The sequence below is a fragment of the Chiroxiphia lanceolata genome, chromosome Z (genome assembly GCF_009829145.1).
Source record: "Chiroxiphia lanceolata isolate bChiLan1 chromosome Z, bChiLan1.pri, whole genome shotgun sequence".
NCBI classification, from domain to species: Eukaryota; Metazoa; Chordata; class Aves; order Passeriformes; family Pipridae; genus Chiroxiphia; species Chiroxiphia lanceolata.
Window position 1 is genome coordinate 62,336,053 of NC_045671.1, and position 144,179 is coordinate 62,480,231.

General features: G+C 40.7%; 1 protein-coding gene across 5 annotated transcripts; it reads right to left on the reverse strand.

The window, feature by feature from the left end:
• Nucleotides 1–251: 251 nt before the first annotated feature.
• On the reverse strand, nt 252–71,216 carry LPAR1 (lysophosphatidic acid receptor 1). 5 transcript variants are annotated; one of them, XM_032675426.1, is made up of 5 exons: nt 71,147–71,172; nt 70,542–70,609; nt 48,246–48,414; nt 36,723–37,470; nt 252–3,455 (listed from the first exon to the last, which is right to left on the reverse strand). In XM_032675426.1, exons 3-5 carry the CDS (start codon nt 48,303–48,305, stop codon nt 3,154–3,156), a joined length of 1,110 nt encoding a protein of 369 aa, XP_032531317.1. In that variant the 5' UTR covers nt 48,306–48,414; nt 70,542–70,609; nt 71,147–71,172; the 3' UTR covers nt 252–3,153. The 5 variants fall into 5 exon arrangements, with proteins under 5 accessions (XP_032531317.1, XP_032531315.1, XP_032531319.1 ...); XM_032675424.1 differs by lacking the exon at nt 70,542–70,609 and having other exon boundaries at nt 71,147–71,216; XM_032675428.1 differs by lacking the exon at nt 70,542–70,609 and having other exon boundaries at nt 48,246–48,360; nt 71,147–71,192.
• Nucleotides 71,217–144,179: the final 72,963 nt, after the last annotated feature.

The following is a 144,179-nucleotide window of genomic DNA, read 5'->3' on the forward strand; positions in this document are numbered from 1 at the left end:
ATTTTAATGACTGTGGGAGGATCGTTGGTATTTTAAGAAGTCTTCTAAAACCTTTTGAAGAATTTGAGATAAGTAAAAATATGAGTTTTCCTAAGTACTTTGTACCATGTTTTCACATAGCAGAAGTGAGTTCTATAACTGCACAATGAAGCTGCAAAGTCTGAACAGAGAAGTAAAACTTAGAAAAATTCTGGGACAAAAACAAATGGCATGGGAAACATTCTAAAGAAGACAGCAAATGAATCCTTCTATTGCAGCTCTGGTTTTTATTCTCTTTGCTCACTGCAGCTTTAAGTTCACTAGCTTGCAAAGAACCACTCAATTCATAGATCAGATTTCCCAAGGATATGTAGACAACATGTCAACAACACAAAGCACTAACCATATTTTTAAACAGCAGCCAAATGCTCAGTGAGTTCCTCTAGTGCAGTTGTACAATGTTTGCCTCCTGTAGCCTTTGATCTAAAGCATTGCACTTCACTGTTTAGAAGAAAACCACCTGCTGCCAGAAGTGCTCCTGGATTAATACACCTGACAACTGAAATTTAGCTGCTGCTAAGGGTTCAAAGGGTCCAGCTTCTTGAATTGTTCAGTGCCTCCTTGGAGAGGGGCTGATCAATGTACATGGACAGCAACTGCTGTTGCCATGACAATGACAACCGAAAAGCCTCCTTGGGCATTCATCCTCACAAGGGGCCTCTGCACCCACCCACACGTCTTGAACGATTGCACCCCTGGTTTGAAATTATTCACCCATGGCTTCTCAAAACTCACTACACTTTGAGCCGGTAAACTAGGGTGAATGATTTGCTGCTATTTTGTAACACCATTCTCCTCAGGACACTTGGAAAGAGCAACAACGCCCACCAAAAAAACCCCCACCCTAAAATAAAGTGTCTATGATCTATTTTTTTGTGGGGATGTTAGAGACAGGAAAAAGTGCTCTCACTGGATCCAGGGAAGCAAGGAAGTCCAAGCACTCTTGAGAAAAAGAAATTGTTTTTCAGTCAGATGTCCCCTGTCTTTGGAGGCAGTCTTACCCTCTTCTTTCTTCTGCTTACCTGCACTAGTTCAACCATCAAGCAGGCACTAAGAAAAAATGATGAATGGATTAGCAAGCAGATGCTTTTTAAAGAAGGAATTCATACGGACTGTTCTTCACTCTCTCAGTATGGTTATGTGAATAAAACCAAATCAACCTGTACATTCACTTGCTCTCAAATACAGTCAGAAAAATAAGAGCTGTTTTGCCAAAAGCAGGTGTTTATATTCAAAACCTTAGTCAACTGGCAGATAATGTTATGTTTATCCTCTCTGCCTACTCCACCTTGCACAGTGTCCACACAAAATTAGCTTGACAGTTCAGGTGAATTTCAGTTTTACTGAAAGGAGCGTCAAAACTCACACTTAATTCAGTGGAGGCAAGTTTTGCTCGCTTGTTTCTCTTCCCTCTCTCAGCAAGAAACTGCCTGTTCCAAGCAATTTTACTTGTCCTCAAAGCAAGAGATGCTAAAAAGACTGGATTTTGCTGGGCTGACCCTCTCCCCTTCATTTCTTCCCTGCCCAAATGGGAGAACATTGTTCCCTAAGTTACATTTCAATAGGGTACACTGAAGGATATACATTTCTGATTTTATGGTTTTTTTGGGAGTGTTTATTTTTTTGTTTGGGTTTTGGGTTTTTTTTGGTATAGAGGCAAACGATGATGAGAAAAATGGCCCCAGGAATTTACTCTTGATATATTTTACATTGTTAGAAGATCATACAGTTTCACAGAGAAAGGTCCCAAGTTTTTTATCAGCAAGATCCCATCTTTGCTTACACTTAGCCCTGTAAAGGAGTTTTTTTTAATGTCAGTGATTCTTGGCAACCGATATTCACATGAGTGGCATTTCTCTTCAAAACAGTCTGGTATAAAAAAGTCCACCTGTTAGCTTAGCTATTTATAACAATGTGCATGTGTGCCTATTATCTGTAGCATGGTCCAGTTATTTGCAATAGATGAATATGTTGTAAAGCCTTGACTTCACAAAATAAAATTGTACCTTGGTTCTTAGTAGCTCACTGCTTTTGAAGTGAAGGGTATAATAATTTAAAAGATACCCTACAAATATTTCTCAGTGCAAAAATGCAAAAGTTGTTTTGTTTTCAATTACAAGAAAAGTTCCATAAAAACTTACACTTTTTTTCATATTAAAAATGCTTAAGTTTTTTGCCATGAACAAGAAAAACATTCCAATGCCATAAATAAATTTTTTTTAATTTACCAACCTGATTGTAGCCCTTTAAGAGCCCTAGGGATGTGTTCTACCTTAAGAACTTGTCCATAAAAAACTTGGTACCCCTCACATGTTACACATTTCATACTGCACTTCAAAGAAGAACCTTATATACATTGTGACTAAAGTACTGTTTATTTCATAATCTAAACAAACATTGGAATACAGTCTATGCTTTTCTACTTTCCTGCAGACTTTACAAAGAGCTTTTTTTTTTTCATAATTAAAAAATCTGCATACACACAGAACATGCATTCTCTAACGTCAGTAATGAAGGAAGGTAAGAAGAGTCAGTTTCCATCATCTTCCTGTTGCCTGTGTTAGAAAAAAATACTTTTGTTTTTACTGTAGTTATGGCAGTGTGGCTAAGGATACAAAGACTAGAGCACAGTTTTACTCCCTGCACAGAAAACATTCATCACAAGCATGCTGATGGTGATACATATTACACGTCTATTAAATGATAGGCATACTTTTATCCCCTTTACTCCCTTTTTAAAAATACTAAGTGGCTACGTGTAAATGCAGTGAAGCAGTTATAAGCTTAATTAATCAGAGTTGACTCAGACTGGCACCAAGATGCAGCTAAGTCCAACAAAGTCTCAGCGAAGCTTTCCATGGGCTATCAATGACCTCCACCTCAAGGCATCTACCTTCTACTTTTTTAAAGTAGAAATCAAAGGCCTTGCATGCTGGCCAGTCCTGTGGACGGGGTGGTCTGCACTGGTGTGCCAGGCTCCCTGGAAAAGAGGCACTTGTAGTCCATTAGTGTTTAAGAAAACATTGTGAGTGAGTTACCTTCCCCGGGCCCATGCACCCACCCCGCTCTGTGGCGTAGCCTGCTGCTCAGTCGGTCATGTGGCTGGTTGTGGTTTTACACCACAGAGTGGTCATTGCTGTGGACACCAGCCAAGATAGTGTGGTTGAGCGAGGATGCCGACCGATCTGAGCCTTCGGTGGGGCCATTGGCGCTCTCACTGCGCTGGCAGCAGAGGATCTGCTTGAAGGTTGCGCTCATTTCCTTGTCCCGGTAGGAGTAGATGATGGGGTTCATGGCAGAGTTGAACTCCGCCAGGAGCAGGAAGAATTTTTCATAGGCCAGGACGTTGCACTGGGGACAGCAAACATCAAGGAGCAGCAAGACTAATCCTGGGGTCCAGCAGATTATGAAAGCACCTAGGAAGAGAAAGAGTGGACAAAACACAACAAACTCCACAAATATACTAATGCACCATTACTCATCAAAATACCACAAGAAGCACCCAGCTGGAAGTGGCAATGGTTAATTTTCTCTTTCAAGAGCATTGTTCCCACACTCTTTCTTCACTGACCTGATGAGCAGGATGCCTTTCAAAGATCTGTAAATGGTTATGGGAACACATCAAAAGAGCAAGGCAAACCCCCATGCCCCATCCCTGCCCTCCTCACCATCTGAAACTCTTCCTGGCAAATACATTTGCATTTAAATTTGATAACGAGGAACATTTCTTCCCTTCAGCTAGAGACCTCTGACTAATCAATCTCTTGATCAGCAGAAACAATGCTGCAATTTACTTCTCAAACTAATAACAACAAAGAAAACCTTTCTGTAAGTGCTGTGACTGAAGCATCATTAATAGAAAAAGAGTGCAGGCAGCAATTCTCAAGAAAAAGAAAGCCTGGGTCTTGTTAATCCATTTCAGCCTCATTATGTAATGGAAAGTCCTAAACACACACCCTTCTTGCACTGAAATGTAGTCCTTCAACAGATCTTTTCTTAGGGCTCTATTCAATCGAAATTCAGAGGCTCCTCAGGCTTCAATAGTGTCAAAGCCAAAGAGCCTTACCCCTCCTCCTTTCTCTGTTTTGCAAAGCTGAGGAGAACAAAGCCCAGAATAAAATTCAGAGTTCAATGCAGAAATGAAATCTAATGCCTGGTACTTTATTGGGAACACTGAATTAAAGGAAGGTGCTCACTCCTTCCAAGGTTAGAGGAGTTTTATGTATAAGCACTGCTGGGGAAGTCCTTACACACTAATCATGCCAGAACAAAGATGGGGCTCCTGAGATTTTCCTGGCTGAGATGGAAAATGGAAACCAGTCTTACCACCAGAGAGCAGGATCAGTGCAGGCAGCAGCAATAAGGGCTTCCCTGCACTACCCACTGGGCACTGTTTTCAAACTGGTTCTCCAGTCATTTTGGTATTTATTTGTTAACATACTGCTCCTGTTTTTAATTCAGTGATGTTCTCTGCAGGTCTAGCAGCTAACTCAAGTCAGTTCCCACAGCATACAGACTTTTTGCCATGCCTGTCAAGAAGGTGCCAGCTATTTCCAGTTAAGGCAGTGATGACTGTAAGCTACGCAGACACCTTTACGTTTGGATAACAAAGGTACATAGATCAAATAGAAGAATGTTTTCTGAAGGGCTTTGCAAACATGAAGGGTGTGCCAGGTGACAGACATTGGCTTTTCCATACCAAAAAGCATTCCTAAACTGAGCTTTCTTGCAGCTATTGGTGCCATAGTGCCACTCTATGCCTATCGCTTTGCTGACCAACAAAGCATGCCAAGGAAAAGAAGCTGGGAGGTGAACTACCAGCTTCCAGTGCAAAGCACTGAATCCTTTGATCAAGTGACTTTGTTAGGGTCTAGCAGCAATTTTACAGCATGGGGAGGATGAAACTCTCCCATGCCGAGGTGTCATTAAACACATGAATCCACTTCATAGCTTTTTTCAGCAGCTCTTTTAGATTCCAGCAGTCCTGGAAAAGAGTACCCAAAACCCATGCAAAGGACTACAGTCTTTTGTCCCTTCTTTGTACCTGTTCCCATAAGACTAGAAAACTGCATCTCCTTATTTGCAGGATTGTCCATGTTGATAATGAGCTCACTCTCTGCATGGAGAAGCTCTGCTGAGCTGGTTTCTGCAGAAACCAAGCCAATCATTCAAATTCAACTACTCACTGCTGAAACTGTACATGCTGTATTTGGCCTCCTAGCTAGTGAGGCAGTGGTGGACTTTGTTCTAGCTTGAGCATGTATTTTCTTCATTATAGGCTGCCTTGGGAAAACAACATCAGAGACGGGAACACTGCAAGTCATGCGATCTACATTCAAGAAAAAAAGACAATGACAGCATCCTCACCAGGCCTGCAGCAGAAAAGTCCAATGTGGGAACAATGGAGCTGACAGGAAAGCTCTCCTAGCGTTGTTCAAAGTTGCAATTGAAAGCTTCCAATTTTCCAACTTCTTTTTTTTTTTAAAATCTGTTGTTGAGAAACAACAGAACATTCTGTTGACATAATTTCTGATGTATTAAAAACAGCAACAAGAAGCTGTATGGTTGAGGCAGGTAGGAATTTGCTCCTGAGAAAGCACCAAAGTTATCGAGAAAAGTCCACATGCAACCCACTGCACTGAACACTGGTCTCAAGTGGAGTTTCTGAGCCTCTCTGGGGTCCTTGGTATCTCAGATAGGTCTGATAACCTATGTGCTGAGGCTTGATCGGCTGCACTCAAGAAAAAGCGGACTGTAGTTGAGCAAGCAACTAAATGTGCAGCTCATGCTACACTGAAAAATGATAAAAACAATGGGTTGCCTTCCCAGCCAGCTCTGGAAGGAAGTCACTGTTGTGCAAGTTGTCATCCTGCTGCTCATGCCTGGCCTGGAGCTGGGTCAAGAAGGTCATGCTGTCCAGCTCCAGACCTGCTTGGATAATGTGGGCTTTTCCACTGCCCTGGCCCCCAGCCTCAGACCAGGCTGACTTTCCAACTGCTTTCCTCCATGAGACAGCAGCAGATGGTAGGGGAGCACAGAATACCTAGGACCACAGCTTTGTGCAAGCAAGCCTTCCTTCAAGCTTCTGAACAGACTGCTCACTTGTTACTGGGAAGTAAAAGCCATTGAAGCCAGCCCTGTTCAGTCTAGTGAGTTTTTTATTACTTTAGCCCCTGGGATTTTCCTAGCAAAACTTCCCATCATGATAATGGCTCCAGTAGTTTATAAAGTGCTTGCAAATGGTGACACAAAAAATGCCTCAGGTTTGCTCACTTATTATTTAACTGTTAATACCCTAGAAAATACTGGAAGGTGTCAGTCATGATAAGGGCATGTTTGAGTCAGGTACAGTGCAAGGAACACAATAATGCTACAGTCCTATTACTTCAGATTTAGGAAAGTTCATCTGTTAACCATGGAAGGAAAACAAAGCTTGAAATTTTTTTTTGTTTTTACTTCTTACTTTAAATATTTGTCAAAGTAAGCTAAAACTGAGGTTAAATTCTTCTCCTCCCAAAAAATGTGTTGTGCATTGATTTCACCAAGAATGAAGATCTAAAAATACCACATCTAATAAAACAGTGATATCCAAAAGCTTCCTGCTACCATACTCTGGAAAGCCTTAAGCGTACACCAAAATCTTGATGTGTTTTTCTGCTCAGGAACAGAAGTGAGAGCAGCCCAAAGAACAGCGTTAGTAATTTTCATGCGCATCTTAACTTTTTACAAACTCGGTTGAACCCAAGTTACAATTACACACAAAGTAGATCTGTTGCAGTCAGTGAATTGAATCTTTGTGGATATGCCACTGTCGTACCATGGCACTAGGAGAGCTCAACATGCATGAATAAAAATGCAGATTGTATGTCCTTGGGTGGCTGAAAAACACTGTTGCCTGGAGATGGGATGCCATCTCCAACTCCAGCAGTCCTTAGGAGGCACTGGCACTGCATGAAGCTGAAGAAGCTGCTCACTTGCAGCTGCATCCTATGGTGCATGACCAAGGTCTGTCCTGAGGGTCTGGCCACAGAGGGCTGGGTGAGGAAGAAATGCCCATCAGTCTGAGAGTGAATGGCTAGCCATTAGGCAGGAAAGCTTGAGGGAACCAGAGAAATAGCACTTGAAAGATTTAAGGACACAAGATGAAAAGGGTCCCTTTAGGCTGAGAACCATGTTTTACAGCAGGAAATATGAGTTACAACAAAGCAGTTATCACACTAATATAATTTTCTGCTGCTGCATTATATTTCTCACTCAGGACTGAAACTCCAACTCCTTGTGCATTATCTGTCTAGCAGAGCTGTGGCAGAAGAACACTGGGGGCTTTTCAGTGACCATGATATGACTACAACACATCTGCCTTGAACCCACAACTGGTGCACCAGTGCAGATTGTCTTTCCATGGTAGCTGGATGCTTAGAAACCCCTGGGTAAGAGTGACATGGCCTGACAGCAAGATTTGATTGCAAGGGAGTAAAAACTGTTGTAGGCAGTAGGCATATGAAACCAACCATGATAAATCACACAAAAACGAGTAAGTAGAAGAACAAATGAGAAAACAACTCCAAAAAACAGCAGCAGAAAAGAAATAAGCTACACGAGAATAAACACTGATGAAACAGTCACTCATTACTAGGATACCAGACTGGATGGCTACTCACGAAACCTCTTGTGTTAGCAGGCGAAGTGTTTCCTAAGCAGAACATTTTTTCTTTCTTTTTGTTTTTTTTTTTGTCTTTTGCCTTGGACAACCAAAGTCTGTGTTTATTCCGCAAACATTTATTTTCCTCTAACTCAAAACAGCAAAATAAAAGAAGCACTTCTGCTTCTGCCAAGTCACACACTGCTGTCCCTTGGAGGATCTGGAAGGATGCAGCTCTTTGTCAATATACACCTATTCTGAACCACTCTTTTTCTCCTGCTTAACCATATTGTGTCCCTTTCATGAGCCCTGTTCTATCTATCTTGTGTGCTAACCCTGGCATGGGCTCACACTCCCCTTGCAAATTCCTCGGTCTGCATGGAGGTGAAAAATATTGAAAAGGCCTCTTTTACGGAGGGAGAGGAGAGAAGAGAAAAAAAAAAATCTCTCTTGTGTTTGCAGTTTTGTTAAGATTACAGAAACAGGATAAGGCACTATCATATCAAAGACAGGAAAGATCCATTCTGGTTGAAATGCAGGATCATTTATAATCTGCTTCTTTTGCCCACCTGCTCTTGTCCACCTGCTATCCTTTCCAAATCCCCTCCTGCCTTCAGAATGGCACTTGTGCAAGCAGCTGTACCACCACTTCCTCTGGTGCAATGGTGACTGAGAGAGGAAAGGACACTGAGCATCACTGTTATCACTGCTACCAACAGCGAGAAAGGTTTTTCTTTAGGCTGAAAGCAATGCTATGGGGGCATGATTTGTTTTATTTAACAAATCCATAGCCAAAAAGGGCTACAGAAATGCCTGGCATTTTCCACATCCTGGTGCAATCCTACTCTCATCAGGGAAAGCCATTTGCTATGCTAGCTGAGGAGCAAACTCATCAGCTGCAGCACAACTGCACTCCTTCATACCCTAGCCATCTGCAAGCTGTATCAATGACCCTCCTTATCACACTGAGCATTATCCTGTGCATAGTACGAATAGAGAGAAGTAGTGCAGGCAATAGACGCAGTAGTGCTTATTTACAACAATGTATTGTTTTCCCTTGACACAAATATTAGAGCATGAAATCTAAAATGAATGCTGAATTATTATATATGCAAACGATCATGAAGCTCATCTATCATGCTGTAAACATACAGACGTAGGAGTAGCTTTTTTTAATTCTGGTCTGACATAATTTTCCCCAACTTTGCCACAACATTAGTACAATATAGCTGATGGTTCTTGGTGGATGAAAACACAGATGTTGCTGGGTTTTACAGTTTCTGCTGGAAATAATTAACATTGGTGTAATGTTTTCTTCCACCCATGGAATTTTCATGTGAGTAAGTAAAATGTGACTACCACAATATGGACCAGATTAATAAATGTAAAATAATCATATGCTAAACTTGGCAAATTCTGCAGAATTTCATATATGAAAGGCTTATCTCTCCATCCACAGATGGTAAAACACTTGAGGAGGATGACAGTGACAGAAAGTCCTTGGAAAATACCCCAGGTGGGAGAGAGCAGCCTACAGGGTAGCAGTAAGAGTGGCCTAGTTGAAAATGGTCATATCAAAACAGCCTCATTTATTGAAGGTGTCTTTATTCAAGGAAACTGTATGAATTCCGAATGAGTGAGAGATTCATATCACACTCCTTCTGCAGTTTTTAACTGAGTGCAAAACACTACCTTCTCTGACATATGTCTGGGAGACTTTAACACTATGGGCATCTTTGGGTTTCAAACCAAAAATTTCTCTGGCGGGACTGTGTGTGAAAGAAAGAGGGGATATCTCAGCAGTGTAAAACAGGAAATAGGAAACAAAAAAAGGTAAATAAAATCTACATTCTTATTCATGAAACACCATCTCACATGTACTTCTCTAAGATGATTTGAAGCAGGAGGTCATGAGTACATAAGGGAAAATACACAACTAGGAGGCACACGGGAGGAGCTGGGTGATATGAGCCACCAGCTTGTCTTTAATAACACTGTATGTGCCCCATCTTTGGGGATCCCTGTTCTAGTCTCCCATGAGTTGAGCAGCTCTGAATGTGCAGCTTATGGATAAAATCGCAACCTCAGCTTTACCAAGTATCTGAACTCCACATGAAAAGGTTTGCCAGATTTTTGAGTCTCCTGCACCCAGGGTTTGTAAAGGGATTTTAAAAGAAACTGTTTCTGCTAGTATTGCATCCAATCCCTGATTTCCTACCTTCTGCACAGCTAAATGCACGTGTACCCTCCAACCTCTTCCTGAATCCTGTTCTGAAAATCTGAGCCGTCGTGTTTGGTCAGACTTTGCACAAAATAATGGCTGGATCATGTAGGAACAGAGAAATCATGTCTTGCTAAAAAACATATTTCCTCTTCACAGCAGGAACACAGAACGTGTCTGCTTCAAACATCTGTCTTCACCTGGCGGCACAGAATTTATTTGGTGTTTTAGGCATGGCTATCTTTGTCAACAAATCACCCCCTCTCTGAGGAACCTGTCTGGTTCCATCTTGAAGCATTTATCTGGTTTAAAACACGTAAATGACTGAACATGAAAGCAGCCTTGGGGGTCTGCCTGTGCTCTGGCTGGACTGGGAGGAGCAGCAAGCCTTGACCACAAAGAGTGATGCCCAGTGTATGCTAGCATCACCTCATTCTGGGCCTTAATATTTAGTATTTCACTTGTGTCTGTTCATCACTCCAATCCACACCACCTTTATTATCTTCAGAAAAAATAAAATAAAATAAAAAACTCTTCCTAAATGGACATACAGTCTCGACCACAATTGATACTTCTGCCAGCACATAGACCAAGCTATAGTTCTGACCTCTGCCCTACCTGTTCTTTTCCAATGCTCACATCACCACATTGCTCCTGACAGTTTATCATTTAAATACTCACAAATTCTTTGGTGAAATCTGTAGGTTTCTTTTAAACTAGACACACTTTGGCATCTACACCTGCTACACATACTACACATAGGGCCAATTGGAGAAACACCTGAGGCCATCGTGGTCTTTCACAGGGTGCTGACAACAACCATTAGCCAACAACTTGACTGGCACCACTTGTTGTATGACTACCATATCTGAGCATAGAGACTGTCAGACAGAAAACACTGTGGTCAGCGGGACTGCATCTGCAGCCATCATGCCTTCCCTAATCTCAGGGAGACCAATCTTTTGTCTTCTCTTTCTGCTTCAGTTTGTAAGTCCAGACCAGAGGTGATGAAGAGCAGGTTTTCCTCAGCAGGACTTGTAAATAGCCACTGGGGGTGTCTTTGGTGAGCTCACTTGCAGCAGCACTTTGTACTTGTTGCCCTGAGTGTTTGCTGTCATGTGCTGGAGGCAGGGTATGCTGACGCTTGGCCTCTGACTTTCCTTCTGGAGGTCCTATCTGCTGTGTGTCTTCCTAGCTGGATGCTAAGTGTCCTGTCTCTGGAGCTTGGCACCAGCTGTGGATGTTTCCAATAGCACATGGGTCTCCAAGGACTTGCATATCCCCGTAGTATTTGAGACTTCTGAAGTTTGAAGCAGCAAATAGACAGAAAAGCCTGGGCAGGACTGAAAACAAAACAAGACAAACTGGAGAGAAAATGAGACTGGATAGTAGCAAGCTGCCAGAACTGACTGCTTACTTCATGGGTGCTCATCAAACACTAGGTTAGGTTAACAATCTCTTATGTCATTCCTTGCCTGATGCTCACAGTCCTGCAAAATGAGTTTACTGGTCTCCGGCCAGCTGATCCAGCTGCCCCCATGTATTGCATGGCTGACATCTCTGAAGGAGAACTCAAGTGCTAATGCAAATGGAGGAGACCAGGACTGTTTTTCAACTGACACCTGCAAATCAAAGGAGTTTGAATAGTCCTTGGTTTCACAAATACACTTGTAATGGTTTTAAAGAACACCCTGCAAAGACAGCGTGTGCAAAACACTTTCCAAAAGTAAAAGCAAAAGCTTGAGCCCATGGCAATTTATCTGCATTCATCTGAATCCCTCAAATCAAGGAAAATGGAACTTGTCACTGACCTAGTGGACTGCAGCAGAGGGACGGTGCACCACCCCCCTGTAAAGAGAGGAACTAAGCCTTTTATCTATAAAAAGCACTTTAGACAAAACCAGGAAATCATTAAACGCCAATGGTCAGGATTCCAACTGATTCCTAAGTTCATAAAGATATGTGAAGCTAATTTCTGAATAAAGGCTTGGCTGTTGCCAGAGAAATCTGAGTATTTATCTCCATGTAAAGACAGTGACCCCTGTTGAGTTTCTCTGTTGCCGAAAAACCTGACACACAGAGGAAATTTTGGTGTCTTTTTCAACTTTTGAGTGTTCTAGACAGGCCCTTATGTTCTATTTTGAACACAAGTGCTTCTATAGTCCCAAATCAGTGCTGGAAGCTTGGCTGGAAAAAGAACACATCATAATAGTAATAGTAGGGTCTGGTGACACAGGACAAAGAAAAGCCGGCAAGAGACACCTGGGGAAGACTAGAAACAAGAATCATAGAATTACAGAAAGACTTGGATTGAAAGGGACTTTAAACATCATCTAGTCCTAAACCCTCTGCCATGGGCAGGGATGCCAGAGATCAGGTTGCTCAGGGTCCTGGCCTTGAACACTTTCAAGGATGAGGCAGCCACAAATTTTCTGAGCAACCTGTGCCAGTGCCTCGCCACTGTCACAGTAAAGATTTTCTTCCTAATATCTAATCTAAATCTACTCTGTTTCCATTTAAAGCCATTCCTATCACTCCATGCCCTTGTAAAAAGTCCTTCTCCAGCATTCTTGTAGGCCCCCCTCAGGTGCTATAAGTTCTGCCCAGAGCCTTCTCCAGGCTGAATAATCCCAATGCTCTCAGCCGCTGCTTCAGCCTTCTGATCATCTTTTTTCTCCGGATCTGCTCCAACAAGTCCAAAAAACTACCTTCAGTCCATACCTGGCAACCAGTCTTCATCCCCTAGTCCAAACTCAGCCAGGAGAGTCTTTAGGGGCACTCATTGCTCATGGTCATGACTTGGGACTTCAGGGGGGGGACAGACCCATCCCCGAACAGCCAGAGGACCCTCTCTTGAGGGATCTGGGCAAGGCTTTCAGGTCCTAGAGGTGAGGCAGCTGGAGGTGACCAAGTCTGGTGGCAATGTGAACATGCCTATGCAAAGGTGAAGGTTCACTGCAAGAGGTCATATGAGGCAGGAGCAGGACAGCTGGCACCCCACAAGCAAGGGGCACCAACTGGACTCTATTCTGCCTGCTTCTGCAAGGTATGTTTACTGTGCTTGGGACTTTGGTGTCTTGCTGCTTCTCTAGTAGCTGCAGTTTCCAATCACAGAAAAATTATTCACAGCCATGTTCTGCCCACTTTTCCAACAGAAATCCGTATACCTCCCGCGGCACTCTGGTACTTTCCCAGGCATGGTCACAATGCTATGTTCAAACAATACAGTTTGTTTAGCAGATTTCAAACAACTTTGGTACACAAGATTGTTTAATTGTGTTTTCTTTGTTGTTAAGGACATTAAGTGTTACTGGTATTATGTTTGGATAAGCTCCAGTTGCAACACAAGATTCCAAATGAAGCATGGGTGGATGCAACTTAATATGTAAAGGATTGCTTTGATTCTTACATAAATGGAAATTAATAATATTAGAAGAAAAATATTAGTCTCTATCTGTTTCCTTAATAGGAATAAAATTTGTTTCTCCCATGCTAATACCAGACTTCAAGTAGGAGAAAGTGTTACCAAAAGGTAGAGATACTGAAAATGACTGCATTATATACCAGCTGTCTCAACTGCAGGACAGTTGTGTGTGCTTTTATCTTTACATAGCCATACTGACATTTATCTGATTATAGCTACCTGGTGAAGCTGTAGTACACAACCCTTGATGGAACTACATCAAGACCAGTTACACAAAATGGTTTTAAGGAGCAGAATCCACCATGATAGCTGTGCCTTTCTGGGAAAAGGAAGAGCACAAGCTCTAGAGTGAAGCAGACAACGGGGGAAAAGCCCTCATGGATAAGATGTCACTATAGGATAAATCTTCTTGGAAAAATCTACCTGTCTTAGACATGTTAGGACAGCCTTTTCCCCTAAAAGACTTTCTACTCTCATCTGAATGTTAACCAATGAAACTGCTGTCTTAGGCCAAAAGCAGCCTTGGACAGACTGTACATGAACAACAGCACTGTACTAAGTTGCCTGTACACCTCACCACTCAAGCAGTGTCAAGGTCATATGGACATTACTCAGGCTACCAGACTACCAGTGAAGCATCTACAAACAGCAATGACAGAACCAAGGGATAGCAGAAAGACATTGCACTTTTCAGGAAAAGCACTGACTGAAGAACTACCCCTATTTTGATTGTGGTAAGTATATCCTTAAAGGTTATCAGAAAGGTAAAATCCAGGTTTTAGTACTTAATTCTATATGTGTTTGTTTAAAGCTATCTGGATGAGGCTGGAAGTGTATTTGGGCAGAAAATATAATTTTTGGTCTATATTTTCACATTCAAGATGAGACATGGTTTAAAGGGATGCAGCTACCTTTTGGCTCTCATAGGTGCCACTGGATTCCCCTGGAACATCTGATTTTCCCTGTCTGGACAAGATGCCCTCATTCTGGAACTTTGATCTTATATGTCAGGGAAAAGGATACTTCATTGTTTTATCAAATTCTATGACGCTAATCTCTGAGAGAGAAGCACTGCAAAAGTGTATAATAGGTACTTTTCTCCCCATCAGAAGAGTGTTTGCTGTCCTGCAGCATATAATTTTACTGTGGTAGCAACAGTATTTCCCATACTTCAAATGGGAAATTCAGTGAACAGGACTGGAACTGTTTCATTGCTGGTGGTAGATAGACAGATTCCAGTGACAGCTTCTCTGTGATTTCCTCTTTTTTTTTACCATTACAGAATCCATATTGGTTTAAAGTTTTCTGGCAAACACAGAAGGTAGCACTAAGAAAATTTAGCCTTTATTTCAACTCATACCGTTAAGAATCACGTTGTCAAATCATGCATTATACTGGGGAAAAAAAGGTGCATCTTCAGCTAGTTCTTTCTCTCACCAGTACACATCTGGGTGGGCCCTGGGAATGCAGTTACATTCTCATCACTACAAATGAGGGAATCCCAGTCTCACCCACTTAGAGGGTTAACCATTAAAACTGTTTCTGGGTTAGACAGTGATGTGTCCTCTCCCTGTGACTAAGCTTTCCCAAAATCACTGCATTTATTGGAGATGTGGGCTTGATTTGGCATACTGAACTGATCCTTGTGTTTCTATTGGCTTACAGGAACAGCCCTCTACCTTTGGCAGTCTCCTCTCCTGTTCTAAATTTAACCCTGCTAAGAAAAGTATGGCACCTAAAAGCATCCAAGTATAGTGCTTGTACTGTGTTAGCACCACTGGATTAAAGATTTCTACATAAATAGCCTCTGAAACCACAAAAAAGAGCACTATCATGCTATTTTGAAGCTTGCTCAGTCTGCGTGTTTCTGAGTATGTGATGCCTTTGACCTCTAGCAGACAGTTCGCTCCAGTGTCCCTATAAAAGACTGTAGATTTTGGCTATGATAACAAGGAACAACAATGATGAAGTAAAAAAAAAGGCACTAAGTCTTCTCTTTCACTTCCTACCGTCTACACATGAAGGAGCAACTGTATAGCAGCAGAATACTGAAATAACTGTCCATGCCAAAATTGGGCTGATTCCCAGACACCTTCATCTCTTTCAGGGGTGTTCATGAGAAGTGCCAGACAAAGGTTATTTAAATCCAGCCCCTATCTACCATGCAAAGAAGGTAGAGGTGTTAACACTGCTGCTTTCTCTGTAGCAGGTCTTGCCTGCAGCTCAGCTTTGTCCTGGGTCCTCTGCTGCTGGGCATGAGTGAGGTGTCTCTGTTCCCACTGAACTCTTGGCCTCCCTAATGAGACTGTCAAAGATGACAGTAACGATTTTCTTCTGTCACCTGTCTTCAGACTAAGGGCTTGTCTCTCACAGTGACACGGAGAAAGCAAGCTGCTGCCAGGGCAGAGCTTGTGGCTGTGCTCATGGAAGAGCTCCCCATGGACCTGCTAGTGAACATGCTGCTTCTGGAGGGCAAGAGCTTGAAAATTCTTCCCTTTTAGCACTCTCCGCTTGCCAGGGACTTCAGTCCTCAAGGGATGAGGGATTTAAGTGCCATCCAATGTAAAATCTTTGCCAGATGAAAATGAAACCATCTAGAAGTTTTCAAAATACACTAAGACACAGATTGAGATGATCTGGTAAAAACGCACATCACCATTATGTAAAGTGGGACAGAACTTTTAAAATAACCATTAATAACAGTTCCATCAGATGTGACAGATCAGCTACATACAGTGCCATCACACCAATGGTGCAATCACACCAATGATTGCCAGAGATACAAGGCACCTGTGAAAGCATTTACTTTACATTTGGAATGCCTGAGACTAAAAGCAGAAAATGACAAAGCGGTGGCATCCAAGAAGCAAGCCTAATTTGTGCTGTGTAGTCTGATGGTCCTTATAGTTACCCAGTCCTGTCTGACTGATCCCACATGCTACGCCCTCCCTCAGCCAAATCTGGGCACACCTGATTGCTTTGCGGGAAGAGGTTCTAGGTGCAGGGCTGGGATGGCTGCTCCAAGAGAGGTGACAGAATACAAGCAAGGAGACAGCCATCAAAGAAACTGTAACTCCACTGACTCTCACAAGCAGTTGTAAAAACAAACAGTTGCAAATGGTACAGCTGCACTGAAAGCCAGCCTCTACAAGGAAAACAAAAGGCTTTTCCATACTCTGCGGAAAACAAGGTCTGGCAATGTTATCAGTCCTCAAAAAAAGTCTTGGTATGTCTAGGTCATCTACTGTATTGCATCTTTTCACTTTAAACAATACAGGGTTGTGACCATGGATGCAGGGTTGTGAAACAGAAAACCAAACAACGTCAGTTGTCCCCCGACGGAAGAGAGTTGCCACCCAAAGGACCACGACTGATACCAAACCACAAAGGCAACTTCCAGTTGCATTACCTTCAGCAGCTGCACGTCTGCAGCTCAGCTATGGGGCTGAGGAGGCAGTAAATTGACCGACTAGCAGAAGGGGTGAAACAGGGCCAAGAGGATCAAAAAACCCAAGCTCCTCAAATTCCTGCTGCCAGCTTTTGTATTGCTCCATGTTAAAAAAGCACACAGAACTGAGCAGACAAGCAGACAGGCTGTGCTCACTAGCAGTGCTCAATAGTACCAGCACACGTCCAGGAGGTAGAACCTGGGGACACCGGAAATATGTTTTATTGCAATGCCAGCTAATCAAAGCACCTACACTGAGTACTCCTCCAACGCACACCCCAAATAGTACCTGTGGGATCATTCTGATTGATTTAATTCAGCATTGCTCAAATATTAAGTTAGATTATTTTGGAACACACAAGCTGATGCATGAATTTGGAAGACTTCTGCATGACTGTGTTTTTTTGGTTTTTTTTTAGCAGATACTTGAGGGCTTGCACCTAAAGCAAACACGAAGCTACATGAGATAATCTGAGACCTTCCAAGAAAAAAGTCTTTCCACTGAGGAATTTTTGGGTTTTAAAAAAAGAGATAAAAAAGCTATTAGTACATTGTAAGAAAATTGCTTGCAAGATCCTTCTACTCAGCAAATTAATTGCTTCTAAGTCCTTCTGATGTTCTAAATGAGATACACAGCTTTTTTTTCCTTCTTCAGAAAAGAATAAAATCTCCCTAATTATTCTGCAATGCACTGAAGGTGCCAATCAGAGGTGACTTTATTTTTTTTTTTTAATGTTTTAACAATGGAAAGAATATTAAGGCAACACTGAGGTAAACTTCAACACAGCACCAGTGCATAGGGGAGATGCACAAAGGAAAAGCCCTGATGCAAACTCATATCAGTCTTTGCTGGACTTCATTTGAAGCTCCTGATGATATTTGTTGGCTTCTCCTCATTTTTATACAGAGCTCAGAGCAGTGGCCATAACAAAGTCAAGCTAGCAAAATTAGGGATGAATGCAGCAAGGCAGAGGGGCCATTTCAGTGCTGTAGGAAAAGCCCATGCCTCCAGCTGCTTGTCTTTAACAGGCAGGCTTTGTAGCCTGGAGAATGATCACAGCTGTGCCTCAAATAATAAGGAGCCAAACCAACCAGCACCGCAAGCTTCAGTTCTGCTGCACTCTTACTAGCTGTTCTGCAAACTGTGAAGGGAGAAGAAGAGCACAGATTTTTCTGTTTCTGGCATCTTCTAGGAGAGGCAAGCATCAAGGGATGTGTCTGCTTACTTGCCCTTCAAAATTAATCAACATTCAGCTTCCTTAGCCATCCAGTGACACCACAAGAATCCTTACTGGCATCAGTGTTCTTGCTCTTGTCCTGCCATCCAAACCCCGATACTGTAACTGTATTCATTAATACTCTATCCACGTGCATGAGAATACAGGGCAGTGAACAGGGAACATCAAGCAGAACTTTCAGACTGTCATACTGTACATTTGGTCATTTCATGGTATTTTCAGCACATATTTTTCTGAAAACAAGCATTAGCAAAATAAGCACTTGTTTATTTTTATCATTGTCTACCCTCTTGTCTTAAACTGTGACTCTTGGGGATGGTCCTATGTAGGGTTAAGAGCTGGACTTGATGATCCTTGTGGGTCCCTTCCAACTCCACATTTCTGTGATTCTGTGATTTCCTCACCCATAGGGAAGCCTATTGGGTAAGACTTGAATACTCAGGTCTCAGCTAAACCAAGTGTTTCTTTGGGAAATTCAGAAAGCTGACTTGTGTCTGTCATCATACTTTTAGCATGGTATACTCATCGCGCAATTTAATGCATTTGTTGTCCTCTGTATTATTGATATTTTAAGTATACACGTGTGCTTCCACAGAGAGTGTATTTATCACAAGTAAGCCAACAAGAACCTGCATCTCTGTTGCTATTTTGCACCTGGCTGTGAGAGCTATTGAACGCCACCAGACTTCTAGCCTCGCCATGAGGACTCACTGGGAGTGACCAGGCTTATAGTGTGTCACATAGTATCGTACTCCTTGTGAGTCTATAATTGTGGTAGTTCTTATTGAAAATGACTGGACTTAAGAGTGCTGCATTGGCTCTGTATTTCTGTTGCTTAGTGTTGAATTGGCTAAGATCCAGAAACTAAGCCCAGCCACCCCCATTCCCTTTGATATCTGAGGACCAACTGGAACACAAGGGGGTTTATTTTCTGTTAAATTTCCTTAGTCTTGACGTGTCAGAAAAATTTGCCTTACTCTTAACATGACAGCATCACTTAGTTGTCATGAACTCTAAGCAAGTCTTGGAGACAGAAGACACTTCCAAAAAGAGGGCAGCTGTGCTCACAACAATGAGAGATCGCCTCGAAAAACCTCACTCCGAGGACAAAAACTGCAATATGCATACTCACCTTTTAATCAAAAAGGATGAAAATATTCTAATACAATTCCTCCACTTAAATGAAAGAACAATTCATAGATGAAGTGAGCTACCAAATCATTAAATATTTCCAGATAATTTTGTTCCTGATATCTCTCATGTTAGTTCATGAAGTGTCCAAACCTATCGCTAGCCTAGAAAATCTTTTCTCACAGCTCTTTAAAATGCTGGCAATGTGTTTGTTGTTTCCAAGCACTTTGTGTTTTATTTTCCTGGGGCATGAAAGATAGAGGTGTTTAAACAAAGAAAATATACTTCCAAGCACGTGGACTTTTCTGGTCTTTTTTTGAAAGTGGTCAGTTTGTGTCACAGAAGTGGAGGAGATGGTTTCAAGATGTGGCAACATCCGTCTCTTATTATCACAGATTTCAGCACACACAGAACTCCACTATGTCACACTACTGCAAAATGGTGCCTGCAAAATTGCATGCCTTTAGCTTTACAGGCAATTCTATCAGGATACTAGTGCCTTTTCTATGCACTGTACTAACACTACTCTTGATTAAAAAAAACCAATTTAACTCTTTATAACACTACCAGAAGCCTTCTGCTTGGGCTGACTTTTTTGTTTGTTGTCCTTTCTGCTTTCTAACATACATTTGAAGAGATGTTCAATGAAATGTCTAATGCTGCATCCATTAGACATTTCGCTCTTCTGCTTGAAAGCATTCACAGCAGAAAGAGGTAGTGAACTTAAACTTCAAATGGAAAGAAGGATATCAAACTTCTCTAGTAAAACCTCTGGCAAATATAATATTTTCTTTGGTAATTTTTGTTATTTTTGGGGAAATCTGCACTCAACAGTCCAATGTACCATGGAGACACCCCACAACTGACACTTTACAAGATTCCCTCTACTGTATGAGTTAAGGGTAACTCTTAATAGTCAGGCTGTGGATGCAGGAGACCACTCTGCAAACTTTGGGGGGAAAAACATATTGTTTCAAAGTGAAGTGCATAAAGTACAAAGCTTATGAATGGATAACAGTCAGAGTTTTATTACATTTTATCACTGTTTTTAAGGTCAAGGCCAGGTTTGAAAATCTGGTTCGTGTCCCTGCTAAGATTTCAACAATATTTGCAGTGAAATCCTTGTGTTTACACAGACAAATGCAGAACTTGTGCTCCTGCCAGCTCTCTCCACTCATTTTAAATGGAGGAGGTGTTAGAAATGTGAGACACTGTTGTATGCACTGTATCCTGGAAAGTTGCTATATCTGTGGCTGAGCATCCCTTCTGATGGTAAACACTCATACAGGAGCAATTTCTTTACAGATCAAGCCTTAACCGGACATTATTTCTGTGCAATCCACTTTTTCAATTACTGATGATCAATTGGGTCTTAAACTTAGGAACTGGAAGTATGAGACAACTACATTAAAATAAAATAATGTTTAAAATTTTGGTGTTGAGTTTCCCAGAACACTGAGGACAAGTTATAGTCTTCATAAAACAATGAAAATTTTGGGGAACTTTGAAAGACATGCAACATTAACCAGAGGATATGTCCGAGCCCTGGTTGATTTCTGTGGGCTCTGGTGGACCCAGAGGAAGCTACCCTAAGCAAGAAACCCAACCCTTAGCCCCCCGAAATCTCAGCAGTAACAGTAAATCAACCTATGCTGGGCAGTGGCCAAGGGCAGCAGGCTCTTTTGCATCTTGGCTCCCCTCTCTCTTGGATCATCACAGGCAGGGAAGCTGGGAAGCAAATGCCTGCCTACCCAGGAGGCAAGGTACCCACTGCTCCTCCTGTTCAGGCACCTCTCTCCTTCAGTCAGAGAGATACATCAATGAGAGGCATTAATGGTGAATAACTGTACTATTTTCTAAACTTTTCAAGGGAAAAAAATTAAAGTTCCATATCTAAAATTAATGGGTGACTCCTACTGATTTTTTTTCAATTCCTAGCATTTCAGTTTTTAAGGAATTCAGAATTTCTTCTAAATGTAATCAACTTGCAGAAGGGCTGCAGGGCATGAAACAGGCAATTTCAGCAAAACAAATGAAGAAAGAAAAGCCTAAAGCACTTCAAAAGCTAGAAAAAAACCCTAAACAATTCAGCAAAAGCAGAGTGAATTAAAAGCACCCTGTTAATTAAACCATGTTGGCTTTTAAAATCAACATCAGTCTCCATAAAAGAAATGTAAGAGGTCAAATCCTCAAAGCATATTTCCAGTAACAGTTTGATTAGATCTACTCTTATGGTTTAAATACATCTATTTTTAACGCACGCTGGAAAAACCCCATGGTATTTCTATGGGTAGGTAAAAATGGAACAGATACTTGTGTCATTTCACAACCTGGTTCCAAAAGCTCAGGAAAAAAAGATTTCTCTTCTTACAGGAGTAAATCTCAATAAACTGGGTACTTATGCCTATGACAATGATTTGCAGGAAGGTGTCTACACTTTATTTTCTGGAAACAGGCCTGGAACTGCTTTGCTCTGCCAGGAGAATCTGGCAGCCCGATCCAGCTCAGAGGCACGCGAGATGGGGCCCCCAGTGCTGCAGGACAGGGCGGTCTCGACTGGATGGCCCCACAATCCTCCCACAGCTCAGGCTCTCACGTCTTATCGTGGTGGTTGGGCTGGCTTTCAGAGGTGCTGATCTTGCCTGCCAGCTGTACCGGGGCAAGGCCATGGAGATAAAGTTATAAATAAAGAAAGAGAGTGGAGAGACAGGAACGGGGCGGGGGGAGAGGGAGGAGAGAGAAGAACCAAAAAGATTTAAATAAAAAGAAAATCTCACAGGAAACAGCATCAATCAGTACTGTGTTCTCTGGAATGTGTTTAAAAGCTCCTATTTCTGGAGTGTATACAGCTTCATCTGCACCTCTCACACTACTTGGTGGGGTAAGCAAGGCCAATGTTGAGTACCTGAAAGCCTTCAGCTCTTTAACACTACCACAGAGCACCACAAGGTGAATGCAGCAGTTAGGTATTTGATGGATGAATAGGCTGAAAGCTGAAATGTTCATCAAAAGAATGCTACATTACTTATTGCAAGTTAAGTACTTCGCTTTGCTTGTTTACTTAAATTGACCTTTCCTCCCTCTAGAGAGAACTAAGCCAATCTTTTCTGCTGGCAAGACAGAAACCCAAACAACTCATTTTGTGCAAAACACTGGCTAAATAGCCAAGGATCAAACGCAGATTACCCTCAGTGAAGGACCATTTTCAATCTCCATGTTCTGTAGAAGCCATATAGCCTACAACTACTATGCATTCCCTTTACTTTTGTGTGTATATGTGTGACGACAATAGGAAGGAAGTCAAGCTACCATGTACTCTGATATTACTCTCTCTCCTTGTTGAAGGAGAGTAAATCCAAAATGCAATTGGAAGGCCAAGTGTATCAAGGCTGAGCATCAGGCAGGAAGCAAGCAGCAAAGAATTATCCCTCGGTATCCTACAGCCATGTCACAACATTACTTCTATCCAGGGTAAGGGCTCTCTAGGAAAGAGGTTTCAAAATGCAAAAATGCATGAGGACATGTAGAACAATGTCAGGGGCCAAGAAGGAGAGGGATGTTATCCAGGTAGCCCTTTTCATCCTGTACCTCCTATCCCTGAGGCACAGAGCTGAGCACCCTCCCTGGTGATGAAATTGGTGCAGGCAGGAGGCCCTACAGAAGTCTATGAAGGAGGGAGCAGAGATAACTGTGGGATTGCCAGCTATCTTGGGGATTTCTACCTTCTCTCTTCACCGGGGGCAGACAGATTTTTCAACACAGATATCATTAATCCCTTAGTGTACCTGAGAAAGGAAAAGGAAGAAAGCCCTAGATCTTCATGACTTCGGAGCTAAATCCTGCAGACCACCCTATATTCTTCCACCAGAACAAATGCAGAGCAAGCAAAAAGCCTACTTGATTCTATTTCGCTACATAACAAGCATGTTTATTGAAATAGTAATAAAAATCCAACTGTGATCTCTTCGAGGAACAATGAATACATTCCAGTGCTATACACCACAAAAGATACTTCCAAAAGATGTGTTGTGGAAATAAATTTTTCTGTCTTCATGGAGCACTCACACAAATTCCAGAAACGAACAGAAATGTCCATTTCTTCCATTTTCACCACGTACACACACAGCTTCAGTGACCATGGATGGTACTGCATCTCTTCTACTCTCACCTCACACGCAGTTGTCTCTTTTTCTCAAATAGTAATTATTGAGTCATCAGCCTCAAAACAAGAACTTTAGTGAGCCCATTTTCTTGGTAAATGATTCTTTGGTTTCCTAAACGTCACTTCGAATGAACTGACACACGGGGGGGGGGTAGGGAGGGGAAATATAAGTTTTTTGTTCCTGTCACTGTCAACCTTAAAGACTTTTTTTTTTGCCTTTCAAGCTTGTGCACCACCCTACCGTCTCCATCCTGCACACTGAGATGGCAAATCCTTTCAGTAACTCAGTGGCATCTCTGTGGCTTCTGGCAGCACAACCCACCATTCAAGTGATTTCTGTCAAGTCAGGTTGAAGACCTTCTTCAAAAAGTATCTTCCTTGGCCCTGAAAGGTGAATCCATGTCAATGCAAACCTCTTTTGTTTTCAATGCTGACACCTGCAACTGAGGTAACTTTAAAGTCTCATTTGTAGCTAGTGCAATTACTAAATGGAGGTTGTGCCTTTAATATGGTATGTGCTTGAGAGGCTAAAACAGAAGAGCAGTTGACCAAGCAAGACTTTTGCTAAACTGAAATTATACAAATCCCCTCCAAAGCCAGCTGACAAACCATATGCTTGAAGTGAAGCAGCAGATAGAAAAATCGGAGGCTTAACTCTGAACTATCTAAATTGCAGATCATGACCTCTCCAACTCCTTCATGGACGGAAAACATAGAAATTTCTTAGTCTCACATGAAGGATGACACTGAAACACCTGAGGATGTCGCAGGATCACAAGACGTTGCATTCACTTCCTGCCTTTAGGTAGAAGAATAGTTTGGGTCTCCTCAGGTGCACTCTACCTCTCCTCCAGGGAGCAGGAAGGACAAACTACTAATAGATGTTTGGAGAGCTCGAAAGCTGGTTGAAATGAGAACTCCAAGAAATACATAGCAGTTGCTTCTGTACAGCAGAAGTAAATGAGGCATTGGGGAGGGAATGGATGACATCAGAAGGAAACCCAGACAAAGCAAAGGTTTTGGACTCAGAAATTAAAGAGCCAAGTACCTCTCTGCTTTCATGTTACTTTGGAAATCATCCATTGGAAATAAAATATGCTACTTTTTATAGGGTAGGGTTTTCATATTCTTTACTCTTTTTTTCTTTTTTTTTTCCATGGTAAAGACAAGGGATCTCCTGGAAGACAAAGTGGCCAGCATGGAACGCCATTTCTCCATTTTTCTATTTGCCTTCAGAGGCTGAACCAGAACTTGGTATGCCCTGCTGACATAACTTTGAACATCAAACACTAGGCAGACAAGCTTTGCATGTCTGCCAGCTCAAGAAAAACAAATTTGCTATCACAAAACTCTGTTTTGATCTGTACGGGCAGGAGTCAGAAATACCCACTCTGTTTCCTACAGCATGGTACAAGCAGATGGGAGTTGTTATGCTTTTCTATTTGCAGAGAAGATGTTTACTAAAAGTAAAGAGGACTTTACTCCTTTGGCTGGTGCCTTTCCCCATTGTCATGGTTTAGGAACAGTACTCCCCAATTCAGTGCTGACATGAGGTGGCACTAAATACCCTCTAGGTTGTAGCCATGCTCCCTCCTGGCTACTGCAAAAATTAACCCTGTCCTGGCTGGAACCAGGTTGCCCAACCATGAAGCTCTTTGCAACTTGGAGTTAAGTTACTCTTTGTAGCCCCTTTGCCAACTAACTGAGTGCAAGTGGCCATCTTACATATCACATAAAGTCGACAGTTTCTTATGAAAGACATTATTTCCCAATTAAATGGTTGTAACCTGAAAGTAAAAACCTCATAGCTTAAAGTTCATACCCAAGCTCATGTCCGTGCTAGTAAATGTTTAAATGTAACCTGCCCCTATCAAAAGTAGACCTTGTAGCACCAACAGATACTCGGTCTTTTTAATACTGTTATTCACTAAACTGGTCACTCGCTCTACCTGCCAGCTGAAGAGAATAAAAAAAAGCCAGCTCCTCATATGCTCAAGGTGTAACATTATAGATTGTTTTTTTTTGTTATGCAGAATTTTTTCCTCCCAGTTCATGGAAGCTAACAGCAATGCACATGCTATAGCACCAGCACCAAAGAAGGCAGAATGGGAGGAGCAGCATGTCTCATGGGAGAATGGCAGGCAACATCAGGTCCCTGGTGTGGTGGCCTGGTCTGTTTTGAGGTGTTAGCACAACTGTTCTAAGTTGAGAAAAGTGAGCACAGTTTCAGGTGCATCCTTTTCTCTTATATAAGCAGGACACAGTTATAATAGAAAAGATGTCATTAAATATGTTTATTTTGATACTCACTGAAGGTAACCAACTTTGTAAAAAATCCAGCACATCATCAAGGAAATCCTTGATTTAAAAACCATTTAATGTATTTTAAAAATTTTCCTTGAGCTTTACTTTTCTAAAGTACAGTTCTCAATTTTAGTCTGCTTAAAAGAAGAAACTGGCAGCCATTCTACAAATATGCAGTAGTTTTACAGGTTTTTTTAACTCTCTATACACTCAGATTTTGCTTAGAAAACTCTTCTCTAAGTTACTCCTTGTACTTCTCTAGAAAAGTAAAAAGTGGGCACCTTAAAACAACTTCAAACAAGGGAATATGAGAATTATCAATGCCATATGTCAGAACAAGTTCTTTCTGAGGTTACATCAATACCAGAAGATGGGAAATAGCTCCCTCAAAACTGCTTTTAGAAGAACAAGGAAGGTACTGAGTCCAGGGGAGCTTGGCAGCTTTTCCTCAGTGTAAGAGCTAAATTCTCCCGTCTTCTTTAGGAGACGATGACTTCTTTCATGAAGGAAGATATTTCAAAAATCTTAACTGTTCTTGCTTATCTATGGTTATATTAACAAACTTGCAATCAGATACCAAGTACTTTATTAAAACAGAATGACCCAAGCAGATAGCTCTTACTCCAACACAAAGATATGTAACAGACTTGCACTCTGTCTCTCCCCTAAAACTTGTCTGAACCTTTTTTTTTTTAAAGTAACCTCTAGGCTTTTAATGCTAACATCAAGGAATTACTGTTTCAGCCTCTGCAACACACAGAGGCTGCTCTTCTAACATCAGCCCACAGCAGCAGATGGCCACCCCCACGGCGGGTATGTCTGGGACGGTTTTATAGACCAAGTTCTCACTTTCCCAGCTGCAGAACTTAAGGTCACCCTATCCACAAACTTCAAAGCACTCATCCCTGGGTGTTCGAACACCTCCTGTTCACTAGTGGGTCTGGAAACCAAGCATTTTCACTTACAGTAGTCCTTCCTTCTCCAGTACATCATTAAACAGCACAAAGTGATGGATAACGCTAGAGCATGGAAATCAAATGCCTCTGATTTACAAGCTATGTCATAGCTTCTCAAGTGTCATGGTCTTTCATACAAGCTCTGAGCCCTTTAGCTGTTCTCTAGGTACTGATGGGAAAGGATACGTGTCCACCTATGGACCTGCCACATTACACTAGAAGCACACTTGGACATAATATCAGCATTTCTCCATATGGATACAGGAAAATCAACTTCAGAGACTTTTTTTTTTAGGTTGAGCAAAGTTGAAAGGTGACACAAAGTTTTCCCAAATGAGAACTACAGAAGGCATCGGGATTTTCTGCTGTTGTTGATGCTTCCAGCTTTAAAGAAGGGCATCAAAGTGTAAGCGCGTGAGAGAAACAAACTTGTGGAAGGACTGAAAAAAAAATTAAGAAAAAAAAAAAGAAAATATCTTTGTCTAACAGAAAAAAAAAAAGGGAAGAAAAAGCAGTCCACCTGTGAGCTCAGTGACAGCATCCCCACCAATATGAAACAGGAAAATAGGAAGCTGTTCTGCCAGCACTAGAAGAGCTCAGAATCATATTTCCCTTTTACATTCAGATTCAAAATACATTTATTAAAAAAATGCACAAATAGGCCTTTTCACTGAACATTCTTTTCATGCTGAGACTAGAAGGAGGGAGGCACAAAGGCTGTTATCTGAAAGCTATCATTCATTGCCAACCATTTCCCACCTCACTGACTGGCTGCTGCACCTCAGATGTCTCAGCAAGCTTTTCCATCTGTAGTAACTTTGTATTTTGATGTTAAAAGCCACAGTTTTATTGAAACTATAAAGGCAAAAATAATTTGATATTTAAAATTGTTATTCTTCTATTTTCATGGATTATCCTAGAAAAAAACAAACAACCCAGAATGCTTGTTCGCACTGCTCATGTGCAATGATGCAACGCAGAAGGAGCACCATTGCTCCTCTTCCACAAAACAGTCTCTTGTTGTCAGTGTTTTCCACTGGTGGAAACAAACAACAGTTCAGTGCCTCACTGAATGCAGTTTTACAATGCAACTAGCTAACAGCTGGCATTTTTGTTCACGTAATTTCTCAAGCTGAGGTCTAGCTATAAGTTTGGCTTCGCATTCGAACAGTTTTGGCTGAAACACAGGAAAAACAAATGATATCACAAAAGTGAAAACAGAAGTGGCTGGACATGGATCTTATACCCCATACCTTCCACACTGCAAATGCTTTGCTCTAGCAATTACCAAGGATGTCTCAGTTTTAGAAGGTGCAAGAAAAGTAACCATGAAAGTCAATGAAGAAAATAACCAAAACATTTAGAACCAACTCCCCGTGTAACTATGTGCTTTCTGGAGGGACAAAAATGTTATCTTGTGAGCAGCCACTTTGTAAACGCATCATTGTTGCCTCTTCTAAAGGTGGATACCCATCTTCTCTTGCAAAAAAATTCAGCTCAAAACCTCTGAGATCAGTAAGACTTGGTCATGTGCTGGCATTTTACATGTAAGTCTTCCTGTAAATGCTGATTTTCAAAATTGCTGTTTAATAACAATTTCTGCCCTGAGTCATCAGCTTTTCTCCAAGTTTACCAAGACCTCTGCTTCAGAGGAAATGTTCCATAACCATCCCTACCTCCACTGCTTAGGAGAAGCCCAGTTTGATGAGTACTCCCTCGTAGATGTAGCACTGCTAAGTGGAGTGTGATGGCAGAGCAAGATATGTTACTAATTAATTTGATTTGGTGTGTATTTTCAGTAGGTGAATATCATTCCTTCATCAGCAGTTTGTTATTCTACCTGGATTCAACACAAAATGTTGAATTCTATTGTTTAGGGTGAAGGTATGATTTCCAAATCCTATTATTATTAAAGGAAAAAAAAATCAACTCCCTAGGCCTGTTGAGAAAATACCTACTTTTACCATTGTAATTAATTTTTAGAAGCTTCTTGGAAACAAGACAAAACTTATGTGAGCAATTAGAATTTATTATTTGTTTATAATATTTTTTTTAATCAAAAGGTGAACACAAGTGCAAGAACTACTTAAGGTTTACCCTTTCTGACCATTCTCGGAAAAATGAAGAGAGCTTTCATTTGCCCTTTAAATTTATTTCTTCCCTGAAAAGGTAATAAATTACACTGAAGTCAGGGGAAAGACTTTTATTAAACAAGGCCTCATTTTCATCATACTTAAAGAAGTGTATTTACTAGAGGGATTTTCCCCCCCTCAAAAATAAAATAAAATGAAACCACATTCCTGCCTTGGGAAATGATGGAAGTTCCTCCGAGCACGGTTTCAAAGGATCCTAAATGAAAACAAATAATTCTTATTCCTAACCGAAGGGGGAAACTTCCACATGGTTTCCCCAGGGTGAAGCAATGAATTCCATTGGGATACCTGTAATACTTTAGAGAAAAGACAGTTAACCAGGGTTGTATCAGCTTTAGCTGCGGATGCAATAAATTTAATTGAGAGAGTCAGTGAAGAAATTAAACAAAACATTTAGAACGAGACTCTCTCCACACTCAACCATGCTCTGCATTCAGAGAAAGAGCTACCCCAATGCAAGGCATCAATAACTTCTGCTTTATCCAGTGGAGCTTGCACAGGCTTGTTTTGAAAAAAAAAGCTACTTATGAAACAAACTGACCACAGCGTCAGTGCTTCCTTATTCTTTTTCTTTTCAGTATCCTCAATAGCCAAGCAGTAATGAGAAGAGATTTTGTTTGGGGATACTAGACAAAATTCAAAATGACCCACCAGAATTCATTTGCAGGACTATAAATGAAAATCAGTGAGATTTAGAGAGACAGATTAAGTGTCAGAGAGCACACATAGTACCCCTTTTACTAGCAGCATGAAAAACATCAAGCAACCAAGAAACATCTGATGGAAGTCCAAGGGGTCCTAAATTTAAGACACATTACTATCACTGCATAATTATGTAGAGATTACCACTTAGATCCTTGGCAAGTTTTCATGCCTCCTTTATTTTAACTGAAAGCAGAAAACCTAATTGATATTTAACAGTTCTTTGTGGAAATTTGCCTTCCTTTTACCAAACAGCGCTAGACCCATCTAATATAGCAATCAAGCTGTATTTAGTAAGAAAAAAAGAATACAGACATCTACATTTATAAACATAAAAATGTTAGTCCACTTGTTATGAATCACTGACTAAAAAACCTATTTTTTGTTATTAAATCTGAATGATTTCACAATGTAACTTTCTAACAAATACATGCAATAATATAAAGACTTCCATTCTAGTTCATCTACTTGCAAGCTGAAAGTACACCGATTTTTTAAGTCAATACCAAAATGTCATTAGGATGCACAGGGGAAAAAAACCTCCAACAACAAAGCCAAAACCATAATACCTAATACATCAAAAGTAGAAACAGCAAACCCTGGAAACCAACCCCCCCCACAAAAAAAAAAAACTGTATGTGTTATTTTCCTCCAAGGAAGCTTCTGAGAAGCAACCAGAACTACTCCTAAGGTCTTCCACTGAAAGAAGAGAAAGAAATCCAAGCCATCAAAAATCCTGTAGAATAGATAATGTGTGCTATTAAAAAAATAATTTTAATTACGATTTCACTTTTTCATGAAAATGTTAGATGATACAGCTTGAAAGTATTGCTGTCACACTGCAGCTCTAAAAGCATTACGACAAACCTTCCCTCTCCATACAATAGTAATAAGAATTTATTTTGTAAACTCTATGAGCTCTCCATTTAGACTACAGTCATCAGCAACATTTCTCAGTTTACTCGACTGTGGGGTTAAATTTACAGTTTATGCACTTTTAAAATATACTTATCTAAAAACACTGGGACTGCACATAACTGCACCCTGTGTGCTAGAACAGAAAATCATTGATGCTCAGACTTGTATTGCCTGCACCAGTTCCAGAGTTTATTGCCTTGTTTTTCCATCAGGACTAAATCAATACACAAAGTGACGTTACTATGATGCAGGGGTCAGACAGGGTTGGTGACTCTGAATTGGCTCCCCCGTGCTGACCACAGGGTAACACAGTATTTATGGCTTCACACTGCCCCACTTCCAGAGAAGAAGCTGTGAAAAATGCTGCTCTCGTATGAACTCAAGCCTGATCTCACTTGCCCAGCAGGGCTTTCTAATGAAAAGGTAACAGAGTCAAGGAAAAAAAAACAAGTGGATGCTGCTCTTATCTCCCATGGGGCCACTGCAACCTGACATCTCCAAGCTAAGATGACATCCTTAGTTTCAAGTCATCTCAGGAAAAATGCTGCTGGAGAGCTCACCTCTTTCAACACAAGCACGACTCCTCAAGGAGGAGGTGAATAGCTGTTCTTCTTCCAGTCACTGGGCTCACAGTTAAACCTCGGCTTCTCCAAAAGATCCTCCCCTAAGATGCATTGTGCTACCAGGGCTGATGCTTGCTCTGGCCTACAAGAATAACTTTCCATGCGTAGGGAAGGTCTGTCAAATTTTGAGTGACACCATAACCAAACTCTGTCTAGACAAGATCATCTCCATTCCAGTCCAGGACCACATACCAGGTAACTGGTGAAATATATTTCATAAGGCTCAGGTAGGTCAAAGGCCTGTGATTCGGAGGACAACAAAGATAAACCATTCCAGTTAACCACTGGGCAGTGTATGAGGGGTATAGAAATAAAGACATCAGACATGCCTTTGTCAAGACATGATGTGCTGTTGATCAGGCTGTAGCACTATTTCACGGTCTTTTTATTTTCTACTGATAATCAAGTGTTTTTACTGCATGAGGGGGAAAGTAAGTAAAGATCCAGACTTTATGTCAAAAGAGACAGCGCAGACATTGAAAATGTCTTTTTAAAAATGTGATTTTACAGAACTTCAATTTTTTTTTGATCCTGAAATGAAATGCTGCATATCAGTCAATCATTCAGAAAGGTTAAAGTTATCAAAAATGCACTTTATTTGCTTTAACTGTCTAGCTACAGCATATGTGAACATTCACGTGCATTAATGTAGTTATTTGCTGCTTTCCAATCCCATTTTGTACCTAGATCTGAAAGAAAAGCTACAAAAATAAGTCTCATGCAATTCATAGCTGCAGCAGACAGGGCAAGAAAAAAGCTGTTGCAGAGCAGTTCTACCCATCCAGATGTTTATATTGAACTTCCAGATGTTTTTGTTGCATTTATTCCTTCGTTATAATAAGTAAGGAACTGCCTTCAAACACAGTAAGACTCCTTTAAATCAAAAGAGTTTATACAAAAATAACCTTCATTTTTTCATGTGTGCCCACATTAGTTTCCCAGTCTTACAGAGTAAACCTCATTCCTACAAACAAAGAGGATGATCTTACAGGCGGGAAGTCTTAAGTGTCTTTTTACTTCCCAGGAACATAAAGGGTGTTTTGTAAAGAAATCACGAATCTACTGTTTGCTCTCCCTACATCCTGGGGGTTAGCTGTGGTGCTTGGCTCAACAGGCATGCCTAATTTTGCCCAAACACCCTTGGGAACTCACATAACACAGAAGGCTAATAGTCAGGATTAGTAAAATACACACAAGAAGGGTTGTTGCTATTATCGTTATTTAAAATTCAGTTACAAAACCTCAGTATGGCAATCTTACAGCCTAAATTCTAAATAGAGAAGAATGCTCAAAGATGCATATGGAGGAACATGGCAGAGTTATCCACATTGTAACAACATGAGGTGACAAACTAAGGTTGGATGTTTCATCAGTATTTAGGCAGGAGAAATACAGGCTAGCTTTTCAGCAGTAACATTCTAAGCTGGTAATTCTCTACACATGCAGGTATATAGGAACACTTGAAAGACCCTAGCCTTTCCTGCCTTATTCCAGGCCAAGGAAATCCAGACCAGAGCTAGTTTTTCCAGGCCTGAGCTCTGAAATCCTTCATTTGCTGCTTTCACTGCTTCTTAAAAAAGCCAAACCTGCATCTGGCCCAGCCAAATGCATTCAGTGTCTAACTATGACCTTCACCAGAAAAACAGTTTAGCTTTGTCTTTAAATGTAACATGAGAAAATGTGGAGAACGGAAGAGAGAATGCCAAGTTTCAGCTGATGTATCTGCTCAGTTTCTGCCTGTTCCCTGATTGCTCATTTAAAGGGAACACTTGGTGGTGGTGAAAGGCGAAGTGTCATTAAGCTGCAAGCCAGACCAGACGGATTTTATGGCTATGTGGAGTACACAGATCAGTCCCTCTCCTTAGTCCCAATGCAAAGGAAAGACATGGTCTAGAGAAAGAGCTTTATGTTTTTTGTTACTTTTGAAAGATTTCAAAAGCAGCCTTGTTAGAAGAAAAAAGGGCTCAGCTATGAAATCACTTCCTTCTGTTTAAAATCTTTTACTCAAGGAAAAAAAACACAAAAGAGCATGAAAAAAAATCTGTTCTCTGCTTTTGACTTGTTCCTAGGATTCAGCATGCCACCCGCTCTGTGGGATGACACAGTGTGCCAGATCCCGACCGCTCCAGCCAGTGCGTCAAGCGGCCACAGCCCTCTCACACAATCACCCTCTTGTCAGAGACAGCTGGCATCCTCCCCGCACATGCTGACAGCATCACCGCCTGGAGGATTGCACCCCCTTTAGGGTAGCTCTTCCCCTTTCGGACAAGGCAGCAAGGCGTGAGGAGGGCAGGCCATGCTAGGCAGCTAATGAACAAGAAACTCTTGTGTTAATTCCCTCCTCCTCCTGTTCCCAAAACACAGTGAGGATGGGGACAGGGGAAAAGATGCTCTTCTGCGTGCAGGAGCAGCGTGGCTTGGGAGTACAGCCAGGAGGATAACTCCAGGACACCCGTTTATGGAAGTTTAAAAGTCAAATGAACAGTTCATTGCTGCCCAATTCACAAGGGGGTTAGTTATGGCTGAGCAGCATTTCAACGAAGATTCTAACATGAGAAATGGTTTGTCTCCGTCTGCCAATGCTCATACGTTTGCCCAGACTCCCAGTTCTGTTTTCTCTTGGATGCCTGGGCACCATCCCTCTCCTCCAAAATGAATTGTCTTCTCCTGTGTAAAGTAGGGTGACACACACCAGCTCCCTTCCCCACTCAGCTATGGGGCAGAAGAGAAAGGAGAAGGATCTTTAGAATAAACTGAAACACTTCCTTTCCCATCTTCACCTCCTGGAAAAAGTTGGTCTCTGCCCTAAACAGCAATGTATTATTACCCTAATCTGCACCATTAAGAAAGGCAGGGGTTCTTTTCCACTGTGTTATTGAAGTTCACTGATGCAGAAAAAGCCATATTACATGAGGTGAGTGTTCAGCAAGTTTCTCCATGCAGCCTAAGACACACGCTTTTTCTGCCCTTCCCAAGATAAACTTGCAGCACTACCTTTTGAAGAAAGTGTTTAGGAAGTATGACACCTGAAAAAAAAATCTTCTGCTTATGAAAACTTTAGGCCAGACTTATAGGGAGACTGCAAGTAGTGACAGAGCAGCACACCCACCTGATCAACAGGCTGATCACACCGCCTACTCCACACTGAGATATGTCACCTATGTAGCACTTTGAAGTGATGCTTAGCTTTTTTCTTTAGAACCAGAAAACAATCCTCCATTGGAAATGTAAATTCAGCAATATGGGATGGCACTCCTTAACTAATGGCAATTAATGAACATTTAACACCCTGATGCACAAACATTTAACTCCTCAAAAGTCTCTGTGGTTGCCCCCAAGCCTAATTCTTGGCTTCAGTCTATTATTTATTTATTAAATTAAAAAAACAAACACGACTCCACTAAAACCCCACGGTTATTTCTCAGTCATCTTTATATTGTAACAGTGTCTCACAGGTGGTTCGGATGTGGAAGCATTGCTGCTTCTTTACACTATAGCTCTGAGACTGACCTCCTCCAGCCAAAGAAACCATATTGCTGAAGAAAAAACCCTAAACCAAACCAAATTAAAACGCAATCCCTTTGTAATATAATACCAAGGTGGGAGCTGCAGGGTGAAGAGTGTCACAGCCTAGGAGTGCCTTGCTTCCATCAAACAGATTTAATAGAATAGTATGTTATCAGTCTTTGTAAACAGTGTTTTATGCAGATTAGAAGAGGTGCTAAAGTACAGTGTGTGCAAAGCACTGAATGAAGTGCAGCAGTAACAAGAAATAAGTTCCTGTTTGAATTTTGAAGAAAGCTTCAACACGTGCTACCTGCAGTCCTGAAAAATCTTGCCTCTTTGAGGAATCAGAGGTATTACTGAACTACATCTACAACTAAACTGGAGTGACATTCAGTTTAGTTAATGTCACTTAACCCCAGGAATTGTTCCACTGTTTCCAGAACAATACCTGAAAAATATATGGTACTCATTAAGGGAAAAAAAGGGTCACTTTATGTTCCCTGTGCACCTGTACTGTTGTAGTCACAGTGAGCAGCCTGTACATCTTCCCCCTGACCTCTGCTCATAAGGAGAACAAAAGACAGTGCAACAATGCACCCTTCCAGCTGCATACATACATCTAGTCCCATACATGCTTGGGATTAGCTGACATCTGATATTTATTCAGTGACTATTTACTCCTGCATTGCGTTGGTGTAAGTGCTCACTATTTTCCACACACCTTTTTTTTTATTTTATTTTTTTTTTTCCAAGTCTGAGCCAGTCTGTTACCTCACAGGAAATACTCCACCGCTGTATGAACAGTAATTCCTTCAGGAGGGAAAACAAGGATCTATTTCCCCAAAAGAAGACTGTAAAACCTGAATTTTCCTTATGTTCTTAACCTCATCTTGCCTTCTGCCAGGAGGATCATGGAGGTGGGGAGGGACAGACTTCCAAACCACCAGGAAGTCAAGAGAGATTTTACCCATCACTACAGTCTCCCTTGCAAAACTCATAGATATTCTTTCCCTGAAGAGAAAGACACATAGGAATACATCTTATCAATGGCTGAATAGGTTAGTTAGATGCACAATTCATATTCTGGTTACAAAGCTAATCACTAGATCAAAGTGCAACACGTAAATTCTTACACTAACATGTGCGTTAATACAGTGACTTACACCAAACCTCTGCAAGTATTCTGTCATGTTTGTGGTAGAAAGCACAAGTCATGGTGTAAAGCTATGGGAATCATGATGTCACAGTGAGAAACGGGGCTAAGTTTTGGGGCTTTCTGGACCGAATACTGTTGCATTTATGGACCACTAGGGCAACCTTTTGATGCAACCGGGTACTAGAATCTCAGGAGACCCATGTACTGTGCTGGAAGACCTAATAGGTGGGAACATATGCTGGAACAAGGAGACAACCTGCACCATCTCGGCCACCTTCAGCTCACTGTCATCTGCAGCAATAAAGAACAAACTGCAAAGAACATCACCAGGCAATGGTACTCAGTAGTCAGGCTGTGCTCCTGCATAAGCAAACAGAGCCCAAGACAAAACCCAAATAAAGTCATTCACAAAATGACAGGAACCTCCTGGGTCCAAAGCGTGTTACAGTATTTTCCTCACATTTCCCTGTTTTCCAAGCCCTAATGCTTAGGCACCTCCTCAGCAGTGTGCTGGAGAACATCAGTGCTCCATGTTACAGATACTGAGATGTGTCAAACATTATAGACCTAAGGGAACGGTATATGCAGTCCTGTTTAACACATAATCTTTTCATGAATAGCCTGTAGTCCCTCATTGTTCTCCAGATATCAGAGTTTTGCATGACTACACACACCACTTTTTGGGTAGCAAAAAAGAAGACAAGAGGTACTTCAGTGGAAGATTGAGACTTCTTGTACTATTTTAAGTGTTTGGCTATTTGGCATCTTCAAAGGCAAAAGGCCAAACTCTGCATATGATAGGCTGCTGCAATAGGTTTTAAACATGCATTGCTGCAAAACCCAACCACATTACATCTTGGGGTTCTGGATTTTCATCAGTTTCATACTACAGGGCTGAGTGACTAAGTTTCTTATATCAACTTCCACAAATATGCTTGCTAGTGCCAACACAGTAATGAACTCTGGGCGTTCTTATTGTCTGCGCCTCTTCTAGAGTCTTCTAAATGCTGCCGACCTCCCAGAAGCCAGACATGCATTACTGAAATTACCTGATAAGAAACAGAGCGGAGAGAACAGGGTGGGAAAGTAAGCACTTACCAAGCACAATGACCACAGTCTTCAGGAGGCTCATCATGGTGTCCCGATTTCTGCGGGGTCCAGAACTGTGTCTGGACATTCTCATAGTCCTTTGGCGAACATACCCAAAGATATGAGCATATAGGACCACCATGACCACAAAAGTGACCAGGTTGAAAATAGCCCAGAAGACCAGGTAGGAGTCACTATAGAGCGGTGCCATGTTGGAGCAGTGAGTGATATCACAAATACAGTTCCATCCAACACTGGGTATGGCACCCATGACGATGGCCATAGTCCAGATAACAACAATTACGACGACCACTCGCCGGTTGCTCATCCGAGTGTGCAGCTGCATTCGGAAAACTGTAATATGCCGCTCAATAGCAATGGCCAACAAATTGGCTACAGAGGCTGTCAGACTAGTATCAATGAGACCCTGACGGAGAAGCCAGGTGCTTACAGTCAATCTTCTAGTGTTGGGTCCTGTGTTGAACATTAAGTAAAAGTAGGCCAGCCCTGCAAAAAAGTCCGCAGCGGCTAGGTTTGCCATTAAGTAATAAATAGGGAAGTGGAATCGGCGGTTGACATAAATAGCCACCATTACCAAGAGGTTGGCCAGCATTATGAAGATGCAGACGGTAATCCCCAGTCCCATTACAAGCTTGCTGACAGTGTTCCATTCAGTGGCTAGATATTTTCCACTTCGGTTATAAAAGAAGGCAATGGTTTCATTGTAGTAGCACTGTGGTTCGCTCATGGCTGTGGACTAAAAGAAGAGGGGAAAAAAGAGAAAAAAAAACAAAAAGAGAATGACATCAGAACTGAAAACATATGACTGCCTCCATGGATGAGACATGCATGAAAAACAGGGAGGGGGACAGGAAGTGAACACGCTTCAGAACAAATTTATTTTTTCAGACCAAATGGCATTCCACAACTTGCAAACAATTGCTCTGAGGAGTCTCGTAACAGCAACCAGATTAGAAGCAACCAGAAATGCTTCCATCTGCTCTGGGAGCCAGCAGGACTTCTGATGTAGCCATAAATTGCATAGAAAATGAGCTTCTGGCCAAGCAGACCAGCTCAAATATTCACTTAAAGGGAAAAGCATGCAATTCGTAAGTAAGAAAAGTTAACTGAGCTACAGGACACCTTGTTTATGTTATCAGTGCATAAAACTGTTGTTTGAGAACAGTGATGTTAAAAGAAGAGCTTCTCAAAGAAGAGGAAAAGTGGATTACATTCATGAGTAGGTTTTAACTCTTTCAGTTTTCCATCAGGGCATTCCTTCTTGTCCTGTCTCAAGAAGTGGAAAGAACACCCTAAATATTAAGATTGCCAATATGCTCTGAGACTGTGAATTATCAGGGGCTGTGTTTGTCCATAGAGCATGAAAGGCTTGTATGAACAATAAAAAAAATTTTGTTACTGCATTTGTATGAGCATCAGCCCTGTTTCTAAGCAGGGTTTGAAATACAGAATGCTTTTAAATATAACACATCAGAACTGACTTATTCCAATTTAAAGTAGGAGTGAGCCAAGAAATAAGAAAAGCAATATTTGGCTTAACTAGTGTTAAAAGCATCTAACCTTATTTCCTGCATTAAATATTGTTATGGCTATGTCAGGGAACACAAGATTAATTTTTCTTGCAGAGTACTCTGCCAAGAACAGCTATGGGTGCAACAAACAAGCCCCATACCTCACCAGAATGTGGAAGTTTTGCATAAAACTGTTGGCTCACAAGAAAATGCTTAATGAATTTCCTTTCTCAGTTACACTCAATTACTTGAGGTGTGATTCCCAAAAGGCAAACCTTAGAAAAAGAAACTCCTCTGAATAACAACCTGGTTCCTTGTTTAGCACATGTATACAATGAGGATGTAAAAATAAGAATTTAAAAAAAAAAAAATCAAACCAAGAAACTCCTGTCAAAAACATGACTTTCTACACAAGACTCAGGAGACCTGCCTGTGCCGCTTTTATGGATCTGAAACTCAATTCACTAAACTTGAATTTTTACAAAAAAAGGATCAGTTTTAGTAAAAAAACTAGGTAATAAGCCCAATCAAAGAACAGATGAACAATACTAAAAGATGACAATTTCTTCCCACTAAAACATACAAACTAAATCATATGTTTTGGACCGTTCCAGTCATTCTGTAGGAAGTGCTAAAGCTAAACTAACTCTCATGTTGAAATCAAAAATGTACAGAACTGGGAAACAGAATTAGTAACTGGACTCATGTGAGTCCCAAATGCACTGCATGACATTTAAATTTATGATAAAGAAAAAGGTCTTTTTAGAAAGATTTTACTTCCAACCTCAACATAGATCAGAAACATTTGAAGGTCCAGGATAAAAAAAAAGCTAGAGTAAATACTATTTCTCAGCACAGTGAGTATAAAACTTTTACTGTTCCTTTAGGATACATTATATCTTAGGTTTGAAGCCTTTCGGCCTTAATTATTTAAGAATTTTTAAAAGTTCTCATGTAGGATCTCTCTGTTGCATAGAAAAAAAATGATTTACAAGGGATATTTAACAAAAGGAGACCTAGCTACAAGACATCTGGCTTTAATTCTTTGGTTAAAGACCTTGTAGTAATAACAGGTCAAATATAAGAACCCTTGAGGGAGAGAGGAAGTCATATGAATGAATTAGTGGCCCTTATAAAAGCTTGCCAACATCTGCAATAATTATGTGAATACATGGGGTTTTTGCTTTCTGTAGGAATATCTGGATGCAGGATCTAGTGGATTTTTGCAGTCCTGAATAAATTCTCTTTCCCTATATATTTGTTGATCTAATTTTTTCTTTCAGATGCCTGCTGCCCATATATAATGATTCCTGCTCCACTGTTGCTCCTTTGGAAAGAGGCCTGCTACACCTGGAAGAACACATATTTTTAGTTCAGAAATTTAAAATGTGGTAGGTATCATGTTTTTACTTTTTTTTTTTTCTTCTTTTTTCTTTGTGTCTTTATTTTGCACACAGGCTTAGAGTGTGAATTACTCCTTGAATTTGTAATATGCCCCCTAACATTTGCATATGAAATCTGAAACAAGATAAAAAAAATTTGACTTACTCACAAAATGCCAAGCCAGGGCTGCATGTATGCAACACTCATAAGAGCATGTAAAATGCTACAGAGTCAGACTTGTTAAATTTAAAGACATGACAGCACTTGAGCAATCTCAGAGAAGTTAGCACGAGGCTTACTTGCTGCTTCTCTCATTTTGAAGACAGAAAAACAAAACACCGTTCACATAAGGCATTTTGGAGAAGCTTTGTTTTTAGGGCATTCTAATCCAAAAACCTGAGATCTCCTTTAAAAGTAATCTTTTCATTCCCAAGGGGAAGAAGAGCACAAGAAGAGGCAGTTTTCTGGCAAAAGTTCAAAAAGGGGACTTCCAGATGATCAGCTTTCTTGGATGGCAGCATATATCATAATGGAAGGTTTTGACCTCCCAGGTCACAAACATAAAAATCCCAAGGCATCACATTTAGCCATGATGCTGACTGGAAAGGTTCCAACAGGAGGCAAATGCAATGTATCTCTCAGTACTGAAAGTGTTAACATACCAAAAAGACATATGCAAGCAGGCAGCTCCATCCCCTCTCCTGCCCCTGCAGGAAAAGGGGCAGGAAAGTTTATATTTTAATTTCCTGAAGTTTCACTCAGTGTGTTTCATTGCCTGTGTAAGCCAGATGTGTGGTGCCCTGAGATTTACCTCATCCATTCGGTGTATCTCAATAGAAGTTTAAAACAAACTAAGCTGCAAACTGCCCATGTTAACTAAAGCCTCTAGAACACAACTGTGTAGAAAAAGAAAACGTCTGTTATAAACCATCAAGACATATAAAATAAGATGGAGTAAAAGCAGGTTAAAATCAAAATCCCCTCTCACCATATGCAGCTGACTCAAGACCCAGTTGTCCCAAAACACAGAACAAGAAAATTCCAAGAGTACATGGAGTTAAATCTCTCAGTATCATTAGAGGTAGTTATAACCTCAACACAATACATACAGACCAGGAAAATTGACACCAGGACTAAATAAGCAAAACTCACTCTTGTTCTACAGTCAGTAAGTAGCCATCCAATGGCTAGAACCTCACCTTTGCCTTTCCAGCCATTATTTGCTATACTTGTCTGGTTTTCTCCTTACCTCCGGTTGTATGGGATAACACCACTGGGGTATCAGTGGGGAGACTGGGAAGAACAGCCATTGTAAGCAACTTTCCCATGTTTTGTGTTTGATTCATCTTACTGCTGCCCCACCTCTCCATCACAGCCTAAAGGACAGAGTGAGGATTTGAATCCACAGCATGGGGTAGCTTGACAGTGGGATGCCCTTGGGTGACTAGCCCGTTACTCCCTGTCCCTCCTGGGGAAGAGACCAGACCGGAGAAGGCACTGGCTGCCTGGAGCAGGAAGGTGAGAGGAGATCTCTGGATCCTGCCAGCTCAGTTGTGAGTGACAGCCCATTGGGTGAGGGCTGTGTATGGAGAGATACTTAGGGTGGAAAACAACTGCCAAAAAGTTTACAACCACTAGTGATTGACACTGCCTAAATGAAGCATTAGTTAGCACAGGGTGCCTAAGGGGCAAACGATCAGTTTAAAACCTCTCTGCAATCTGAGAGTTTGGAGAGTTCCTCAGTCCCAACAGGGAAGGGAAAAAAAAAAAAAAAAAAAAAAAAGAAGGGCCCCTATCTCCCCACCCTCTGTATGGCTGGGTGCAGTTATTTCTTGCAGAGAGAAACAGACCTGAACGTTCTTTGAATACTAAGGTCTGACTTTTACAGAGGTTTTCAAACTTGTAAGCCACAAAAATGAATCCATATTCAGGAAAACTCTTAAAAATATCTTAACCCTAAGTTCTCCAAACACAGCCTGCTCCTCTCTTTTTTTTTTCCTTTACTGAATTAACCTTGACATGCTGCTATTTTCTTACCCAGAACACAGAGGAGATGAAAAACAATTTATTTGGCTAATATGGCACTGGCAAACTAAGACTAGAGATAAATGTCTTACATCTTTACATTTAGTGCAGCAGCAAATGGAAAATCAGTAGCACTGCTTTCAGCTTAGGTAAATACGCTTAAGCTTACCAACATACCAGAAGGGCTAGAGCTGAAAGACTTCAGGAAACTGCCAACTTCAAAATCCCCAAAGAAGGGTATAAATTAATATCTTTAAAATAAGGATAAGCAAGTAAGTATAGGAATAATTGAACCAATATGTAAATACTTTCTCAACCCACAACTGCTAAACATGGCCTTTATGAAAGTAAAGTTGTAACAGATGAGGAAAAAAATCCAATTTGCAAAAAAATTTCTCTACTTCCTAATGAAAAGCATAAACTATTTTTCAAACTGCAGAACACAAAAGAAACAAAAGCTTTAAAATAAAGAGAAAAGCAGTGTTTCCTTTAAAGATAAAAGTAGAAGTTAAAAAACCTTATGTACAGACACATTTTGATCTGCACAATGAAAGCATAGAACTCTACCACCAACATCCAAGAGCTCCTCCTCTTCAAAATTGCATCTTCCAAAGTAATTTACTCAACGGACTTTAAGAAAAATCTGTATGATAAGATATGGTGGTTTGGTCCCAGCAGGCTACTTCATTTCACTAGGCTCATTTTGTCCTTCACATAGCTGAAAACACAGGAGGAAATTAATCTCTCTGTAAGGGGGTCTCTTTAACTCTGTTACAACATGATAAAGCATGAAGTTACTTAAGGATCGTGTGGCAACAGTTAGCATCTCCAGTAATTTTTAGGATGCTTTTATAGCAGGCTTTATTACTTCAGAGTCTTAGAGCTGACAAAGATACCAACTATTAGAAAATGAACTGAGAATTTCTCTGTATCCTACAATTTATACGTGGAAAGGGCAGCTCAGCATATCTAGGCACTCAGTATAGCAAAGAGACCCAGGCAGCAGCAACGCTGGGAAAAGAGGCAATTTTATTGTTTAATTCACAAGTGACACAGATCCTGTTAGAAACTACAACCTCCACAGACTGGCTATAAAACCAGGGAAGTTGTTGACCTTCCACAGAGCTTATTCACTGCTGACTACTACAAAAGCAAGTTCAAAAAAGCTTCCGTGAGTTAAAAAAGGAATGTGTGAGTTCAGGAAGTCCAGCTAACTCTGAAAACACCTTCCTTTTGGAAGATGACAGGGTCTCTAACTATCAGGTCTGAAATCAGCCCTACATCTTTTGAGGACAGAAGCCATGAAACTCCCTATTCAAACACAAGAGCATTAATGAAGAGCAGTAACTGTCAGGAGCACACTGAGCTGGCCCAAGAAGGCCCCAGATTGCGAGCTCCGTGGTTTCAACTTCTCTATTTTCTACTGCTGCAGAAAGGAAGCGTGCATGCACCTGCAAGTGTGCGTGCACTTGCACACACACCTGCACATGAAGTTTCTTTCACTGCAGAATTCTACAAGCAAAAGGAAATTTATGATATTGAAAGCTAGAAGAACTGAAAAAAAAAAAAAATAACAAAAAGACAGTAAACTCACCTGTTCGCAACTTACCCAGTACTTCAGACACTATTTTGTTGTTGCTCCTTTTACAAAGATTTCAGATGAGCTCTGTCCCTCTCAAGTACTACCTATATCTTATGAATATTTTCTAGTTGAGGTGGAAATGAAGACTGTTTGAATTAGGGCACAGTTCTACATCATCACATCCTCCCCCTATATTGCTATGATACTTCAGTTAATAAGGATTTTTTTTCTCTGCCCTTCATCTCTGTGTTCCAAGCTTCTCTCAAGGGAGATCACCACTGTAATGTGGAGGTATTGCAAAAATAAGCTAATTGGCTTTGCCACACAGAGAGCATATTGACCCCAGATTGGCTACTTGTCCCCAAGTGTCCCTACAGAATACAGAAAGGGTTTCTTGCAAAGCTCTTCAAGGTTCGTTTACTTCTAGAGGAGCTTACATGACAAGCTGAGCTTCACAAACACTAGCCAAACATGGGTACAAGCTCAACCACCTGTGGCTTTGTGGGAGACAAGGAAGACAACTATATTCCCTCATCTCATTTAGTGACTTAAATATTCCACCTCTTATGTCTTCAAAAAAAGCCTTTGTCATGATGCTGACAGGGCTTCTCCACTATCTTGCCCAGTTCACTCCCCAGTAGCCTATCTGTCTTACCCTCAACCTGAACATCATAAACAGACATCCAACCAGCTGTGAGTCCCTGAAAGCTGCTGTGAGGATGAGTGCAGTGCAGGACAGACCTTTGTCAAAGACCCCAACCCTGGTAAGATTTTTCTGCACCAGAGAGGTGCAAAACACAGTCTCCTATCTGTGCACTTCAGAAACCAGAGTGGAAGTAATGAGAGGGGGGAAAAAAAAAAATACACCTAAGACATCCCAAGTGAGCTTCCATGCATAATGCTTTACAATATGCATCCTTCAGGCCAAGTTAGGTGCTCAGTAAGCCAAGCTGGAAATTAATTATTGATTACAGCAGTTGAAAGACTGCCATTTTATGCTGAAAAAAATGCTGTAGGCTACTGGGGCTGCTTCCATCTCCAGGGCACACCTTCCATCACTCCTCACCAAGCAAACCAGCAAAGTGAGCACTTGGGAGAGTTTAGCCTTGAAGCAAAATGCTTATGTTAATCAACACAGCAAATTTCATTTTGGGGCTGGAAATTGAGATATAAAAATGAAAACAAGAAGACTATCCTGTGTTTACCATAGCAAAAAAAATTTTTTTATGAAACACACATTAGACAATGTGGGTTTCTTTGCTTTGTTGTACTGAAATATTTGTGAAATACATGAACAGAATGTAGAAAAATCTTTCTCTCTCTGAGCTTTAGCAACAATGGTGTTTCTGTAAGTAACTCGTTCATACAGTACTGAGCAGCTGCCTATAAGGCAGTATTGGTCAGCTTAAACAAAACTGAGATGTGTTTTGAACCCCCAGTAATCTCACCTAGTATAAGAATCAAAAAAACCACAAAACATACTAGTATTTTAGTTTCCCCTATGATGTCTGTAACTAGGTAGATATACTTCTATTCCGATATATACTTTTAATCTAATTCTAAACTGTTTCTACCAGCCTCACCATTTCTTTTTGCTCTCCCATTTCCTTTATTCATCACCACCATAGATCTGTTTTGGTAAAGAGGCTTATTTGTTTACTCAGCTCAAAGAGGAGAAAGAAATCTACACATTTGTTGACTGCAGGAATTTGGGCATCAGATCCAAAACACAAATCTTACTGGAACTTTGTTGGAGAAAATAACACAGCACAACAGCTGTGCCATCCCACAGCAGTCTATTCCCAAGCATATTATAAAAAGAATGACCGTTCCGTGGTAATGATAGTTTAAATCTCTTCCACTCCAATCCAAACAAAAAGAGGAGAAAATAGAAAGTATTCAATGGTACAGAGCGGGAGAAGTGTTTTCTGGCTCTGGCCATGAAAGGCCACTATAATGGAAAGTGCTCTGGATTTCTCTTTGGAACAGCTGCAAGTTATTTATTTAAATGTACTCATTTACTTCTAGTATTTGGCTGATAGGATCCACTGTTGGCAAAAGCAAAGAAAGAATGATGAATTTTTGTTATTTTCTTGTTTTAAGCATTTCTGAAGCACTGTTGGAAGTCCCTGATTCATTAAGCAACTGGAACTCAAATCATTTCTTCTTCAAAGCTTTTACCGCAGAATTCGTCTCATGCCATGCACAAAGAGAGAAGACGCTAATCACTTCACAGAGTACTTTCATCAGTTTAGATCACCACTTGCGATGTTTCTTTTTTGCAAACAGCAAAGCCCACTGGGATGCTAAATGCTTCTTAAAGAATGATTTAACTTTCTGATTACTGCATTACTGGACTAGTCAGGTTTCTATGAGATCATTTTGCTTATACATAGCTGAGGTATGAAGTCATAACATGTACCACAAAATATCTTCAACTTAAAAATCAAAAAGCTCTGTTAACGTTTTATTCCTCTCTCTTTAAGAACAAAATGGTTTATCTAATCAGAAATCTGTATAAATCACATATTGTGATTTATTGTGATTTATTTGAGATCATTTATTGCCCTGCAATAAAACCCTGTTGCCAAAAACTCAAAGCATATTTGAAAATTTTTTTGTTTCGTTGACTTCTTTGACATATGGGGAACGCTGTCCCATAGGTATTTTCTATTTCAGATCTCAGCTATGGACAGCTAAACTACCCTAGAACTTTACTTATCCTTCACCTTTACACATGACCAAGATGCCTGTGCTCTTAGTCACCACTTGTGTCTGGTAACAAGATGTTGGGGGGCGGGGAAAGAAGATGAGAGCTTTGGATTGGGAGGGGATGAGAGACATGACTGTGGCAAACGTATTGCTTCAATACAGGGTTGTGGAGACCACCAGAAGCAGTTCCTATATAAGAATATTTTAAGACAGTAATAACAATTTCACATCTGGTATTGAGAATGACTGATGATAGGCAGAGGAGTATTTATTAGTGCAATGTATACACACATGCACATGTACATATATGGGTATACAAAATAGATAATATTTACTTCTGAGTCTAAACTGACTAAATGTGAAGAAAGCCAACTATGCTGGTGAAACTAAAGGAAAGTTTAAAGACAAAAGATTAAAAAAAAAGATTAAAAATAAAGACAGTTTAAAGTAAAGTAGCAAAACACTTCTTTTTGTAACTAAGATGCCATCTAGCTCATGCAAAAAGCATGCAAGGTTACTTCCAAGTTTAAAAAGAAAAAAAGTCCTTCCTTAAAACGTTAGTCTCTAAATGTCTTCTGCAGCACACTGTGGCATCTGCTCAGTTTTAAAAGGCAAAATAATGTCCTCTGGGGAAAAAAAGAAGTATTTTAATCAATGTTGTTTTCTAAACTATATCCAAAAATTCATTTGTATGTCAACACAAATATGAAAGGCAAACCTGTAGTACTATTACGAAAAACACTTTACTTCAATACTTCCATCCAATGATTATCTCTTTATATATGTCTCACTACGTCCTTGTCTGTTAAAAAGGTCTTCCTTATCCTCAGAAATATACACATGGTTCCCAGCTGATTCTTTGGAGATTTGACCCTTTTATATACGGTTGAAGACTTATATCAACCATCAGATCCACAATGATTTACTGATATCTGTGGGAATTCATGCAAGTATGTAACTCTTCAATTACAGATATCAATTTTGAGCCTATTTTTACAACATAAGGTTGAGAGAATGATGTTTTTTTATACCATAATTTCCCTCACTGAGATACGAGTCTTTCCTTTGCTTCCTCTTATAATTCCTTTTTGGCTCCCAAGACAAATCTCATTGAAACACAGTCTCTAAAATTCAAGCATGGAGAGAGAGCTGTCTTGGTTACTAACTAATGATCAGAAACATCTATTTATTTCTAGTCTTTGGCCTAGTGACAAAAGTCCAGGCAGAATTTATTTGGCCAAAACTTCCCTGTAGACCCAGGACATGTGCATTTATTCAACACAACAGAAGGGTGACTGTGCTGATCATCATGTCCTTTACAAGTGATAGCTTTTCTTCCACTCATTCTCACACCATAGCTGATCTTATTTTTCCTTTGAGAAGGCATTTGTCCTGAAACACAATCCTTAGAGACACAAATTTCTCATACGTAAAGAAGGCTCTGAAGAGATGACCAATGGAGACAGGGGTGCAAGTGTCTTGCAGACCATGTGCAGAGATGGTCAGGGAGAGCCTTTCCCCAGAAATGGAGAAGAGTCTGGCAGCAGCTAGGCAGCCTGGAACAGAAGCATTCAGCATCCACCTCCTACCAGGTATTCTGTTAATCAGTTGTGGGGCCCTTTTCAGAAAAATACACATCCTTAAAAGTTTTAAACTGTAACAGGCACTTGGGTCTCTATGAAGTCAAGAGGACTTGGAAAATACTTTTCTGAGATAAAATATTCACTGTTATGAAAATCTCCTTTTCAGTTTGTAGTTTTTACTTCATCAGAATACACAAGTACTTGGTGTTCAGTACACAGAGCTAAAGAAATCTTTTGGGTATTCATAAATATGAAGTCTGAAAGACACACCTGGATTCGTGAAAGCAAGATTAGTGTGTTAGTACTTCTAAGTGTATTATCAATTTTATTGCTCCTTTTAGCTTAAAACCTTTCTGGTAAGAACACTAAACCTGACTTTTCCTTTGGTATTATTCCAATTTATCCGTACTACAGCCCTCTACTTTGGATTTATTAGGCACAGTAAAAAAAAAAAATCAAACTATAGCAGAGTGATCATCTCCATGGAGTCAACAAAGATCATATTTTGCCATATGTTTTCTTCTACAAATAGTAGTATAACACAGCAATGTCATGTGTCAAAGTATAACAACATTCTTAGTAAATGACCTGTGTCTTTAACACAATATGTTCAGGAAAAATTCCCGTGACACTCAGAAATGAGAGAGGAGAACAAGCTACGATTCAATGAGGTTCAGTCAGTTCACCTGCCAAAGTTCCATTGTGGCCTACTCACCTCAATCACCTCAGGCTGGGACATCATGGAGGACGGCACCAAATCGGTGGGGGTATCCATGGTAGCTTAAAATACCCCTACTGTGCTTGCACTGTTCCTCTGCACCCGCAAACTCCTGGTAGGAACAAAGAAGCCCTTCCTCAGACTCTAGTCATGCTGATATTTGCTCCTAATAGGAAGGAAAAAAAATTGTTGAGAGTAATGAGAGAACTAGGTGTGCAGTCAACAACCAAGCTTCTTGACTGCTGCAATACCAGTGTGGGAGTTTGTACAGCCCCACTTGCTTACACGACCATTCACAACAGACTTGCCCAAGTTTCAAAGAGCACATCAGAATTTGGTCCAGAACAACAACAACAAAAATCACTTGACCACACAAACTAGAATTCACACAAAGTGAGTTCAGCAGGAAGGCTAATGCATAGACCATGACCAGATTTGAAAGGAAACAGGGTCACCTACAGAGACATTGGAACTGTGTTAAATTTTTTCCACCAACAAAAGAAAAAAGAACAGCCCCCCCCCCCCAAAAAAGAATACTTATAGAAACACTTATTAGAATTTAGGATACATTTATTCCCTCAACAACTATTGTTCTACAGTTCAGTGATCACATGAACTTTTATTCTTTATTTAGAAAAATAACTTAAAACATTATGTTATCCTTTTTTCCAGGTAATCACAGATTTGCAGTACATGAATATATTGAATTGCCATGCAAAGTTTGATCAGCTGATCCAACAGAACGAAGGTATTTTCATAGGTATCATGCTTATAAAGGTCCATCTATTATTTTCCTTTTCTATTCTTTCGTGCAAAGAAAACCAACAAAAAACCCCAAACAAATAAGGTGTGGGGGTGGGCAGGAAACGCTGTAAATCCCATTTAAAAATTCTGGACTAAAAAACTGCAGTAGTTTTTCCTCCTCCTAATCAGGCTAGACATATACAACACAAGTTGCTAATTAGTCACCACAGAAAGGATTTAGGAGAGAGACCTATTGCTCTCCATATTTACCACTTCCTATTCTGTAAGTCATAGCAGAAATCTACTCATGCTAAGTGTAATCAGCACCCAACAAACATTCCAGAAATTACTCCAAACTTAACTGCTATTTTTCAAACTGAGGCCACGGTGTAATTATACAGACAATCCCAGTAACTTCCTGGCAATCAGTTCATTTTTTCAAAGGCAACACTTACCAAGCCAAGAAAGTACAGATAAGTGCTGTAGTAAAGTTACACTCTGCGTGCTTTTCTGATTCAGTTATGCCTTTTTTTTTTTGATCTCGTTCATTTAAACTCAGCCTTTGCATGCCACTGTGGAAATTATTCCTACTTCTTAAAAAGCATCATCTTGAAATGCCTGCTTCACATTTTAACACATCCCCACATGCTTTACGTCACATGTAGCTGTCTCATCTTCCAAGCTCTCGGATCACTTTTTCCATCTTTATATAGCTTTCCAGTGACCCCTGTTCTTTCCTACTTAGTTCTGGCTAGTAACTTTTCATTCTTTCCACTCCTTGCCCCAAATTCCTACTACTATACTAATGGAGAGGACAGAAAATAGAGACTTAGCCTCTCTCCAAGATAGCCTTCACAACGTCAAAGAAACAACAGAACCTCCAGGCTTCCTATTTCCTTATAAAAATGAGAGTTTTGCCAATTTTCTGGTTTTCCTCTGTACCTGACAAATGAAGGGTACAGGCAGCATCAACTCTAAATTCTGACTTAGGGAAGCTTTTGCTACTTGACAAAGAAAAGAGTGATTTTCAGTAAAACTCCATCAACAGCCTCAAAATCCTCAAGCAGCACATCTCATCAATGTCCTGTAAGCTGTTGCAATTGTAACTTAAATAAGATCTCAAAAGACCTCAGTTTCTTTTCTTCTCAAAACATGCATAAGAGCAGCAGTTTCACTGCACTGACTTTACAACAGGTCATTGTTAGTTTCTTTTAAAATATTTTCTCTCTTCTTAATCCTGAAATGCTGCCACTTTTCCATAGTGAAGGTAGAGAAGAATTTACAGTTGATGGAGCCTTTAAGGAATACTATCTAAACCAAAACCAGAGGTAGGTTTAGAATCCTGTTTGCCACACAAAAAGGAGAGAAAATGAACAATTTTACTATGAAGCATCATAAAGCAGAAGGAAAAAACTAAGAAACCCCCTCCCTGAAGTCTGTCCAGCCTTTAGCTAGCTCTGTGTACTCCAGGTAGAACACAAATGTCAGAAAAAGCTTAACCCACAAAATTCAATGAGCATTTAATACATAATGAGAGATGAGAGAAGAAATATGCCTGCAGTCATTTTTCACTAGTTCTCCAAGAAACAGAAAACACAACATTAGTAAAAAATTCCTAAACCCATGGCCATTTCATATGTCCCCTTCTATACCTATCTGTATTTTCATTACTTGTATTTCAGTGATCCCTCAATTTGGCTAGGAAAAGGACAGTTCTTAGGCAAACACCTTGCTTCTCTACCTCCCAAGCATGATGTTCACAATGATAAAGACTTTCTGCCAATGGTTAGGCACATAAAAGCTCATCCCAGCTGAAAACAGGTTGTACTGTACAAAAGGACTGTCCCTTCACTCCCAACCTGCCGCCTCTTCTTCAGCAATAATAAAGTACAGAGGGAACTATGCTTTCACAGCAGTGCTAAAACAAGCAGACTCCATTCAAGAAAACAAAAGTGGCTCCTAACTTAATACCCGTGTGAGTTCAGGGTGCAGGTCTGTGTTTTCAAGATCTGCAAATAAAGGGAACAGGATCCTCAAATGAACTTCGCTAAAAGACATTACGACACAAAATGAAATGTCTTTTTAAACAGGAAGTCTGAAACACAAAAGCTCAAGACTTGCTTCTTACTAATGAGATTTTGATTGCTTGCTGCACTACAAAGCGTTGAAAAAAAATACACAAATTCGGAAGCAGATTCACACACATCATTCCTAACCACCGGAGCTACAGGTGGTGTAGGCAAATACTCTATGTGGTACCTTGTCTTGACAGACACTGCTATCTTTACAGAATACATCCAGAGAACTGCAAACCAGGGAAACATGTTAGGTCAGTATCTAAAATTTGTAAAACGAAAATGATAAGTTTTCTTGTCCTCTGTGAAGCAACGTGTCCTGACTATAAAACATACTGTTCTCTGAAATTCCATGATTAAGCATCATGCCTTGTCGATCAGCTGTCTGATACCACAGAAAAGAGGAACCATGCAGTTTTGTCATTACTTGGAGTACTTAGGAGAAATTTTTGTGTATCACAGAAACATCATCTTGAAGGAACTGCTTTCGGAAAATCCATTACAAATCCAGTGACAAAAATTGCTACCCTTATTCCTCCCTGGTTTCTTGCACAGTACACTGTGATCTACAAGTTTGCACTGATACAGCAATGCCAACAACTTCTGTATCACTGAGTATCTCATCTGGGTCCACCAATATGCAGTGCCTCTGCTACATAAGGTTCTGGAAATGAAAGGCAAATTGAGTTTTCACAAGCTCTGGCTGTCTCCTGGGTCAGACAATACCAGGTGTCCTGCACTTTTGCCTTCTTCCAGCTTTGCTTTCCTGTACAGCTACCAGAGTACCTTTTGGTACCACTTTGGCTTGACTTCACAGACTTCAAGTTTCTGGATTACATGACTGGTGATGATACTGTATGACCTTAAGCTATTAAGTGTGTTTTAGCTGAGTAAAGCTTAAGAACTACAGAGCTATAGCTTCTCACCCACTTGGAAGCTCTTCATAAGAATGAATAAATTCACTGTGAAAATGGATTTGCGAGATTTTACTGAGGGGTTGTGGAAGTCTGGAAGGGGAGTGCCAAAAACAAGCGACAAGGTCAGTGTTTCCTGTGTTGGCTGTATCATCACCCCCCCCCTGAAAACAGCTACTGCCAGTAAAGCCAGACATTTCTTGAGTCTAAAACTTCACTGTCTAGAAAAGCAGAGTGGAATTTGCTAACATATGAAAAGGTTCAGACACAACAATAGGAAATCTCTACCTTACAAATAATGAAATAAAACCAAAACAAAACCAAAACTCAGAGTAAAACATACTTGAGGTCTCTGCCCTTTCACACTAGCAAGACTGACTATTGCAAAAGTTACAATCAGCCCTAAGAAAATGGCCAGATTTTTCTGTTCAAGAATGAAGATCAAGGACAGACTGAAGGTGCAATGAAACTGAGCTACTCATTCACATACGCAGAAGAAACTGAGATCCTCATAGGAAACAAGGTGAATTTTTCATGTCACTGTTAGGCTAGCACACTATACAGGGGTAAAGATTTTTTGTATGCACCAAGACAGGAAAGAACTACTCAGAGTAAAAAGTGCTTATATAAATAACATCTCATCCCCAAAACACAGTACACATATGTGCCCAAATCTCAACTGGAAATCAAACCTTATCCAGAAACATTTTTGCATCAAGTTCCTGTCCCTGGGGAGAAATTATCTAGTCATTTCTTTGCAGCAATGAATGGCTAGTTCACTTTGATGTAAAATGTCAATTCTTTGCAGATACCGTTTAAGAGATCAGGACTTTTCTTTCACAGACAGAGTAGGTTAATCCAATAGCATCAATTTCTATCCATGACATTTCTTCTCTCATAACTTCCACTTTTGGTGAAGTACTGCACTGTTTGAGCACAAACATTTCCAGAGCAATTATTAAAATAAAAAAGGATCATTTTCCAGCCTGACACAATAGATGAACAATAAAGAAACCAGCAAAACAAAATATCATTATGGCTTAGAAAGGAGGGAGGAGAAAGTGAGAGAGACTTGCAACAAGGATAACGCAGTTTTAAATGTTTCACTGTCACCAAAAAATGACTTAATAATAAATAAACTGGCAACTACAATGGACAGTTGAGTTGGTTGGCCCAAAACCCAGAATCAGTTGGTACTAAGCACTCTCTCCTGCCATCACTGTTTGGCTGTACGGTAGCACAATGAGATTTTGTAGTGGAGCTGCAGAAGCACTGGCAGAGCTGCATTTACAGGATGTCCTGTGCGATGGGGAAGGCTCACAAAAGGGTTATCAGGGAGACAAGCTGAGACAGCCTCCTGCGTAGGCACTGAGAGAGAGCAGGAGAACAGCCCCCAGTCAGACCACTGGACAGCAAGTGACATCATTACCTGCCATTTGATCTCCAGTGTGCTGCCTGACCCACCTCAAAATCTCTGGGGAGAGCAGGATGAAAGAACATGGATACCCCAGCAGACTAGACTACATGAATGGCATTCCCCTCTACAGGCTGTTAAAAAATATCCTCTTTTTATCCTGAATATATCATCTGTTTTCTGGCTTTTCTTTTTTTTTTTTTTTTTGTGTGTGTGTGTTTGTTTGTTTGAGGGTTTTGTGTGTTTCGTGGGCATTTTTTTTCTTTGTTTTGTTTGTTTGTAACAGTCTGAGCACTCATGACTTTGACAACCCAAAAAGCAGAAAGACAAAAAACTGTCCCAAGTTCAGATCAAACCAAGCCACTGAACATGTTGAAACAGGTACTGTCTACTACTGCTGACCCTTCAGAGCACCAGTGCCCTAAACAATTGTCTTGGAAATTATTCAGTGCCACAAAGATGTACAAGAGACTCAAAGATATTATTACTGCAATGATTCCACATAAGTAATAGATCTACTACATTTGTATGATGCCTGCTTTGATTGCAAGTTGTCAGCCAAAGCATACATTGGGTATAATATATAGTGTAACCAACTCTTTAGCCACTAACAGCATCAAAAGCAAGACACCAGCATGTTTAGCTGTGTATCAGCTTGCAAACTGTTTTACTGAAACAGCAACAGCTGGCTAGAGCACTCAGCTTTTATTTAAGCCAAATCAAAACAAAATAACAAACACCACCTTAGGAAATTTATCCTCAACTTGCCCAGGCTCCCAAAAAGCATGTTACAAAAATAATAAAAAATCTGGAATAAGGAAGGTCACTTAAAGATCAAATTAAAATGCAGAAGTCCCAAAGTATATTACTAATGAAAAAAAAACCAACAAAAAACCCCCAAAACCAACCAAACAAGAAAATCCAAACAAAAAACAAAGCCCACAAAGAAGAGGAAAGGAACTCATCTTTCGTACTTTCCCATCTGCCTTCCATCAACTCACATCTGTACACCTCAAAGAGTTTTTAAAAGCTGCTCCACAGAAGTCTGGAGCTTCCTGAAGCTAAAAGAGACTTATAGTTTCCACTTTCAGGAGCGTAATACAGCTGTTAGTCTACCTTATGTAAGGAAAAAAAGATGAAGCTTTCAGCAATGATCCGAGGCTAGAGAGAAATCTATTTCTATATATATTTAAAAACTGCCTTTCAATTCAGTAGGACTCTTCCATGATACAATGGTCAACAGAGGATCTCAAATCTATGTCGTTTGCATTCACAATGTGGCCTGTGCTTCAAAAAAAAAAAAAAAATTACATCAGTCAAACCTCTTTGAATAGGAGCTTTGTGGCTAATCTGGGAAAGATGATTGTTCCAGCCTCAATAATTAATACTGTGAGTAGTACAAGACTGCTGCTAAAGCTTTCCTTGACAGAATATAGCTTGCAAAATATTCAGCAAAGAAGTGTCAGGTGGAGCCTCTTTACCCAAGCTAAATAGTTTCATGAACTCTGCAGAGGCAGCGTTGTGTGAAACTGTCCCCCTTCCTCACTCTGGGATTAGGGAGACATTTTATCACCTTAATCATTTACCATGCACTGAACTAATGTAAAAAAATAAAATAGTATCGCTGTGCAGTTGCACTTCCTCAGAGAAATTATCTTCTGTCACAAAGAACACATGGGTCAGCAGTGATATCTTCCCAGTCATCCATCAGGGCAAGGTTAGAGCCCCTGCCCACACCCCCAGATAAAGCAGAAGATTAATCTGAATGTATAAAAGAAAAAAACCCCAACACCTCTCTTCAGAGATTTTCAAGGAAAGAAAAAAAAAAAATCAGTAGATAGTATAATATCCTGTAGCATTTATCTTGCAGGGAAGTCTTTTCCATATGCCTCTAATTTGCTTGTCACCATGTCTCATACCCCTTCTGAGGATGACAAAAGCAGACTAACCACAGGCATGCTCTGGGTTCCACCAAAAAGGGCAGACAGTTGAAGAGTCTGTAACTAACCTACGCACGTCTGCTGTTCTCCTTTACCTGCTCTGATGTTCAGCCCCAGAAGGGACCTTCAGATGTTCAACTGTGACCACCACTAATGATCTTTAGTGAGTAGATTATCCCAAAATTACAAGCTGTTCGTTCTTTCAGGAATTGTTTTTGTCTTGGAGTTGTGTATCTTGTTGTTTTGGTTTTTTTTAGGGGGAGAGGAAGATGTCATATTTTACTACTAGTAGACAGTAGACATTTTTTGAAAGGACAAACCCATAGTATTTAGTGTTGTAACATGTGAAATCATGAACACACTCAGTCTAAGTCATGTCAATTATGATATAAATTGGATTTACATCAGCAGCATCCCCCACAAGGGATGCAGCAACACAACGGGTTTCTTTGCATACTGATAAAATGAAATTTATCAAAACCAAGAAAAAAAAAGAGACACACACGTAATTTTCTATTCATATCTCAAGTTTTTTTGCCAGAAATGTCACCACTGTGCTCTCCACAACTGAATCATGCTCCTTTCTCCTGTTACACACAGCATACTTTTTCTCTGATCCACATTGAGGCGCTTGAAATCTTATTTTCCACCAGACAAAACTTCAATTTATTTTATGTAGTCATCCTTTTTAAGAATCCTTTTTGCACTTCCCTGACTTAGGTCAGTTTGCACCATCCAGTGCAATTCTCTCACTTGCTCAACCTCATTTCCTGATTATTTCCATATCGTGTCTATTCCACACCCATCTCTTGGGGAGCATTTTCTTGCTGTTTTTTAAATGCAGAATGATACCTCATCTTTCCTTGAAGCCTTCTACTTCTCCGAAAAGCTGCTTCCGAGCTTTGTTTGGAAAGTTAAAAAAATTCGGCACGGCTTCTTCAGTATCTTAATTTTCCTGCAGTTCACTCTTTAAAGCCAACACATCAGGTTGCCTTCCCGTTACTATTCAGTACCTCTAGACTTATTTCAGTTATTATCTACCATTACCTCCTAATGACTTCCATTAATGTTTGCCTATTAAGAATTGCTTAGAGATGATAATTTCTTTGCCACTCATTAAGGCTGAAGAACCTCTTCCCACTCAAACTGGGGGAAAGAGTGAGCATCTGCCTTAATGCAAGAGATGCTGGCTGGTAGACGCATGTCTCTTCAGATGTATTAGGAGCTTCTTCAATAGAAAGATCAGGTCAGTGGAAAATAACCAAACCATATAGACACAAAAAACTGCTTTAAAACACCTCTGCTAACCACAGCACCATCTTCAAAAAACAACTGTAGCAGCAGGTCCACTGTGATTTTTCTATTGGTGAGTACAGGAACAACAACATGTTCCTGAAAATGAATTTCTAATTTCCCCATTTCAAATAAAAGCAACATGAACCAGGAAGACTCCAGAGTAATAACTCATGCAATCATGTAATTTCAACATTATGTCACTGCTTTAAACTTTAAGAAAGAATGACCAGAAATTAAAGAGGAAAAATACAGCTAGACACCAAGTGCTGGAAAATAACGCCAATCTGCTAAAGCTTATGTAAACAAATTACTACAAAGTGGATGATCTCTCATACCATGACCACAATGAAGCTGCTGTCATATGGCTCTGTATTTAAAATACATACTTCTGTGGTACTGACTTCTATGGTACCAAATACTTCTAAAAGAAGTAATTTCAAAACAGTTTCTGAAACTCTTTTAAAATTGTTTGTTTCTACTGACAGACATGAAATTTGAAGAAGTTAAGTAAAAGGCAGAAAAGTCCAAAGTCACCACGGAGAGCTTGTAATTTAAAACGCATCATTAACTGTTGCCAGCATCGTGTATGCATATGTGCATAAAAGAAGCAGGTATGGTGCATGCTTTTGTCCTCTTCCATTATTTAAGAGAAAAAGTAAAAAAGAGAGAGAGCAAGAAGCTGCTCATTAAAATTATTCTGAACACTGGGATTGCAAGAAGCATTTTTCACAACAGTAAACCAAGACAGAGGCATTGTGTTGCAGTGCTAGTTAACAGAATTTAACTGCTAATACATTCTCATCACTATTTTGCTAACTAATCAATATCATTAAAGAAGACAACAGTGGGCAAAGCCTCTTGTCTCATTTTCATTAATGACATAGATGAAAGGATCAAGTGCACCCTCAGCAAATTTGCTGATGACACCAAGCTGTCATGCAGTTGACACACCTGAAGGATGGGATGCCATCCAGAGGGACGTGGACAAGCTCAAGGAGCGGGCCCATGGGAATCCCATAAGATTTAACAAGACCAAGTGCAAGGTGCTGCACCTAAGTCAGGGCAACCCCTGGTATCAATACAGGCTGGGGGACGAACAGATCAAGAGCAGCCCTGCCAAGAAGGACTTGGGGGTGTTGATGGATGAGAGGCTGGACATGAGCTGGCAATGTGCATTTGCAGTTCGGAAAGCCAATTCTATCCTAGGCTGCATCAAAAGCAGTGTGGTCAGCAGGTTGAGGTGATTCTGCCTCTCCAGTCTGGTGAGACCTCACTTGTAGCATTTTATCCAGCTCAGGAAGGACATTGACCTGTTGGAGCGAGTCCAGAGGAGGGCCACCAAAATGATTAGTGGGATGGAGCACCTCTCCTATGAGGAAAGGTTAAGAGAATTGTTCAGCCTGGAAAAGAGAAAGCTTTGGGGTGACTTAATTGAGGCCTTCCAGTACTTGAAGGGAACCAACAAGAAAGATGGAGAGGGACTTTTTACAAGAGCATGTAGTGACAGAAAGGGGAATGGCTTCAAACTGAAAGAGCACGGGTTTAGATTAGATGTTAGGAAGAAATTCTTTACTGTGAGGGTGGTTGCCCAGAGAAGCTGTGGGTGCCCCATCCCTGGAAGCGTTTAAGGCTAGTTTGGATGGAGCTCTGACCAACGTGGTCTAGGGAAAGGTGTCTCTGCCCATGGCAGGGGATTGGAACTAAATAAGCTTGAAGGTCTCTTCCAACCATTCCATGATTACGATTCTATCAAGGTATAAATCACCACATAGGGTATCAGGATGCTTTTCTCCAGCTATCACTCCTCAGCAGGAAAAGCAACAAGAACTTGTCTGTCAACAACTTACAAATAGACTTTTAATATTAGTTTCCAAGAAGAAATAACAGTGATAGAATATTTCCATAACTCAGCAACACAGACTCCATTTTTCAACCCTACCTTTTGTTTAGAACTCAGAAAAGTAGTAGTATGCTGGCATTCTTCTGCAACAACTTTGTATTTAAACATTCAGGCAATATCCTTTCACTAGATTTAAAGAAAAACATCTGGATAATAACAAAATGTCACAATTCTCTAAGCAGCATTGAGGGGGGCCAGCCCTAAAGCAAATACTTCCTTCTTCCTCCAGCATCCACAAAGCAGATGTTCATCTTCAGGCAGAATGAACCACCACAAAATACAATAATCTGGAAATGCTGAAGCCAAGGAAGTCCACAATTAAGCTTGCCAAACCCCAAATTACAAATGTACTACCCCAATATCTACATGCACCATGACCAATGGTGCACAAACAGGAGTTTAATTTAGTTTATCTGAAATAGAAATTTGCCAACCATTCCCCCCACTCCTGCCAAAAATACACTAAAGACTGCATGGTTCAGGCCAGCACCAGTGCAGACACAGTAATTGTTTATCAACCCCTCGAACCAGAAATAACAGTCATGCTTCTTCAGAAATATTTATGGAACATCTGCATTGTTTCAACTGACTGTTCTCTGGGCAATTTCTGCAGTGCTGTATTTTGCATAGTTAACCTGAATGAAGTTTGAAAGAACTTAGAACTGACAATAAGAAAGAATTATCTTAACAACAGGGTTTAAATTCCCTATTCCCACATCACTGCTTTTTCCCAAGGCCACAAACAAACTTATCTGATGGACAGCAGTGACCCAGAAATAAGTTCTTACCTTTGATCTTGTCATGATGGAGGGGGAGCAAACCCAGTAGCTCAAGATAACAAAAATCCTAATGCTGACAAATGAAAGGGAATTACTTCTTGCCCATCATGCAAGTCTCTGGTGTGCTCAGAACAATACAGACATAATTTGTGTGTGTGTGTGTGTGTCCATGCTGTAAAATCAGGGCTGGTTACTAGTTTCTTGGCAGAGGTTGATAGGGTTTCCTGCTCCTCACAGTCTGCATCATATTCCCCACTGCCTACACCATCTCAACTCAACCAGTTGGACATTTTGTGGAACAGCTAGTATGGATGATCAGGAAGTAGTACACTCCCTGAAATATTCTGGAAATAGCTGAAGCTATCAGGGATGCTTAGCAGAAAACTGCAGCAGTGTACTGGGTTTTGGCCTCAGGTAGCTCATGCTGATCATTCCATGAATTCAAGATTTATAAATGCAAAGCAGTACTGAAATATGCCCTGAAAGGAGACAGATGAAGAAAACATTAAGACTTCACCTTTCCCTTTGACCCTTCCCCTTTCAATTATCAAGTGAAGTTTAAAGCAACTTAGGCTGTTGCCTATCTCAATAAGCAGGTAAACACAGAGGATTAGCACATAGCTTGACTAATTCACTTTAAGAATTGACTTGGATTAACTCTGAGTTGTGTTTAGCAGACAAGCTTTTAGTGCGTACAAGAAGTCACATGAATTAAGTAGGCTGTTGTAAATTCACACCATACTTCAGTGATTTTTCAACTTCCCTGACTGAGTTCTCAACATATACAATGCTGAAATATTTCAATCAGAATATTTGGAAGATGCCACAAATTCACGGGGAAAACAAAAAGCCAGGAGGCAGAACACAGTTGATGTAAAAACAGAACAAAATCAAAAAAACTGTCTCCTAACACAAATGATGACAGAAAGTTTAGTGTCCAAGCACTATCTAGTCTGTCTCACCACTTTTCAAATACACGTTTCTTGCACCTCTTTTAAAAAGAGTTAAGAATGGAGAAAAAGCAGTCCTACCGGACAAAAGTGCAACTGGGATTATTCTTAAAGAAAAAAAGGAAAATCAAAACTAAATAGTAGTTTGCCTCAAGCTCTCCCCTTGGAACTTTGTGCACATTAGCATGGATACAAACATTAAACATACACACACTTCAAAGCCTCCTTAAGACAGTTTGTAACAAAAGCATAAGCCATAAAGCATTACTTGAGAACCACTAAGATCTTTCTTTGTGACCACACAAATAAACGAAAACCTTCAAGGGATCCAGGCCACAAAAAGAGAATGTACTGAAATCCACACACAAAACAGACTTTTTAGGCATCCCATAATTGCACACACCAGCTGTGTCCATGACACCAATGCTTGAGCTCCATGCACAGCTACTCTCATCCCTGACAAGGCCCACTTAGACATGCTGGGTCTGATTTTCACTCTCTCACCAGTGAGCAGCCTCTCTTAGGTCTGCCGACCTTATACTTCCCTTCTATTCTGCTCTCGGGAGATCCCAGCCAGAGTACTATGCCCAGCTCTGGAACCCCCAACATAAGAGATACAGACCGTTGGAGTAAGTCCAGAGGAGGGCTACAGAAATGAACAGAGGGCTGGAGCACCTCTCCTGTGAAGATGGGCAGAGAGAGCTCGGACTGTTCATCCTGAAGAAGAGAAGGCTCTGGGAAGACCTTATAGCACCTTCCAGTACCTAAAGAGGGTGTTTAAAAAAGATAGAAAAGGACTTTGTAGAAGGGTATGTAGAGGCAGGTCAAGGGGTAATTGACCCTGAAAAAGGGTGCATTTAGATTACGTATAGAATAAATTCTATATTGTGAGGGTAGTGAGGCACTGGAACAGGTTGCCCAGAGAAGCTGTAGATGCCCCATACCTGGAATTGTTTAAGGTTATGTGGCATGGTGCTTTGAGCAACCTGGTCTAGTGGAAGGTGTTCCTGTCTGTGGCAGGGGGCTGGGAACTAGATGATCCTTAAGGTCCCTTCCAACCCATACCATTCTGTGACTCTATACAAAAATGCATAATAGCAGACTAGCAGAACTGACTGTTTTGGAGAAACCCAATGCCTACTACTTGGTCAGCTGTTGCCTTCAGTCCTGCAGTAGCCTTCTTTCAAGGATATTCCACTTAAACCAACAGACAACAGTGACAGCCAGGAGGAAGAGTAAAGCATTAAAACTTATCAAATCCTCCAAGTTTCCAGTACAGCTTTACTGGCGTCCCCCTCTAGTGGAGATACAACTTACATCAGCAGGAGACCCCACTTGCAGTGTCTTGAGGGGAAAAAGGTAATCAAACCACAAGAGGAACAGTCAGAGGGACATACAGGGCACAGAATGACTTCTGCACAATTGTGGGAGGCAGATGCACAGCAGTTTCACATTTGAATTTGTAACCAACCAAGAAATGTCACCTTATCTTGATAGCTCTGAGGAAAGTCAACATTTTCTCTCCCTCCTTTTCCACATGCCTGGCAATGATGAAACACAAAGGAGCAGGGTGTAGCTTCATTGCCAAAGCCTTTCCTGCAGTTCTGTGCTACTCTTCTGAAGGAAAAAGTGACTGTTTTCCCACAAAAATTATACTAAGGGTCTCTTCACAAAATCTTCATAGCATATTAAGAACAATTTAGAGACAAGAACTGAAAAAGCTGTAAACAAGTCTCTCAAACAGAACTTTATCATTAAAATCTGGGCAAGCAGCTTCTGTTTGTAAGAAATTTTGTGGAGGAGATGCTGAGGACAGAAATATGCAGGATCACAGCAGAAGTGTTTGTTCAGGCATATTAGTTTTAAGGCATTTATGTGTTCTACAATCATGTAATTCCCACCTGTCATCAGGTTGTCATCAGCTTGGACATCTACCCTTGAATTTTTTCCTTTAGGTTGAACCTCTTGGTATGCTTTTGCATGCGAAACTTAAGCAACCCATGGCAGGGAACAGAAAACACACTGTACTTCTTGGAGAACCAGGTACTAAGCTATACTATTTCTATCAACTATTTGCAAAATTGCAATAATTTTAGAGACCTATTTTAAGTCTATTCACTAAATACCAGAATTGTTTTGATCACAGTAATACCCTGAAGATTCAGTCAACTTCCAGTCCCATTTGCACTGGGTATTTGAAATAGGGCACTGTAAATGCTGTAAACACGAAACTAAAAGACTAGGGGAGCAAATAGATTAATTCAGAAAAATCTTCTCTAGTTTACAAAAAGTTTCTATGCAGGGAAATACACTGCTTTGTGGTAAAGTTTCCAGTACTTTCATCCAAAGCTTTAGGAGGAGCAAAATAATCCTGATGCGTTGTTAGCCACACTGGGACAGCTCTCAGAGCCCCATGCAGAAACTATGCTCAGGACATGTCAAAGGCACCCTGGCTCATTTGCACAGAATTGCTCTCCATGTCTGTCACATTTTGAGGGGCACAGAAAGGAAAAGGAAAGACATTTATTATGGTATCTTTCAAGTACAAGTCACATTCAGGACAATACTCCTTGAATATTCATTGGGTACTTATCCAGACATCCATTTTCCAGAAGTTGTTTGTTTGCCCCACTGCAAGATCTCAGGAAAAAAATTGGTGAATCCCATTTCCTTGACAAGAGGAACAGGGAGAAGTGACCTGTTGAAGCATGGGACTTGTGTCTGCAAGAGTATATTGGACACGTGGATAGAAACCGCTGAACATCCCAATGAATCCTTAAACTGAAGGCCAAGGTTTTGCTCCTTGTCCGAATCTAATGATTATGTGGATGGCTAACATATGCTTAAATGTTACAATCCTAAACATTCACTGGTCAGATTACATGACTAATACATCTGTTCTAGAACAAGCAGCACTCACAAGTATTGAGGCCATGTTGATGACAACACAGCTGTGTTGGGCAGGGCACGTCTCCAGGATGAAGGACCAACCACCGCCTCCCTAAGATCTTGCTTTATGGTGAACTTGCCACCGGCTGTCGCAAGAGAGGAGCCCTGAAGAGAAGATACAAGGAGTCCCTGAAACAACATCTCAGCCTTGGCCATGTTGATCATCATAACTGGTCTACTCTGGCCTCCAATCGGGACGTCTGGAGACACACCATCTATAACGCTGCTGATGCTTTTGAGAGAGCACACAGGATCACCCTTGAGGAGAAAAGACAACGCAGAAAGAATTGTGCCTTGCAGAATATACCACCTAAGGAGTCTTTCTGCTGTGCCTTTTGCAACCAGACGTGTCTATCTCGTATTGGCCTTTTTAGCCACCAACACACCTGTAACAAACGTGGTTAGTGCCCTTCCCAAATCTTTGTTCATGAAGCCCAGCCATGATGAAATATGACTCCTAGTACATGTTGGGTGTTACTGTGGCATATAGGACAACATTGTCTTACTACCTTGGCTAGTTTGTCCTGACAAGACAGGAATGCCTGGGGACATTCTCAGCATGGACAAAGGGAACATTCAAGTTTTTCTCCTGTACCAAAAATTTGCCAATTAAACACTTCAGCAGAGCTGTGTACTCATTTGCAAAGACTTTGTCCAAGTGCAGTAGTCAATGACATGCAATACAGTATTAATACAAAATAAACCATACTTCACGCTCCTTTGGGATTGACAAGTTTATCATTATTAATCTGAATCTATTCTGGTCTATCTCACATTTCCCTACCATTTTCCCAAATGCTTTTGTACTTCAATAATTAGTTTGCTACGTTTAAAACTAGAAAGCAATTATAGAAATGTACTACAAAGTTTAATCCTGTAAGCACAACCTGAGGCAAAGTAGCCAAATTTCCCCTTTACATCACACATTACAGCTTCACTACTACATGAAAGCAACACCTATCTACTACAACTCATCTCACGACTATAAATATCTTGTAAAACTACTGATCCAGTCTCTACAGGGAATCACTGAAAACACACCTGTCACAATAGGCATGGAAATAGCAACTAAATTATGCACAAAAAGTTCACATTTTCTTCTACTAGCAGGAATGTCAATGAAAGAGCTCAGAAGTGTCCAGATAGAACAGGGAACACACATACACACCCACCAGCCTTTGCTGCTACTTCATGTTCAGTTACAAGTAACTGTGAATGTGGTTAATAACATAAAGACAAAACCTTGAAACCTCTAGGACCCAGGAAGTGAGGTCACTGCTGCAGTAAGAGATTGGAAAAAACACAGTAACCACAGGAAAACAGATCCCACCAAGAACGTCAGTGAGCACCTGATGTAGGCACGCGATCCAGAAAAATGCTGTGTCTTGACCACGACAGTGACTACTACCACGTTTCCTTCCAGTACAAAGCAATTTCTTTAAGGGGCAAGGTGACCTTCTACTGACAGAGCCCACTGGCTTGAGGTACTAATCTACATCCCTCCACTACGGTCTCCTGCCACCAGCTAGCCAGTCAAGGGCCAGCAGCTGCAGCTGCTGCCACTGCTTGACAATTTGCTTCTCCTTGCCCCAAAGCAGCTGGAGAGTGGAGGTGTTCACCACATGCTGGGCCTCTGCTCTGTGGTCTGAAGGGACAGGGACTCTTGCACAGGTGGCGTCCCCAAGGCCAGGATCAGCCCTTCCACCTCACTTGGTGCCAGCAAAGCTGATTTGGAAATGGGCAGCAAACAAACATGGGCTTTCTTCTGCACCAGCATCCTGGCTGTGGACACCCACAGCCTGGCTAGGGCAGGGAACGTGGAGGCACACTGCCCTTCACACCCTGCAGCTACATAATGCCATCCCAGTTCCCTCGCTCCGTCATCAGTGGCAGCTCAAGGCTTCAGGACACTGTCCTGCAGGTCCGACAACCACAACGGGTCAAAAGCAGACTGCACTATCAATGACTAAACATTTAGCAAAATCCAGTGGCTACAGACTCTTTATCAAAACCTCTTTGCACCAGACAAAACAACACTTGCCATACTTGCAAGCTATGTACCTATTTCCTCCTGAGAGTTTATCAGTCTTTCTCCTTTCCTGCAAACACAATCCGAAGTATAACCACCTAACAAATAGGTGCGACCTGTACAGCACCTCCCTTGACTGCTCAGATACCAGTATGTCTCTGTTGGAGTTTATGTTAAGCCCACTTCTCTTAAATAATCACTTTCCTATTCAAAGAAGATACAAATTTCTCTATGCAGTAAGCATTTAATACTCATCCAACTTTTTTGTTTTTAAATAATTCAAGTTGCAGCTAACTTCTTCACAATAAAGTGATACTGCTCTAGTTATAAATATATCTTTCCATCCAGGGTGAAAAAAATCATCAACAAGTGGTTAAAGACTGTCTAAGAAAAATTAATGCTCCCATAAGTAATGTACCAGCATCATTTCGTATTTGACATACACATCCCAAAAAGACAGGAGGAGGGAGGGAAAAGGGTCTTACAATGAAAAACAGCATGCATTTCCTTTGCCAGACTTTTACCACTCAAAAGCTTCAGGATTTTGTGCAGAAAGATCTTGCCTTTGAAGTCAATCCAACGTTTTTTTGCTTGCTCCTGCAAGCACTGCAGTATGCAATACATTTTCTAGCTGAAGACAAGAACCAATATATTGCATAGAGTGCCTCTGAAATTCACCCTACCCAGAAGGTCACTGTGGCATGCAAATTCCTACACAAAAGGCTAAATGGTCTGTAATACAACAGCATGAGGTTTACATAGAATTGAAATTCATCATATATGACTATCAAACTCACTGGCATTTTCTACAGTAGCTTCAACAATCCTCTTCAGGAGATGTTCATCTCTTAGTCACAGTCAGAAGCAAAACCAGAAAGATAATATTAGGTTTGCATACTTGGCACATCTGTATTTTGAAAGGGAAAGCACCTCTAAATTTTATCTAGAGTATGCCATATGGAAGCCAAAAAAATGCCCTCAAAAAAACAAAGCAGTCCCAATCTCTCAAGTTACAACAATCTAAAGTAAAGATAATGCAGCTGGTACAAAAGTGTATATACAGTCGTCACCAATACAGTACCTGTGCTCCCAAAATATGTTTCCTTCTAAAAAGAGATCCAGCCTTCCCACTTTTCAACTGAAGGCATTTCTCATGCCACTGATCCACGCTATTTACCACTATCTCAGCAGAGGCCACATTGCAATATGTGAGTGGGAAACAGCAAGGCACAACACACTTTCCTCCTGTTTCCCAAGCAGGAACGACAGCCAGGTCTTAATCCACTCCAAAGTGCACCAGCACCGATCTTCAAGGTGTTTGGAAAGCAGAACACTCTCCACACACCCCAGCCCAGGACCCTTATGGGCTATTCATCCTGGAAGTAGCTAGAGGAGGAGGGATGTGGTTCCCTCTCTCTGGTTGTGCCTCTGGCAAGGGTAGACATGCCTTACCCACACCCCTTCAACCGCAGCAGCCACACAAGTTTGTGGCTGGTTTTGTCTGCCAAAAGCAGAGGGGGAAGATTTGCTTTCTTTTTAAGAAGAAATGCTTCTTTGCCCTGGGATAAGAGCGCCAGTGCTCCCCTCCCTGTGTGCACAAACATAACTGCCTACAAGATCTGGGTCAAGAAGGAGACAGATCCACTAGTATGTAGATAAAGAACTGAGAAAACAAATTCCTGCAGGCTGTCCCTGTCAGGAAATTCTGGACACTTTGCTGGCTTTCCAAGCAAGGCTACTGCTCCTCTGTATAGAAATATAATGAATGCCTTTACCACCTCAAAAGGTCTCTGTCAAGAGCTTATTAGAGAAACACAATGATCATGGGGTTGCCATGTGGAATTGGGACACACATATACTATCCAAAACAGCAACAGCACATAGGCTCTTTTCCTTACTGGTGTTCAAAATTGCACAAATAGAAACTACGTTTTCAAGAACAAGAGATACTAGTCATTAAAAACGAAATTTGATCCTAAAGTGCAATCTTCAGCCAAACAATAACCAAGATTTTGCAAGCCAAGTGTACTGTTAATCTGTCTGGAAACATGGGAACAGTGTCAGGCAGTCAATGGATGAGAGAAGGAGAGGTTTGGATGCACAAACATAGGTACTTATCAGAAATCTCATTTACCTTCAATAAAAATCAAAACAAGGTACCAGATGTTCAGATGTTCACTGTCATTTGTTTCAGTATGTCAACGAAGGTGCAAGAACATACAGGCGATGCTTCTACTTGTTTTAAAGGAACTAAGCTTGAAATATAAATGAAGAAAACCAAAACTTAAATTCCCTGAAATGTAAGCAGAACAGTAGCTCTTATTCCTTTGATAGAGCTTTCCTCTGCCCTGGAAACAATTTTGTATTTCTGCAAAAGCAACACATCAGCCTTGCACCTGATCCAAAGTCATTCAATGCCAATACACAGTTTACCATTGACATCTATAGGCCATGGATGAAACCTTAAGCTTCTGTGTTAGCTATGAAGAAAAGCACCTGAGAGGAAAACACAAGATGTGTAAGATCAGCCCTAATGGTGCACTACTGAGGACTGATCCCTTTCTACAGTAACACCTTGCGACGCATGGGAAAGAAAAGTCAAAACCACACACAGGATGCCAGTTTAAGCCACTGCTGGCTCAAGTCCCTCATGATCATGTATTTCTCTTCCTTCAAATTATCAAAAATCCTAAAGCCACAAATGAGGACCTTTTGTAAAGGGGGACACAGGAAGATGGAAAAGAAAAAAAAAAAAGGAAAAAAGAGTGTTTTCATAATGCCTTCATTTTTGTTTATTTTTTTTTTACAACCACATTGTTTACTTTCTTCAAAGTTTGTTTCCCTTTTTTCCCCACTACTAAACTGATAAAAAAAATTAATAAAACCCATTGTGAAAGATGAAGCAGTGAAATACATAACATATAAGGAACTAATCCACAAACCAAAGATGTTGATACTGATTGCTCTATCCTCCTTTCAGTAAAACAATTGTATGCATCTTTCCCCTAGCATTACTTGTAGCAGCTGCTCTTCAAATACACTATTTAGATGGATTTAAACTGAATTTAGACTGAATTTAAGTGTCTCTTAAATTGCATGCACTTTTCTTTCTAAAAGGGAAGAAATCCAACTAATGTAGCAAATTTCAATTTTGGGAGGCAAATGATAGTGGAAACAGCAACTGCCTCACAGTACAACCTCCTACCACTCAAATTCTTCCACATGTCCTTGGACATCACCAAGACTACGAGCAACGGCTGTGAGAGAGTTCCCCATCCAGCCCTGTTGGCAAAAGAGCTGCACTCAGTTTTTTCTTGTGTCCATATGATAAAAAAGCCAGATACACAGCAATTGGCACAGCAACAGTGCTCAGCAAGTGCTGGCAGGTCACCACATAGAGGTGCTCAAAGTCAGCTCTTCTGACATCTGGAGGAGGCAGCTCACCTCCAAGAGTTAGTGCTCAAACTGCTGGGTACTCAAAGAGAATATAGTGGTAGTATCCCAAAGAAATAAGTTGCTCAGAAGAAATACTTGCCTTTTGATTTAAACGTCTGAACATCAGAAAAAGCAAGCTCAGTATGGAGAGGCTACTGAGAAAGCACAAACGATTCATTAAGGTGTTATTAAGGGCTCGTCACAGTGATGTAAAAGTGAATCCCATTTAAGTACTACCTAAGTTTCTGCTCCAGAGCAAAACACTTTCTTCAACCCTCAGCCCTCTCCTGGATTCCCCACATAGTTTCACTGTGTGACAGTACAAGACAGATATTTTTCTTTTCTCTCATTTTTAAGCAGAGAAGGAATTACATTTTAGTTACAATCTTACAGAATTACTGACAAAAACCATAAGTATTTTTGTACACAGTGATAAGACTAATACATGTGGAGTTCACGTATTAAAGCTGCGTACACAGTGTAGCCTTACTTTAATTTTGCATTTTCCATGTGTTTTGTCTCAAAAGCTTTTTAACCTTTCCACCCCCAATATTTGTTTTGAAGAGTGGAGGAATAGAAAGCAGACTCCAGCCAGTGTTTTCCTCTCTCCAACCAGCACTGTTCCTGCTAAGTTCTCAGAACAAGGCTTACAGCAGCCAACAGTCTAGCTAGTGCAATTTGTATTAAGGAGTGATAAGGACAACACCGTACTGATCATGAAACAGTGCTTCTCAATATCCCTAAATTATTCCCTGGTTATTTGCACACAAAAGGGAAAACAACCACAGTTCATGTACAACTGCACAGGATGAGACAGTGTCAATCTATTCTGGAGCAAGACAGCTCCAATCCAGCATTTGATTTTGTGTGGTTAATATTTAATAAAAAACAATGGTAAAACACAGGCCTATCAAGTTGTTTTGTAAGTCAGAGTACATATCAGTTAAGGAGAAACATGCAGCATGCCTATAGCCAGTAACAGTGAACTGCAGGGCAGAGCTTCACTTATGCCTGGGCTCACACAATATCGCTTCAGTCCACTGCTGAAATTACCAGAAGTATTATTTTAGCGCTACAGTACAGCCCATCCTTGCACGAGAGTAACAGGCTGCATGGCACACAGTCCTGGCTGCCAAACTGAAACATAACTCAGACCTGAGAGTGATTCCTTTTAGACCAAATGGCACACACACCAAATCTGACTTAGCATGAAAAAGACTTTCTTTGAAAAGATAAGAGTTACAGTAGTTTTTAGTGGTAAAAGGACTGCAGCTACCACAATTCCTCCACAGTTTGGGAACACAATTTGCCTACACAGGCTCCCTCAGGTTATCCTATCTTGAAACTTGAAAAAAAACAAAACCCCAAACCAACAAAAAAACCCCCACTCCAAAAAAACCTCCCAAACCCACAACCCTCCCAACTGCCAAAAAAAACAACTAAAAAACCAACCCAAACCTACAGCAAATAAGGATAGGGAGAAAACAAAAGAAGAAAGAGAAGATTTGAGCAGCTTTTAAATTATTCATAGACAACTGAAATCATAAAGGTGTGAGCTTGTTCCAGAGAGAAATCCACAAGAAAATAAAATTTAAACATTCCAACATTTTTCTGATAACAAAAACTTTTCATATATTTCTTCAGGAAGCAGCTTTTTGAGATGGTTCCCGCTGTCTAGTTATTTAAAAAGAACATAGGGAAAGAAGCTAGAGGAAGAAACTTGGTCCCTTTGGTTCCACCTCTGTCTTCTCACTTCAGTTCGCTAACGGCTTTTGTCCTCTAGCTTCCCTCCCGCTCCCCACCCTCTCCGTCTTTCTCTAATACTCCGTACCCTTATCCTTGTCATTCATCTTCTCCCTGTCCTTTACCTTTGTAAACACCATGGACACATCAACACTGCTCCCATCGGACTTCAGCAGGCTCTTCGTCCGAAGGACTGAGGAAGTCAGGAGAGAGAGGTGGCAACCATTTTTTAACAAGGACTTTTTCCACTGCCTTAATCGGTATAAATCAATCCAAAGAGACTTCACAGAGGAGAGGGGGGAATATATCAGGACAGACTCTAAGTAAGTACTGTTAGTGTCCCTTAATCAAACAAGCGCCCATCACTTAGTCCAGGCCAACCCCAGAGGCGTTAGTCCAGCAGGAATAGAAGCCTAACCCGACGCCAGCAGCTCTCTCGAGCCCATCCCGAAGGAGCCCTTCGCTGGAGGGGCCCCAGCCAAGGCGCGCCGTCCCGCGCACCGCTGCGCGCCGCAGGAGTCGGACTGAGCTCAGGAACACGAAAGAAAAAAAACCAAAGCGAGAGGAGGAGGAGGAGGAGGAGGAGGTGGAGGTGGAGGAAGAGAAGGAGGGGGAAGAGCTCCGTGGGCGCGGAGCCCTCGGGGAATGGGGGAGCAGGAACCTTTTCGCGGGCGGGGACGGCGAACCCCCCGCCCCGCCCCGCCCCCCGGTCCCGCCGCGCTGCGCTTACCTGCGGGGGCTGCGCGGTGTAGGGAGCGCGGCGCCGCCGCCGCCGGCGCGCACGGACGGGCGGACAGAGGGAGGGAAGAAGGGAGGGGTGAGGGGTGGGACGGGGAGGGACAGAGCGGGACGGGACGGGACGGGGAGGGACGGGCTCCCTCCGCCCCCGGTCCGCCCGCGCTCCCTCGCCGGGCGGGGGCCCAGGTGTGCCCGCTCCGCCCCGCCGAACTCCGCTCCTGCTCCGCAGCCGGCCCCCGGCGCCGCAGGCAGGGGAATCAGCGCCGGGAGGAGCGGAGGCGTCCCCACTCTCCACCCACTCTCCGCGGCAGACCCTGGGCGTCGCGGAGGCTGCCTTGGGAGGGGGCCGTGGGGCTCCGGGGAGAGGCTGCGTGGCGGTGGTAACCGCCAGGTGTTTCTGCAGGTGTTTCTAGAGCAGCCGCGTTTCTCGTCCTGTGAAAGTTTCGGATCCCTTGCTGATGTCAGCAAGAAACGTTTAGGAGCCCCAGTCATAGGAATAGTCAATGTGCAGGTTCACCAAACCCTTAACGTTGGAATTGGAGAGGGTTGTGCGACAGACAGTTTTCCAGATTTAGAAGAGGTTTTTTATATTTTTTTATGCATTTTTATATTTTATTATACAAAACCAGGTTCAAATTACTTCTTCCCCACCCTCCATCAGTTTTTACTGTGAAACAGTCTGATTTCTTTGGATTGCAGGAGCATCTAGAGGCCACTTTTGCATGTACTTGCATCAGGTGAAAAGACAGCATGCTGCATGGCACTTAACGCTCAGTGGCTTTAATGGCTAAGCTTTTCTAACCCCTGTAGAGAGATTTCTAGGGAGCTTTTCTAACCCCTGTAGAGAGATTTCTAGGGAGAGTACCTACGGCTGTACAAGCCATCAATGCCTCCAGTAGCACAAAAGCCTATAATGAAACACCAAGCCTTAAAGTACTCGTTGTGTTTCCCAGGAACCAGAAAGCGGCAGAGACAGTTCTCCTTAAGTCAGATCTTTGCCTGTGTACTGTCAACACAGTGATGACAGTGTTTTCTATAGCTACTGACAATATCTGCTGCATCACAGGTATTGTTACTAGAGAGGTTTTCGGCATCGGTATGAGCAAATCTTTAGCTGCCATGCTGGTGAGGAGCTCTTTCTCTTTAGGTAGCTTTTTTTTTGTTGACCCCACACCACATCAGACCTTGTTTTTGTGCTCAGCACTGTAATTTAGCACTGAGACTACACTTCAACATGCTGAAAAGACTTATAAGTATTCATCAGGCCATTAACTTTGGAAAATGCTTGATTTTATCTTCTGCTTGTTCAAAACAAGCTACCAAGTGTTTGTGAGAGGTGACCAAGAAGCCTGTTCTGTTAGAAGCTCTAACACCTGGTTTAGCATCCATACACTAAGTAAGGTGACAGGTCTTAACATTTTTTTGTCTATGCATAGGCTACATCCAGATTGGACAACTGCAGGCTTGAAACAGTGTGCTCAAACTGCATGTGTCCTCCCCTGGTGGTAGAAATGGGATGACTTACACGAACCACTGAAAAGAGAGCAGGTCTTCAGAATGCAAAAATGATTCCTCCAGTGCTGTGGAAACACTGCTTATGTAGCTTCATTATAAACCAGATTTCATTCATCTTTGTGGGACAGAAACTCAGCCAAGTTGCCCAGATACCACTGCAAGTATCAAGATTAACTTAACCATCAAAGCTTCAGACAAAGGGTGATCTGACAGGACTTACATCTTTGTGGTCAGACCTACAACCTCAAGCAAGTTCTTTAGGAGGAGAGTGCAAGTATGCAGATGCTTGATGGTAAGAGCTACTGCATCTGCAAATTGGAAATTGCCACTTTTTAGCATCCTTAAGGTTACTCAGAAATTGCTGCTTAGGACCTTAGTAATTCTAGCTACTGACCCGTGAAGGAAAACAGCAAGGAAACAGCAAGGAAAGGCTGATTTGTGTATGAGATGGAATTATATGAAGGTAAAATTATGACACATATTTTAAAGAAAATATTTCTGAGTCCACTTTCAGTGAACAGAAGAAGGTAAAGCAGCAATGCTTTTTTAGTTCTTTTGTTTTCTGTTAGTGACTTTAGGCATGCTTGCTCAGCCCTGAAACAGTGACTTATCATTTATTCAAGGGTACTGTGATTAATTCTCAGTGAACCACTCTTGCTCTAAATAAGAAAATATAGGGAATATGCAGTAAATCTTAGAAACAGGCAAATACCAAAGGTCTAGGGGAGATCACATGGTCTGACAAAGTTAAATGAATGTAACTGCTACAAGACCTGGCTGTGCTGCTCTGTGGTCTGAGACATGTTTATGTAATCACACACAGATGTACTGAATCGTATCAGATAGGGAAGTAGTCTTCACATCCTTCAGTGTGGAAAAAAGTCTGCTTACAGAACAAACCATGTAAGTTCCATGTGCTCAATTTAGTGAATTAATTCAAATCATAAGTGTGTTTAATGTGTGCAGTCATTAATATATTTATATTTAATTGTCAGCATTCATACAGTTTCAATTGACTGTCTGAAATATTAGTCATACAAACTCAGAAAAGTTTGACGTCTAATGCCTCTTCAGTCTGGGCCTGGAAAGTACCTCTGCTGCTTTTAATTAAAAAATAAAAATTCAGGGAATTTACACTTAAGGTATCTCTTCACTTTTGTCACTTCTCTGTGCAGAATACTGTGGTGTTTATTTAGCAATGGACAACTTCATTTTGACTGGAAATGTGCTGAAACTTTTGGTGCAATGGATGCGTTGAAGGAAACTTTAGATGAGATCACAACTAATAGTATCTTAGTGTGGAAAAAATTAGCATGCTTTGGCATTATCTGAGATAGGAATATTTAGAGACCTTGAGCAATATTTTCAGTGTACACTTTTTATTAATCAGCTATGAAGTATGGTTTTTTTTTCCCAGTGTCCTAAAACCCCACCATTCATAGTGAATACTAAATCATGTGTTACATTACAAAGATAGTTCCAGCAGTGCACACAAAATAAATACAAACTCTCCGGAGTTTGACTTCTTGCTCATTTGTTATATACGTACTATCCGAAGCTCAGTGCTCACAGGTAGGGGTTCTGTTTAGAACAGGATGCAGAGGGATCTGGGCAAACAGCAACATTATTCCTAGTCAGAAAATATGCTGTTTTCCAGAGCAACTTCAGACACATCAGAAATCTCACTGAAAGAAAGCAGCCTTATCCATAAAGCCACATCATCTTTGTTCCATTGCAGTGCTTCTGTCCTTGTTCAGTCTCCTCTGGCCTCCTGCTATGATGCAGCAGCAGCAGCACATGACATTCTATGAACCAAAACTCTTCTACAACCTGTAAAGTTCTCAAGGCAAAATAGCAGCTCTTTCTGTGGAGAGTCTCTCTCTCCCTGGCTGAGCTTCCTGTTGCCTGGACCTGAGCATGTCCTAATCCTTCTGCAGTGTACCTTATTGCTAAGCTAACATTGAAAAGCTAACATGACTGGAGTGCTCCTGGAAGTCACGCTTTACCTCTTCATGGCTTTCCGCCCATGACCAGACTCTAACAGAAGGACTGCAAGGCCATGATTGAGAAAAAATGGGTGCCCATGGGCACCAGAGCATTTAGGAATGTAGTCTCTGTGGCAAGATCTAGGTCAGATCAGGTTGTTTAGAAGAGCCCAATGACAGAAATGAGAGCAGTATCTGTCCAAGAGACCAGTGCATCAGCTCTTTGTGAAAGGTTTGGGTTTGTCCTTGCACTTGTACCGTCCATGTTGCCCTGAGATGGCTAGACCAGGGTTTGTAAGATGCTTCAGGCAGTTATTGTCAGAGGTGCAAGGGAGTTCAGTGCACTAGTGACCAATCCAGTAACGACTCATATAGAACCATAAACCTCTGAGTTACTGTCAGTAGTCTTACAAATCATGTAGTGTCAGATGCATCAACAAGAGCTGATGGCTGTGTGAAGCGTATGGTTCTTGTTGGGGGTAGGCATGGGGGCAGAAGGCTGCCAGGAGGCTCCCAGACAGGAGACCAGGAAGCTGACAGTTCTATCTTCACTGTGGTAAGGGGGGCGAGACAGTGAGGGGAGCTATGGTTTTGTGGAGAGGACAGGGACAAGGATGGCTGCAGGTTCCATGTAGGGAAGGCAGTGGGGGGAAGGCTGGGGACATGTATCTCCCGTGGGATGGCAGCGTTGAACACTCCCATCTGTCCTTCAGCTCCAAGGAGTTGGAGACTGTGTCTGGGTCACCACTTCTGTTTCAGGGAAGCTGTCCATTTATGAAAAATGCATAGAAGACCAAGTAGCTGCCTGGACACTGTTACTCATTCAGCATTTTGTTTTCCAGGTTGTCTAGAAACAACACTTGTTTGTAGGGTGTTAAGGAAAGACTGGATGGTGAATGTTGTTCTGAGTCTTCATCAAGCATAAGGTCCTGATCTGCCATGAAATGACTGAAATCCTCCTTCTCCTGAGGACACCAGGACAAAAAGGGAAAGCTTTACCTCAGCAAGTGCAGCAGATGCTGTTGGGTGCACTGCTTCAGCACCTGCCCTTGTGGTTCTAGTGGTGAGGTCCAGTGAATATAAAATCCTGCACCAGTGAATATAAAATCCTTAGTCAATAGACAGCATCTAAAATCCATGATTTATCCTCCCTTTCACCTGAAACTAAATGATATTTTCCCACCAATAAATTGAATGCCACACTGCTTCAAAAGATTATAAAAATAAAATTACTCGGAAACAGTCGGATGCCTTTGTACAGTACGTAACTTTGCACATCAGTTTGGTCTGTTTAAGTGCCAGATCTTACATGGAGCTCCTGGAGTGGATCCAGCGGAGGACAACACAGATGATTAAGGGACTGGAACACCTCTCTTATGAGGAAATGCTGAGGGAGCTGGGCCTATTTAGCATTGATGAATGAGAGGGAATCTTTTCAATGTGTATAAATATCTGAAGGGAAGGTACCAGGAGAATGAAGCCAGGCTCTTTTCAGTGGTTCCAAGCAATAGAACAAGAGGCAGTGGGCAGAAACTGATGCACAGGAAATTACACCTGAATATGAGGAAGAACTTTACTGTGACCAAGCACTGGAACAGGTTGCCCAGAGAGGTTGGGGAGTTTCCCTCACTGGAAATATTCAAGAACCCTCTGGACACAATTCTGTGCCATGTTCTGTAGGATGATCCTGCGTGAGCAGGGATTTTGGACCAGATGACTCACTGTGGTTCTTTCCAATCTTACCCATTCTGTTATTCCGTGGTCTTAGAAAAACTACCAGAGTTATCATTTGAAAAAATTAAATAATGGCAAATAAAAAACTCAGTTCTACATTAGAATTGTGTTTGCTTCGAGAGACAGTATTTATCAGTAGTGTCTAAGTGTTGTTATTTTTACTGAAATAATAATTAGCCCCTTCTCTCTCTTCTAGAGCTTCAACACTACAAGTAACTAAAACTTTTCCCAGAAGGTGCTGTGTTCACAGTGGGATGGGGAATACACATATCCCCAAAGAAGAAGTACTATGGGACTGAAGATTTAGCTACCCAAAACTGAAAAAAAGCCACTTACAAAACATGGGATAGGGCCTGTAATATTAGCTGAACAATAAAAAATTTGGATATATTTAGTTAATGAAAGCTCTTGCTGGAAGGTAAGATTGGGTCATTTGTATCTGAACAATAACAGCCCCAGTGCAGAACATATGAATACCAGATGGCTGGAACTGTTCCATTAATGAACTGATGCTTTCATTGTTCTGAATTTGATTTTGTAGCTTTTTGCTTATAATGATTTGATTGCACCATTAAAAACCTTCAATAACCTCAGAATTCCTCAGAATGCAAAAGAGGAGATGCCTCTGTCCCCACTTTCCACTGACCCTAAATAGGATCTGCAGCTGTGCAACACCTCTATAAGTCAGGCTAATGAATATATTTCATGGTGTTTTCTTAGTTTTCCATTTAAATAACGTATGCAGGATCCATGAACAATATATTCTTCTAAGGCATAGGAAAATTCATTCCAGGTGTTCAGGTGACACTCTTAGAGTCAATGGGGTTATCCAGTGATGAATATTTATAGCAAAAGAAAATCATAGCTGTGTGTACATAGAGAGAAATTCCTTCCAGATATGTGCAAATACAGGAACAATGTCAGGTACTAGGACATACACTACTCCTCCAGAGCAGATATCTCCTTCATTAAACATAATTCCTATTGTAATAATCTTCCTAGTCTCCAGGCTTCATTAATGAACAGTCTAGGAATCCACTTCTTGTGTATGCTACACAGCCAGATTCATTTTTCTGGCTTACACACCTCCTGCATAAACTTGACTCCAACATTGATGGTATCTTCACTGTGGCTCTACAGACATTTTTGTCACAATAGACCTAGTGCAGCTGGGTGACAAACAAATATCTCTGTCCTTTGTGGCTTATCTCTGATATTCACATCTGAACAGACCTTATGGACAGGGAAAAAGAAAAAAGAAAATAAAATCCTAAATATTGACTAGCAGTGAGCAAACCCTTTCTACCAGACCTGGGCTTCTGCTATATACCTATCTTTGAAGTGCCCTGAGATGCTTTGAGAGACTCCAATCTTTGATGTCAGAGGTAACACTAAGTCTCTTATTTCTTATTTTACCTCCATTTCTGTTCTTTTGAGGTTGCACTAGTTAGGAAAGCTAAAAATAAAGTAAAAACAAAACAAAACAAAAAACAGGAGGGAAGAAAAGGGAAGTAGATGAATGTGGATGCAGACAGCTCACAAGAGCCTTGGAGGCAAGGTCTACTTTCTTCTGTTCCAGGAGGCTCCTGTGCCTCCTTTTTCTCCTAGCTTCACTAAACCTCTGCTGGTGTTGGTAGAGATTGGCTGTCTCTGATACAGCTTTTTGGGGCAGGGTCACACTAAGAAAGAAGCAGAGGTCAGGCGGCAGGGGACGATTTTCATATCCACCCTTCCTAGCATGAAGGCAGGAGACATGGATACCAGGTAATAGAGTTGGCAGTCCATGTTTCTAGGAACTCTATTTCCCTAAGAAGAACACAGGTTTTTCCTGGGGTGCTCTGTGAGATTTATTCCGCCTGGACTTCAGCATCATATCTCAGACAGTGAGAGATCTGCAGTGAGGACAACCCATGATAGGATTCACACCACTATCTCATTATGATATATATTTGTTCCACAGACACTGTAGGGTATATAACACCCACCCCAGAGGTGTTGGGTACACAGGGAAGCTGCAGGAAGCCTGGAATAGTGGGAGAGGATACTCTGAGGCACCTCAGACAGAAAGAGATGTGTAAATTTGGATTCAGCTCCCCACTCAGAGAGAGCAAGCCAGGATGACAGAGACACCTCAAGGCTTTGCTCAGCTACACAAGAGCAAAGCCCATGTAATCCAGAAACACAGTTGCCACACCTTTAGGAGTGCTCTGTTGGCTGGCTGCCACAGCACTGCTTTTCCGATCAGGCTGATGCTGTGCACTCAGTGAAATCCCCCTGCTCTGTCTCAGATGCATGGAAGAAAAACCTTGGGGTCAGCCCAACCTTTTTAGTTAATAATTGAAGGCCTGATTGCCTGCTACTCCTTGCTGCCATTTAGGGTTGAATCACTGCTTGTGTTTATAAACCCACAAGCAGTTTACCGCATTTGTTTGCAAATGTTCTCTTAGTTCCTTTGTGCTGTGTTCACAGGGCAGGCACAGTAAGGGAAAACAAGTAGAAAGCTATTTGTTTAATGCCAGTGCAGTGGGGTGACAGACTCCTAGACTTCATCAACTAAAGCCTCTTTAAACCTGATAAAACTCTAACCCCATATTTTTAACAGATCAGCACACCTTCCCTGATGGCACATCTGATTTATTGAGCAGCTGCTAGAAGTTGGCTGGCTCTGACTGTAGTTTTCCAAGATTTCTAGATGGCCAGTTCTTCTTTCTTTAAGTAGGAATAAGGTGTCCAAAGTGCTGAGGGAGGTCTGGTAATTTCCATGGTAACCCTTTCAAGACACACTTGCCCTGATGGTGACCTCCTCAGCACCGAAAGAAACAAAAAATAGCTCCAGCTCTGGCTTTTGAGCCATGCCATAAAACAAACCTGGGGCCCCACCAGATTTTGGGTTTTAACTTTTGCTTTCAGGACCCTCTCAGGCAGCATAGAACAAAGAGTCACCCAGTGAGGGCAGGGAGGAGGCCTAGGAGGGCATACAGCTCTGAGGGGACACCAGCCTGTGGAGGACCTGGTGCTGAGACAGTGAAACATCAGAAATGAGAAAAGTAAAAGTAAAGGAACAACAATGCATCAACCAAATCCTCTGTGTCACCAGGCACATCTGTGAAGGCGCTGAGTGCAGTAAAGACAGCAAAAAGGGAGGAGGAGAGGTTTCAGGAGCAAAGCTGAGATGTTTATGTATTTGTTTACTTGTTTTATTTCTCAGTACAAAATCAGTAACTAGCCGCTTGTATATTGGCAATAGATTAAATTGGCTGAAATTTTCTGACACAAAACTAGGGCTTTCAGCTCATGACAGAAAGAAGTTGCCTGGTAGGCAAAAGAATATATGTTGCTGATTCCTATAGTTTTGTTGATGGAAGTAATGTATATCAGGTTGTTCAGGACTAGAAATACTTGAATTCAAGTCCTTTCTCTCTCATGGCTTAAGATCTTCAAGCCAAGGGTTTGTATAGGTTTCTAAGGAAAACATGCTTTATCAGTCATCAATTTTGCACATAAAGGATAAGTAGCCAAGGCAATGTCTGTGGCAGCTATTACACTCATGGTCAGGCTTAAATACTTTTCCCTGAGCCTTCAAATACATAAGTTGAATGAAAAGGGCCAACCTGATTCTGCATGAGTCTAAGCAAGAGACATCCTGCCTTCCAGAAAGTAATAACTGTGTTAAATGGAAGGGAAAAAAGTGTGCTGCATTACAGGAGCAAGGCATTGACCTTTTCAGAGGTTAACAGGCAATGCATGAAATAGAGATTTTTTTGTTCATTAAGAGGAAACATGAGAGTGTAATTAGAAACAGGCCATGCTGTATAGTTTTGTCCACTACTACTATTCAACACAGTAGAATAGAGGAAGGTACTCACTAGTTTGCAGGTTGAATTAATGATTGGAAATTTAACAGTGAATGTTTAAAATAGGCATTTTTTTTTCTTCATGGGCATTAGAGATTAACCTGTAATTGAGTGCTTGAGCTTAAAATCTGTAGAATAATTTTTTAAAGCATGATTTTAGAAATTATTTTATAGTATAGTTAATAAAGGGAAACACACATCATGTTTTATTAGATGGATGCAACAATAAGAGGCAATAAGAAAACAATAAGAAAACAAAACCTGAGACAAATCTCTTCAAATTGTTCTGGAACCTATTCACAGAAGATTCTGAGCCAAAATACAGTCTCTAGCTCATGAGGTATGCATGAAGTCTGAAAACAAAGACTTTTTCTTTCTTTGAGGTAAGTCCATATGCCCTGTGAAGGTTAATGGGAACTGCAGAAGTGTTTGTCCTACAGGAAGGTGGAGTTAAAAACTGATATTATTAAATTGCTTGACCAGAAATTTGATCTTTAGCACCTACACACATATATTGAGACTATTTGGTTTTTTCCCTTGTCAGCAAAAACTCCCATGAAGGTTGCAAAATGTTGAGGTTGAAGAGGAAGAAGTAGGTCAGGGTGCAAGGCTGTTCAACTTTATATGCTGGGAGCCTTACCACCAAATTGCACACATTTGTGGCCACATACTTAAAATACATAACATAAAGGCTTTACAATCTGCACTGTTTGGGCTGTTTTCTGTTGAAGGTTATGGATTTGTTCTAGCTGAGAACTTCTTAAGCCATGGATTTGACACAATCTCTTGGTCATAGAAAGGATTCCTGACTCAGGTGGAGCAATGTTTGAATCACTGGAAACAATATCACTGTGCTTCTGTCCATTTAGCTGACATCTGCAGAACAAGATTTGTAGCCTGAAAAAGACCAGAGATCCACTCCTTTTCAGACAAAATCCTCCAGATACATTTTGAGGCACTGGTTTCATGGTCACTGATCCATCATCCCAGCAGTATATCTTAATTTTAACGCACATGAAAAAATATGTGTTTGAAAATACCAGATTGCAAGGACAAGAAAGAAGGATTCCCTTTAAGTGAATACAAAGAATCTACCTTTCTTTTTCAAGGCATGTTTCAGGACTATGAGCAGCTGGATGAGTGAAGTGAAATCCACTCCTCAGTCTTGGTTCTTCCCAGACAAGGGTAAACACAGGTACATGGTACTGAATCTTCCTGCAACTCAGATGAGGTGAGTTTGTGTGACCCTGTAAGCACTTAATAAATGAAGTAACCTGTTGCGTGAGAAATCTGGAAAATCCTGATGCAAAATGATTTAAAATATATTTATAAGAGGACTGGCATTGTGTATAATCTCTACATTTTAAATTACAATCTGTATTATGTTCTGAATAAGCCTTTCAAATACCATGTTATATATTACACCTTTATAAACTTTGCTAGAATAGCTTTTAAATTTGTTTGATTAAAGGATGTATTCTCAGCCAAACTCTTCTGGACCCTGTTATTCTCTTTTGCCTTTTGAACTGTGACTCATTCTTTGTGCCTAGTGGGATTCAGCTAAGCTTTTACCTGCTGCAGTAAGTGAAAGACTACACTTTGAGGAGACGTAGTACCTAACAGGAAGAAGACCATGAAGTCATTCACACATCAACATGTGTAACTTGTGCAAACTCCAGAAATAAGTTACTGCCGCAAAATAATAGGTCGTATAATCAATGATGAGTCCATGGTTGAAGTTAAAATTAAGTTCTCAGTGTCAGTAGGGGGGTAATGTGACTTAAGTGGCTTTATATGTAGGGGTCCACACCACTGTCTGCGCACTTAAGTAGCTTGACCTGTGACTCCCATTAGTACTTGAAAGGAGTGCAAAAAACCAATATCCCTCATCTTCAAAATAGGAATACTACCTTGTATTTTAGCATATCCCTGGGAAGCCTGGAGCAATGCACTCCTTGTGACTCAGGATGACTGGTTTCCAGATGCTCTTTTGGTCAGCCAGTCAAGCAAGGACTGTACGCAGTGCTGCTCCTCAAATTACAAACCTCCTCACGCTGCTCATTCAGGAGAACAAATACCTGTTCTCCCTGCCATGAAGTCTAAGAATAAAAGGCAGCAGGACTTTCCTATTCTGCTTCCCACTGAGTCAGGAGCTTGGGCTTTGTTATGCTGAAGATTTGTTGGCTTTACATTGCTGGAAGTACAAAATACTTTGGGTGTAAGAAACAGTAGATATCTCTTGGAGTAAGTACACTGCCTGTGCAGAGCAGGAAGAGCTCCTTTCATTATCCTCAGCATGATGAGAATATGCCTCTCTGTGTACCATCCCATTCTAATTTCCACTCTACCTCCAAGGGTCTACCAGAAGCAATAAATCCACTTCTCTTCTACTCACACAAGGATTTTATCTGGAAGAGGATTATCTTCAAGCAGATAATGAATGGTCACCTATAGAAAAAGCAGCTGTCTTCTAGGAAGTCACTATCCTTTGAAACTCCCATCAACATGGAGTGGTGGAAATCAGGCTGGAGGGAGGAGAAGTGGGGGAGGAGCAAGACGTGCAGATCTGTGGTCCACCTCTGAGCTGGGCACCTGCTGCAATCCAGAACAGCTCCCAGGATTTCTGGAGCATGTCATGTTTGAAGAAGAGTGAAACTGAGAACAGAGTCCCTCAGGGTATGGGGTATAGTGAGGAGCCTTGAAATCTGCAATTAATAGCTGCAGTCAAAAAAAATATAATGCCTTTTATTCTCATTTCAAATGCTCCATTTAAATGCATTAATGCAAGACTTGGTCAAAGCAACAGCAGGGATTGTAAACTTTTGGGGGCAGAGTCTAGGTTTTGACAGTCTCCAGCAGAGTGAAACACTGAGTTTGAGTGGAACCCTCAAGTGCTATACTTTAAAAATAATACTTTAAAAATAATAACAAAAATGCAGTTGATACATGGCCACCTGATACATCTTTGGCTGTTGGAAACATGTGACTCCTGGCTTTCAGTTTCAAATGACATAAAAGGTACATTGGCATAGAATATCATTAATAGTAATCACATGCCTTGTTACCCACCCCTACTGATTCAGACACTGTCCTGGTTTCACCTTGTGCTTCACACTTTCAGCTTTGTGTAAACTAGAATTTCACTGTCATAATAACACAGACACGAACTAGAGGTCCTTGGTGACATCACAGACATGAGACTTGCCTCACTTTGCTAACTGGCAGTGGAAATGTCATACCTGACTCTCAGCAATGCAAGAGACAGTATGTGCAGTGCAGAGGCACAGAACATGGAGGTGAAATAGGGGCCTCTGTGACAAAAGGAGGCCAATCTCCAAAAGTAAAATGAAGCCTGTGCTGGGATTTTTAAATGATCACGTCACAGCTTGGAGCTGCTCTGTAAAAGTTCCATCCACCACTGTGTGATGGCAGACTTGATGGCTTATGGGTGGCAAAACTGTAAAAAGCCAGGAAACCATCAGATAAGCACAGTTCTGACACATAAAGCTGCTCTTCTACACTGCAGCAAATCTGAAAACCGGCTAAGTCTAAACATTCCTCCTTCTCTTGTCCACAAAGCACGTGAGATATGGATTGCTCGGTATCGGGGACAACACCAGTGATGCAAACCTGGCTATGAAAACCTCTTCTGTCTCCACACCATCAGTTTGACTGCTGCCATTCAGAAAAACTCTGCTAAGGAGACACATTTCATTGAATCACACAGAGTAAACAACTGGGCACAGAGCAGAAATCTTGGAAGGCTGTATAATGTTCTGAGGTTATAAAGCAGAGATTAATTAAAAAGACAGGAAGACTGGATTTGGCAAAACCAAATGTCTGGCATAATGACATAATAATAAAATGCCATTTGTCTTCAATATCACCCCATGGGTTTCATTGTTTCCTCTTGCAAAAAACATTATCTGGAGAACAGACAAAATTTACATTTAGTCCAAGGACTGTGGTTGTCTCCAGTCATCTATATGCTACAGCAGTAAGGCAGAAGCACAAATGAATTTTGCTTTTTTTTTAGAAAAAAAATTTGGCCGTACCTGAATCCACCACCAAAGATGAATGTTTTAAAAGCAAGTATATTTCTCTTTCAATTTTCTTAAGACTAGAGTCATCACTGATGTCATAAATTTGTAAAAGAACCTCCCATCTCTCCTGCCAGCAATAAAAGATATGTTTTGTCCTATAAGCATGATAGATTTTAAATTTAATTTTAAGATTTCATCAACACATTTTTAATGTATCTGAACATTTCAGGCAAAAAAGGCTGTCATTGAAAGACTGAGGCATCTACTTGAAGCAGAAATGTACATGTCAAAGAACACATACTCCTTCTCATTCATGTCTCTTCTTTTCAAAGTACATATAGTCACTGACCTCCTTTGTCTCTTCATCTGTGTCTACTTTAAAATGCCAGTCAGTTTACTCTGTGTAAAAGACTTCTAGGCTAAGTCTGATAAACGTCTCTGTCTTACTGAACATCTCCTGTAATAAGTTATTCAGGGCTGTTTTCAGACAAGACCACCTTCTTGTTTTTTTGCGAGCTGTGTTCTGACAGAAGCAACTACTACTGACCTTGGTAGAGGGATCATTATTAGCATGAGTGGGAAAGTCATCCTTCCTTTAAAACTAATAAATGTATAAATAAAACCAAGCCATACCAGTGTTAAAAGGCTTATGTCTACATTAGAAAAAAACCCCAAACAACCAAACCCAAGCCCACCAAGAAGTAATTACACATCTCTGCTCTTTTTTTTTAATCTAAAATGGTGTAGCACTTGCCTTGTGCTGAAGTAAGGGATAGATTGCATGAAAGCTCTTGTGACTCAGGGCTACTAAAGGGCTTGTTTCTTGCTCAACTTCTTGCTTATCCTTCACTGCATCTTAGTCCTTTGTTGGTGGATCTGGAAACTATTTCTACTGCAGTACCACCTCTCCTGACCCTGAGGCTCCACCCGTGGGGATCAGGACTGTACTGTGCCAGATATAAACAGCAATTCATACTTTCTATAGCTTTCATTCTAAATAAGCAAGATATGCAGACAGCATGAGACAAGGAAGAGTTATATTCTCTATTAAGAAATGAGGGATTTAGTGATTTGCTCAAAGCTCTGCATGTAATTGCTGTCAGAGCTAGCGATTGAAAACACGACTCTGGAGCTCCCAAGTGCTAGAATGAAGAACCTGGACTTGTGTAAAATTTGGTCAGCTCTGATTAAAAAAAGATATACCTTAAAAAAATAAACCCAAAGATTTTATGTTTGATACTTATCAAAACATGCACAAATAAAATCCCTTCTTTCTCAAACCCAGACTCTGTGTACAGAAACACATGATGATTAAGTCAGTTTAAGTGGGTGAAATTTGTTTTATTCCTCTGGAGCTGTGCCTGTTTACATATGGCTGAACTAGAGGTATTATGTTTTTGACAATGTATTCCATTAGTATTTTTTTACATAGGCATATGCACATGCACCACAATCTCCAACTGCTGCCTGTTACTCTGTTTTTCAATTGTTTAAACTTTTCACCTTCCTGCTGAGTTCCTAATGGAACAGATTCCTAATGCCCTGGTTTCTGGCGTAGTGCTTTTTTTTTGTTGTTGTTGTAGTTGTTGTTGTTGTTGGGTTTTTTTGTTTGTTTGGGTTTTTTTTAAAGGTTTGCAAACATTGTCCAGCACTTTGAGCAAAAGCTTTAGTAATAAATATATAACACTGGGACCAATCCTTTTGCCCTTCCTCATACTGAGGTTCCTCTTTTGGTTTGAAGAGCAGAATCTGCTGAGCAAGACACTACTCAGCACAAATAACATTGGCAGGAGGTCCCAGTAAGCAGAAACAGAACTTTGTCCTTCAGCCAGAAAGCATTATATGCTTGAAGAAGATCATGTTGTACTTTTGTTCCTACAGTCGTAAGAGGAACAGTCAGTTCTCAGAAATACATGCTTTTATTTTAAGCAGTTTTGCGTAGTAGAGGGAGCTGAGCTAACATTGCAGCTAAGAAAAATCAGAAAAAAATCCCTTGAGTGTCAGATCCTCTTACCCCTTTTGGTCTTTAAAAATACAGCTAGAAGGGTCTGGGAGTAGTACACCAGCCAGGTGTGTTTGCATGAGGGTTGCACATGCACAGAGTAGTCTGAAATTAACATCCAAAAATGTCTCCACAGGACACAGCCATGAAAAATTCTTGATCAGATGCTTCCAGTATCAGCATTCAGATTTATTCTTCCTATAACATAAAGGGCCCTAACTTAACCTGTTTGGTACAGTGACATAACAGGTACTCACAGATCTCTGCTGTGCTAACCACCTCCTTATGGCTGCAACTTTTTTCTCAGAAACAGGGTCTGTACTTTTAAAGGCCACAGGAAAAGACCATAGAAAATACAGAGTAGATGCAGTAACACAAAGCATGTACTGGAAAAGAAAGACAGTGTTGCAAGAAGCTCCTACTTTACAGAGGAATGGATTTGAGAGAAAGGAGAAAAGGCATACTGGAAGAATAAATTACATTATCCAGGGACAGCATAAATGAAGCTGCATGTGGAACAGCTGGGTATCATTCCAGTGAGCAAGAACTGGAGAAGCTGAGAGACGTGGACTACTTCTCAGGAAAGAAAAAAACGCACAATGAAAACTCTTGCAAAGCTCACTGAAAATCTGCAGGCTGGGGAGTAAAGTGCCCAAAGAAGCAGACAGAGCAAGGAAAAACAATGCAAAAAAAAGTAAGTGAAGACCTAATGGTTGAAGCAGAAACTACAGTGAAGCGGGGAAATGCAGGGCCTTGTCCCAGTGACAATCTACAAAAGAAAAAAGGGACCAGTTGAAAACAAACATGATAAACATCTTCAAATTTGGGTAAAGCAACAAAGAAAAGATAAAAAAAGTAATTAAGAGACACAGGACTTCCAGTGCTAGTTCCACCTTAATAAAACATCCAATGAAATATGGGAACTTAGCCAAGATATCATTAATATCACTCCAATAGAAATGTCAGCAATACAAGCTGCAGTTGAGAAGATGAAAAACAACAGAGCAGCAGTCAAAAAAGTCCTAGAAGTAATGCTAAGGATGTGTGACATCCGCAACTTAAAAGAAACCATGGCAGAGCTTGGCAGCAATGCCTGAGAAAGAAAAGAGATCCCTCCAGCACACTGAAAATACAAGATTACTGTTAAAATGCTCCAGAATGGGATCGAAAGAACCATGGTGTCTGGAAACGAGTTTTGAACTGGATCTAATCAGGAAAGTTTTCTGCAAGTACATGAGTTAAAAGGAGCAGTGAATGGAAAAATTTTGGAACAGTTAGGATATAGGCTCAGCCCTGTACAGACCAGATACATCCACTTAGCCCATTGTAGATATATGAAAAATGAATCACAGGTTTTCAAAGCTCCCAAAATAGCTTGAAGAAATCTTTGCTATTGAGTGTCTTTTGGTTCCAGTGAAGTTTGCCTTATTGTTATTCATAAATGGCTGAGTTTCCCTTTCACTGATATTAGGATCTGTAATGGATGGGCTGTGTCAGTGTGCACTGACAAATTCTGTGTAAGTTTGGACACTGCCTCTATAGTTTTGATAGCACAAATGTTCTAGGTACAACTCATTGCCACAATGCGTCACAGTGTCCAAGTTCTCAGGAGTGGTCAAAAAGAAAGAAAGGTTAGATTATGGAATTATAGAATCATAGGGCTAGAAGATCATCAAGTCCAGTTGTCAATGTAGCACTTACAGCATTTTCACCACTAAACCACGTCCTCAAGTGCCATAACCACACATTTTTTGAACATTTCTGGGGGGTGACTCCATCACTTTCCTGGGCAATGTTTTCCAATGCTTTAAAACCTTTCAAACCCTTCACTGAAAAGAAATGTCCACAGTATCTAATCTAAACCTGGTGCAACTTGAGATCATTTCCTCTCTCCCTGTCACTTGTTACCTGGGAGGTGAGACTGACCCTCCTCTCACTACAGCCTCCTTTCAGGTAGTTGTAGAGAGTGATAAAGTCACTCCCGAGCCTCCTGTTTTCCAGGCTAAGCAATCTCAGCTCCCGCAGCTGAGATTGAGATTGAGTATACTGAGTAAGTACGACTTATTCTCCAGACCGTTAACCAACTTTGTGGACCTTCTCTGGACACACTCCAGCACCTCAGGGTCCTTCTTGTAGTGAGGGGCCCAGAACTGGACCCGGGACTCAAGGTGCAGCCTCACCAGTGCCACAGGGGGACAGTCACTGTCCTGCTCCTGCTGGACACACTATTGCTGTCCTTTTTCCCCAGGCAGCTTCACAGCCACTCTTCCCCCAGCCTGTAGGGTTGCCTGGAGTTGTTGTGACACAAGTGGAGGACCTTGGCCTTGTCGAACCTCATACAATTGGTCTCAGCCCATACATACAGCCTGTGTTTGCATGGCTGCTTAAGAGTACATGCACTCCAAATAGATTGTTCTTCAGAATGATATACACAAAATAACCATCCTAAAATTTCCAACGTTTCTAGCCAAGTGATTGGAGGCAGTTATGCTATGGCTGTGACCTGTGATCACACGCATTTTATGTGCTCAACACATCTAGTCGTTCTTTGAAGGCTGTGAATCACTGTGCAGCCTCAAACTGTCTGTGCTGCACATTTGCAGAGGTAAGTTCCTGAATGCTTTCAAAGGCCTCTGGGAAAAGCTAAGGGGTGGACAATCAAAGAATAACACATGCAAGTTACTCCTTGTTGTCGTCTTCTTCTCTATGCACCTGATAGTTGGCAGGATGTATTTATCTTGCAGCAGCAGCACACTTTAAGTTGCTACCTCTGCAGAGAGTCCTGTAACTCCTCCTTATTGACATTACAGACTCATCTTCTGGTTATAAAATATTACCAGATCCAAATAAGACTTAAATTGCAGCTATTGTTAGTTGAGTGTGTTGTTTGCATTACTCTACCAGAAACAACAGGAGTCTGTTGATTCTCCTGGAACACCATCTCATAAATACACCTCCCAGTTTCTTTGCCTCAGGCCACTGGCAGCTGAGCTGCCATAGCTTCACAGTGGCTCTTCAGCCTCTCCTTCGCTGCCTTTTAGCCAGTTAGGCTACAGAGCACTGTTGTGCTGGGTGCGCTTCCTTTGCAACCTTGCCACTCCTTTTCCCATTCCTTTTGCAAGGTGCCATTTCTGAGTAATTGTTTGGTAAATTCACAGAACAGGTTTGGGATGTGACAGTAAGCTTCCTATATTTATTTTGCGATCACTTCAGTACACCAGGTTAGGTAACTCCTTAACACACTAGCATTTGTAACAAGCTCCCTAGTTTTAGGGAAAGGTTATCTCAGCCCTTCTGCTGGTGCTGCATACTACTGGAGGTCTAAGTCAGTAGCAGGTTGAGATTCTTGCAGAGTTTGCAGGGTTTGACTCAAGGATCTGAGAATTCACTGCCTCCTCCAATACGGACAGGAAACATTTACAGATGCTCCCAGTAGAGTCTTCAAAGGGTGAGGCAGGAAAACATGTGGTGAACATGTGGACTTCAGGGGGAGGTGGTTCTGCTTGATGGATACTTTTCCTCTGTCAACTTGTTTTGATACAGACAGCAGACCCTGAGGGAATAGTAGGGTCAAGCTTAGGACTCAAAGGTCTGCTTGTGCTGAAGCAACAGGCAGAGCTGCCATTGCAACCAGTCTTGTCACCAGCTATAAAGCACGATTGGGTTTAGTGAGACAAGCATGGTATTGCAAGGAAAGGTGAGCACATTTTGTGACAGATGTTTTCTTGACCTTGAGTTTTTTCACTTTGTGGAAACTTATGCAGTAGAAGGAGAAAGAAAGGAAACTCCTTCTGCTTTGCTTCATTGCTTTTTACTAAGGTTAGTTATCATTTATATGTTACAGTTGTATAACTGATTATCCGAAAGTTAATTAAATCCTTCCAATCCTTGAACCCTAAGCTGTTGGATTGCTGTATTTAGCCATTGTATTTATTCAGTCAGTAGTGGAAGAAAACTCTTGTTTAGAACAGAAAATTCTCTGAATTGTTCAGACTCTCCTTGTATCTTCCAAAACCCAGTTTCTTAAAGGAAAAATCTCAATTTGCAAGCTGAAGCATATAAAGACACCCTCTGCTTGTCCTTCATGCAAACAACACCACAAGAGTCCACACTATTCACCACTCATGACCCTGCACTGAACATAGTGTGTACACAGGATAATTCTATGTCTCGGGCTCTTCTCATGCTTGAAGTAGCAAGCCATTCTTTCTGGTTTTTCCTTAGACTTCAGCTCAAAGAGCAAAGCTTTGCCTGTTGCATGCATGCAGAACTATTTCTAATGTACTGGCATGACCTCAGTTGCTTCTGCACAACACAGTTTTGCAAGAAACTCTGTACCACCACTGAATTAAAACAGGATTCCAAGACACCAGGAAAAATATGAAAACTGCTCAAGTGCCTTAGCAGTATTTTCTATACTTCATCAAAAACTGAGAAGGTTAGGAAAAAGCTGTCACTTGTTAGCATGAAGAACTGTCACTTTTTAGCATGAAGAAGTGTTGTAACCAGTGGAGTGTTGTACGTCCTTCTTTATGACGTGTGTCATTTTCCTCCAGCAAAGAGGCCATCATTTTTTCTTCCTTTCATCAGCTAAAATGGGTAATATTTTAAAGAGCATGTGCATTAGCCAAAATTGTCTCAGTATTCTCAGAGGTGAGAAGAGGAAAACAAGCCCAATTGTTTTCACACACAAAGTTAGAAGTGTGTTTTACTGAATACTGTTTGTCTCAATGATGCAGCCACTTTGGTATGAATCTGACTGATTTAATGAACAAAGTAACAAAATATTGGCTAATGTACACTACTTCTATCCTGCAGCAAAATACATAAAATAGCTGAAGATGGCTCCTTCTCAGTTATCCTGGGTGTCTCTTGAGTACTGGCTAGAATGAAAGCCAATGAAAAATAATAATTTTATCACCAAACATGCCAACATGACCCTAAGTCCAAGCCAAGGACAGAAGAGGGAGGAATGGAGGTGACACATTTTTCATGTTCCACAGTAAAGTCTCACTTGAAAAAAAGAAAGGTTGGGATAATCTTCAAGCTCAGATTCCTCCATAAAGGAATGAGATGTCTTGTAGGAGCTGTGATGTTCCAATATTTTGCAACTGATCAACAATATTTTTGAAGTACTGGGAAATTCAGAGATGCATGTACGTAAAACAGGGCAGAGAAGACTCTTGCCACATGGAAGGGTCATGAGTAAGAGTGAGTTGTATGCCTTCAGCACCAAATTATGAGCAGAGATAACGAGTGTAACAGATCACAGTTCCATAAATGCTTTTCATGCTGTTTAACATCCTGCTGCTGCATAGTCCCATCAGGACATGGAAAAATTGCACAACAGGTGAATACAGCAGGTTTCCCTCTGACTTCAGCAACAATTTATATATGTCCTGATGTAATCTGCAGCCTAAATACATTTGAGTTTGAAAAAGCAGTAAAACATCCAGATGCCTAATGGAATCTCAGTCTGTGAAACTGGGATAAAGGTGATGCAAACAAATCCTTCCTTGTTGGGTTTTTCTCTAAGACTAATTTGTCTGGAATCACAAATTGCTTCTATCTAATGGAAACAATTCCTTTCTCCATTTTTATATCCCCATCTTGAAGTTACTCAAAAGATTAAGAAAACCTTGCAAGAATTCTAGAATGTCAGCATGGGAGGTTTCTGAATTTAGTTTCGTCTTCCTGTTAGAAGTCTAAATCCCTCTATTTCCTTGAGTCCTCTTCCTCCAAAATTAATTTAAAGTCTTTCAGAGCCTGAGGAATGGTAGGAGCATGCAATTGCAGCTTCTATCTAAGAAATGCTTCAGAGAAAGAGTGCTGAGAAAACTTTTAGTATGAAAATAACAATATCAGCAATCGTCACAATCCACAACTGAACAGCTTAATGACTAATACATTCTATACTCTCCTTTACTTCCCATTTAACCTTAAGAGTTCATAGCCAGAGCTCCAGTCACATGAGATGCTTTTGAAAAAACAATGGTGCCTTTTTTTCAGAAAATAAAAATCTATTCCATCCAAATTCTCTTGCCCTGTATGTATGGCATGAACCTTTTCAACAGAAGTAGTTTCTACAGCAGTAAACTCCCTTTGGACTTGTCTGGACTCAAGTGGATTCTACATGCAAGCTTTTAGGGGAACTGTATTAAATTGGAGACACGGCCCCTCCATCCTAATCTCTAGATGAAAATTTTCCCTCAATACCAAGAAAAAATTACTCTGCAGATCCAATTCACATTCCCCATGTCAAGAGGAGAATAAACAACAAGCAAAAACTCCATTGTGCTTAATAAGGGCATTAGTTAAATAGAAAGGGTCAGTTTCACAATGCTGATGTTGATAAGGTGTTAAATTTTTTGCTTTTGTTGGAGTGAAATCACAAGAGAAAGAAATGGACTTCAGGACTTAAAAAAAGTAGGCTTTTAAACTGCTGTGTCACATGGTAAAGACCAGGATTGTTTGCAGAGTTGTTGAGAGTGTGCAAATCCGAGTGCAATGGAGCTTCCACGTCTCAGCTAAATATAAAGATAAGGCAACATTTTGAAGTCACAGATTGGCAGAGAGGCAACTAAGAACAGTTTTCTCTGCAAATTGCATGCATACACATCATAACTATCTTAATCATGTTTGCTTTGGAATCGGAAGACGGTTTCAGGAAATACGAAGCAAATATTAGAGCCAGCTCTTTTGGGAATTTCAACATTTTTTTCTGTTAGGAAGCTGTGTAGCTTTTTCAGCTACTGAGGTTATACTTCACTAAGATCAAGTTTTGTCCTTGTTGAGACTGGCATTGCCATCCATCTGGCTGCACTCTAAAATTACTGCTTTAAATCCTAGAGAAGTAGTGTGGGAGTTCTTTATGGGGAGTACACAGTCTGTCCATGTGGTGCTCCAGAGTAATTCATGGGAATAATCCATGTGTCCCAGATGTGTTTTTAAAAGGAGAATTTTGCCACTTTGTGAGGTTTTACTTTCCTGGATGTCTCATGGCACATAGCTCATTCTCAGACATAAATGCTCTATCCTGGAAGATGCCACAGCTTAAGCTTTGTGGCCTTAGAATTTCTTATTTAATTTTTTATAACTCCAATGGAAATGCAGATTTAAACATATGATACCAAGAAACAACTTACTCTAAATGTAGTTTGAGGACTAGTCAACCAAATGAGTTTGACAGAGTCTTCTCTACAGATGACTTTTATCTCTCATCCCAAACCCTCAACCTAAGGTTCTGCCGTTCCACGACATCCTTACTGTTGTTATTCTTATTCGTCTTTAATGTACCTGGACTAACCCAAGAATTAGACTTGGCTCAGTGATACCTAATGGAATTTGTGTTTCTGTCTCTTGGAAGCTGAAATCTGCTGTCCTGAGTATACTGCTGCCATTCACTTACTGGCATTCATTCATGAATTCATTGCTGCCATTGTTCTTTAAATACCCACAGATCAAAGTGAGAGAACGGTACCTATGCCTTGTAGAGCCTGCTGACAGACCTTTCATTTGTGAATTTGCCCCAATCCCTTTTCAAAACTTTTCTGTCGTTAATATTTTAAATGCTATGTTTTCCTTTTCAAAACTCCTACAGACTGTGAACTATGAAGGGTTTGGTTTGCTTTGTTTTCTTTTTGAGCTGTGGTACACAATTTACTTTGGCTTCTAGCACAGTATTTTTTAAAGGCTCCCTGGCTGCTTGTAGATTTATTTCTTTTTTTTTTTTCTTTTCCTTATTTTTCTTTTTTTCCCCCTTTTTCTTTCTGCCTTAAATGTTTCCATTTGCTTTACAGTTTGATTCAATTTCTGCATTCATTTCTTAAAATTATGCAGCTTTGTACTACGTTTATTTGGCAGCTCTCTTCTTCTATAAACTTAATGTTGAACCTTTCAAATGGAGTTCCTACTCTAGTTCCTAATTTTATTACTGTAAAAACTAAGATCTCATTCTGTGAAGTCTACTGGCTGGCATACTGTTTGCTGCTTCCTGAACTCTGTTTCTAAATTTATGCTTGTTTTGTTGACAGAGACACAAAAGCTTTAATTTTTTCATTGCAAAATCTAGTGTTTTCTCTCATAAACCTAATGTAGATCTGCTTTGCAATGGCACAATTAATGTTGCTCTACAGCCATGGCTTTCATGAATTGCAAACTAGTCTTAATTCCAGCCATATCTTAAGCAGTGATACCCTCATTATTTCACTGATAAACCCAATTTTCCTTGTCCCAAAAATACTCTATCATCAATTTCTAAAGAATTGACTTTAAAAGATCTTTACTGAAAAATATAATTGGGTAACATAACAGAATGATTACAGTTATTGAATACTGGTATTTAATGAAAAAATAGCCAGGAAATATAATTTTATATACAAAAGGAAATGAATCTTAGTAATTAAACTCCTAGAAGCTTTTAAATATGAAGAAAGATGACTATTCTACTCACAGTTTCATCTTTCTCTTTTTCTGAAAGGAAACAGGGGTCTCAGTGTACCTGCTGGTGAGAAGCTCAGCATGCAGTCAGGGGAATATTTTTCCAGATGAGAGGAGGTTTTCCCCTGTCTAATCACTGTTACTGATTTGTGTCAGCATAAGTAGCAACAGTTAACAGTAGTAACAGTAGTAACAGTTTGTTACTCCTTTTTTTTCCCCTAGGAAGGATCTATGTGTGTTTACCCCCATTTTTGTGTTTTGTTGTAATCCTCATAAACATAATTTTGTTCTGTGGTCAGTTGTAGCTGGGCAACGCTTCCTCTGTCACCAAGCCTCAGCCTCCTGCGTGCTATCTGCATATCCAGTGGAGCAATAATTCTCATTTTCTCCCTAAGAAACCTCATGCATACATTTCTCAGTATGTCTGAGGTCCATTATCCAATTGCAGTCCAATTCTCACTGTATAGCTTTTACCTCACTAAGCTGTAAACATATTGTTTTATTCATGAACACTGCTCTTGTGGAGATAATACCTTAGGCAGATTTTATAAATGTTCTTGTTAACATCTTCAGGCATTACTATATCTAAAACTGCATTGGGATTTGCTGCTGCCCCCTTACTTTTACCCAGACCTGCCATACTTTGATGGCATTGTTCTCATGGGTGATGGTCATTCCTGTTGCTACTCCATTTCTACTGCTTGAGCACCTAAGTATCCGATGATTTTATTTTCCTACACTCTTATGAGATACTACACTGTTGTGTCGTGTCCTGAGTCAGTTTCACATGGCTACAAGAGAGATTTTTGCCGGTGCAAGTAATTATTTGTTCCCTGTCTTCTAGATCTAGATGCCCCCTGTCTCAGACAAATGAACTCCTTTGAGTGACTTCCAGGGACAGCCATCAGAAAGGACCATGGTTGTACTACGCCCTGCAGCTTTGTGACCAGGCACGGAGGAAGCAACTTCTTCGTATAATGTTGTTGCCCTTTATCCAGTGCTTTCCTCTGGTAATCCACCCATTAAATGCGAAATGACCCTGTTCTGCGCTCAACTCCTTGCACCCAGTGATCATGAACACTGCAAAAGGTATTCTCTGTATATCTTGATGGTTGTGCCTTCGTTTTATCGTCTCCTTTGTATGGAACTGCTATGGATAAAGCCAACACTTTTGAGTGGTGAAAGCTTGAAGTGAATTTGTCTTTGGGGTTTTTAGCAGTGGTTGGTGTTCAGGTAACAAAGTAATATAACTGTTGAGATACAACATTATCTTGACTGAAGCATTACCAATGTGGCAAATAGAAAACTGTATTCAGTCAACCTCAGTTACCTTTTCCTGTTCAATATTCAGTACTGTTTGGCTCAGAGAGGCAACTACCTGCTTGGTTCTATGCTTTGCCGAATAACTCTTTGGAAGAGCATAAGCTAACACAACTCCTAACATTCTGTTGACTTTTCCAGTAGGACTCTGTGAAGATAAATCTCACTAAATGTGAAGTAAAAGTAACTCAGTACTTCCAGGAAACAAATCCCCTGGTATCACTGCTATACTTACGTGTTGCCTGCTGAATGGGGTTACTGGAGGTAGGCTGGGACTCCCCAGATCTGCTGGACAATTCACAGCATTCCTGGGAATACAAGCATGTACATGTACAGACTCCACATTCAAACAAAACAAAAGCATAACCAAACCTCACACAGTGATCTCCCATGGAGTTACAACTCTGAGCTAAGAAGTGACATCACGCACTAAAGAGTATTTTGTTGTTCTGTTCCCTGCTTTGTAGGTAGAGATATGACACTAGGCACTGCTCATATCTAAGTAAATTGCAGCCACTGACGTATTTATCCCTATCAGTTTCTATAAGGCAAGATTTCCCCTAAGATTTTCAGCTTGGGTGACCTGTCTGAAGCACTATGACCTCTCACCACAGGGCCTGAGTGCTGTTATGCCTGTAATGTCACTCGACTCACAACCCCTCATGTACTGGAGCAGTACCACTGCCCCTCCTGCAGAGGTAAGAATGTGAGTGTTGGAGGGTGAGAGCCCTGCCTCACAAGTCCATAAAGGAAGGGAGGACCTTGCCCATGTACAGTCTTCATGTCATCTTCTCTAGGTACTGTATATGGAGACTCAGGACCTCCACAGCAGAACACAGTAACCAACAGCACCAGGTCAAGTTTTGCTGCAGGGGTCAAGCCTGGGATGGGATGGTACTTTGTTGAAAAAGTATCAAAGGGTTGACAGATATTTCTTTTACTCTTGCCAGGTATAGGCATGAGGAAAGAAAGAAAGAACTGTATGCTGGCAAGGCTGGTTTGGGGGATGTAAGAGGAGAATTTTGCAGTTCAAGATCAATAAAATCCCCTTATCCCTGTTTTCTTGTGGTTTTTTGGTTTGGTTTGGTGGTGTGTTTTTTTTTTTTTTGTTTGTTTTTTTTTTTGTTTTGTTTGTTTTGTTTTGTTTGTTTGTTTGTAGGTTTTTTGTTCTATTTTTTTCAAAATTCTAGACTACTTGGAGGATGTATGAAGCAAATTTTCTCCTGCAGTGTTCTTTTTCTCCCATCACAGTTTGAAGATAATCTTCACAATAAAATGCTTAAGGACAATTAAACCTCTTTCCAAAGAAGACAGCAGCCCGAGGCAAAATTTCATATTTTCCAGCTCCAGTGTGATCTTTCACACTGGAGAAGTCTTGTCTTCTCCCTGAAGCTTTGAGTTCCTCCAGTGTTGGATTTGGAACATCCAGAATTTATTTTTTTTTCCCATGGGAGTGTTTAGCCCCTAAAAAGCAAGCCATACCGTATTTAGACAGTGAGATGTAAGAGCCACGACTGGAAAACTGGAAACTCTTATAGTGAGGGACCTGACCAGTGCTTTCAACTCATTTATAAGTGGTCTTTGTTGGGTTTGTAGCTTTTGGCTGTGTAGACAAAACAGAGCCAGTTAAAAAAATAAAATTAAATAAAATCCTAAAAAAGTCTGGTATGGCTTAGGCATTTTCCCTTCCATATCTTATTTCTGGCTAACAGGACTAACTCACAAAGCATTCTCTGGACACCATGAGATATACCAGTGACAAACTACCCCTGGGGGTTTTCTAGAGCTCCAAACACATCACCACAGTTGTTCTGCAGTAAACCTAATTTGTTCCAAACTGCGATCCTACTCTTAATCCTATTGTTTTACTTTCTTTTACTTTCTGCTTCTCTTCTGTCATTACTGTACTCAGAAACCTTCAGGTTTATAATAGTAGGGCCACTTTCCTCAGCAGATCCTATAATTTCTCTGACCACATGAAATGTTAATGGCATTTCATCAGTCTCCTTCAGTATAACAAATGATGCTCAAATTCCATAGCAACCCTATGAGAACACCTGTTAAAACAGAAAAAGATAATTAAACCCACCAAGGGACCAACAAACAAATGAATGAAATAAAATATCTGTTATAGGATCCCACAAATAATTAGAGGAAAAGCAACTTCTGTGTTTTTTTTTTAAATAAAAACTTGATGGTGCACAGTCCAGCAGTTATCTTCCATTGGCTATTCAATGGAGAGGCACAAATGCATTCACACAGCCAGGAAAAAACCCCATGAAATCACATGTGTTATGCATGAAACTTTTCTGTTGTTGTTTTCGTATATTCCATCAGGTGTTACTTGGTAGGTTCTAAAATGTGGCATTTGGCATATTTTTATGCTCTAGGGTGCTTCAATGAGCTGTTCTGCAGAGCTGTTCTGTCAGTTTATACTCTTGTAAATATCTCTCTGAAATGGTGGAAAGCTAGCTAAAATGAAAATAATGTGTCTTTCCAGTTGTAGCCAGTAAATGAGGATAAAAGCATCACTGTATCCCATTAGAGGATCCCTGAGGTATTTCAGACATCTTGAGGTTGCTGTCATCAATCCTGTCCCTACTAAAGATCACTCCAGCCCTATAAGAAGCTCACCATTATGACTGTAGGAGGTGGGCAGTCACAATGAAAGCACTCTCTCTTCTTGCTCTTGTAACCATGGAACAAAGGCTGCTCTCCTGTAAATAACCTGTTCTGGAAGACTCCTAGAGGTGGCTAGGCAGTCCTGCTTGAGTGGAGGCTGTGATGGACTCAGGCCCATGTTCAGAAGAAATCTCCAAGGATGGGTAAAATACATCAGTGGAGACAGAGAAGCAAGAGGAGCAGGCATTTGGACAGACCAATTTACACATGGTGTGAACAAAGCAAGTAAGTATGCACAGGATATTAAGCATATATAACCTCGTATATTAACAGTCACCACAAGAGAGGTGGGAGGAAGGAAGGAAGGAAGGAAGGAAAGAAGGGAGGGAGGGAGGGGGGAAGGAAGAGAGGAAGGAAGGAAAAGGGGAAGGAAAGGAGGGAAGGAGGGAGGCTTTGAGTGCAGTAGATAAAGGTACATAGTGTCATGCAACTCTCTCCTTTAGCCCCATTCCGTAAAATTTGTAAATGTTCTCAGACTTTGTAAGCTATTTCAAGCTTTCGAATGTGCTAGCATCATCTGCTAAATCCCCTGCCATCTCATTTTCTTACTAACACCAGAGAACAAAAATGGTTTTCATTTGCAAAATGAGGTATGACCAAGCAATTGCTTAGGGTTATTACAAGACCACTCTGGACTTCCCACAAAGAGAACTATGTTGCAGCACCACAAAAGGTGGTTTAGTGTATCTGAGACCTCAACAGCTTGAGTCACGTTAGCTATCAGTTCCTCTACCAGTGTTGCTTCTGTGGTCCTCATTCTCAGGGCATGAATGCTTGCAGCTTCCTCTGTATTTTATCCGAGGAATCCAGTATATATTAAAAAAAAAAAATTTAATATACATTACAGTTTTTTGGTGGTGTGAATTTTTTTATTGTATGTTTGTTTGTTTTTCTTTGTTTTCTTCTGTTTTGTTTTGTTCTGTTTTTTTTTTTTTTTTTCCTGTCTGAAGGCATTTTCTTCCCTCAGCTGTTAAAATTATTCAGCTATTGATTTTTTTTTTCATTACCCACATTACTACAGATAAACAGATACCATTAGGACTTTCATGAAATTAATGTTGCAAAGTAAATGCATAGGTTCACCTGTCATCCCATATTTTGCCAAGCCTAAGCAAGAGAGTGCTCTTGTGAAAGGAAGCCTGAAAGCTGAGGTCACAGAAGAGGCAAAACCAAGGATCACAGGGACTCCAGGTTACTCACAATATTAAGGACAACAACTGAACTTTTAGGAAATTATGATAATCCTTAAGAATATAGTTTACTTACAGACTCATTCTTTTTGAGGTGATACAAGTTACTTGTTACCCTTTCTGCATATTTTTCAACTACATTATAGAAGAAATATTTTTCAGGGAAAAAGGTGAGAGAATTTGTAACCTTATGAGGATCTTGGCCCTCTCTGAGGTCATCACTAATTCTCAGAGGTAGAAATAACACCTTCTCCGGGGTTTTTTTGTCTTTTTGGTGCAAGGCTGACAGGGTCACCATCAGTAGGCAGGAGACAATAGCAAAGATACATGGGAAAAAGATCTCACGGGAAGAGAAGAGGAAAAAGAGGGGTTTCAAAATACAACTCATTCCCGAACTGGAGTTTCTCAAATATGTATTGGAACTTTGCTTTCTGGCTGATGTTTGCATGAAAAATGTTTGTGCCCCTCTGTCACTTGCTTTACACAGAGACTATTTCTCAAAATATAATTCCTCCTTTGTTTTCCAGCTCCTGCTATGATCTAGGTGCTACAAGTACCATAATCCTCAAGGGTGGCATTGGGCAGTATTCTGTGCAGACCATATAATGGCATTATGTCTAAGAACCTAAAAGTACATTAAATACAATGTGCTTTAAAAAATAATGGCTCGTCACATCTCCGAAAACAAGGAACTGTACAGCTGAGAGAGGCTTGGATGACAGGGATCAAGTTCAAACAGAGACTGCAATATCCCTGAAGGCTGGTGGTGTTTGGATAAAGAATTTTTCATTAGAACATTGCTAACGCAGTGAACATTGAATTTAGTTCCATATACAACACTGAACTTTCTCAAACCTCTTTTGTGTGCAAAATCTTGGTCTGGGGCCACCTCTATTGATCATCTCTGGCAAAACCTACGAATATGAAATTTGTGCTTGGTGAACCTCGTGTTTTCTGCCCTCTACTGGAAGTGAACCCAGAGGCACTCACACAGTGACAACAAACTGGAAATGTGGTTGCTGACAGAAAAATATTTCCTTGTATACACACATGGGTGATGCCACTTGTTTTCTGCTTTTCTGACAGCTGAGCAGTTTCCCCTGTTGAACTGCTATTTCGGATACTGATATCGGAACTGAAATACTTGTGAAATTGTGGGTCTCAAGCTCTCTTGCAGATACAGTGAGGATTTTAAGACTCTGGGTAAAGAATAAAGAGCAACCCATCACATTGGCTCATTTTTACATTCTGTAGTGCAGTGTAAATTTGTTCCTTCTGGCCCTAGGTAAGTGGTGTGGCAGTCACACATGGGTCACAGAAACAAGTAGCTGTCCTTTTTTGCTGGATTGGCATTCAGGGGACAGCTTGCCAGTGATTGCCAGATTTCTTCTAAGTTATGATTATCTTTATATGGCTGTACTGGCTTGTGAGTATGTTGTTCTGCTTGCAAATGGAAGACAGTGGTTTGAGAGCTCTGAGAAAAAGGGAAGTAAATATGTTCAGGAATAAATAACTGTGAGACTGCAAATGCAGTTGTGACTGACATAAAGTTTGACATGAGTGAATGAAGCTGTTACAAAGAAGAAATGTAGCAAAGGACAAGAAAGCATAGTATGGTCTAATATGTTTTCATAGTCTAGTCAACTCAAGTGAGAATCTCGGTCCCTTTCAAGATCTCACTGATGATCCCTCTTCTTTGACCATTAAAGGATTTTGTAGTGTAGTATATGTATTTAAAAACTATTATTTGCATCTTTTGTTCTTCCTCCCTCCTTTTTATAGGTTTAGTCCACATGGAAACCTGTGTCAGTGTTGCTTGGTGGGTGTTTTTAAGTAAACAGTGTTAAATCAATATAGATATTTTGTGAATGCCTAAATAAAAAAGGTGGACAGTCTTTGCTTCTAAAGATTCTAATTCTCCCTTCACTGCTTGGAATACCCTGAACAAGAGAGATGAGGTAAAACCCAGCTCTTCTAGACTGAGCTTTGTGTTTGACTCTTGCTTATACTCTGCTCTATTGTCTTTCTTTTTTTGTTGTGCCATTCCCCCACAAAAGCCTACTCAGAACAAGACTGTATGATCCAAGAACAAGTATTCACTGTGAGGAAAATTGTCCCAGCATAAAAAGCTGCTGAAAGAACAAAGAGCTGTGATACAGTCTACTATTTAGCTTCTAAATCAGCATTATGGCTTTTTACATACATGATACTTTTTGTCCTGATAAGAATGTAATGTGCTGTCAACAGAAGAAAGCATTTTGCATCTGAAAGTTTGAGATGGTATTTTTTGGGCTTTATGTAACTTTAAGGATCTCCTGCTAATTTTCATATCCTGCCTTGCACAAGGCATGGTTTTTTCCCATTTTATTGTTTAAAAAGGAACTCAGCCTGCCTTTCATTCTTTGTGGCTCCTCACACTTCTTTCTATCAACCCTTGCAGTGGTGAATTCTCTTGCAGGGAGGATGTCGAATTTCAAAGCAATTAGGATGTGGGTGGTTAATCTTCATGAGTCTTCACAAGTGGTGTCACTTAGCATTACTCTAAACAGCTTCAGCTTAATTAAGCCAGTCCTTCTGTCTTTCTGGTTTGGCTTTTGCCATAGGTTTAAAATCTTTGTTGGAAGCTTTATGTTTCCTGATCCAGTAGGAGAATATGTATTCCAGCTGATGTCTGCAATGAGCAGGCTGGTGGAAGTAGGCAGCAGGGAAGCTGTTGAGATGGCTTGTGGAAAAAACTTCAAGCCTAACAGAAACCCACAGCATACTTTCCAAAAGCAAAACCCTAATAAAATATCACTGGATTCATGCTCTGATTTAATTTCTTCCCCTGGAAGCTTTATGAAACACAGGGGAGAAGGTGACTCAGTCTACCACTGCCTGCTGAGCTGTCCTGCAGCCCTAACGGTGGTGCTGGGGAGGAGATGTGTATGAGTCAGCTCTGAGCTGCAGTATCAAGCTGTGTTTCAGGAGGAGCCTTGTGTATCTCAGCTTCATTTCAAATGGTGTGCTCTCATCATTTGCAGTTGTGTCAAATGCCTTGTAGGAGCTGTAATTTCTACCCTGTTCTCAGGGAGGGAGGGAAGTGAGTGCATTACTACAACCAAACACAGCTCCACCACCTCTAGTAAATGCAAACAAAGGGTCAGTCATGGTTTATGTGAAACACCAGGGTATTTCTTTCTGTCCCCCCTATTTAGTGCAAGGAGGGCATGTGTGCATTTCACAGACCTGTGCCCAAACCTTTGGTCAGCAGTCAACTCCCTTCTCACCAAACTGCTGAACACTTCTGGCTTATGCTCCCTACACTTCAGCTGCTGTTCCACTAGTCCAGTATTGACGCAAGTGTCAACTTATCCCTGAAGAGGTGACACTGCCTTGTTTAACTTCATCTTATTTCACTTCATCTAGAATAAGCACTTTCCTTGCCAGTTTTTTTTCTTTCTCTCCACTCTTCGCCCCATCCCCAAGAGGATTGGAGAAGGATTCATTTCCAGCAGGGCAGGAAAGGAAAGAGAGCAAAACAATTCACAGTGCAGCCAAATTTCAACTGAAAGACGACATTGCATTTACTGAGCTGTAAATGCAGATGACATGCTGCTCTTTTACAAAGGAATGGAGAAAGAGAAAGCTTAATTCCATCAATATGAGTAAAGATATCTGTAATATCATGAATTTGACTGCATTTTGCGTTATACTATGGAGAATGCTTAGCCCAAGATTTAGAAGATGGAAGGGCTGAAGGAAATTGCCTCCACATCTGAAAAAATCACTACATTCTTGACAGACTCTTAGGCAAAAGCTCTTTTGCATTGGGGTTGCAAGAAATCTAGTCTTGCAAAGATAGGATTCGCAGGCAGTGACCCAGGAAACAGACTGTCACAAAAAAAGGGAGCTAATGGTTGTCAACAAGATGTGAGGCAACACTGTGGAGAACTGCTCTGCACTTGCAGCTGTAATTTGTTCCTGAATAAATGTAGAGCCTATTAATTCTGATTTACACTGAGTTCTGCCTGACATAAAACTGGTGCCTTTTTCTCTAAGTTTTAAATCATGAAAACATCAGGAAAGTCAGAGGAGATACGACCTTCATTTCAGGCAGGCATTTCTCTCCACTCCTTGATTAGGATCTACCCTAACAGAGAGGATAGGACTTACATGCCAAGTAGGGATTTGACCATCACTTGAAGCTCAAGTTCCCAGTCTGTTATTCAAGTCTACATACAGGACTTGGAGTGATATCATTTCAGTCAAAGCCTAATTACTGTCCCCTAAACCGGGACAGTAATTTCTCACCTTCTTGCTTTTTGCTACTCTCATCCTCTTGCTCCATATGCTTTTTAGGAACACTCCGTACTGCTCAGGTATGGAGACTTCTCCATAACTCTGATGCAAGAATTATTCATAATTTTTTATGCCAAGATCAGTTTACAATTGCAGGTAGGCCCAAATGGCCATGGTTTGACTGAGTGCGCGGAAGCCAGTGCATGACTGTACCACACCAGCTCTGAGGGCCACCCTGCCCTTGGTCAGGAATCCCACCTACCTATGGGGATGGATCTACATCTCTGCTTCCAGACCCACTTCCTTGTTTATAAGACAGCACCCGTTGCCAGAAAACTGCATGTGACCGTGTCTGAAATGCCAGGACTGTGATTCTGTCTCAGGGACTTGCTGCCTTCACACTGCGCTCCAGCTGTGCTTTCGTGGTAGATGACATCAGCAGCACTCTCAAGCCCAGCATATAAAATTCTCAAAGCAATGCAAAAACTAATTAGTTCCAAGTGTGCCCTTAATCTCCTAACACAGCTTGTATCTGCCTTTACTTTTTGCACATGCAGGCACGAAGCCTTCTTCTTTCTCCTTATCCTCAGTGGTCTTGAAGTAAGTAACATTAAATGAACATGCAAGGCTGTATATATTCCCTATAGACTGCATGGTGTTTTGGTTATGTTGGTCTCATAAAGATCAAATGGGGTAAGGGAATAGCAAACCTGGCACTGAGTAATAAAACAATCATGATAGTCCTTGTGAAAGCCAAAGCTTTCAGTGAAATTTACCACCAAATTCAGCATTTCAAAAAGTGTCCTTTATTTTCACATGTGCGACTACAGCACTCCATTGATTCACAGCCTGGCTATCTCACACTAAATACAAACAAATACAGGCACCAGAAAATCAGGAGACATCAGTCTCATGTCAGTCTTGCAACTTTTTGATCCAAACTCAAGAGTCAATAAAAAGTATTTTCAGAAAATTCATCAGTTCCTAGATCACATCATAAAAAAGAACTCCAACATGTCTCTTTTAGGGCTTATTTTAGATCCAAATCCATTTGAACCACTCTTAAGAAAAGTTAATATCTCACAAAGATGTTATACCTGTTTTGACACAATAAGAAATGGATTTGATTTAATTGGTGTAATTTCACTAGAAGTACTCTGTGGCACTCTGACCCTGAGTTAATTGCCCAGGATCACGAAAAGTGAGTTGCCACCTTTTCTACAGCACAGTAGTTCTGAACCCCTCTCTGCCCATTAAGTTGTTTCTTGAACTTCATAGGCAGCTGTAGCATAAGACTATGTATTGCTGCTGCCATTGTAGCCTTCGTAAAGATATGCATCAGTGGGTGAAAGTGGTTAATAAAGGTACTCCAAAATTCAAATTGGAAATGAAAAGTAAAAGTTTGACGTTGTTTTTTTTTCCCCTCCTGTGTTTTTTCTACCAAATATTTGTATTTCTCTTGTTAATCCTGTGTCTCATGCAGCTGTTTGCTTGAGGCTACGCTGAATGAATGAACATGAATGAAGCTCCAGGAAATGCATTTTTACAAAGTTTCTACTATTCACTGTGGTGAAGAAAAGCTTAAAAATGTGAGCAAAGTGATTGCTACAGGGCTAGCAACTGTAAAATAAAGAGAAGGAATGTTACCAGAAGTTGTTGAGGGTGTGTGTTTTCTCCTAACCTAATTGTCCTGAAGCTCTTGCTCAGGATTTTGTGGTGATTTAGAATAATGTCTACTGCAGGAGGTTGGATGGGGTGACACTTAAAAAATCTGGGGAGACCAAAGGAACACATCAACTGATATCTGCTTTATCTGCCTTCTAGTGTCCCTGATTGTAGTCATTCATAATTCAGAGGGTCCTCTCCATGAGGTCACAACATACAGATCAATCTGTAGAAAATACATTTTGTGGGGTAAATCTGCAAAAATGCTTAAATTTATGCCACAAAGCCTGAAACCTGCAGTTTTTTTCCTGCAGTTTCGAGGGATTTCTGTTTTCATTATCTGGATTCCCTTGTAGCTTTTGGGTTCAAACGTGGATCCTCCAGTCCCCACAGTCATAATGCCTCCAGGCCAGCTGTGAATCAGGTGAATTACCTCAAGCTATTAGCTGTAGCATGTAATTAACAAGGAGGACGGAAGCAATGTTTTCCAGACCCCTGGTGTGAGGTAACAATTGACTCTTCTCCTTTTTGGTGCAGAAATGGCCAGAGAGATACCTGCCCACGAGAGCCTTGGTTAAGTGATGGGAGTTGTGAGGTCTTGACCTGTTGCACAATTTACCCCATGCCACTTGAGCACTAAGGAAAGAAAAGGAGCAGGGCGTAGGTGGTCATAGTAGTGGTGTGAGACTGAGACCGTGCTGCCACCAGGAAAGACAATATGCCTTGATGGTAGTCAGTGACTTTTGCAAGAAAAGGTATGTGATTGACAACCTCCTCATCCAGCAATGGTATGCAGTAATGAGGCATAGCTTCTAGGAAACTGTTGCGACTCTTAATTGCATGTTTGTTGTTGGTTTATTTTTAATTCTCGAGTTTTGTCATGATGGACAACATAATTTGCCAAGGACTCGTTCCATGTCTGTATTGGGTTGCAAGTACACTTGGGCTGGGATTTTCCTCTGATTACAGCGCCGAAAATGCTTTTGCTTGAGTGGGAAACTACCATCAAGCACAGTTAGGTCTGATCCCGCAACTGGGACCATTCCTTGCTAGAAAGATAAACAGTAACCCCAGGCACACCAAAGGCTTTTGTGTGAGGTGGTGAAGAAAGCCTCTCTCCCTTCCACTGGATTTACCAATACCCTTGCAAAGAAAACACTGGAAGATATTTTAACGACACAGACGCAGCCCAAAATCACCTCTCTCATACCCGCATAGGTGGTGTAACATCTGTTGGCTTTGGAAAGTTCATGATGGATCTGGAAGTGACCTCCCTGCCAGTCACAAGGAAGTCAGCAGCAATGGTGTAAACATCTGGTGGACATGAAACACAAAATGTAGCAGACATTAAGCTCGGTAATTATGTGGAAAATATGTCAAATATTTCATGTTTGGTGGGTCCTAAATTTGATAAAGAATTTATTGTATTCAGCAATTCAATACAGAGCTTAGTGATCTCCAAGGGTTTATTCAGCTGGGCTTACTCCCTCCTCCCTATATTTCTTTTTTCCCTGATGTTATTAGTTCTGGTTTTCTTTCCCTGGAATCTTATTATTTTTAATTAAAATAAATAATTACAAAATATTCTTTCTCAAATAATGTAGGCTATCTAAAAATGCTAGAGTAGTTATTTTCATTCACTTCCTTCTAAAACTTCTACTGTAATTGGAGTGTGCTTTAAACAACTTCTGACATTCCTGTCTGGTGCTTTCTCATTTGAACATTTTGCAATATTTGTTTCATTGTTTCCTTCCTCAAGTGCTATCAGCCAGACTTTTTGAGTTAGAAGTTACTGTAGATAAAACGTTTTGGTGTGCCTCTCAAGGAAGGACTGTGTGTTACCATGGTTGTTCTGCCCTTGTGTTTGGAGCACACCTGCAATATCAGTAAGCACCCAAAGGATCTGCTATGGTGGGACACGTCATAGAGCTGAGACCAGGCTGAAGACTCTTCCTCTCATTAACATACACATACAGTATCAAAATGCTGCTGGCATAGATATTTTAGGTCAACAGATAACCCACATATTTTTCTTCAAAGACACACTTACAAGGCACCACAGAAAATATACTGATACTACCTACATTAGTCAGCCTGACAGACACTTTATGTGATTTCTTTGGGCATTACTCATGTTCAGTCTTCCATTTTCTGGTAGTACCACTAGCTCATAAGTTCCATTTCAGTGTCTCTTGGCACACTGACCATTGTTTTCAGTAACCCCCTACTGGCTCTAAGCTCGTTACAAGCTACTATACTTCAGTTCAATATCATTGCCTACAGTTTCATGATCTGTTGCAGGGCAACCGTGGACAAACCCCGATGCTATATGGGCCATCTAGAAATTGTAATAATTCCTTTGGTTCACTCCGCGCTCAGATTGCAGACAGTATCAGCAGACCTCTTCTGTTCTGTACCAGAATAATCTTCTGCCTTTTCCATAAGTATGAATTGTTATATCCAAGGCATGCACAGTTTTTGTCTTTGCTAACTAACCCCCATGCAAAACACACAAAAGCAACAGAGGAGTTCTAAAACATTGCACAGTTCATTTGCAGAGTGATATAAAAAGGTGAAACTTGGGTAAGCAGGAACTGCTTAAGGGAAAAACCAGAGAAGATATCAAAATATCCTGACTTCAGGCTGACACAGAATCTGAAACTGATGAATGCTTTCGCTGAAGTACAGAAACAGCTTCTGAATCGCATCAAACCCGGGCCTGTTGGGGGAGGCATAGCTCATACTCTTTCCAAAGCACAGGTTCTTGCTTGCATTGCTGAGATGAAAATAAAAGAGGTATGGCTTTGTGTTTACAAAACTTTCCTATGATATTTTGTGTTTGTCTAAAGCTGAATTTGAGGTGAAACTCATAGAAACCCTGGACAGTTAAGGATCATTAGGCTGAAGTAGTTGCAACTTGCTGCAAATGCCAATGAAATTTCTAGCAGCATTCAATTACTTTGTAATTCCACATGACTGAAAGTTTTATTCAGGAGTTTCCTGAAGATTTCTGAACAGATGTCAAAACATTAAGAACTTTGATAATACCATATAATTTTAAAGTAATCTGCGCGCTAGTGATGCTTCTTCATTAGAACATGGAATTGCTTGTAGGGACACAAGGTGAGCTGCTTAAAAAAAAGGAGGCCACCATGTTGAGCTACCAATTCAAGTGACCAGTCCCTTTCACAGAGAGCCTGGCAGGATGCAACCCATCAACAACTCAACTCTGGAAAACATCGTTGTTTATACTGTGAGCATCTGCAAGCATTTCATAATGCTAACCAAAACTTCATGGCCTCTGAGACAGTCAAGCACCACTCCCAGCTCTTAGACAGTGTACAGGTTCCTAGTCCACTCCTGACCAACAGTGGCACAGCCCGGTGTTCAAGGGCTGCATGAGGTGCACTGTGCTCCCCTCTGTAAAGGCAAGGCAATGTTGGCTACCTCTCTCTCTTCTCCTGCTTTGCCATGGCAGCTCAGGTTGCATCCACTCTCAGGCATTTCCTCCCTCCTCCCTCAGGTTCTGTGACTCTCCCCAGCTTTCTGAGATATGGATTTTCAGCCCAACCAACTGTACCTTTTCTCACTCTAAACATCCTGGCCTTTGTGACACCCTCTGCAAGTCCCAAGAAGTTACTGCTAAAAATGGCATTGCAGTTCCTTTCCTATGAAGCACTGAAACCACAGTTTCCTTCCTACTGCCTCTGAAAGCCCATCCATCAGCTTTGCTAGATATGTGTTCTGTCTCCCAGGCAGGCTTCACCTCTCAAATTTTTGGATGCAAATGAAAATTATTTCCTCCCATCTCCTTAACACGTACACAAAATAACTGATGGTGGTACTATTTGGAACCTCTTTGAAGGTTTATGGGCTATTGCACCTTCTCTGAACTAAGCTCTCTTAGTTGTCTGCAGGAGAAACTAGTTACTATCTTCTAATTATCTTGTGGCTTTTGTTAGGCTCTATCTTTCACAAAGCGAGGAAGTAAATGTATATTCCTACCATGGCTTCCCTAGCTTCCAGTTGGAAATTTGAGGGATTTGTCCCCCATTTGAATGTTTAGTTCAAAGTGTCTTCTTTCACTATTAATTCCATCTTCAACCTTTCCCAAAAAAGCTTGCATTTAAAATCAGGCCTCTGAGAGTGCGGTTAAAATGGTTTGCTTTTCTGGAGGGGAAAAAAAGTCATTGCTGTTTGCCAAAGAGGGTTTAAATGCACTCACAAAAATAGGGCCACTAGACCTTGTAGCTGTCCAGGAAAAGAAAATAATGCAGTAGTTTTAATGACAAATAGGAGTTAAATATCACTGTCAAAGCCATCTCTATCTCTAAAGGCATGTCGCCTCTGGTTGCAAAAATTCAACTTTCATGACCTCTTCCTTCTGTCCTTTTTTGTAGGCAAACAGCTGGTTCTGATTAGTCTGTAGGAATGCTGTCACTGGGATGGTGCAGAAGTGAATGTGTCATGTGAAACCTGCAGCCTTGATGAAGGAGGGAAAGGAGTATCCTGCAAAGATCATTGAATAATGATGACTAATGATTCATTTCCTACCCAATGATCTATCCGGAGACATTATCTGACTTGTATTTTTTCAGCTTCCCTTCTAAAACTGATGTGTTTTAGAGCACAGAAAGCACTGGACTGACTCAGGGAGGATGTATGCTGCACTATTTTTTCTTCTTAAGTCTCTATTAAAATTGTCAACAAAATACAGTCTCCCCCACTTCAGAAATGAATGTCTACAGGCAAAAGCGAAGCCCTTCTCCTTCTGTGCCCCCTCCCAGGCATTAAGACTCTTATAACCTTGATGACATTGTCCTCTGCCACAGACACAAAATGTCTTTAATTATGGAAAGGGAATTATTAAAATAGTTTCCACACACATTTAGCTTCTAATCTGGTGTTCCTATTTCAGATATACAGAAAAAGCTTGTGTGCCTATCACCTGATCTGGTTTTTGGTCAGTACTGGATGAGTTTGTCTTATAAAAGGTATCATGCCCCCCAGTAAATCTTGCAATATTGATTATCAGCAAAGTCACACTGAGGTAATACATACTTAACAACAGTGGCTCCAAACACACACAATTTCGTGAAAGAGAGCTAACATTTGGGACTTGGCACGCATTTGTTTAGTGTATATAGGAATGTACTGAACAACCAAAAGGAAAAATGTTCATTTTCTTTTGTCTTACATATGAAAATTAAGATATTTCAGACATAATCTGCATTATGAATGGTTAGCTTGAATTTGTCATCAGAGGGGAAGAGCCAGAAGAGGATAAGAGAATCCTTTTTCAAAACTGAGTGAGTTAAAAAATTTCCTTAATTCTTGTTTGAAAAATGAAAAAATGTAATGGCTATTTTATGTCTACATGTTAATTTTCCCTGTATTATTTCTCATGTTTGAAACAGGTAGTTTTCAGAATAATGTGTGTGTGTATATATATATATATATACATATATCTATATCTATATATATATAAAAATTGTCTGCAGGCGTAAAACCTACCAAGTCTAAGACTGAAAAGGCAACACAAAAGGAAAAAATACCAGGAGAATTTGTAAGTAAGAAAAATAAGACAAAAGGAAGATTTCTGTCCTTGTAGATGGTAAATAAGCTAAAGATGGTAAATTAGCTAAAGAACAGCTGAAAACTCCTTTCTTCTCTTTTTAAAAAGTGTTGATATTTCCCTTCTGGAAGGCCTAGATGCCTTGGGAGGCTCCTGATAGCCTTTCCCAAAGCATGGATTGATTGTGGTGAAGTGTCTGAGCTCTTCAAACACACCAACATCCAGCTATCCCTTGTAAGGAACTTCAGCAGGATATCACAGATCACATACAAGCTTAAAAATATACAGGCATATTTGATACATCATCATTAATCTACAGCTTCAGGAAAGTTGGCTTGGAAAGTCATGCTGAATCTCTCCAAAGACAGTTTTTCTGGTTTCATAACTGTCCTACTAAGGGTAGTATAATCTAGACATGGGCCAGAGTCCTAAATGTACACCTGCTCTAGCGGAGGTACACAGCTCAACAAATTAGTTTCAGTGAGTTTCTCCGTGGTTACCATGGACCATCCTGTAAAAGAAGTTAAGGGGAACAGACCATCTCATTGGACTGCTTGAGTTCTATTTTGAACCATGACATTTTGTCAGCTGCCCAAGAATCTATGTAATGTCAGACAAATGCTATCAGATCCAAACAACTGATGATCAACCTTTCTCCACACCAATTTTGGAAGAAGACCCTAAAGCTCATAACCATTCTCAGAATCATCCTCTGCTGACCAGAGGACAAATTCAGACAAAACCATTTCCTCCTCTCTTCTCCTAAAAAGGCTGCATTTTGTCATGGAGTGACAGTCCCTGACCAGTATTTGAGCCTCCTTTGCATTTGTGAAGTCCAGATTCACAGCAGTAAGGAAGAGATATTTTTTTTCATACCCTGTACGTTGTAAATCTCAAAATACTAAAACATCACTCTCTGATCCTGTTCCAGTTCGTATTAACAGAACTTTCATCACTGTTCTCTGTGACAGCAAAATCTGCCTGGAAATGTGCATATTTCAGACACGCCTGGACATACAGGATTTATTCCTAAATTGAAATGATAGACACTTTTAGAGTGGCACAGAGCTCAGTACCTCAGACATCACATTCAGAAACAAGCAAAGTGAGAAGTGAAACAAACAAGCACATTTTACTCTTTCTACATGTAAAGCATTTTCTCTTCCTAATGGAAGGTTTGATCATCCCCTGTGGAGAACAATAGCACGTTTTCTGCTATTTCAAGATGAAATGGCATTAAATGTTCGTGTGCACAAATGTGTGTGCATGGGTGTAGTCAGGCTTTTGCTCTGAGCAGCAATAACAAAAAGATGTATACAATAGTAAGACATTCAGACGCTGGTCTTTGGCTTTGTTAAGGTATTCTAGCTATGTTCATGAGACAGTTTGTGTCCTATAAGTTTTTTTTCCCCAAAAATCTATTGCTATATTTTAGTTATACATCCAGACTTTCAATACACAACACAGGAACTACAAGGCAACCTGCACAACCAAGAAAGGTCATACCCCGTATGTAACCCTTAGAATACTTACACACTGGGGTCAGCAGTTGTGCTTAATATCTGTGAGATATTCCACAATGATATTTATGTGTTCATTACGTATGACATTATGATATGTATTTTCATGCTTGGAGGATAGTTCTGTTATCGGATTTCTAAGAAATATATTAAGACTTCCTCCAGGGTCCTCCATTCTCAGAAAACAAGTTATTGTTGCCTACTATTTGAAGCAGAGGAAGATGATCTCTTTCATAGATACTGGAAATAAGGAAGTAAGGAAAAGGTTCTCTTACAAGAAAGAGTAGCTGCAGAAGGGTCCATTCAACCAGAAGAGTATTTAAACATTTTCAGTAATGAATGCCAAGTCTACCCAAAGCCCAGTTTTGCAAAACAGGAATTAAATAGTGACAGCAAGGAGTGTGTGATTCTCCCATGGTTGCACACATCTCTGGCAGAGCCAGAGGATCAGTCTGACAAATCAGGACCATAGCAGAGATATCGCATGCATGCTGTGGCATTGCCTAGCTCCTTGCTCCTCCCTCCAAAGTCATAGAATCATAGAAGGGTGGGCAGACACACCTTCCACTAGTCCAGGTTGCTCAAAGCCCCATCCAACCTGACCTTGAACACTTCCAGGGATGGGGCACCCACAGCTTCTCTGGTCAGTTTGTGCCAGTGACTCATCCCTCTCAGAAAAACAAATTTCTTCTTGATATCTAATCTAAACCTACCCTATTTCAGCTTACAGCCTTTACCCCTTATCCTATCACCACATGCCCTTCTCAAAAGTCCTACTCCAGCTTTCTTGTAGGCTCTCTTCAGGTACTGGAAGGTGCTATAAGCTTTAAAGTCTTTCTGTAGACTTCTTTCTGTAGACTTCTTTCCAGGCTGAACAGCCCCAAGTCTCTCAGCATGTCTTCATAAGAGAGATGCTCCAGCCATAATCTTTATGGCCCTCCTTAGGGCCCCCTCCAACAGGTCCATGTTCTTCTCATGTTGGGGGCTTCAGAGGTGGATGCACCACTCCAGGTGGAATCTCGTAAGAGCAGAGTAGAAGGACAGAATGACCTCCCTCACCCTCCTGGCCATGCTGCTTTTAATGTAGGATGCAGTTGGCTTTCTGGGCTGCAAGTGCACATTGCTGGATCATGTTTAACTTCTCATTCACCAACACACCCAAGTGCTTCTCCTCAGGGCTGCTTTCAATCCAGGGAGAGCTAGAAGTCGGGGTAACTCCAGCCCTACCAGAGGTTTTTCCCATAGACTTCTGCCTAGCAAAAGAAAGCTATGAAATAATAACCAATAAAAAAATGAAATGTATTGTATTATCCCTCCAGCCTCAGCAATCAAATAATACAGGAATATTAGAGGTGTTGCTAAAAACACCAAACAGATTTCAATCCTGGCGTAACTTCACCACAACAGATGGAGGCAGAACTGCAGTAGCTGAAACTAACTGCTTATGTCCAAAACCCAGAGCTGAAAATGTATACAAAGTGTCCTAATACATAGATCTTTCAGAGCTCATGTGCTTACCTTATAAAAGAAAAAATATGTCTGATAGATAGAATGAAGACCAAAAACATTAATGCTAATTAAAATGGCACTCAGAGCAGATTATTACTCCACTATTCAGGCTGAAACACCTGCTCAACAGCAGCTTCACCTCGCTGGTAGGAGCACCAACCCATGCTTCTCTGGCAGAAGCAAAACTGAATTGATGATGCTGTTTTGTCTCTTTATTGGATAATGTCACTGCAGGTTTTCACGTGAACCCTTTGGACCCAAGCTAGACCTTCAGTTTTTCTGAACCTGAATCTCTCATCAAAGTTATACAAAACATCTTCTCAATTTTCAGAAGAATTCTGCCCGTGGTTGTGATCCAGCCCAGGTTCATGTGAAACAGCCAGCTTTGGCTCTCCAGGACATGCTAACCATGCTGGTCCCAGCAGCCTGGGCGGAGTGCCACTGAACTGAAGGATAAATCACTCGTGGCCTCACCTGTTCCTATCTGGTGTTCCTGTTCCATTTGCGCTGCAGAAGAGACAACAGACAAGCAGAAAACAGGAAGGACTTCAGTGCTACGCAACAGGCACAGATCTCGCAATGCTAGGGTTCTGGACTGTTGCTCTTAAAAGTAATTTTGTGGTATTATTCACAGTCAGCATCGAAACTATACATAACCATTCAGTGAAAAGCAGACTGAGAGTTTTACTACCTTTTCCTTAGGTGAGAAAAAGATCACTGGTCCTGCTGCCCAGACCCAATGTTCCCATAATACCTCTAGTCTCACAGTCCCTTGGTGCAGGATGACAGCAATCCAGAGGGGAAAGCAGAAGTTTTTCCTTTTTGTAAAGCTTTTCTATTTGGTTAACAGATGAATTTCCTACAAATTCTAGTGAAATCCAGATCTATACACAGGGGTGGCAAGGCTGCTCCTGTCTTGAGAGTCTTCCTCCACCCTGAAGTGAAATTCCCAACTGTGGCTCAGAACAACCTCTGACTTGTCCCACTTCTCCTCTTCTCCCTGTATGAGGCACTTCTCTACTGTCCCAGCAGTGCTCACAGCTAAATTGCCTGGCTTTGCCTTTGGGATTGGGGTGTAAACTTTTACTTTTTAACAGAAATATTTCAACAACATCCTTTTGCAAGCTCTCATTCCCTGGCTTCCCCGTAAAGATTATCCTGCCACAGGGAATGCATCATTCCATAACCCTGCTTACCCCACTGAACCTGACATGTTTTTCCCAAAAGCCAGGCAGGTCCCTGAGCTCAGGAAGGATGTGCAGTTCATGGAAAGGAAGAGGTGCTGGATGTCCTGAGCCTGAAGTCCTGGGTGAATGCTACCAGTTAGTCAGTTTGACATCTGATTTGAGTAAATGCTTATTTACTCTCTGATCACAGGGCTCAGTTCATGTTCAGTCCAGAAGATGAAAAGGAGAGACGCTGCTGCACAAAACCGATAACCGATAATATAAAGTGGAATTCACATGCAGCTTAGCTAAAAGAGAGTTAAGTGTAGTAAGAAACATTGGCTTGTGTTGGAAATTAAATGTTACATTGAAGGACAGTACTTCAGTATTTCACAGAAGTGTCACTTCATCTTTATTATCTTTATTTCTTGGCACCACAAGTTTTGGGGTGGGGGGATGGGTTAAGTTTTTTAGGTTTTTTTGTTTTTCCCTTCCCCCCACCCTTTTTTTTTTGCCTTTTTTTTTTTTTTTTTTTTTTTTTTGTTAATTTTGTAATGGATGGAGATTTAAAAACTCCATTGTGATGGCAGGAAAATCCTGGTTTTGACAAGCCCAATGGCTTGACAGGGCAACACACACGTGATCCAACTTTACAGACAGCTTTGTGTCTCTTGTTTAATGACTTGCAAATGAGTGCACATGAAGAAAAACAGAAGCCAGTGGAGTATGAGTAATCCAGCTGGGAATGCGCTTTGTTACGGGGATGCAGAGGGATGCAGAGAATGCCTGCTCACAGTATGCATCACCCACGGTGGCAGCCAACTATGTGGGACTCCCCTGCCGAGGGAGGACATGAGATGGTGGTCACATGGGCCCCAGTGGTGGACTCACTGGTTTTGTTGGACAGAAATGAGAGCAAGGAACATAGGGGCTGAACAACCTGCTACTGCCAGGTTCTCCTCCTTCCCCTCATCTTCTGCACATCTTCTTGGGATGCACCTCAGGGGTAACTCTTTGAGTTGTTTTTTTAACCCCTTGAGGACTTATTGCCTTTGCTTCCCTTGAGGACTTGGAAGATTTCTTCCAAGTTTACTGAAACAATAATGGCATTTCACTGATCCTGGTTCTCAAGCATCCTCCCTCAGCTGATCCTCCCCTTACATCACTAGTGATGAAAAGAAATCTCCCTCTTTACAGCCTTTCTGCAATAGGGGAAGATTCCTTTCATGATGTCAGTCCCAGCCTCGTCTCTCCTGCTTTCTACGATCATACAAGCACATTCTCCTAGATAGGCTTGGTCCCAGGATCCAACTTTTCATTTCAATAACAATAAATATTGGACTAAGAACTTTTAGGAAGCAGCCCCAAACTAAAGAAGAAATGAGGTAAATACAGAAATGCAGCATTATAGAAAGAGAATAACCAAGAATACTCCAAAGCTGCTCTGCAGTATCTTGACAGTAGCAGTCCCTTAGTACAATCTTTTTTGAGTGCCACACAGAGGACATGAGTAAAGAGAGATATTTCAATATATTTTTAGAGTGAACCTCTTAGAAATTAATGCCAGTAGTGTTATTAGTCCCTGTCACCAAAGACACTGACTAGTCTTCTGCTGTGAGGATGCAACTTCAGATAACTCATGAAGGGATATGTGCACTAATCTATTTTGCTGTCAAATCCAGCCTCATGTCTCCTCTCAGTCACCCTGATCCTCTGCAGGACCTGCATGATTCCTGCAGAGGCTCAGAGCTCTCCAGGACATGGAGGAGATTTTCTCCAGCCATCAGCAGTTGGCTGGCTGTGGGCCCTACATCACTCCTGCATGTTCTCATAGGTGCTCTCCAGAGAGAGGAATGAGGCCTAATCTTTTGTAAGGTCTTATCAATGTACCTTGAAAAATACTATTTTTCTACTTCATTATTTTCTGATACAGATTTGTTCCCTAACAACTTTGCAACTGTTGTCACAGAAATGGTAATTTAGCACGGCCGCAGGAATCCTACATACCTTTTTCTCATCTTTCGTCTCTGTCCATGTTGGACATCTCAAGCAGCTGTGGCAACCATGTGGGTAACATTTAACACCTCACTGTCCTATTAGGAAAGGTGTCTGACTACAGCAAGGCACATTGGGCCCCTGATACTTGGTAAGGTGGTTATGTTGCTACGTACTAGGTAGTCTGCCGTGTTGGCTGGTGTTCCCAGTGCAGTAGCCTGATGCTTAGGAGTTGTCCCGGTGTTATGGAGGCTAAACTTCGTATTAGATTTAGGATTCAGGCTACAAGAAGTTGAATTTCTGGTTAGTGCTGGATAAAAAAAGCTGAATTAGGGATCTTGCACATGCATGGATTTTCGCACAGGTTTACTTTTTCAAGCTCCCAGGTTTTGTGTCTAAATGTAGAAGAAAGAAGTCTTCCTTACTAGAAATCCCCAAATTTGGTGACCTGTACAGTACAACACCCATCTTATAAAAAAATATTTTGCAAAACAGGTATATGTATTAATTTTTAAACCTAGAGTTTCTAGGTATTATTATAAGATGAAAGAAATAACAAGCCCCTTAGACTGGTGTTTGTTTTTCAGAAGTCATTATAATGCAAAGAAATACTAATAATATCCTGGGAGCTGTTTCAAATCAGAGTGCTTGCAATAGTTTAACCTTTCTAATATCTCATGTTATGAGACCCAGATAGGGGCTAATGTTTCAATAAAGTATGAAGATGTTTAGAAGGAAATCTGTGACTGATCACATCATGGGACTCAGTTTTAAACTTGTCATTTGTTGGCAAAGCTTAGGTCTCTAACCAGCATTCAATTTCAAATACATTTCAGATTAGAGGAAATGGGGTACACGGTGGAGTGTTTTTTCAGTATTTGTTTTAAATCTTTTTTACATATGGAATTTTTTGTTTATGTTAATTCAACTCTGATTTTCAGAATGTTGTTCTGCTTATTAAAGAGCTCTGGCAACGAAAAGGTTGTAAGTGGTCTGTAATGAGAATTTGAGGACCAATGTCCAAGTGGCTCTGTGTTGTATTTTTAGGCTTAAAATTCCGAGCTGCCTTATGACTAAAGCTGTCTCTAGGGGTATTATTAGAGTTATGTGTTGTTTTAAGACTGTGATAAACAAAAATCCCAAGTGTCATCAGTATGACACTTAAAGGCTATTTAATTACAATGAAAGCTCCTTCAGCACTTGTCTTTTGGTGTTTTTACATATCTTTGAATTAGTGCTGGGCTAGGATTTACAGTTAGGATCAAAAATCAAAATAAAATGTTGAACTGGAGTTAGAAGTGGAGAATATATAATCAGGCAGACTTAAGGAATAGTGCAAGAGCTCATCCCTTTACTACTTTTAATCCATAAATATTTAGGGAACAAGAGACTCATTTAGCAGTTGGGTTATGGTTAAGTCTATATGGCTATGGTAAAGAGTCAACTACAAAGAGACAACTACAAAGTACGTGCACTATCTAGATGATACCATGGTGCAAGACCAGCTCTCTGGATTCCCAAGGGTCTCCAAGCACAGCAGTGCAGAGCTAAAATGAAGATTAGGAGGGTCTTACAGTCACGGCCAAGGGAGATCCATAAGTGGATCAACACAAGTGATCAAGTTCAACACAGGTGCCATACTACTCTGTTGATAACTTCTAATGTGTGTTCCTTATTGTTTTTAGGCCAAATGCTTATAGTGGTAACTTGGTTTTATTTAAGACCCAGGGCTAGGAACAGAATTCAGATTTGAGGAGTGCACTGGTTAGGAGTATATTCAGGGCAGACATCCTAAAAGTACCGCTGGTCCCAGCATTCACCACTGGATTGTTTTTAGTTGTTGGAGTCAGTGGGTGCTGCTGAAGTTAAACTGTGGCTAGGATTTGGACTGGAATAAACTGAAGCTCTGGAGAAGCCATAGGAGGAGACATTACACAACTTCAGGAGAGCAGAGGCCCATCTCAAAGACTGCTTTGAGCTGCGGTTGATAGTGACCACAGACTCATCCCTACTCTTCAGAGGGCAGTGACCCCAACACGATTCCCTTTCCCCATCTCCCTTACATCTGCTATTCAGAAGAGCCCAGAGTCATTCTTGCCTGGGCTACTAGCACTGAGGAGTTGAGAAGAACCATGGAACTATGGGGAGGGTGATGGGTAGTCAGAGTTAGGCTTCAGAGTAGGAGAATGCAGCAGGAAGAAAACATTAGCCCAGGATCAAGCACTGTCCACAAGTTGCTTGATCTTGCCTCTTTGTGTTTTCTGATTTTGCTTTTTCTGTCGTCCTTCGCTGTCTCACTTTTCTTAACAGAGTATCACCAACAATCTAGGACACAGCCTCACCCAGCCCACAAACCTAAGAGAAAAAAATATGCAGCAAGCCACACAAGGTCCTAACTTAGACTACTAGACTATTCTTGGCCCTTTTTTGATTCCCATGTTTTTTCTCCTAGCCTGAACTTCAATCTTAATCACAGCCCTTGTTTTAGCTACAGTTTTAGATTTGGTTTGGTGACCACTGTGAAACCCAAACCTCAACATCATCCCGTGCTGAGGATTTTTAGAAACTAAAACTCTAGTTCAGTGGCATTAAAGCAGAACCTAGCACTTCCTCGATGGTTTCTTCCTTCAAACACCACGACATTGCTAATTCCAACACCAGAAGTAGTCTAAATGTGAGCCCTGTGTCGTCAATACGCATGAACTTCAGGTCAAAATATCTTGAGTGTAATGGTAATACTAACTTTTGGCATATCTAGTGACCTATTTTAAATTTCTTTCTCTATCCGATTATCTATCTGAACCAACCAACACCTTAGTTCTCAATCCAAGTCATACAATGCACATGAAACCCAGAATTAAAAGTAATTGTGGGACCAAGTGGACTATTACTAGTTTTAAAAATGATAATCTGGCAATTTCAAATGTCTTTTTTGCTTTAACTTTTTAGTGCCCTTTTCTTGACAATAATAACTTATAGACATGAAAAAAAAAAGTAACTGTAAGATTGCTCTAAACACCCCTATCTTCTCAGTTGTTCAACTTTTTGAAGTCTACGTTCTAATTATAAACCCCAGACTTAGCTTATGGACCACTAAAAATGGAAGACCTAAAAGCATCCCTGTAACTGATGCCTATTTCCTTTCAACTCCATTTGGAAACTTGTTCTGAATGTCCTCATCAGAGGTGACCATTCCACTCCAGCTGTCTAAATCACATTAAGATACTTGGTTGTTGTACTGTAATGCCAGTGATTTTTTAGAAAATGTGGACCCAGCCTGATGGAAACTCTCAGCACAGCACAGCTGATCCCTCCTGAATTCCCCATTTCACCCTACCTCTAGTTTTTTTACAATTCCCTGACTCCTAAAAGTAGCTCCAGGAATCTGTGACAGTACGAAACTCAAAATGTTAATGCATTCCAATCTGCTCTCATGTCCTTCCTTCCTCTATATCCCATCAATATTTCCCATATTGATCCCTCACTAGAGTTACGACATTTGTCCTAGTTTTATTCTTAATGCTGTATTTCTGAAGCTAGTGAAACTATCAGCTTAACATTCCCACTTTGCACAAAGAGAAGCAAAAATTAGGACCCCTGTGAACATTACGTGTTGTTCTTCAACCATTTACCTCCTTTATATCCTAATACTGATTCCAAATTCTACCCTGAAAATAATCAGTCTGACATTACCTGTAAATGTAAGACAGGTCTATTTCCCTGAGAAAGATGACTAAATCAGTTAGTCTCATAATTAATCTTGCAACATCTGAGAGCCTCATATCTAAAAGAGCTCAGCAGTGTGCTTTTGGTCAATTATTTGGTGTTGGAATCAGTTGCTCTCCCACACTTGTACCTTCAATTCTCTAATTCAATGTCTTTTTTTTCATGCAGCTGAGGCTGTATACAAGATAATATTGTTTATGTTACCTGTAAAACACTTATATAAACCATGACACTCTCCGTGGGTTCTTCCTTACAGTACAGGAGCTTGCACAAAAGGAAAAGGGATAGAGAATACTGAGATATTAAGATCTTATTAGTCCATGTAGAACAAAAAGAAAGCTCTGATGCACATCAGGAAGGCCTTCTGTTAAGAAACGCAGAAACATAAATTGCCCTTAAGTGGATACCACTAGAAAGAGAAATCTGGAGACTTTCAGCACTGATTTCTGGCTTGCTGGTCGTAGTGTACTCCTCCCTGAGAACCCATGACTTTGAGAACAAAGAGACTGAGATATAGCCTTAACACAATTAAACAGGTCACAACTCAAAAGGACTGGAAGTACACAGGAAGTGTTATTTCTGTGATGCATTTGACAACTTAAAATGACAAAAATTGAGGTTCTAAGTATATTTTAAAACACATTATAGGACAAAAAAGGCATCCTCGTCTCAAATTTTCAACAAAATACCTAAAGAAGGATAGGGTATTGAACTGTATTAATTGAGCCTTACAGTCACTGGCAAGAGAAAGATGGAAAATAGTTTAAAATTTAAGGAGATTGGAAGGATTGACTTTGGAACAATTATTCCAGTAAGACACTTTGCTCCTCTGAAACACTGAAATATTTTGACCAATCCTGTCCAGCCACATGCTGTACTCACCTAAAACTTTTGTGAATTTGACATGGTACTTCACAGAGAAAAAGTGAATAAACCTTTGTGATGGATGCTAAGAAAAGGTGGTCTTTCAGTTTCCCATCAGGCAATAGAGAGATGATGTAGACCAGCCACAGGAAATCTCTTTCAAATGTTCTATCCCTAAGGACAGAAGAAAAATTGCTTCCTTTTCCTGTGCCCTTGTCATCCAGAGGTCAGGGAGAAAGTCTAATGAAAGGAAAGCACCTCTGGTTTACTTACTCTTAGCTTGGTCATGTTTGGATTTCGGCTATGCTGTATGTCTTCTATAAGGTCAGTGCTAGAAAGTTCTCAGCATTTCCTGGATAATAACACAAGCTTTTGCTTAGATAGACTGCTCATTGTGAAGAATAATTTACAGAATATTTATACAGTCTCATTTATTTAATCAGTGAGGTACAATTCCCTGGCTGTTTTTAACCAAAGTGAAAAGTTTGTGGTGTTGCCTTATAGCTGTTAAAAAGTGTGATTTTTTTTTTTTTTAATGGCAACATTGCTGAAAGAAATAGTTTCAACTAAAACCAATTTCTTTTTCATTCATTTCCATTTGGAGGCTCTCTTGTAAATCAAGTCCAAGAAAAAGTATTGTTTGAATTTTACATTTTGAAAAGATAAACTGAAAGTGACAAGGAGAATTTACCAAACCTATAGTGTTTCGAGAAGAGATACACAGAAAATTTTGTTCTTGATCAGAGTGAAAGATTTTCTTTTGTCAGCTTCTACTACACAGGCTTGTTTGGTAGAATGAAACAAAATTTTCTTCAGCTCATTTTTTAATGAGGGGAAGAGTTGATCTCGTCTTTCTGTTTGCGATGACAATAAAATCCTTCACTGTTAGAGTCTTCTCCTTTTGCCATAGCTTGTGGGAAAATGTGCCTCCATTCTGGGTAAGACTTTAAATAAAGATCATTGCAATCCCACATGTTTCTGTGAAATGGAGATTCAGGATCCTGTGCAGCCCTGGAACAGGCACCCCATTGCACATATTCAGGAGACATCTTCCCTCTGGGTTGGCAGTGGGTCTGCTGCAAGCATGACCTTCTGCGTTTGGTCTCATATCCATCAAGTCAACCTCAATGTTCAGCTCCTAACGTTTTAATTGCAGACAGAGAAAGAAGCACATCTGTGGTTTTGGACTTCAGTTTTGACCCCAGTTTATCAAAGTCTAAGCTATTCCTTTGGGAAACTTTTTCCTTCCACTCCTGGTCAATTCTATGACATCGCTGCACCTACTCAGCCATTTCAGGCAGATGAAGAGAGAAGACAAGAGGCATGGCATTTCCATTGTACACCTCAGTGCATCAGCTCCTGTGTCACAGCTGTGCTGGTTTTAGTTCAGCTGATCGGATATCTCAGATCCATTTGTAAAAGTCAAACCTGGATGAAGACTGGATTTTAAATAATTCTGCTGTTAGGGAGAACTGTAATACAAAATATTTATTCAAGCCTTATTTATCTTCTTTTGTTCTGTGTTTATACACATGCGCTGCAAGAAGTTTCAGATGCGCAATAGCACAAAAGGCTTATTTCAAAAGCTGTTGGATTTTTTTTCCTCCTTCCTTGTAACATTGTTTGTTCTATGCTATTGGGTGCAGCCAATAGATGTGCCAGTACTACAAAAAGATGCTGTTCTTCCAGTTTTGAAAGGAAATGTAGTCACTGCTTGCTTGGAGATATGCACATAGAGATAGCACATTTGCTAAAAGAAGCATCCAGCAAACTCATATATTGCTGTCATTTTCATTAAGTACTTTATGAGTCACACATCTGGTCTTCACTGGATGCCTCTGCTTAAGCTCTTTGTTCAGGGGTAGGGAATGGTCCCAAGGCTGTTTGTAAAGACTGTGCAGAACAAACCCTGTCTTCTCCATCTTGAATAAGAAAAGCACGCACTAGCTGAGGTTCTGTTCCCTAATGTAGTACAATAAAACCTATAGGAGGTTTCTCTCAGATAATCTGTACACATCTTTCTTGTTTTGATTACTATTCTCTCCAAGTAATAACATGCAAAAAACCCCCCAAAAAAACAAAAACAAAAAACCAAAAAACCTCCCAAAAAACCAAAAAACCAAAACAAAACCAGGAAAAGCCTACTGCTAAGGGTTTCTCTCAGGAATGGAAATGGAAACTATTTTTTTTCTGTTGATCCCCAGAGTAGATTCAATATGAGTGAAATTTCAGTGTTTTTAAGACAGAAACTAACAATGATAAGGATGACAGACATACCCCTCCAAATTTACTGAAAGAAATGTTTTGATTCAAAACACTTAGGCTGCATTTATAAACCACTTACTGGGGCTTGGTTTCCGCTGCTTTGATGTCAATCTGCTTAGTTTGAAACTAAGTGTAAATCAAGTCCTCTTTCAACCCCAGGAAACAATGGTGAAAGCGCCAATAGTGAGAAGATGCTTGTAGGGTCCTTAGGCAGAGCAGCTGCTGGACCAGGACATGTAGAGACCTGACCTTTGCATCTCTGGGTGGCTGGATATGATATTGATAAGAGAGTCTCAGTGCGATTCAGCTTTCAGTATCTGAGCTTAGAATCTCAGAAGAAAGCTGAAACACCAAAACTTGACTTTGAGAAGACTGTTGTGTCTTGGTAATTGAACCTTACTTTCTCAACAAAAAAGGCGTATCCTAACTCCAGTCCTACCTTATCCACCTCTATGAACTCTCTTCATAACCAGATTAACTTTCTCAACACCTGACCTTGGCTGGACACCAGGTGCCCACCCAGCTGCTCTATCACTCCCCTTCCCAGCTGTACAGGAGAGAGAGTAAGATGGAAAACAGCTTGTGAGTTGGGATAAGGCAGTTTATTTCAAGCAAAGCAAAGTGAAAGCTTGCGCACATAAAAGCGAAGTGAAGCGAAAGATAACACAGTTTACTCTCTGCTTCCTGTGAGAAGCGATGCCCGGACACTCCCGAGAAGCAGGGCTTTGGCATGTGTGATGGTTCCTCAGCAGGTAGACATTAGGCAATGAATGCCCACCTTCCTGCTCCTTGCCTTGGCTTTTATATCTGAGCTGATGTCACATGGTATGGAATATCCCTTTGGTGTCAGTTTGGGTCAGCTGGCCTGGTTGTGCCCCCTCCCAGAATCCTGCCCTCGACCGAGGAAGGAATGTTACAGTGCTGATGTTGTGCTCAGCAGGAGCCAAAACACTGGTGTGTTATCAACACCCTTCTAGCTACCAATGTAGAGCACAGCACTGTGAGGGCTACTGTGGTAAAATGAACACCATCCTAGCCAGACCCAAAATGAACCTCCTGCCAATCTCTAATGAGGTGGTCTTCTCTGGGATGACAGCAATGCAGAGATCGATAGCTCCTTTCTGTCCTCTGCCAGATGAAGTATTTGCCCTCACACAAGCCTTAGCTGTAGCATTGCTACTCTAAATGACCTTTAACATTGAGCACTGTGACGGCTGAACTAAGTACCAGGGTGCTCTTGCTCAGGCTGCAGGTATTCCATTGAAGAATTTTTCGTAGAGCAGAAACACATTCACCTTGAACAATTGCAATAGGCAGCTGTTCTGCACGCGAACTAACTGTGAACTGTCCCATGGGATGTGAAACATTAGAAGGAAAAGGCGGCAGCTGAATAAGACAAGTTTCAGGGAAGCAAGTGCATAGGACAGACCTACAAATTTTGGATAGAGAGGAGGTGGAGGTGAACACTAAACACATTGAGAGATGGGCTAGAAACCTTAGCAATGTGTCAGACAGGACTAAATCCTTCATGAATATTTCATGCCATCCTACTTTCACAAGCCCATAGGTTAGAGGAGAGATTCAGACAGAATTGAGAGAAATCAGAACATTTCTACTGCTGAGGATGACACCTAAATTTAGAAAACTCACGGTCTTTTAGGGAGCTTGGTTTCATAACAGAATGTGAAATCCCCTAATTGCACTAAAGCAAACCAGAGTGTGGGATCAGCAGTCCTCAAGAATATCCTGTCTCAGACCAATATGACAACCAGAAAGCATTGACAGGGAGGCTGTACTTATCTAGACCGTCTGATGTGCAGTTAACCCGAGGGGAGATTGATTGTTTCTCCCAGATTGTATTCCATGTCTTGCAGAGACATTGTACTCTGTTTCCCAAGTACACATGTTTAGGCTGGGATATGTGCTTGTTATCATGGCAATATCATCTTGTCATTAGGAGATCTCCAGCAAGTAGTTCCTCTGGTGGCTTGTAGAGAAGAATGAAGATGAAAAGCAGAGGAATAATTCTGCTGGTCACTTCTGTTGCTTGGATGCATTAATGTTGATTATGCCTTCAGCAGGGCATAAATCCTTTGTATCTCCACATCCACAGAGGCAAAAGCAAAGCTCACAATGTCATATTTTTGGCTATTAGTCTCTTGATAATGGTATGGAAGGACTCAAAATTTTGCATTTTAATGACCACACTCAGACACTAAGCCACCGACCATAATGTTTGCTGGGTTTGTCCCTCCTGTGGGAGCCAAAGATCATCTATTACATTGCAGCAATTTCCACTCCATCCACAAACCTGGTCAAAAGCTCAGGGAACTGAACACAGCAGTGACCCCATGCTCTTAAATATGAATTAGTGGCTTTGCTGACCAGGAAGCCACCACAGATTTTCAGTACATACCCAGTGGCAGACAACTGCCTTTCAACATGTTGAGAATTTCTGATAAGTAGACAAAACAGCCAGAAATTGATTCCTCAGTGAACTACACCAATTTTCTCTTTACTTATTGTCTTCACAAGCTTGTGTGTTTGGGTCCACAAAGTACATTCCTTTTCTAGACCATTAGGTGACTCCTGACTACATTTGATCCAGACACAAAGGAAATGAAAGTTTTTGCAAGCATTATATAAGTTGCTTTAATATTTGCAAATTTTGTCATGTCAATAATAGATACTGTAACTGTGGCAGTTATTTATTAACTATAAACTAATATATTAACTATTCTAAGTAAAAACTACAGCCTATAAATCATAGATAAATAAAAAACTATAACAAACTAATAACTCTTAAGTTTGGATCAATCTATTAACCATATTAAAAATTATCTATTATATAACCTGTCTAATCTGGTCTACTGGACAGATAACCCCTCATCAAGGTTTTGATTTCAATTCTATAAAACCTCTCACAAGTTACAGCATTTAACACTGTCCCCTTGAAGCAAAATTACAAAATAATACAGAATAGCTCCAGTCACAACAAAACAACCCCCTGCATCTATCATAAATTTAAAATCCCATGCCTGTATGTATAGATAAATGAAAACCTCTACAGCACTCTTGGATAAACTGTACCCCCAGTAATGAGCCAGTTCAAAGCTTGTAGCTGATTCATGTGCAATCTCCTTAAACCAGATGTGGGCTCCAATGAAATGCATTTAACACTTTGACAGTCCTTGCTATTTCACACTTTTGATGTCTAGTGTGGGTGACCTTATTTTAAAGGTCAGTGTGCTCATTTCCACGTGGAAAGCACCAGCAACACCTGCAGGTGAAATGTTGTGAGGATGAAGTGTTTTAGGTAAGAAGTTTGACCTTTTCAGGAAATGACACTGAGGGGTCCAAAAGAGAAAAGCACAGCTTATTATCCTGATTGATGTGGCCGTGCTGTTTTGCAGTCTTTTCCTGTTTGTTTCCATTTGCAGTTTCTTATCTCCTACTTCCATTTTTGTGTCTTGACCGTGGTTGTGCTTCATCCAGTATTGCACACTCTGTGGATCTAGCCCATGAAAGAGGCTCCAGGGCATTGACTTTATACAAATAATCCCCAACAGCAGCAGCAGTCTTCTGATTGAAAACACTGCCAAGAATGAAAAATCAACATCAGGCCAGAAAAACCTTTGGCTCTCACCCCAATACACACTGCAATGGTTTCTTTCCTGATTGCAGAAGGAAATGCAGGATAATCATGCCTTTGGCCTCACTAGTCTCCAGATGCTGTCTCCACCATAAATAATACGGTTGATGAGGATGTCTATGAATTACTGCTTAAGAGAAAAAAAAACAACCTGACAAATGAATGCAAATCATACCAATCCCAAAGATTTTGGACCTACACATGTATTTCAATACTCCTCTGACTATTCTGAAATTGAAAAGTGGCTTTTCCCCTGGTTTTCAAACAGCACTATTGCTGCATTGTGGTGACAGCTTATGAACAAGCTTCTGAAATGAAAATTCATTAACGCTTCCAGTACAGCTCACTAATGACTGAGAAGCTTGGAAGTAAAAATAATATTTTTTTTTTCTTTTCTGGCTAGGCTGTTTGCCAAACCTATATTCCCAAACAGGTAGTTAAGTGTACTTCAACCAGACAGAGTCCCAAGAAACACATACTCAGCTTCACTTCCTGACATGCTCTGAATTGCTTTTAGTTCTGTATTTCTGTACAAATACACCTAGTGGTTAAATTAGAGAGTATGAGCTACAGCAAATTACATAGCCTGTTTAGACTCACAGGCCCGCTCCCTATAGTTAAGAGTAGGTTTGACTTGAAACAGTTCCAGGTTTTCTCTCCTTGGTCTGAATTTTCTTTTTCAAGCACCCCTTTCACCTTTCTATTTATGCCTCTCTCTTCCCTTTCAGTACCTCAGCAGCACCTCTTACACTGCTGGAGGGATAAATGTCTTCCATTTGAAAAAAAGTAAAATAAAAAGGCATCCAGCTGCTTTCCTGCTTTACCTTCTTCCTCCATTCCCCAACCCTCTCCATCTCCTTACAACCTGAAATTTTGTTCTTTTCTCCAGAGGTCTGTCTCTGCTGCTGCTGCAGCAGCTCTTTGCAGCCCAGTGTAGGTGTGTGCATGGTATTTGCAGCAGGTTTGGCAGGCAGGGATGCTCTGGCCTTGGCTACTGCACTTGGCTGGTACATACCATCATCAGACCCCTCAGCACTTGTGGTGGGACAGGCAGCAAGGAGAGACAGGGACAGATATTCAGGCTCTTTGTTCCTGTCCAGACTCATTGCATCCACACACTTCCCCCAGAGCTCAGTGCAAGTCTCCTGGTGCATCCCCCAGTGATACCGTTTCCTCTGCTTGGTCACCTGCACTCGGCTAGGGTGGTTTGGGGAGCCATCCATCCACTTTATGTTCACAGCAAACATGGACCTGCTAGTTTTTCTGAACCCCCAGGAAAAACTTGCATGGCAGAAACATAGAAAATGGTACCAGAAGTCCAAATTTGAGAAGTAGATACTGGACATTATATGAAATTCTTACTACAGGATGCAGTAAAAATATCTGTTCTAAATGGTTGTTAGCCAGATTGACTTTGGCAGAAATGTAGTTTCTGTTGGGGAAAAAAAAAATCAAAAAATCCTAAAAGGTAACGTGTATTCTTTATAGTCCATTCTTTTAAAATATTTTTTCCTATAACCTAAGGTAGAATAAAGATGTACAAATAAATATGTTTATGCATATTGTAACCATGGGAACTTCTCCAGAAACTACAGGTAAAAATATTCTTATTGTCATTTTCATTAGGCTTTGAGACTGATGTAAATTTTAAGATACTTTGTTTTTGCAGGTCTTCTGCTATGCTACAGCACTAAATGCAGTTAGAAGTGCTCAAAGGCAATTTTTATTATAGTCTCTTCCAATGCTGTGGGTACCTGAGGCCCAAACCAGTTGCATGGTTATTTAGAACAGCCTTAAGACAGCTCTAAGCCCCAGTTGTTTGTACATAGAAGTTTAAAAATCAGAGACAACAAGAAAAATAAAATTTTGGCAAAGTTCATTGCTAGGACATTCTTTTCTGTCAGTAGAAGAAGCTTTTCTCTCTGCCTTCTATGAAGAAGCTGCAAAGCAAAAAGACTTGAGCAGAGATATCAAACTCAAACTCTGGGAGTTCAGTAACTCTGTGGAAGAATAAAAAAAAAATTAAACAAAATACCATAAAACAAGCAAACAAAAAAAACCCCAAAATAGAATCATTGGCAGCCAAACATAAAGCTATGATCTTGGAAACCAGATGATGGAAATCTGGGAAGAAACTGAGAAATAAAACCAGCAGATGTGGTCAATGAACATTAGTGGTAGGAATGAATTTTGTCAAAACTGAAAGTAATGGCACTTTTCCAAGAAATTATTTGTATCTATCTACCAGGACCACAATGAACAACAGCACCATCAGAGTCTACACTTTACAAAGTGCGAAAACCACCTTCATCATTATGAAGAATCAAGGTGTGAAATTAACAAAAGGCTCCAAGAAAGGTTCCTAACACAACAGATGTGCACTCATGCTTGTTAATAATGGGGTTTCCATGGGGTTTCCATGAGACGACTGCCAAATGGTAGCACTTCACATCTCGTTGCCACCTCCACACCCACAAATTGGCCTGCTACATGTCTAAATGCTACCATCCACAGAGCCTCAAAATTACATGGGTTGGTGGGATGGTGTGTGAGTGGTACCATCTGCACCCTCGAAAGTGTTGCAGCAGCGAAAAAGTTGAAAAATTAATGATACAAATAAGCTCAGTGCAAGTATTTTATTAGCCCTGTGTGTGCAACCACATCTCCCTCTTGAAAGTTAACCCCTTCCTCACCAGTGTGTCCCTTTTGCTTACAATTATTACTTTTATTTTATTTTATTACAATTCTTAAACTGTTCTTATCTCAGTCCATGGGGTTTGCCTTTTTTCTGATTCTGTTCCCCATCCCACCATCAAGGGCTGGGTAATGAGCAAGTGGTTGTTAATTGCCTGCTAGGGTTAAACCTCGACACTGTCAAATGAAAGAACTTAGCAATTACATACCAGACATAAACTGCCACTAATGGTAGTCTGTTTTCCATTGCTTTCATAAGTGTATAGGTAACTTTGCCATGTCGTGGTGCCCCCTTCAAGTACTTCATCCACAGTTGTTTGTACCTATTTCATTGTCACTAGAGAAATGAGATTTCCATGAGCTTGGGGACTTCTATTAAATCAGACTCCTTGATTTAGGGTAAGCTCTCGTAGGTGAAGCATGGTATTTTTCTTCACAGAATACTGTATTCTTTCTGGGGCTACTAATTTCCAGACAAGAGTGTCCAGAAGACCTGCAAGTCCTGGTCGTGGGCATGCAATCCAAAACCATTCACGCATTTCTCACGGGCAGCAGAGTACCCCATGTGAGTGTCTAACAGGACTACATAATACCTGATGGGCTTGGTTGAGGGAGAGACCTTGCTCTGCTTGGGTGAGGAAGGGTCAGAATTGGGCAGCAAGACAGCTATGGCTGAACTATGGGGAACTGACATCCTGAACTGCCTAGGAGGTACACGAGGCACTCGGGGTGTTGCCACTTCCAGGTCCCTGCTCCAGGGGCCATGGAGAGGGTTGGCGAGGGGGCTGCACATCTGAACAGCCCACTGCCTCATATCTGGGCAGGGAGATGAAGGGGCAGGGAGATGAAGAGTCCTGCACTCACTTTTTTTAAGCTGACTCAAATTAAAAACGTGCAGGAGGCTGTGTCTCTTTTTCCATGAGACGACACAGGTCAGAAAAAAATGTGTGGGAGAGGAAAGCGAGACAGGGTTCCCTCCCTGTTTTCTCTGTTGACTCCCATCCCTCTCCTTGGTTTTCAATACTCTTACCTCAATTTCTCAGATGAGCGTACTAAAAAAGAGGGAAGGAAAACAAGAACAAAGATGAAAAGTAGATTTTAATCTTTAAAAAAAAACAAACCAACAAAAAACAGTTAAGAGAAATGAAAGGTTACACTGTTCTTTTCTAAAAATAGAAAAAGGAATGTTTTTGTGAATTTGAAGTGCTTTCATAAAACAAAGAGTTTTGGCAAAGCTACATTTCTTAAAGATGCTTTTGGACAAAAAGTATTCCTAAACTTTATTAGAAATCCCAGCTTTCAACACCCATAGCTAGCAGTGTTTTCCACATGACCTGTGGCAAAGCGGACAAGAGTAGGAGACTTATGAATGAACAGGACTCAGAGATAAACCACATGGAAAACCTGCAACAACATGCTTGAATCAGAGAGGACGCTATGGGAGAGGGATGTTGATCTGTGCTCTGGCATGCAGCCATGTGTGCAGCCTCAGCACTTGCCAGCAGCAGCATCTCCCCGAAACTGGCAGGGTATTTGCACCTTCGTGTGCTCCATTCTGACGTGGAGTTAAGAGTCATTCGGTAATTATTGGCTGTTCTACATGCAACAGAGCAACATGAATAGGTCCTGATTATTTTTTCTAGTTGTGGATAAAGCCTGCACTCTAGTGGATTGTCTCTATAGAAAAGTGTAATCCATTTATTGTCTTGGAGGGTATAAAGACTGGATTTCCAGAAATGCTGTAATATTATCTAGCTTCACCTCTTGAGGACTGTGAAGACAGAAGTCAAGTTGTTTCTTCTGTCTTACCCCCACAGAAATCCCAGGTTCTCTGGAGAGCCTCAGAGATTTTGGTTGTTCTGGTGTCCTGGGCAGTGCATTGAGGACAGATTAAGTGTAGATAGCTGTTCATATTTACACACGAAAAAAGACAGTTTTCTTGTAGTTCTCTTCAGGTACTGGAAGACTGCAATTAGGTTACCCCAAACTCTTCTCTATTCCAGGCTGAACAATCCCAGTTCTCTTAGCCTTTCCTTACAGGAGAGGTGCTCCATCCCTCTAATCAACTTGGTGGCCCTTCTCTGGACTCGCTCCAACAGGTCCATGTCCTTCCTGTTCTGGGGACCCCAGAGCTGGACGCAGAGCTCCAGGTGGTGTCTGAGCAGAGTGAAAGGGCAGAATCCCCTCCCTTGACCTGCTGGCTGTAGGTTTTGATGCAGCCAAGAACATGGTTGGCTTTCTGAGCTGCAAGTGCACATTGCTGGGTTGTGTTCAGCTTCTCAATCACCAGCACCGCCAAGTCCTACTCAGAAGGGCTGCTCTTGATCTGCTCATCCCCCAGCTTGGATTGATACGAGGGCAGCTCTGACCCAGGTCCAGTACCTTGCACTTGGTCTTGTTAACCTTATGAGGTTCCATGGGCACACTTCTCCAGCTTGTCCAGGTCTCTTTGGATGGCATCCTGTCCTTCTGGTGCATCAACCACACCACTCTGCTTGTCAACTGAAAATTCACTGAGGGTGCATGAAGGGATCCACAGGGACTCTGAGACATTGAAAAACACCCTCTGGATGCAAATATCCAAACAATAATAGACTGATTCTTTGGCTATCCTGGTTATGAATAGCTTCTCTCAGGTTCATGGAGTCTGATAAAAAACAGATGAGGATCTGGTCCATCATGTTCATTGAAACATAACCCTGATTAGATCCAGGCAAATCGCTCATACTAAAATATTTGTCTGACACTTGCAATTTGCTTGTTATGCAGTTTGAAGTCTTCTTCTGGAGCATTTCCACACTGAAGTAGCAAGCCTTTCCCTTTAAAGGTCTGTTTGGAAACCAAGGATGTCAAAGTAACCATTCTTTTTGACTCCACAAGGCTTTGGAGCAAGTTTTATGCCCCTCATTCATGGAGGGTTCATGACTATAATTAATGATAAACATGGTTGATTTTAGAAGCACTGAGGATTCTAGGAAGTAAATCTACTGTTTGCTTTAGGCTTGTCCCTAAGTCCTTTGCCAAATCTGGGCTTAAAATATTTACTAATACAATGGGGAGCTGGAGGCAGGCAAAGTGTATTTGTTTTAAAATCTGAATGCTTGAGGAATCTTTGCTATACTGTCTTCTCAGTACTTATTGCTGCCTAAAACAACAATCACAGAATATTCGGAGCTGGAAGGGACTCACAAGGATCATGGAGTCCAACCTTTAAGTGAGTAGCCCATACAGGGTTCAAACCCACAACCTTGGCATTATTAGCACCAGGCTCCAACCAAGTGAGCTAATCTCAGGATCACACAATGTCAGCCATGAATAAGGGAGGGCAACAGAGCTAAGTGTTGTACTATCAAGTACAATAAGAAATGGTTCCCTATGTGTACTTAATTTTTGTGGAAAAGCAATGATACTGTTCCCATAGTGCACAGGTCTCACTAGTAGAGGTAGTCCCAATTCAATCTTCCAACATTTCAGCCCTGGCACAAGTTAAAGATATTATCCGCAAGGCACATAGTTTGTTTGTTTGTTTGTTGTATGAGTGTGTGCAATCACATACTTTCCCTCTGTGCATGATGGGAACAGATGACTGTTTCTGCCCCTCAGCCGCTTAAAAGCCCATCATCCATTCTCAGCTGAATTAGATAAGGGCTGTCTTTCCATTTCTGCAGGTTTGATAGAAAGAGGCAGCCGCAGAAGCAAAAAGACCATCTACTTATTCTCTCTTTGGGGGAAAAGGAGCAACTCAGTTTGCCGCCTTACTTCTGCCTCTCAGACAGAGGGGAATCATCAAGGAACAATGGTTCTGAGGATCCATATACTCACAAAAGCTAAGCAGAGCTCATGTTTTATTTTTCAAGGGTTTTTTCTCACCTGTAGTTGCAAAGTTTATGCTTAGACTCAGGCTTCCCTGAAGACAGGTTATGCACAATACCTGTCTGTCATGTAGATGTTAGGATTCAATACAGCATGAGCTGCACAGTAGTTTTGACAGTATTTAGGCATAAAGTCAAAATGTGCAAAGCAGAAATCGCCTGAAAAGGTGGCTACCTGTGATTAGCTCCAGTGTTTATGAGCTACTTATTTCACATTGCCTCAGGCTGAGATTTTGCACCTGAGAACAGCAGAAGATTAAAACTTGAGACAAGTTGGACATGACCAGAAATAAAAATATTAAAAATTATGTCAATATGAGTTGATGGAGATCACGCCAGGCAAAGAGAGTTTCAAGTGTGTTTCTGTGTATTTCTGTCAACTTTCCTTTATGGCACTCAAGGTTTTGAATCTTATTAGGAACTTTTTTGCTGACATAGTTAAAAACATCAAACTCTTCTAATTCTCCCATGGACTCAAGGCTACTGGAAATTTGCATTTGGGTTGTTCCTGTCTTGCTTTATGATGTATAAACCACTGAATTGTGGCAGGTCTAGTAATTAGGATGATCAGAGGCTTTTGTGTTTACGTTTGACAGATCTCTGACAACAGTAAAACTACTGGCAAAACTATAGTACCTACTACTAAAAAAAAAATGTAGCAGAAATGGAAATTAAGGCAATGAATAACTGAAGAGATGCTGCTCTGATAACTTATGTCATCCTCAGACTAAATATATCAGCTTGTCTTTCCTAATGATCTGTTTTCTTCTATTTAGCAGAATTTGAATGTTCATTTGTTGTTGTAACCTGACCTTTCCAGTATTAATTTTCTCCCAGCTCCATGGAGTGAGGGAAAGCCTCAGAACTGTGTTGCTGACAAATGCTACTGTGGTCACCATGGGGAGCCAGGAATTCAAGTAGCAAAGTCTCGGTGTAATCTGCTTGTATCTGACTCAGTGCAATTTGCAGTCGCTTTATGCAAAGCCAGTCATTGTTTGCAATTCATCAACTACAAAAACAGGACTGAGAGACACAGGCAGGACAGTGTACCAAACAAGACAGACTGTACTTTAAATTAGAAGGGTTGAGCCCATTGTTAGTCATGCTCCAGGTTCTCGTTCAACTGATAACAGAATCAGCAACCACTATGTATTTTCTCATTCTGCCAGTCACTATCAAGTAAATCTAACTGCTTAAGCAACACTTCAAGACTTTTAAACCTATATAAATATTTCTTATTCTTCATCATTTGGTTCAAAACAGGAAGTTAGACATCAGTTTTCCTAAGCCAGGAATAATTCTTCTGCTCTTCTTTCTATTCCTTGCTGCCAAGTAACTCCATCCGATGTTAAATGACTTGCACATGGTATACACGGGCTCTTCAAAATGCAATAACAAGATACAGGTAGGCTTCACATACGTGGACAAACTCATTTTTTATCTTCTTTCCTCTACTGTTGTTTGATAATGACATAAAGCTTCCCCAGGGTAATGACTCCCCATTAGAAGCCAACAAGTTTTACAGTACTATTCTCAAGGATCCATCATATAGTAGAACCTATAGTATCTTCAAAGAGGGAATACTCCTCTGAGCTCTTTTGGAGGCTGGATGCCATCCAGTTTTGGAGATTGGAGTGTATTTTTGTTGAGCAGAAGAAGCACCAGGGTGCTGGCCCCTGACAACATGAGACTGGCGCATTTCATGCAGTAATCGATAGCAGATGGGGACGTGCTGTGTTGGGCCCTTTGTGGGGCTGTCTGGAAGCTCTGCTCCAGCACATGGCAAGGTTTGAGCAAGGCAAGGCTAGGCACTGAGTGCTAGGGCTGAAAACAGAGGGATGGGCAATGGAGGAGGGTACATCTGCTCTCCGTTTTCTCCTGTTCGCACCATCCCTTCCCTCCCTCCCTCGAGGACATAAGCACCTCTAGGAAATACATTACTTGTAGATGGGTATTTTCTGAAAACTGCCAGGGACAAGTTCATGTACAATTCTGAACAGAGACACAGCTCTTAAAAAAATTATTACTTTTGTAAAAACTATATAATATTTTCTTCCTCCACTTTCACAAAAAAGGAAAAAATTAAGCTCCTGAAAAAACTTATCTTCAGTGTAAAGCAGTACATTTTTGATTTAGGTATTCCAGTTTTACAACAAAACTTTGGTTGAGAAGTTTGTTTGTTCGTTTGTTTGTTTGTTTGTTTGTTGGGGTTTTGTTTGTTTTTTTGTTGGGCTTTTGTTTTGTTTGGGGGGGGTTGTTTCTTTGTTTGGTTTTTTAAGAACCACAATCAGAAAGAATTCAGTTTCAATCAACAGCTGTTTTCTCTCAAGGAAATTTATCAGAAGTTTCAAGTCAAATTGTGATGCTTATGGATGTTACTAATCAGAAAACTAATGGGGTGAATTAGAAATCAGTATTGATAAAATTCAGTATAATTGCAATCAAAATATCGGGTGAAACCACTACTATCAAGATATTATGGGAAGAGTTTGTGGACCTCTGACCAATGAATTTTGAATTTTTTATATGCAGGTTTTAAACACTACAGGATATTGCCTCCTCACCCATGCAAACAATATAGTAAGGATCTTATGTTGGCTGAGACTCCAAGTATTTCTAAAATATACTATAAAATGCTGTTATAATACAAATAACAGGCAACGTTTGCATCCAGCTGGAAGGAAATGTACTGCAAGAGTTGGACACTATCTCCAAGCCATCCCATCTGAAGAAGTAGGACTGTCCATGAGGAATGTTTTCTGGGTCTGGTCTTGCATCATAAGGACCAGTTACTAATTTCCCTGAACATAGGGAAATGTGGTAGGAGGAGAAGACTGGAAGTGGTGTTTTGACAGTCATGACCTTTAACCTGCTTTTTGTCAATTTTGCAATTTATTATACAGGGCATACAAACACACTGCCATCAGTCTTCTGACTGTTGTTCAAGCACTCAAGATGCTTGTTTCAGGCACAGGATAATTTCCCATTAATCTTACTTTCTTGGTAAATCTTGCCTCATTCTCAAAGGTGATTTTTCCCTTCCTGGGGAAAAGAACCCCCTTCCTAAAAAGCTAGCATAAGACCTGGGAATGAGTGCCATGCCACTTCTGTCTTTAAAGGCAGCTTTTTGTTAGTCAGGACATAGGTGTCTTGTCATTCTTCCCGGGTAGTAGTGACTCCTGCAAACAGCAGTTGAGAGCAGGCAGGATCATTTGTTTTTAGTGAAGTTGGCTCTGCTGATTACTTCACAAAAGGCTGGTGAATTGCCAAGTGTACTTCACAAGTACACATGAGAAAATAGAGGAAAATTCTGGAGATATTAAAGTAGTTTTGAAGTCATGATGAAAGCCATGTGTCCTGATACTGTGGTGAAGCAAAATACCTGTGTTTAGCTTCAGAGGGTGTGTGATCAGAGTCAGGGCTGAGCTCCCAAATGATGCCCACGACAGTGGTATACAGGTAGGGGTTAAACTGTCATGGCTCTTGGACTAAGGAGTGGGAGATGATTAGAGAGATGCCACTGTTGCTGTGGCCATACTTTTTTCTCCCGCTGCTTCTAGTTTTCCATCCAGGAAGAAATGCCCATTTACATACTAGTAAGAATTGTAGAAGAATTGTTTATTTGTTACATTCAGGACCAACTGAAGAAAATCCACAGCTCCCTAAACCAGCCTTTTCTTCCTCTGACTGCTCTCTCTGAGCTGCAGACAAGCCTCAGTTTTCAGTCAAGGGGGGAGGAGGAGGAAGAAGAGATAATCAGAAGCACATGTAGGTGTTAACTACAGATTTGCTGGACCTTTTTTTAGGCAACAGTTCAGGGAAGCTGCCTGACTAGAGAAGAAAGATGAGAAAAAATAGATCAGCATCCCGGAAGCTTAAAGACTGTCCCTCTTCCTCCCCATGGCAGTGAGGGGCAATCTGCTACATGGGCAGTAACAAAACTCAGCACCAGTCTTGGTCTGTGGCTTGGTGCAGGGTGCTGCTGAGGGAATGCCATGTCAATTGTTTTTGATGAAGTCAATCCTGCTGATTACTTCACAACAGTCTTGCAGAATAGTTTCCTACCTAGTTTCATATGATATTTAGGCTGGATTTACACTTTCCTTTCTCTCGCCACCTGCACAAAGCAGGAGAGTGCACCGGTTAATTTGTGAGAGACCAAGAGACTTAGTCTTAGGGCTACAACCAGAACAAACATTGTTCCCTACCGTTGCTTTTAAATCTCATTTAGAGGTAAAATCTCTGGACAGGGATCATCTACCACCCTGTGCTGACACACAGCTTAACAGAGCATGGCTTGAGTTTCCACTAGGGAAATGCGGTTTACACCTACAGTATAAACAATCACTGCAAATTTCTCCTATTACTTTCAGAAAGCAAAGGCAAGACAAGTCTTTCCTCTCCCAGCTCTGTTGATGAGAAAACACTTGGACAACCACTAGTGATCATTAATGAGAATGCTAAGCACATCTCTCACCTTCTTTCAGGAGAGGTATTTGATGAGTTTGTTCACCAGTAGGTATTTGCATACCAGTGTCCTAGGTATTTTGATACTAGTCCATCTGCTAAAGGAATATTTCTCCTGGTTCCCTTGGTTTTTAATGTAAAACATCTGTATCTTCTTTCTTGAAACAGTTTGTCTTTTTTTCCCCCTTAAAGTAAATTGATGAATGAAATATCTGCTTTTTTCTTCAGTTTAGTTTGCTGTTGTCCAAAAGATTTGCAGACACCTTAGCACATGTACAGCAAATAGTCCCAGATTCTCTCACATGAAAACACAGGCGCTGGCCCACGCACATGCACACAAAATCATTCCAATTCATTTCATCTGAACAGAGAGTCTCATCTTGGACTTCAGTTTCAACCAAGTGACCCGATGAACTATAGATTACCTGAGTCAGACAGCTTGTATGACCAACTGCAAATAATTTTCCTGTTACTGAGAATACCCTGGGGCCTCTGCGTCTTCTCATAGAACAAAACTGTTTCCATCTGCATGAAAATGTTGATTTTTGACAGATCTCTCATTTGGATATCATTTAAAGAAAACTGGTTAATACGAAGAGCATCCTGCATTGCTCGGCTAGCAGTAGTACACCTCCAAAAGAGTCAAGTTGAAAAGTTTTAGTAAAAATCTTTAATTACAAAAAATATCATCTTATATACTTTCTTCTGCTAAACTGAAGCCTGAGGCCAAGAGCAAGTTTCAATGGAAAACAGTCCTCTGCTGATTTGTTAAGGCTTTGGGGCATGCTTTGAGATGTTCCTTTAGCTGACATCCCAGAGCATATGAGATAGTCCATGAAAACAACAGGGGAAATGAGAGGCAACTCAGTTGTGTGCTGCTTTTATTCTCCTTCTGGCTGACCTATCTAACTTGGGGAACTATCCTGGATTACTCAAGAAATGCACAGTTAAATCAAATGAACTAACTAGTGCTTTCCTTTAAACTAAAGGAACAATCCTTCTTGCCTTTCTCAACCCTACCCAAGCCTTGAGGATGAAACCCCTACCATTAAATCAAGAGATTTTCTTCTCTTATTTAGCCTTTGTTTTTTACCTTATCAGGCAAATTTTCAAGTAACTACTCCACAGAATGAAATATCACACATCCTGGAAGCATAAATAACTTTCATATTTGTGAGTCTTGATAAGATGCACAGTAAATGAAACTTTAATAAGATAACCAGTGTTTTGCTTTCCATTAATCCTTGAAGGACCTCCCTCTGGGATAGTTTTGGAATTGAAAATGCATTACTGCACATCTCATTAACACCACGTGCTTTCCCTCAGTAAAAACAGCTTCTGTCCTACAAGACTCTTGACACAGAAATCCAAACTAGGCAGCTGTAGGAAAAGCAGTCCATGGTTTTCCTTCTGTCTGCCCTTAATATCAACTCTGAAAGTCACAGAAAGAGCGATATTGCAGCATCAGGTTGGACACATGAGGAGATAGTTTTATTTCATGGATTCACACATAACCAAGTACTATTCACCTAAGAAGATACATATAAATAATTAGAACTGGCTTGATCATAAAATGACTTGCTACAAAAGACAGTTCAGAAATTCATAGATTTTGAAGGTCAAAAAGGACAACATGGTCATCCTCACTGACTTTCATAGAGCTTGATGGACAGTAGATTAATAGAGTGGTTTTGAGAAAAATAATATTTTCCAGTATTGAACCTATCTTGAAGACATTTACTGAAGAAAAGTTATTACACTACATTAAGGTTAAGGATTTATACCTGGAAAGCACAGTAGATTTCTTTCAATTTTATGTGCTTCTACTCTTTTCACCTCTCCTCAGCACAGACTCTGACCCAGCTTGGAACTTGGTTATAAATCCAACCTACAAGTGCTTCATGTAGGTACCTGCACTAACGAGAACAAAGGGTGCTTCTGCTTTTGTAAAAAGCATCAGCAGAGATAATTTGTTGTCCCAAACTTCTTGATTGGTATAAAAAAAAAATCTAGATTAGGTTTTTGTTCTTTCCAGAGAAGGTTTCAAGAGAATAATGTCAGGTTCAGTTCCAATGAGTTAGAAAGATTAAGAAGCAATTTTATCTGTCTGGATTCTTCTATCTAGACAGATTCCTAGAAAGAAATAAAACCAATTTTCAAAGTAAGATAAAATTCACATTTTCAAATATAACCTGTAATATTTATATGGCTGAAAAGAGTAAATAGAATAGGGAAAAATATTACCAAAACAACCACTTCAGCACAAGCAAAATACATTATGATGGCAATTGTGTGCTTATTGTTCAGTGTTATGCAAATTTTTTTCAATGCCACTCTGATGATTTGTGTATCCAAATACTTTACAAGAATTGCACTTTTTTTGTTTTGGTTTTCTGGTAGAGACGTCCAGTAAAACACTCATGCAAAAACTGCATAAGACAACAACATTATTGGAAAGTCACACTTGTGAATTTGAAAATAAATGTGTTAGTCAATAGAGAAGAAAGAGTTTCAAAACAAGACCTTATTAATTGCTTTCCATAGTATGTTTCTTTTTATTATTGCTTAGGATGTTAGTGGGATAACTTTGTGTAGTTGCATAAAATTCAGCCATTGTCAGCTTTGGATAGTTTTCTCAAAAACTAACATTGCTATGCACACTTTATACTTGAAAATGAAAAAAAAAGAACAACCCCTGAATACTTGAAAACTCAAAGTCTGATGTATGGCCCACAGGCGATTTGTAAGGATCAAGAACTATAAAAGTCTGTTCCCTTACTCAGGAGAAGGGCCTCTCTGAGAGTGGGCAAAGCCTGATGCAGCTCAGACAAGGGAAGTGTGTGCATGCCAAGGACCCTGAAGTCACTGTACTTCAAAGCTGTAACTTGAGCTTCCCCAGTGACTTCGCAGTAAATCAAATAAACCAGACTGAGGCAGGATGGAAGGCAGAGCAGGCAAGTGAAAGAGATGGGGAAAAAGAAAGTGCTACGATAATGAAATATCCGGGAAACAAAGTTGTCCTGCCACGGCTGCCCAATCCATAAATGTGAAATTGCAGCTGCTGGCTTCAAAAGTGCTTGTTTTCTTAATTCAAGGAATTGAACCATGGTATTCCCAAATACAGGTGACATTCGTGGAGCTTATGAGTAATTCAAACCATGCTACACTTACTTCCTTACCCATAACTTCTTACTCACACAGTCCTGAGAGTTTTATTTTTTAAGGGATGTAAGCAGATGTCACACAGACACTAACAAGTTAACTTTTTATCGATGACATTCACCGCAGCCTAGATATCCAGAAGTCCAACAAAATGCACAGTGGAGGAGGACACAGGAGAAGCTGATTGAATTATGCAAGTTTTGAAGACCATATACCTCTCTAACTTAAGGCCAGATCTTGGAGCCCTAATCACTTAGAAGTGAAGCATTGGACTTGGATTTATGGATGATTATTGCAAAATAAGATAGTGTACCAACTTACACTGTATCTGTAGTCTCATGTCATTCATCCGTGAGGATGCTCTTACCCTTTAATAAACATGAGAAGAAAAGTATCTTACCCTTGACTGAAACTTCCTCAGTGACAACTGAGGCCAAGACATCTGTTCAAACTACTTTGGGTTTTTTTTCAGTCTTACTTTTATGTAATCAAATGCTCCAGGAAGATTCCTTATTTTGTTGTACTGAATAGAGTTTGCTGAATAATCTAAGGTGGGTGTTTACACGGCTAATAAAAGCACATAGCAATTGTCTTAAGGGTTTTTCCTCACAAAATTTCAGTGAGATTAATTTTTGATATTATCACCATTTCATTCATTGGAGATGACACTGATCCAGAAGGCACAGAAAAATCCTGGATCCATTGAAGGTAAAGGCTGTTTTTGAATCAATGAGAAGTTAGCCAGTTCCTTGAAGCAAAGCAAGAAGATAGAAATGATTTACAAGACAAAGTGGTAATTTTGTGATTGCTCACAAAGCAAGCTGTTGTCTTAATCACCAGGGTGTTTGATTTCTACAGTTGTACTTAAAAATCCACTTGTAAACCCCATCTCATGGCACCATGCAGCCATTTTGGTTTTTTTTAACATGTACAGAAATATTGTGATTTCTGCTTAAAAAAACGTCCACAGCTGACACTTTTGAGCAAACAAGTTACCATTATTCACTACTGGCTGTTCTATATATGCAAAGGTTTTCAATCAGTCAGGAAACAGACTCTGCTCCCTGCCATTTAGGTAGTAGTATCATATAAAGATCCTTTGAAGTAGTTCGTATCATGTCCGATATGATTTGTGAAATGTGGGTTATTCAGAAAAGTCATGTAGTGGGCAACTATTGATAATGAATGGATTTAAAATAATACTTTCCTATCCATTTTCTGTAACTGAAACATAATGAATCTGCTCAACAATTATTTAATGTCAGTTGCATAACATACACAAGAAAGCTGGGATTTATCAGAATTTTGATTAAATTTTCCTTATCGCAGCTTCTGTAGGACCAGTGGCAAAGAAAGTTTTCCTGAAAAAAAATACTTTAATGGAATAAAAATATTTTGGACTCAACTCAACTGAAATAAACTTCTCCAATTTCTTCAGGTTTCACAATCGAATTCTTCTTTTTCAAGAGACAAGCTAGATGCTCTAGAGCAGTCATGACAAGCAGGCTTATTCATCATGCATTCATCTTTCCCCTTGGTGAATCTATGTCTCCACACTGCTGTGGTGCCCTGAACACAAGGCTATAATTGACAAAGCTGAATCATTTAAATTCACTTTGTTTTATGAAAACTGAACCTTGCACATCATAGAAGGGAATAACTAGTTCAAGGGGAGTTAGTTTTGCAAAGACAACAGCCCTACAGGCTTGACTACTTCTTTACAACTGGAAGACTAGATGAGAAATGTTTAGTAATTTTAACTTAAGTAAAAATAAATAAGGATGTTGGGGGAAGGAGAGTCTGGATATCATAAATACTTCACCGCTGAGTGTGAGGGAAAAGAAAAAA

Bases quoted from the DNA above. Each gene is read 5' to 3' on its own strand.
- LPAR1 (XM_032675424.1), bottom strand. From the start codon at position 48,305: ATGGATACCCCCACCGATTTGGTGCCGTCCTCCATGATGTCCCAGCCT. The intron at 37,471-48,245 runs GTGAGTAGGCCA...CTCTTCTTTTAG, and splicing joins CCCAGCCTGAGGTGATTGAG to TCCACAGCCATGAGCGAACC. The intron at 3,456-36,722 runs GTAAGTGCTTAC...TTCTCTTCCTAG, and splicing joins GACTGTGGTCATTGTGCTTG to GTGCTTTCATAATCTGCTGG.